This window comes from Crassostrea angulata, chromosome 7 (assembly GCF_025612915.1).
Source record: "Crassostrea angulata isolate pt1a10 chromosome 7, ASM2561291v2, whole genome shotgun sequence".
Taxonomy (NCBI): domain Eukaryota; kingdom Metazoa; phylum Mollusca; class Bivalvia; order Ostreida; family Ostreidae; genus Magallana; species Magallana angulata.
Window position 1 is genome coordinate 10,192,594 of NC_069117.1, and position 122,475 is coordinate 10,315,068.

Genomic DNA, 122,475 nt, shown 5'->3' on the forward strand with positions numbered 1-122,475 from the left:
TGTTGCGTTGTTAGCTCTGCCGTTGCTCGTCACGATGAACGAATTAGCAACTGACAAAAAATTCCCGTTTTTATATCCTATAGAAAGGACCATATTGTGCGCGCAGTAAGCGCTTTGTACACACCGTGAAGCGTAAGATGACAACTTCTAACATGTGATGAACGCACGGTCGGAGCTCAGTCAATCGCCGTCTAGAATTACATGGAAACCCAGAATCATGTCAGGACGCCGTAACATTTTCATTGCGTTAAAAAAATCAAATAAAACTGCACAATTTTACTGCGACACCACTGCGGTTTAAAAATTATAGCAAGTTCTGATTGCTCTTTGCAGCAGGAGTGTAAAGGGCTTTTAGCAATCGCTGTACATACTCGTACATTTTAAAAGTTCATGGGGATAGATTTGAATATCTTAAGTGTTGTGAAATACCTGTGCCATATTTTAGATATCTTTTGATGTGATATTCACGACAGCTCAAAAAAGGAATGAACTGTAAGGGTGATTGTAAAGACATTGAGAAAACGGTTACTCTTGATTTGTTTTGTAAAACAAAATGCGTGCATTGTAGGTATGTTACAAAAAGGAGTCGAAACATTGTTCTAAGCGTAAACAATCTTCGGTTCCGACTTTTACACATTTTCCAGAATCAAAATATGAGGATATGCGAAGAGAAGTGGATGAAGCCAATGCCTGTATACTTCTCAAAAGAGAATACCATGATGGCCTTTGCTTCTAAAGTCTAATCGAAAAATCGTTTGGAGAAAAAGGGTGATATATAGATGGCATGGTAAGGTTGGGGCAATACTTTAATTATCTCCCCTTTTTCAAATTATTTTTATTTAACCCCATCAACCGCACAGGTTAAATCTAGTACATACATAACAACAATACAAGTAAGGTTTTATTGTAATACATCCTTCTGTCTATGAAGCTGCACATTTCTAAGGTAGAGGATATATAGAGCATGCATACGGATTGGCTTTCTGTTCAGTAACCATCAGCTTTAGATTAATGATTCATAATACACCGGTATGTTTCAATCTAGAGGTTTAATTGGTTTTTTACTGTCCATTTATGTATTTTTGGAAATAAATGGAAAAGAGTCTTTTGGGGGAGATTAAACATACAGTTGATGAATACAACTGCATATTAACAGGCTATTAGTTATGCACGTTGCGCACGAGTAGACTAATTTTGTTGGATTGAAAGGGGAAGGGGGGGTCAAAGGTACCTTAGATGGTGAGAAAATTAGCACTGATACTTTAACTTAAAGTTAACGTGATCCTTATCAAAACACTTGTAACTTATGCATAAACTGGCGAGGAAAAAAGCCACTGCATGTATTCCTTTGCTGAGGACAGTATCGTTATGTATACATATAGTCAGTGTTTGTTTCATTGCAACCAAGAAGTAATCAAAGTACTGAAGAACTGACGGGAGTTGATTTTGTCGATGTTTATTTATTTTAAAATCAATGATATGTTATTTTGTATGACAAGTACATGTATATTCTAATTTGAATTACGCACATTTTTATAATATGAATTTTTGGACTTTTTCGACAAGAATGTCGAGAAACCCCGATATGAATAATGTTAAATAATATTTAAAGATAAAATTAATTCAATCAAACTATGTATCAGTGATAGAAATATTTCTCGAAAATTATATGGATCCAAGCAATATTGAACTCTGTTCTCGTTCAACCAAACGCTCGGCTGACACCGTAAATCTCCGACAAGGATTTACGGAGAAAGCCGAGCGTCGAGTTGATCGAGACTATATTGAACTCTGGCGTTGGAATACATACCTGTACGACTACAAAAAATATTTAAATTGTTCGTACCATTTAAAATCTGACTATTTTCAAGGTGTTTATAAATAAGTTTCCTTGAAAAACAATGCTTTAGCATACATTACATAGAATTCACCAATTATTTTCAAGAACTAAGTCTTGTCAGCAGCAATGATTTGTGCTGAGGTCCAAACACTGTTTCACTTTCGGTTTGTCTGAGTAACTGCATAGGAGAGTTGATTAAAATCAACTCCCAAAAATTGCCCCTCGGAATGAACTAAGACCAGAATCACAGTCAAGCGACAGCATGTTCACACCAGCACTAGGGTCCTGGAACCAATATCTTACATATATTAATATCATGTAATAATGCATTTGACAAGTTATTGTATCCACCATTATGGGATAGAAAGAAAATCAATGGATGTCCAAAATGGAAATCATTGTTTTATTCAGCAATTATTCCGTAGAATATAAAAACATTTACAAAAACACGCAAAAAACACATCACAAATTAAGTGTATGCATATGCTATGAGTAAATCTGTTATTAAAAATATTTATGTTTCAAGTCGAGATTTTCCATCTGTTTGTTGCCTGATATATAATTTAAGCATTTAGCGTAACTTGAATATTCGATGTACGTAGAATATTCAATGTACCGAGGTTAATCTACAAATCTACTGAGTATTTTTTTTTTACAACCAAAGGCTGTATCATCATATTATAATTACAATTTTTACTACAATTTCATGAACATTATGTTCCCGAAGACCAACGCTATTTGACGATGATGTCATCAAAGCATGGTCATCTGTAGACGACGAACATTGTATCAACGCATTTTATAACTCCTTGTCATTGGTACATGTAATACAAATTAAAAAAAAACAACCGGTTAACGTTTTTTTTTTAAACCTTTGAGTTTATGAAATACTTGCAAAATAATAATTTGGAAGTTAACAGTTCAGTCAGAGGCGAAAATACTGTTTTACGACCGGCATTTTCATTGAGTCACTTAAAATCAAGATGTCGGACACCTTGTAAAACTGTTGATTTTATTTGTCGTACTTGCGTCAGAGGGCTCTCCCCAGACACAGTGGTCATTGTGTCGGTGACCCGTTATCATTAGCCGCGACATAATTACACGTGTAAAGTTTCCTTGTCATAGCAGGTCATGCACAGGTACAGTTAATAAAGTAAAACATGTTATAATTACGCAATAACAAGACTGAGTCTACGCGAGGCACAACAAGGGGAAATATATATACATATATAATATTTTTATTAATATAATATTGTATATAAATACACATTTTAAAAAACCCAAAACATTGTTCCTTCTTCATTTTAAAATCCAACTTGATCATACCTTAGCTTTGACTAATAGTGGACCGAAAGAGCAAAATGGTTTGGAACGCAAAAAGGTATAGCAGAGGTACCATTACCCATATGGGGCCAGGGTTTATAAACGAATGACATTTCCTCGGAGGTCGCTTTTCTGGTCTGTCTGCCCTATAGTAAATATGACTTTTTCAGTGTTTGTACTGTGTAGTTTATTGGGAACAGCCCTTAGTCAAATGCCAAGTCAAGGGCTTATTGGAAATAATGGACAATCGTTTGGAATGGGCATGCCTGGGTTTGGGCCTATGAGCGGATTCATTGATTTCGATATCGATCACCCATTGTCGGACGTGGACAGCTCAGTTCTTGCCCAACGTTTTATGAACCAGGGATCCTCCTCGGGGTTTCTAGGACAAGAAATGGTTGGACCGTCATTTGGAGCACAACAGAGTAGTGCAGGACAACAACAGGGATTTTCAGGACAACAAGGATTTTCTGGACAACAAGGATTTTCAGGACAACAGCAATCTTTTGACGGGCATCAAGGGTTTTCCGGATCAGTTTCTGTGGGTTCTTCAGCGTCTAGCAGAGGTCAAATCAGCTTGAACCCAAGAGCTGACACGAACTCTAGAGATTCATTTTTGACATCCTTCCGAGGACAAAACTCAGGCTCTCAGGCACTCTCAGATATTGTAGGAAGATCTTCGACTAGAACACTTGGCAGGAGCGGAGGTGTCAGCCAGCCCCAGTTCTCTAACAGAGGATCTCGTCTCCAAACCACTCGACTGAACATACGCCAACAGCCACAAAGGTCTGTCGTCGACTCCAGGAGGAGTGGATTCGGCTCACGAAACCTCGGAGCATCATCTCGGAGAGTCTCTCTAGGATCTCGTGGCATTCACCAAAGAGGGCTGATCGCATGAGCCAAAACTCCACGATCCACGTGATAGTCAGAGATAAAGTATATAATTTTTTTGTAACCCAAGTATGTCTTAGCCATTTTTAACTGAGACATTCAAGTTTCTCACGAATGACAGAGCTGAGGAAAACATGTTTTCTCACACACTATTTGTGCAAAATTTGCCGAAGGACGAGGGGCGTTTACATGTACATATGTGTTTTACAGATTTGAGATCCTTCGGGACTGATTTCCAATCGTTTTAACTGCTTTAGAAATGAACGTGTACTTAATTATTAATTATACAAGCTGAATATGATTAACTAGTTATTTGAAACTGGTGATCTTTAATGCAATCAGTTGATTGATTTCTTTGTACTGAGTGTTGCGTGCTCGCATGTGTGATTGCCATATTTATTTTTGTAGAAACGAAATAGCCTTGTGATTATTTATTAGTTTATTTATATGCTATATTTTATCATGCTTGTTTTAAAGCTCAATAATCATATAATTAAAACGAAAAAGAAATTTTTGTGGTCTTTTATAAAAAGCAAAGTTTAAGTAAGGGGATGTTGTTTTGTCTTATGGACACCAATGGGGATAGTAATGAATTAATCATTGCTGAAATAATTCAACTTTAATGTTTATTCTTTGTGTTGCGAGTTCTTATGCAGCGATACTTATGCTATTGAATAGTATGTTTAATTTAAATTATCTGGACATACCTGTAGATCATCGTTAGAAAATACCGACTTTTTATCAAAACAAATATTTATTATATTTTGTTTTTATGTCTTTAAAATGTATAATTGTATATAATAAAAGAATTAAAATACATCGGTCGTATAGCTGTCATTTTGTGATCATTGAGAGAGAGAGAGAGAGAGACAGAGAGAGAGAGAGAGAGAGAGACAGAGAGAGAGAGACAGAGAGAGAGACAGAGAGAGAGAGACAGAGAGAGAGAGAGAGACAGAGAGAGAGAGAGAGACAGAGAGAGAGAGAGAGAGACAGAGAGAGAGAGACAGAGAGAGACAGAGAGAGAGAGAGACAGAGAGAGACAGAGAGACAGAGAGAGAGAGACAGAGAGAGAGAGAGAGAGAGAATGTTATTCATATTTTTTCAAATCTATCTAGAAGCTGTCTGACTGAAGATCAATTATGAATTATTATCGACGTCCTACACCAAAATTGAATTCTTAAGCGACAAGATTCTACAGTTTTTAGTTAATGAAATAATTAACATTTAGACAATGATTTTTTTCTTCAGAAAATGTAGTTAAATGCACATTCATAATTTCATTAAAGGGGTTTTCCCCTATTAAAATGAAACTCAAATAGAGCTAAAATTTCGAATATATATTTAGGCGGGTAAAGTATGTAAGAAAATCCGAAAACGATTAGAGAACTTCTTCAGTCTGTGTATGAACACTTTTGGTATCATAAGGGATTTATGTATACGAATAACGTCTTCATAAACATAGGAAAGGGTAACTGTCCTAAATTCTTGTTTTTTTATCGCTTAATCATTGAAAGGAAAAATTGTGAATTGAAGAATTAACAATTTTTGCCTTTAGTTTGTATATAGTATAATGAATTAGATTTTATTTATTCTACATGTATCAGGGCAATGTTCGAGGGATATTGAAAAATGTAGACATAACACCATGGCGTACTGATGGACCCGATACTAAATAAACTATTATACAGTTGTGTTCTCTGTTTCCATTTTCTTTCTGACGAAAACTAAATTCCCTAGGAAAAAAAGGAATAAAAACCATAAATCGCTGAACATAGAGATTTAATTTGGAAATCAGATAGAAAATGTCTCAAAGGATGCTTGCAAGCAAAATGAATACATATAGCTTTTATGGATATTTGTCATGCTTAATTATTCAGATCCCTGTTGGCCCTGGCGTCTCGCAGGGTGTCAAAATGTTGTTATAAATGAATAAATCGGGACCTGGTTAGCTTACAATTCAGATATCTATTGACAAAGCATTTGCATAAGAGTTCTGCGGGGAGGGGTCGGGGGCCCAATACCTTAAAGCTATATCTCCAATAAATAAGCCCGGGGGAGGTCTTTTTAAATAGCAATTAAATCTGCTTTCTGATTTTTCCTTAATTTTTTAATAGATCGAAGCCGACAATTTTTTATACACATAAAAGCATGCTGGAAGGGTTTCGTATTGAAGTCATGGGGGATTTTTCAACGATATTGTTAATCTGAATAAATCAGGATTTTGTGCTATTTCTTCCTTGATGAATTGTTCCTTCTTCTAATAAATATTTGTATAAGATTCACAATCGCTCTGATCGCATCGTTTCGTTTTGATATTTAACTCCCAGGGATATTGCTAGACTAATTATAATATTCATAGTTCATTCCATTTTCAAGAGTTTGAAGCCCTTTTGTTAATGCCTACTCTGTGTAATAAAAATAAACACAAAATACCGTAATATTTATAAGTTTGAAGCGAAAATCATCGAATGGAAAAAGTAATGATGTCTTCTATATAGTATATAACACTAAAAAAAATCAGAAGAAAGACATACCAAAAAAAAACCCAAACATCCAAAAACCTGGATTTCAAAATCGGCGTTAGGAAAGGGTATCTACCTACTAGTGTACATGTACATGTATGACTAAAAAAAAATATAAAATGCACCAATAGAAGAAATAATGTTTGAAAATCAGTACATTTTGCTAACTCATAATTTCTAGCTACACTGACTAGCATCTGTATCTTGGACCAAATATTATGGTGAACTATTGAACTGTTTCTCTTATAAATGTTGCATTTATTTCAGGATTAAACAGGAAACATATCCCTGTGATTTAGGATTTGGTTAATCATGATGACTTCACTCGGTTTTGTGGTTGGTTTCTAGGTGCCGCCGGAGATCGACCTTTCTCTGGAAATTTCGGCCACATCTGTCGCACCGGAAAGGCTTAAATCCCGTGTGTTTTCGGCTGTGTGTGATAAGGTTGGATGACTGACTAAAGGCCTTTCCACACACGTTACATTTGTGGGGCTTTTCACCTGTAAAACAAAATACCAATAATCTAACGATCATAAGTCGAAAAACTGTCTTTTTGCATATTGATTATACAATATACAATAGATACTGTACATAATATCTTAAAGTCTTGAAAGTAAACCAAATGTTGAATTGAAAATTAAGTACATCCTGTATAAACACAGTTAAAAATTAAATATTTATTATATTACTTTCCACGTCTTTTATCTATGAGCATTTTATAGATATTTTGTATGAAAAATATGAATTTTTGTCTTTTTCTTAACACTATTGTTTTTATGAAAATTATAATTTCGCTTTGATTTGCGATATATATATTTTTTTCAACATTTAATTAAGGGATGTCTTTTATACCATTGAATTGATAGGCATGTTCATCGTCGTTTGATAAAGCTTAATACATGTTTGGCGTTAATACAATTTCAAGGCAGGATGGAGTACAATAGTGCTACCTGTGTGGATAAAGGTGTGCTTCTTCATGTCTGACTTTTGGTGAAATCTTTTGCCGCAATACTGGCACGGATATGGCCTAGTATCGCTGTGTATCAACATGTGTGTGTTTAAGGTAGACGATCTTTTGAACGCCTTGCCGCATTCTGGACACCGAAACGCTCGGTGGAAATCAGTCATGTCCTGTAGAGTGGAATCCAACAGCATTTGTCGCTCTGTCCAAGAGGGAGATGGCTGAGACGAATCATCGTCTGTTTCCAAGACAGGCTGAGAAATGGAATTCTGGGAACGGAAGTCAAGAAATGGGGTCAGAAGGTGACACCGGAAGCAGTTACAGTAGTCAGATACTCGCCCATCGGATTCGAATAGGAACAACTGTTTTGGAATCGAGTGAAGTAATTCCGAACAAGTTCGGTAATCAAGCTGGTGATTTCTTCTTTCCAGTGTTGTTAAGTAATGACGAAATAAGGTATGGAAGGTCAATCCTTTCGTATCTGCAATTCGTAAAATATAACTTGGTAAAATCATGTGTTCTAAGTTAGATAAATCTGAGAGGTAATTAAATTCAACTGCAGTGTTAGGTTCCGATATTATCAATATCAAATTTTAAAGAATATTTCCCTTGCCCTTCATTTTTCAGAAATTTAAAAGGAGAGACACGAATGCACAATGAAATGGAATCAACACGCTACTGCTATCGGATTTGACACCACCGATTGAAAATATTCGATTTGCATGTTTGGGGTACAACAATCGCTGACCGTCTAGTAACAATCCGGTCCTAAGAGAAATACCAGCAAGATTTACCATAGCTGAAAAAGGAGCCGTTGTGATTGTATCACCCTTTCCAACGATCGGCGCAGCGGCCAAACTACAGCGAATCTCGCCGCCAGGGGATTCCAAATCTCGCGCAGTTATTACCCAGGTGACCGGAAGTTTATCGAAAGTAGACAACATTAACGGGAACCGTGATGTAACGTTCCGAAGGAGATGTTGTCATTACAGGCATTCATTGTTATAACTGTCATATCTAACGATAAGGTTATACAACGATGCAGGACTGGTATAACTCCAAGGGGCCATGCAGGGCTAATTAAGTTCCCAATTAAGCAAAAAACGCGAGAAATGATGGTGAGCAACACGAAAGCCGAAGATAGATCTTCAGCGGTAGAACATTCGAATGGCCACCCCGGGAATGTTTAATTATTTACTGCAATAAAAAATGATTGAACCCCTCTGTCTGTTAGGTTTTGGTTCTTTGATATCTTTAATAAATTTTGTTTCATCAGCATAACTTAACAACCCAGGATGAAAATATTGATATCGTCTGACATTTGATGCGCACAATCAGCGCCACCAATCTCTTTCTTAAGCCCGAATTCATGTACATCATATTTCCATGATTTATTTTGGATGTAATAATTGATAAAAAAAATCAGACTATTTCTATATCACGGTTATTTTTCTAACTATAGTAAGAGATTTGTTTGAATTATATATGTGGTAGTTGATGCCAAATTTTTAAGTAAAATAAATTTGAAAAGATTCACGTGCAGTTAAAAGTGGGCTACAAAATGTTCATAAAAATGTTTTTAAAGCAATAAGTGCATATTTAATTTAGTACTATGAATTTTGATAAAAACTATTGTAAAAATATCAGAGAGTGAACTAAAATGACACGAATGCCTTCATTAAAATCATAAAGAAATAAGGTAAAAACATAATCTGATTTTTAAGTTTTAATGTAAAATAGTTTATTTTTTGGTAAGGATTAAAGTATATGAAATCCTTTTAATTTGCTATTATGGCGTTGTTTGAGGAGTTATAGTTTTAATTTGCTATTATGGCGTTGTTTAGGAGTTAAGGCGAGAGTCACTGAATTACCGTCATGTGTCGCCGTATCTGTTTTGTCTTCTTGTTCTTTGGCTTCTTCTGAAAATTAAAAAAAACAAAAACAAATTTTTAACATAGATGACATACACAGTCACTGTGTTTAACAATAAGATGTGATGAGTAGTGCTTTTTTTTTTTTAATCAAACTACGTATGTAGTTAGAATCTGACAACAATGCAATGATTCGGTCTGGTAGATGCTTGCCTGATGCTTTCTTTTTTGAATTGCAATTCATCCATTCAAAATTAAACACATATTCCTATAGAAACAATTAGAATTGCTTCATTCCTCGGCATTTGTATTGTTTGTCGGTCACAGCTAGTGTTTTTAATGACTTTGCAACATTTCGGAAAGATAAATGCATTTGGCTGCTTTATTTTCACCAAAAATAAAAGAAAAAAGATGAAAAGGCATATATTCATACAAAAGTCATGGTTTGTTTTCAGAGGAAAGCTGTGTAAGGAAGTGATTTATCGAGAGAGAAAAGCTTGCTCTTAAATAAACAAACTATGTCGTGACTTTAACGGTATCCCCGAGGGATTACCAATGGAGAAAGACCTCTATTGAATTCAACAGGAAACAACGCTATATAAATTAAATATTAACCATTGCGATAATTCATATGTGAAAAAAGAACCGGAATCATGTTTTATTCAACCTGAACTCTCTTCAAAATGGCCACTGGAGAATGGTTTATAATTGCAGATTTGTTTGTTACAGATTCCATTTCTAATTGCATGATGGGCAATTTGTGTTAAAACAAAATGCCTTCATGTATAATTATGCACCGACTGATTCGCTTCAATTAACATCAACACTCTAAACTATCTGAGATTAATGTAAATACCACATTAAAGTAAATGTTTTGAAAATTTCTGCATAAACATATTATTCGAGTTTAATTTCAGTAGCACGAAAACGTGATAATCTTTTAATGAATACATCACATAGAAAAAGCTTCTAGATGGTCCATTACTAATTGATACGTTAATAGGCAACACTCTCTCATTAATAAATAGTACGCATTTAACAGATTTTAAGCGGAATAAAATTATCAAAAGTATTGCATTGTAATGTACTGAAGAATGTATATCAGGTGTCCCGGGAATTAAACGCCATCACCAGGGCATTTATTGTTGCGATAATTACATTATTCTACTTTCCACTTTCGTATGTCAGCAATTTCTTGTTTGTCAATGCACATTACGATATTTATGATTTTTAGGGCTATATTTTTGTTATACTTTCTATTTAATCGATGCCAAAATACATATTACATCGAGTTAAATCAATCACTATAAGACAAAATTGAAATCTTAAATCTTTATCTTAGAAATATGAAAAGAGCCTTTATAGAAAACTATGCGCCGTTTTAATCATGGCTTTTGTGCCCTTATACAACAAAAAGGAATGTAATCAAAAACCCTTAAGCTATCTTTAATTGATTTGCAACAAATATTTTTACGTTAAAACCCGTGTTTATTAAAACTAACGTGTTCATTAAAAATTAACTATTCGGTGAACTCTCCAAGACCAGCTCCGTCACTATGATGTAAACTTACATAACTAAACAACATATCGTTTATTCATAGGAAAGAACTGAATTTCAGCCGTCGGAATAGTAAATATTTTATGAAACAAACACTAGGTTCTCCTCACTGCTGATCATTTCACTTTATGTATTGTGTAATATGATCACATACAAACATATAGCAGATTTCATTGCAATCTGAACAAGATTTGGCAATGTAAACGGACTTTCTCACCAGCAGATCGCAGAGTATAGAGATATAATGAATTCTGATATATAAATATATAGAGAGAAATGAATTCTGAGTAGTTCTAGCCCGATACAAGTAAACTAAGAACAAATTAAATTTGTAAATTGTTATATGAATCATTCATATAAACAAACAAAAAACCCAATAAAAACAACAAAAAACCATACAAAGCAACAGCAAAACGCGTTTAAAGGCTTATTTATTAGGAACAAAAATTTGCATTGTATTCGTATAAGTATCTGAAAATGAAATATAGAATTAAGTGAAAATGTTATTTAACAAATTTTGAAACACCTCTTTCGAAATATGCTCTCTACCTAGATTGCTAAATTTACAAGGACTATTGGTTTTCCCCATGTAGAAAATATGATCGTTTGTGCTTGGACTTTCTTCTTTGATCTTTGTAATAAACATTTAAAATATACAACCACAATTTCAATCTCGACACATCTATTCGGATCACCATAATACTACTTTTTAATTTTAATAAATATACCTATAGAAAAATTACGCAATTCTCTACATACATGTATTTATTTCTTTGGTTGTCCTACCAAATATACAAACCAATTAACAGTTACTTTAAAAGATTTTTATAAGAAAATATTTAAAATTATTTTGTATCCATCGTTTCAGTAATGAGTTTTTCTGGTTAACCTATAAATTCTTTTAAACAGAAATAACTTTTGGAACCATATTTAAATTATCTTACTATGATCAACGAAAGCTAGATTTGTTTCTTCATTCAGGATGTAAAAAAAATTGTTAGAGTAGAATACAGTTAAACATTTTTATCAAACATCAAAGAAGTTATTAAAAAGGATAAGAACATACCTATGGCGATGGCTGTGCGCACCTCTTTTTCTCGACTCTCTCTCGAAGGAATCCATCTTTTGGAATTTTTTACCATAAAAGATTTCGGCATTTTTTAAAAATAAATAATTAGAAAACCGACACTTGTTGAAATCGTAAATCTGCAAACCGAAACGGTCTGGAAGCAAATGATTCAATGCGCTAGGAAGCTCCACCTATAGGCCAAATCTGGAATCAATGAGGGACCGTTATTGCGAATAACAACGGTCTGTTTCGCATGATTTGTTAGCATCTGGGATGGTGAATTCACGGGGGACACCGAACAAAGTTGGCAGACATCGGATCAACTCGACTTGTAATCAAGTAAGCCTGGCAAGATATGGACATAATAGATACGTGATTTGCTTTTGCAAAACAAATCCAACGAACTATTTATTAATTATTAATGATAGTTTGGCTAATATGCCAAAAAGGTCGCATTCTACATGCTTCGAGTACGTAAGTTTTTTCTATAAAACCTTTTAACGAATCTATAGCTGATTCCTACTTTTCAATAAATAAATAAAATGTCATAAACTAAAACGGAGCAACTGAGCCCAGTTTATAAATTATCCATCAAATATTTTATCAAGGTACATGTATTTTGTATTAGAAAGTATAAATAAATAAAAGCATCACATCGACAAGCGTGTTCGATTTCGAAGCAGCATTTCTATAGAGTTTGGATTCGACAATGGAATAACGAGTTTGCTTGAAATGTGGGATTCTATGTGCTATATATTACCTGGGACCCGTTTCTCAAAAAGGCCTACGTCCAGGCGTTAGCTTTGTATCAACCTCTAATGATAAAACGCCGCTTAATGATACAAATATCAATAAGCGTTGCAATTGCAACCCCTAATGCTATAAATTCTTGCATTAACAGTTGACAATATCAACCACTAATGATAAATCGCCGCCTATATAATGATACAATTTTATCATTAAGGTGGCTCTATACACCACTTTTTGATGACGCAGTACGCAAAAAAGTAAATCTGGAAACATGCATTTCCGGTACTGACTGATTTAAACTGAGGTGAATTGTATGGGAACCGCTATTTTGAAAAATTTGTTAAATGGATAGATTTAATTTGATAATTGGAAAATTCATTACTTACAAGTAATGTGGTATGTGACACCTTCACGTTGTGTGGTATTATTTATCAAAATAAACAATAAAATCAAGTATAAATTTTTAAAAAGTTTCTTTAGCATAATCGATATGTTACACCGTAGTGCAGTGGGTTAGTGGGTTCACTACAAACCAGTAGGTCATGAGTTCGATTCCTGTTGAGAACAATAAATTTTTTAACTTTCCAAAAATTTCTAAAACGTATTTTTTGGTTGAATACCGTGAAAGAAAATTCTAAACAGGTGAAAATATTTCAATTATAATATACTTTAATGCACATTAATATCGACACCTAACGGGGATGAGAGGGTTGCTTTGAATTTCTCTCAGGTTGGGATACATAAATCCTATTAGCCTAGTCAATGTTCCCCTTTATTTATTTAATTAACTTAGTTTTGCATTAAAGCGAATTTATTCACTTATACAGGGCAAAGTCTATAATGAAATATGTATGTATTTATCATTCCAACATTATATTTAGGAAATTTTCTTCAACTCAGAAATGAAAAGTCCCCAAGGTGTTTGGGCCTTGGGACTTAGGAACGATAACCCTTACATGAGGAACTTTCATACCAAATTAAATTTAAAATTTTTTTTTGTGTTTATTTGCAATGGTTTTCATTCAATTTTTTATGTCACATTTATTAAAATACATTTTCTTATAACATCAAGCAACTTTTTCAGATGATTTGTCAACAGAGTAAGAAAATATGAAAAATTATGTTTTGGGGAAATACTAAAAAAAATTGCAATAATAACATTTTTGAATGTTAAGAAGTGTTATATTTTTTTTATGTGTCCGAAGGAAATATCCATCATATGACAAAATAATTTCTCTCAATTTGTTGATAGCTGTCTTTTTAAAAAATATTTTACAAAAACACGAAAACACATTAAAAAATTCTTTAAAAATACCTATAGTATCCCTATCGTCATTTTAATATTTGATAAGTATATGTTTTGTGGTCTTCTATTGAAAATTGGAATAAACTGTGGGTGTATAGAGCCACCTTAAACCTCGCAAATGCAAAGCAGACCTAACGCTTAGTGAAACAAGCAAAAAGCTACAAGGTCAACCCCTAATGATACAAACATTTATATCATTAAGCGTTGCAATTGCACTCTTATTGATATAATAATATAAATATGTGTAGAGCACTGATTTGCAATGAACGTACGACTTGTTGTGAATGTCTTAAATATCTATGGTGGTTATAATAAAAGTTAAGTAAACGTTATAAACACATATAGAACTCAATGAAAATCGCATTTTTTATCATTTATAGAACTCCTCCCCACCTAATAATACCGGTAATGTATTATGATGGTACTGTACATGACTACATCCACGTGTATATGCGCCCTCTTTTGACTTAAGCTAAAATCTTTAGTAAAGATATATTGAGCATAACATTCTTTTAAAACAAATACAATGATGCATGAATGCCATTAAAATGCGTTAGTCTGATTAAAATATTAATATTGAAAAATATTTGAACAGTAATTCCATAAAACAATAATTTAAGTAGTAGAACATCTTTACGTAGAGATAGGTTAAAGCAGTTTTTTTTTATTTTATGAACCCAGGTTTTCAAAATAGCATTTTTTATCCCTAAGAGAATGATTAGAGATGTAATTATTTTATACCCGTTAAATGATAGCATCAGTGATATATTTAAACCCAATATGTATGTTTTAAACCTCTTAATCTAAAAATGCTGGGGAAAGTTACGAAAAGGCGATCAATAATATATATAACAAACTTGCTTTCATTTTCAAAATTACAGTAGAAATGAGTGTCATATTCAGAAGTAAAATATTGTCCCCAATATTGTCCCCAAGCCCTTTAATTTGAAATAAACTATATCAACAGACTTAATTTGTAATAAATGATTAGATTATATAAGTCTGACAAAGTCAGTTGGCATTCGATAAGGTCAAATCATGGCTAAAATAATTATCTAAATTCCGTTCCTCTACGATACGCTATACAATCTTGTATAGCGTATCGTAGAGGAGCAGAATTACAAGTCTAATTTTAATTAGATTGCAAAGCTATTAACTTTAAAACTGAGAGTAGCCACCCCCTCCCCCTCCCATTTAAAAGATAAACTTCATTTTAAGAGACAGCCCTGATTGATAGCCAAAACATTTGTAAACTGGTTCATATCACTGTGTAATGCACTTTAAAATTTGCGGCATACTCTAAAACCTGGCCTGGCCTGGTTTGGCCCCATTGGCCTGGCCTGGCCTGGCCTCATTTTTGGCCTCAAAATTGGTCTGGCCCCAAATTTTGGCCTGGCCTCAAAAATTGAAATTCAATATCAACCTTTTCTGTCCCCAATCTGCTACATTGAGGTCAGATTCATTGCCTATCCTGTCGTTTAACATTTCACATGTCTAATTTAATTAATGACATTTGTGAACGACTGCAACATTACATCCTTCGATAAATTGACTCAGTGATGTTCATTAATCATCACCTCCTGATTATAGAGTAGAGTTTCATGTATGTGTTGCCTGTATATTTAGTAAATAATTGTTCTCCAATGGGGAATTGTCATTATCAGAATTTGAACAAAGCAGAACATTTCGTGATTTTTGATGTTGGTTAGAATAAACAAATATTGGCCTCTTCCATTAATTTTTTCTCAAACAAGTCGTTGGTAAAAGAAGAGTTACATAGATATTGTCCGATACTGAGACCAGTTTGATCTAAATACATTGCAAAAACATGCCATGGTTATACAATGGCAGGGCAAAATCACATTCTTAAGTTCTTAAGAATTTAAATCAGATTGAATAAAAATCTGTTAGAATTGATTACTCAACATACTTGTAGTTATAGATATATATTGTTAGTACTATATTTTTAATTGTAACTATTATTTTTAATAGACTATCACTTTAAGACACTATAGCCATCAAAATGAATGTTTAATGTGCATTGAAAATAAATCAATAAAAAAATCAATAAAAACATCAAATATGTAAAGAAAATATAAAAATAAATTTGAGGCCAACAATTTTGGAAGAGGCCAAATTTGAGGCCAGGCCAATTTTTGAGGCCAGGCCAAAATTTGGGGTCAAGGCCAATTCTGAGGCCAAAAGTGAGGCCAGGCCAACTTTGAGGCCAGGCAAATGGGGCCAAGCCAGGCCAGGCCAGGTTTTAGAGTATGCCAAAATTCGCAGTTTGTTTACATTACCTGTCAACACCGATCAAGTCCAAATTTCCCTACCCAGCAGATATTCAATATCAATCTTTTCTGTCGCTAATCCGTTACATTGGGGTCAGATTCATTGCCTACCCTGTCATTTAACATTTCACACGGTCTAATTTAATTAATGGCATTTGTGAACAACTGCAACGTTGCATCCTCCGATAACTTGACTCAGCAATGGTCATTAATCATCACCTCCTGTTTTCATGTATGTGTTGCTTGTATATTTAGGAAACAATGGGGAATTGTCATTATCAGAATTTGAACAAAGCAAAACATTGTGTGACCTTTGGTATTGGTTAGAACAAATATTTGCCTCTTCCAATATTTTTTTCTCAAACAAGTCGTTAGTAAAAGATGAGTTACATAGATTTTGTCTGATCCTGAGAGCAGTTTGATCTAAATACATTGCAAAGACATGCCATGGTTATACAATGGCAGGGCAAAAATCACATTTGTAAGTTCTTAAGAATTTCAAACAGGCTGAATAAAAATCAATTAGAATGGATTACTCAACATACCTTTAGTCAAAAATATACATTGTTAGTACTATATTTTCAATTGTACCTATTATTTACAAAAGACTACCACTATAAGACACAAAAGTCACCAAGTAAGATGTTCAATATGGATTGAAAATAAATCAATAAAAATCATCAAATATGTAAAGAAAAGATAAAAATAAATTTGAGGCCAAAAATTTTTGTAGAGGCCAAATTTGAGGCCAGGCCAAAATTTGGGGCCAAGCCAATTTTGATGCCAAAAGTGAGGCCAGGCTAACTTTGAGGCCAGGCCAGGCCAATGGGGCCAAGCCAGGCCAGGCCGGGTTTTAGAGTATGCCACAAATGTTTTGGATATCAATCAGGTCAGTCTCTTAAAATGATGTTTAAATTTTAAATGGGAGATGGGAGTGGCAACTTAATCGCTTTAGTATTGGCAAAATCTATTCCTTATAATAAGTAAGGTCGTCTTGTCATATATATATATTTACATGTATCTCACTATTACGAGCGACAACACATTCGAATTATTTCGAGATACAAGACACTATAAAACAAAATTCTGTTTATCGGCGATGAAAGAGTAGACTCGATATTGTTCATGAATTATACTTGCATTGACAATTTTCCCCATCTACAAACTATTTGATATGAAATTGCATCACCCAGAATAAATGATGAAACCAGAATTATGAAAAGTTTACTCAACTGTTAGGCATTATAACCATGCTGAAGATAGCAGCCGATAACAGCAGCCATTAAGCCAGTAGAAGCTAACGGCAAATAAAGAAAATCATCAAAGTACTGAGAGTACTCGATCAGAAAAAATATTATACTTTATCATCGGCATGCTTTCATTAATATCAAGATGATAAATGCATCAATAATTTTTAGGAGCATTGACAACTTCGCAGGCAGTAAAGATCGCCTGGATAAGAAATATAAATGCGTCTTGTGATCAAAACCAAGGGAGATAAAAAACCCTCAAAACCACCTGGTGGTATCCGTTCAGCCCAAATTTGAGACCTGAAAATAATTGCCCTATAGATCTCCTGCACCGCCCTGTAATTCGTTTGATGTACACTTTAAAGAAAAGGGGATAACGGCCCACCATTTACCACAATATCGTTGTGAAAAGTTAAAAAAAATGACAAAGTTCAAATGACCTAAATGGACACATTTAGATTGGCAAATTTGCCGATGCAATTGTAAAATCGCGATTAAATAATTTATAAAAGTTTAGCAAGCTGTGCATAAGATTTGTTGACCAAAAATAGTTTTAAATGTTGTTTAGACTTATTCATGTAAAGTGTCAGGAAGATCTTTCCTGAATTCATACGATGTGTATTTTGTATATAACATTTCATATTGCACGATTGTATCTGAAACAAAATGATTAAAGAATACCAGAAGACATTGTTTTCTACTCAGTTATCCCTAAGTACTAGAAATTAACCATGAAAAATGACATATTTGCACTTTATTTTCCATTCATAGTCTACCAAACTTCGTGACTGGAATTTGACCTAATAAAAATAGTGATAGATTATACAAAAAGCTAAGATTAGATATAGAAACAAAGGAAACACATATCTAAGGTTATACAATTTTATATCACCTTAGCCGAAAGCTCAAGAGAGTTTTTCTGATAAACATTTGTCTTCTTTTAATTTTGTCGTAGTCATCGTTGTTGTTGTCGTCGTTTTAAACTTTTTGAATTTACGTCTTCCCTTACAGAATCACTAGGTCAATTTTAACCAACTTTGCACAGATCACTTTTGGGCCAAGGAAATTCAAGTGTGTACGAAAGAAGGATTACACCCTATTTCAAGGGAGATAAATATGAAATAATGAAATTTTATATGCATTTTTGTATTAACATTAGGTCATATCATGACCATAGGGGTCGGTTGGGGCCACAGATGTGGGGGAGGTGGTCAAACTGTTACATAGTAGTATATCGTGAAAATCTTTAAAAACCTTTTTACCAAGAACCGGTTGAAACTTATGTGTAAACATCTCTATGTTGTTTTGATTCTAGTTTGTTCAAATCTTGGCCACCAAGGAGTAGGATGGGGCCACAACGGAAGATCAATATTTTACATATTTGTAAAGTGTTGCTCAAATGAGCGATGTGACCCCTGGGCCTCTAATTTCGTGATCTTGCGGTGTTTAAAAAATGGTAAAAAAGTAAAAAAGCTGTTGAAAAAAGTTTGGTTTCTTATATAAAATGTCTTTTAAAAGTCAATTTTGTGCTGGAAATTTTTTTATCAGTTAGCCACCCCCCCCCCCAAAAAAAAAAACACGCATAAAAAATTAAATATAGAAGACTTTATCTTTATCATGCATAGCTTCATTCTGAAAGTGCATCAAACCCCCTCACATTGATTAAGAAAATAAAAACAAGATACGCGTGGACCACATCGCATACCTAAGTTCATAAAGCACTGGCAAGAACACGAAAATACACTGCTAAATAAAAGAATTACGTATATCATTCTATTTCAACACAAAACATGTAGGACACTGATCACGTGAATATCATTGTTTTGCTGCTTTGATTTGCTAACTCTGTTATAATTACTAATTTGATTTTATGATGCTTTGATGTATTTTATCTATGACATCAAACATGATTTGTTAGATTCCCCCGTACTTTACGGCTCTTAAATACATGTAGTCATTGTCACAATTACTGTTTTAGAGAGACTGCAGGAATCTGGATTTATTTTATTTGCTCGTAACAGAGAAACATTTTAAAAATTCTAAAAAGAGGATAAGTGAACTGCTTATCACAGTATCCCCCATTAAATAGTAAGAAAAAGTTCGTGAATTTTAAAGTGCACACCCTCGCAGAAAAAAAAGATTTTTTGATGTTGCATTTTATGAATTTAAGAGTCTAAAACGGTAATTTTGAAGTATGTGTTTTAATGAGTTTTTTGGGCTCATCATAAATCAAAGCCAATTTTCTGACTGATTTTAAGTATATTGCTATTTATTGAAATTTTATCAAATTTGACTTTAAAGTCAGTATATTCAGTTTTTTAGCAGGAAAAAAAAATTATTTTGTCAAAAAATTAATAATTTCAGTAAAAACAAGGTAAAAAAGTGGCAATGATATTAGTATATTTTGCGAAGGACATTCTAGTGTCTTTACCTTTGAAAAATAACAAATATCTATTAAGTACCTAAGTAATAAATGAGTTCCATCATCCTGTTCCTTCTTAACTGAATTTGATTTAGTGGCTCTAACGAAGAAAAATAACACCCCTAATGCAATATATTATATAGAACAATATTGTAGAATATGATATGATATTGTGTTGAATCATGTGATACGATATTGTAGAATATGAAATTTTATTATATAATATAATACAATATTGTATCATATGATACGATATTGTATACTATTATAAAATATGATATAGTAATGTATTATATGATGCAATATTTTTTAATATCCATGATATGTATCCCAAAATCTTATTTTTATATCATATAATACATGTATGATATTGTATCATACTAATTATATGATATTGTATCATGATTTAATATTGTTATGTGTAATATGTTACATTATGGTATTGTTCCGTATGATACGACATTGTATTGGATAATATGTTATGACAAAATCTTCCTTCTGTATATATAATTTTCCTGCTATCCATCTTTCTTTCCTAGATAATTTTTTTAATGGCGTGAGTTTCACATTTTGGTTTGTTATTATATCATTAAGAGTGCAATTGCAACGCTTAATGATAAAAATGTTTGCATCATTAGGGGTTGACCTTGTAGCTTTTTGCTTGTTTCATTAAGTGTTAGGTCTGCCTTGATAAAATTGTATCATTAGGCGGCGATTTATCATTAATGATTGATATTGTCAACTGTTAATGCAAGAATTTATAGCATTAGGGGTTGCAATTGCAACGCTTAATGATATTTGTATCATTAAGCTGCGTTTTATCATTAGAGGTTGATACAAAGCTTAGTCCGGACTAAATCAGGGACTAAACCTCAAAACCAGACTAAGTTGCGTTTCACAAAAAGGCGTAAACTTAGTCGGGACTAAATTTGGGTTTAAAATTACGCCTGCTAATGGGTAGGCGTAAGTCCTTAGTCTGTGCACAAAAATGGCAAGTGTTTTGTTTCTAACGTAAAATAAATAGAGAATTTTAATGTTTGGTTTGTTTTACGTGTTATCAAGGAAAACATTCACATTTATTGAAATATTTGTACATGTACGTATAACATTAAAAATACCTATTATTCCATAACTGTTCCTATTTCTAAATAAATTAAAATTAAATCAATTTGATAAATAATGGGCTTACCTTATTAAACGTATGTAATATACATTACTACTTGTAATGAAATTTGCCTAAAGTATAAAGAAATAAAGATGGGTATACTCCGATAAACGACATAAACACAATAATGAAAAAGATGCAATAATTCTAAATTAAACACGTATTCCCCAACAAGATAGATGTATATAATACGAATAGATTATTGATTTTTAAATCAACACTCAGTAAGCATAGACTTGAATTTAATGTTTCAAATCAAATTTGAACCTATGAAACGAAACTGAGTTCAAACTATTGAGAATACTTCTTTGAATAGGAGCAACTCAAAACGTATACAATTGTAATTTGTCATTGCGTGTGGTTGTATGTTCTTTACCTATATTACTTACAACTTTACAACACATATGCATTCTCATTTTATTTACTCCTAGAATCTTTACAAAACCGTATGAAAGCTACATGTATTTTGAATGTTTATGAACTTGCATTTAGATACAATCAATTTTTGTTTGTTAAAATATTACTTAAAAATATGTTTTAGAAGCATGCAGAATGTGTATCAATTTTAGATCTATTGACAAGAGTGTGTCAAGGTTCTTGAAAATTTTAAAATTTCACATGCACACCTCCTTGAATTTTTGGAAATCAAATTCATTAATCTTAATAATTCTAGGATTAAGTGATTAATTGCGTAAATATTTAACTTCGATTGTATTTCTTTTAAAATAGGTATTGTTTACACATGTACCATCAATGATCTTCGTGCATATGCATATGTGTAGTTTATTTTTACTCATTTAACTGAATTAATCTTTAATTACTTGAACTCATGATAATTTTGTTTTATCATATTTAAGATGTATGTATATCAGGGGACGGTTTTTTTTTCTATTTCCAAGTTGTTGACTGCAATACAAAAGCGTTGTTTTAGCAATTTTACAGCAGTGTGCATTATTTACAAATTTAACTAGCTTTCATTTGTCACACTTATTATATAAACAATTGTATACACACCCACCTTGATAACCCAAAGCAGATAGGAAAAAAGTAAACCTCAAATGTACTTGTTTAAACCGTAAAGATGCAAATGTCTTATCAGGAGGGCGATAGTGGACTTTTATAAACCTTTTATTTGAATAGCGATAGCTGACGCTTCAGTGTTTTGTTTATAAATGTTGATTAAAAACAGGTGTGTTCCTTTAGTAGCATTTCTCCGCTTTTCACCTCAGTAGGAGCTGGTCAAAGGAACAGGTTCCTTCTATTTAAAGGGGCATGGTCACGATTTTGGTCAAATTTTATTTTTCTGTTTTTATTATTTGCAATGCTTTAGGAATGCATTTCTAATGATCAAATAAAATTTGGGTGCCAGTCGTTGAGTTTTAAGCAAGATACAGGGCTCACAATTCTTCGTCATGTAAACAATGCACGTGTCTTGTTTTTGTTTACATAGGTTCAATATACAAGTAAAAATCTTTTTAAAGCTGGTTTGTCTATCTTATTATTCATTTAAAGCATAAATAAACAGCTCCTAATGATTAACACATTTATTTTAGGTCTAAAACTGGAATTTTCACTTCAACATTCGAAATGTAAACAAACGCTTTGTTTACATAGCGAAGAATTGTAAGCTCTGTAACTCGCTTATAACTCATCAAATGACACTCAAATTTTGGTTGCCTATTAAAAATGCCTTACTAAAGCATTGTAAACATTAAAATCGAAAAAAATAATTTTTGACCAAAATCGTGACTATGCCCCTTTAAGGTCATCTAGGAACCCCTAAGTTGACGTGTCCCGATCTAACAATTATAATGCGTCTTTCATAAGAGATTCGATAATACCAAATTATGACATGAAAAATGACATGAAAAAACCCCACCTTAACCATGAGTCCCATCATCAAACCACTACCGGTGTGTAAAAAGATACAATAAATAATTAAATAAACATACATGTATTTCTACTCAATTCAATTCATTTCACTCAGACCGTCAACCCGCGGAACAATTTTGCCCAGTATGAAACCATTCTAGTATATATATTAACAGACAACGGAGACCTTCCAGTTCCTCCATAAACCATTTATGATGGGGTACAACTTTTTAAATTCAGTATATGTTTCAAAAATTTTAAAAATTTCAAATGAATAGTTCATCCTATACTAGTTTAGTAACACTATGTAATCCAATTATGTTTTTATCAATCAAGAACATTAAAGGGGCATGGTCACGATTTTGGTCAAAAATTATTTTTACGATTTTAATGTTTACAATGTTTTAGAAAGTCATTTTAAATAGGCAACCGAAATTTTAGTGTCATTTGTTGAATTATATGCGAGTTACAGAGCTAGAAATTCTTCGCTATGTAAACAAAGTGTTTGTTTACATTTTAAACGTCGAAGTAAAAATTCGAGTTTTAAACCTAAGACGAATGTGTTTAACGTTAGAAACTGTTTATCTATGCTTAAAATAAATACAAAAATAGACAAATAAGCTGGAAAAGATTTTTTTACTTGTGTATTGAACCTATGTAAACAAAAACAGGGCACGAGCCTTGTTTACATGACATAGAATTGTGAGCCCTGTATCTTGCTTATAACTCTACGAAGAAGATGGGGGAACAAGATAGCGCAAATGCCCATTTGGTTTTGTCGAAATAAACAATTTCAAATTAATTATTTTCCAACCAAATATACTATATGATGTTATATTACAAGTTTATAAAAGCACGATTTCTAACTATATTCAGTTTTAAATATTTTAACAAACGATAAGAATAAAAAATGAATTCTAAAATCTAGGTGGTATCGAACCCACAACCTAAAAACCCTAGCTCTATAAAGTTACCTAATGTCTGGTGCTCTAACCACTGAGCCATTTCAGTCACAACAAACTTCATTGTTAAATGCTAAATGCAACTTCAAACACGAATTTACGGACTTGTAGTATTTCTCTAAAACGTTCAATTGTTGGGATACAAAATGACATTTTTAAAGTAAAGTGGGTCATCTCTCCACGTTTTTGTTGATTGAAATCGGTTTGATTTCCTTTAAACCTCATATAGACTATGACAAAAATATGGAGCCCAGACCCACTCTTTAAAAGAAAAGGCATTGAAGTTATAAAAAGACACTATTTGGAGGTTTTGACACGTATACGCCAATTTAAATCAATCTACTCTTAATATTTAACATATTTAAAGGTTATAAATCGATGTTATGGTAAATATATATTGTTTTTAATAATTGAGAAAGAAATTATGAGATTTGTTCATATTTTGATTTTATAGTATCTTATCTATCCTCATATGGGCAGTTTGCACGCCTTATTCACCCATCTTCTTTATTTGATCATCAGAAATGCATTTCTAAAGCATTGTAAATAATAAAAACATAAAATAGAATTTGATCAAAATCGTGACCATGCCCCTTTAATATATAACGAAAATAAAAATGGCGACAAATCACCTTGGCGTACTCCAACATTACAGCTAAAAAATTCGGAAGATAAGCCATTCATACTGATTTTTGACTTCACTTCCATATACATGTTTTTGATATAATTAAAACATTTCCCATTCATTCCATTTTTGATTAACTTGCTCCAAAGACCATTTCTCCAGACAGTGTCGAATGCCCGTTTAAAATCAACAAAAACACAAAAAAGTTTTTCTTCATTAACATAAGAGTATGGGATAAAAATTGTAGTGTTATTATATGGTCTAGAGTTGAATAATTTTTTCTAAAACCTGCCTGGCTTTCACTAATAACGTTAATCTCTGATGCATATATCTCTAATCTATTGCTTAATACACAAGTAAAAAGTTTTCCTATGCAACTTATTAATGTTATCGGTCTATAGTTCTCAGGATGTGTTTGGTCGCCTTTGTTTTTATATATGGGTTTCACAATACCTACAAGCCATTCATCTGGAATAAAACCATTGTTAAAAATGATATTAAACAATTTGTTATATAAATGTAGAAATAAAGAAACTGTTGCCGAAATATGTTCATTCAGCACCTCATCATACCCAGCGGCTTTATTATTTTTGAGTTTCTTTACAGCCTCTAATATTTCTTCATCTCCTATGGTACTGTTAAGAATAGTATCCGACATTTCGATTTCAGCATTTGATAAAAATCATATTCTATATTGGGTTCATCGTCATTTTCTTTCACAATCATTAATACCTCTTAAATAATGAAACATATTATTGATATCAACAGCACATTTATTCGATGATTTTGATGTATTTAAGATTTTTCCAATATTCCTTGAAGTTTGTAGAGCGCAAGTTTTTAAGTTTTCTAGTTAAATACGTTTTATAACTTTTAATGCATTCATCTATTGTGTGCTTGTATCTTTTACTCATTACTTCAAGGTTGTCTTTGTTTTCAGATGACTGACATTTTTAAAGAATACGTTTAGCCAAGTCAAAGTTCTTCTTTGCTGTTTTTCATTCTCCATTGAACCAACACTATCAGATTTAACATGTATAATTATTTCATATTTCAATCAAAACATCATTACAGGCTCGTGAAATATGGGAAGGGGTCAGGACGCTATGTTTTTGATCGACGACTTATATTCTAACTTGAATTAAATGTAACAAATAAAAACCTGGATAATTATTCTCCATCCAACAAAAAATTCACAGTGTGGATTTGGCCAAAACTGGATTTGCCTTGGTGCTCGCCTGTTAGAAAATGAATACATACCTTTCTCTTATTGAATGATAGGGTCTTTCAATTCGCAGCCTCCAACATTCAATAAGGGAAAGGTCAGTATTCATTTTCTAACAGGCGATTTTTTAAAAAATCTATTCTATTTTTTGCCATTTCCATGAATGACTATTATTAAAACATTCTGATGATAAATATTGGTTTTGAAATGAATTTAACGTAAAGAATCAAACACTCGTTATGCAAACAAATATGAGACCATAAACAAAAGCCATCACTGCAAGCAGCCGCCTTGGTTTTTCGTGCCAGACTCAATCTAAAAAGATTAAACATAATGCATGAAATCGTCTGCCCATCTACTCATACAAAGAGACTGTCGATTGTTTGTTCTTTTGCTATGATGGACCAGAATATCTATTTTATTTCAAGAAAAGGGCGATTGTTAAAAAGAGGCCCAGGTAACATATAGCTCACTTGAACCAAGAAATATTACTTGTTAGTTATTAATAACATGAACTCTGTCTTTCTATCCATTTGTTTTTGTTAGAGTTTATATTAAATCAAATTATCGAGATTAAGTCCTTTGCATGGATATCTCAGTATCAATTTGAGCAAGATACAGCACTTGATTTACAACTTTGAAGAGTTATGAACTAGCACTGTAACTTAAACAAACTACACCTATCATGGATTGTGTTATTAAGCATATTTTATACAGTTGTACCCTTACATTTCTTTGCAAAAAGTTTGACCGTGTTTTGGTCTAGTCTACCACGAGCGTGTCTGTAGTTCCCGTATTTATATCTTGACTTCATTATTGATTTTAAAACAGGAATAACACTAACCGATCATTTTTATCCTGGGTGTACCTTTTTTACATTAAGGTGGCTCTATACACCCACAGTTTATTCCAATTTTCAATAGAAGACCACAAAACATATACTTATCAAATATTAAAATGATGATAGGGATACTATAGGTATTTTTAAAGAATTTTTTAATGTTTTTTCGTGTTTTTGTAAAATATTTTTTAAAAAGTTATCTATTAACAAATTGAGAGAATTTTTTTTGTCATATGATGGATATTTTCTTCGGACACATAAAAAAATATAAAACTTCGTAACATTCAAAAATGTTATTATTGCAATATTTTTTTAGTATTTCCCCAAAACATAATTTTCCATATTTTCTTACTCTGTTGACAAATCATCTGAAAAAGTTGCTCGATGTTTTAAGAAAATGTATTTTAATAAATGTGACATAAAAAATTGAATGAAAATCATTGCAAATAAACACAAAAAATATTTTCAATTTTATTTGGTATGAAAGTTCCTCAGGTAAGGGTTATCGTTCCTAAGTCCCAAGGCCTAAACACCTTGGGGACTTTTCATTTCTGAGTTGAAGAAAATTTCCTAAATATAATGTTGGAATGATAAATACATATATTTCATTATAGTCCTGTATAAGTGAATATATTTGCTTTAATGCAAAACTAAGTCAAATAAATAAAGGGGAAAATTAACTAGGCTAATAGGATTTATGTATCCCAACCTGAGAGAAATTCAAAGCAACCCTCCCATCCCCTTAAGGTGGTAAGGAACATCTGTCGATATTAATGTGCATTAAAGAATATTATCCCATAGAAATACTTTCACCGGTTTAGAATTTTCTTTCACAGTATTCAACCAAAAAATACGTTTTAGAAAATTTTGGAAAGTTAAAAGAATTATTGCTCTCAACGGGAATCGAACTCATGACCTACTGGTTTGTAGTGAACCCACTAACCCACTGCGCTTCGGTGTAACATATCGATGATGGGAAAAATTATACTTGATTTTATTGTTTATTTCGATAAATAATACCACACAACGTATAGGTGTCACATACCACATTACTTGTAAGCAATGAATTTTCCAATTAATTCAAATTAAATATATTCATTTAACATTTTTTTCAAAACAGCGGTCTCCATACAATTCGCCTCAGTTTAAATCAGCCAGTACCGGAATTGCATGCTTCCAGACTTACTTTTTTGCGTTCTGTGTCATCAAAAGGTGGTGTATAGAGCCACCTTAAGATGCACCATATTTTCCAATATTGACTGATTCTATTTTATGTTCCACACCCTTACGCATTTATAGTTTTCAGGAATTTTCAACAAATTAGAGATATTATTTTTTGACCCCCTCGCCCCTCCCCATAAAAATAGCAAATCAAAATATATTCAGACACGATTTGTCTGGTTTGGGCGGAGTTTTCTTTTGAGGACAAAAGCAAGGTAAACGTGAACTTTTTATCGTTTGCCAGGTATAAAATGAATTGTAAAAACCCTTGTTGCTAAGTGAATCTTAGTTTATTGATTCATGTATCAACTCTTATTGTCAACCAATTTTATCGATTTAAATTATTAATACTGGGGGATACCCTGTTTAGAATCTAAGCGTATTTCATGTTTTAATGGTCTAACACCAAACATGATGAACATCGTGACAGAAACAAATCGACCATAGGTTCTGATGGGATAAAAAGCGGTGTTTTTTTTATTAAGTCGCTAGGACAGAATTTGTTTTCATGCAGTGCAGACTTTATAATAATTGCTGATGATCTGGTCTCTGCACATTTTATTTTTTGGAGTGGGGGGGGGGGGGTCGATGAGAGGTGGATCCAGAATTCGAAGTAAGAGACGGCGCCAATTATAGAAAGGGGGTCTGGGGGCAGCCTGAAGGCCCCAGGTGGGTCCATTGTAAAGCCCTGGTGGGGCACAGGTGGCAAGGCCTACGGAAGCGTCTGGATTCTACATATTTTGCGGGGTAAAAATGAAGTCTTCAAAGTTAAACTTTTGATGTGATTTTTTCGGTGATTTTACTTGAAAGTAGTATAATTACAAATGTTTAAATGTTTTATAAATGTTTGTGGTTTTAAGACCTGTAGCAATCCCATCAAAAGCCTAAGTCCTGAAGAAATATAATAATTTTTTTGTAGGAATAACGGGAATCAACCAGTTTAAAAATGAATTGGAAGGGCACCGAAAAGCGGAGCATTCCCTCGCGACATGAAAAATTGTGGGGGATATGCATTAGGAATTTACATGTAATTGAGGAGACCAAATTGTTTTGTAGGAAACATTATGCATATATATATATATATATATATGTATAGATCGGAGTAACTATGACACAAAGATTTATTTTTTTAAAAACACTTTGAATTAATAATAAGTAATATCTATTTTATCCCTAGCCCTAAATTCTTTGGTATATATATATACTTAGAATTCGAAAATATTACCTGCAGAAGTTACATTGCTTATTTATCAACAATCACTGCACTGTCGAATCAAGAATGTATTTATTGTATGATGAATTGGTCAGAAGTTGATGTGGCTGCAGAATAAAAGTTCTGTTTGGAGAGTATTTAAGGAATTTTATCGGAATTTAAGGATGTAAGTAGCGTGTGTTTGATGTGAGATTTTAAAAGATTAGTGCGAATGTTTCTCGACTTGTTGCAATACTGCTGTTGTCATCGGCAAAATCCCATCGTGATCCCTGGACCGGTAAATGTCCGAGTAAAAATTAACTGGCGAATTGGAGAGAATAATGACATATATCTCCGCTATTTTAAGACCCATCAACTTGAAATTCGGCATGAGTGTATCTTAGACATTACTTTTCTGAAAAATACATGCATATTGCAAGTGTTGTAAAAAATAATTGATTTATAAGGCTTTTGAAGCGAGCTGGTAGTTTTTTATCTGGGTCAGAGTTAGACCCCTTTCTTTATTTATGGTTTCATTGAAATTAATGTTAAAACGGGCTTGGCCCCTGTGACTGTGATAAACAAAATATTTGATATTTTTAAATATGACTTTGTAAAATTATTTGTTGCGGTTTGTTCAATATTTATGCCAATTTTCACTGATATCCGTAACCTAGATAGAAAACTATCTGGGTTTTCTCAATAATTTCCCAACAACCCTCGTAAAAATCGAACTAAATTGTTAGTAGACCATTTAAAAACATAACAGGGCACATTTTTGTGAGACAAAAAACAAAAACAAAACAAAACAAAAATAAAAACAAAACAAAACAAAAAACAAAACAATTTAATAAAAAATTGCAAAAGATTTTTTTTCCAAATTGTACGAAAGCCCATTGAGCTCATTTTCGTAGGTAAATTTGTTTTTCGCGAATTAGCGCGAAATTTCGCGAATAAACGCGTTACTTTCGCAAAAAAACGCGTCACTTTCGCGATTAAACGCGAAACTTTCGCGAATAAACGCGTTAGTTTCGTTTATTCGCGAAAAACATATTTTTTTACCTACGAAAATGAGCTCAATGGGCTTTCGTAGAATTGAAATATGATACTTATATGGTGATTTTGAATTAAAATCATGTAAGAAATGACAATTTAATCGACTTCGATTTTACGGGGGAATATGTCAAAGTGCGGTGTGTAGTCATTTTTCTTCAATTTTTCATGAGAGAGAAGTACTGCGCAAACTGTAGGGTAAAGGTTATGAACATGTATATTATTTTGAGGTTGATTTATGAAGCAAAACAACTATTAGACTGCTAAACATTTTTTTTTATGATGAAATACCCCAAAAACACAGAGACAGTCTTACTATTTAATTTTTAAAAGGGTATTAAAGCGGATCGGCATGTAAATGATTTGTTACCTGGCTCAAACTCTGTTAACTAATCTATGTAATTTGTTTTAAATAACTTGAGCTGATATAAAACTCAGTACAGTACTGTGATACCCCTACAGATATTTGTGCATGTTAAATAACGTTAAAAAGTGCATTGTAGCATGTTTTAAATATAGCAAGTTTAGCCACTTCTTGTAATAAAATGTGTGTATTAAAGACATAGACCAGTCACCAGCTGTATATTGGGTTTAATCATAATCGGTTTTTCATTGTGTTTTAGTGATTGTGACGTAATATTTAGGATTCGATATTCGTAACAATCACTCCTTTTAGGTGCGCGATATATCTGCGCAAAGCGAATAAGGTCCGTCGTCCTTAAACCACAGGAAACGCTGTTAAAGGATTATCCGTGTCATCATGTACATGTTCTAGGAAGTAAAAGCAGTATTCCTTCAACTCGCGATAGCATGCAACCAAATGGATTTGCTTGTGTATAGCTTTGTCATTGTATTTTTCACTATCAAACACCAGGTGATCGACAGCAGACCTCGTTACTAGTTTCCTTTTAACTCATCCATGGGCCAACGTACCAGCACACATGTTTAATTCTTTGCTGTTGGCGATCATATTTCCTAATTGACGATATGTAGAAAGAAGCCGAGTGAACTAGAAAAAGCTGACAGCTCGTTAAAAACGATTACTGGAGTATAACAACATAAAATAATAATTGATGTCTTCTGGAGTACTTGATTTCATACCTCGTCATGCCTGTACACCCAATTTGAATGAGAGATATCCGTTAGTGCATATGTGTGTACTCTTCCATCACCTTTAAGTTACCGGATGATCAAGACATGGCGGACATTAAGGCTATAAAAGGTAACCATTGTTTACGTTATTGTAACACAACTACATATATTTATCTAACAGCGACGATAACTACATTGGTCCTGTTGAACGTCTTCAGTCTTTCGTCACATCTAACTACGATCCGTGACATTGGTAGGAAAATGAACCATGCAATGGATCAGTTGTACAACCTCAAAAGGACAGCGTATGATGGAGAAGAAACCAGCGGAAAAACAATAACAAAGATAGTGACGACTACAAGTGGAATCGCCATGAGCCAAACATCAAGATATACAACGGAGACGAGCAGAGCCATTACTACAAAGGCATATCCAAAAGAAAGACAGTTAAATTGCACGGCTTGTTTCCAGCATAATTTTACCTTTGTGTTGAATAACAAAAACATGTGCAAACCTACAGAGGAAAGTTCACCGATTGAATTAATTGTGTTGATTAGCTCTGTACACTCAAATTCTGAGAAACGAAAAGCACTGAGGGAAACATGGCTTACCACTACCGATCAAAACAAAAGTAAATTTAGGTACGCGTTTCTGCTTGGTATGAATCCTAATAACAAACTTCAAGTAGCCCTTGAGACGGAGAGTGCAACATACAATGACATTGTACAAGAAGAATTTACAGACACCTACCAAAACCTCACATTGAAAACAATCATGGCTATGAAATGGGCAAGTAGCTTTTGTCAAAATGCAAAGTTTGTTATGAAAACGGACGACGATATGTTTGTTCATCTACCAGCGTTACACAAAGTACTTTTAAAGCATGAAAAGAAACTTCAATATTCAATTGGAGGGCAGTGTAGGATAAACGAAGGACCAATACGTAGCAAAGGCTACAAATGGTATGTTCCCAAAGAACTGTATCCACAATCCAAGTACCCGGGGTTCTGCTCTGGGACGGGGTATGTTACCAGTATGAGTGTGGCTAAACAGATATACAAAGTTTCACAACACGTACCTTTTTTTTACCTAGAAGATGTGTACATTGGTCTCTGTGTTAACCGACTAGGTATGGGTGTAACAAGCTTACCTGGATTTTATGCAGTCAAAGTACCAATTGGTTGTAACTATAAAAATGGAGTGGTAATTACCTCGCATCAACTTGATCCCAAACTTCTTCGTGATGTGTGGAGTTTGAAGTGCAACGCCACAATATTCTGATGTAATGTGCCAATATTTACTGATCTTTTACATATATGATGTATAGTGTAGAAACTTTTGATATGTGACAGTCGTAAATTGACTGGATATTGTTAATAAATTCATCTGCCAAACAACTTTGTATGACACAATAAATTGGTGTAGTTTCTGATTTTTTGTCGGTAGAATTGATCAAAATGTGATTTTGTATAGGTGAAATGAAAAGACACGTATCTTATGTATAACATACATTTATTTTTAAAATGGACAACCAGAATGAATATCTCATATTGTTTTATTAAAGAAATTTTGTATATTTTGAGAAAATTAATTTTATTCTTCTAATTTTCAAAAAAGATAGACAACTTTTTGAATATGTTCATTTTATTGACTATATATAGGCTCCTGAATTTTGTTCATGTCTGCCTCATAATATCAAAAAATTAATGTAGTTAAGATCAATCCGAATTGTTTAAATCATCTCTGTCATGTATGAACTACTTAAGATGCTTAGTCTGATAAAAACGACCCATTCTCTATTCGACATGCCTTGACAAGAAGCGTTTGGAGGTCATCAGTTGACTTTGAACAAATGAAATGTTGACCAATCAACGTTGCACAAACCTATTTTATAAAGCGTTGGAAGAAAGTGAAGCTATTCAATGCAAAAAATGAAATAGTCACTGACAGCTAAGCAAAAAAGTATTGCAACACATAAATTCTCCAGAAACACCCCCCCCCCCCATAAAAAAAATAACCCCAACTGTACGGATATCTACTCGGAACGCAGATTGAAAGCTTGCATGTAAGATAATTTTTGGACAACGCAAAAGTATGAAAACTATTTGCATTCTGACCGACGTGTGTGAGTTTTTAACTTAATTGTTATATAAGAACCCCATTGGAAATACGCTTTTTAACAAGGCTTTCATGGGCTCTCCTTAGGTAATATTCATCATTTGTAAGTCATGAAGTCATGTAATCTACATGTATATAGAAATAATTGAACAAATTGATTCTTATGAAGTTGCAAAGTGCTGAGATATTTGTTTTTCTAATTGTTATATTTTATATGTGAAACCATGGCATTTTGTGATATATTTATGTGAATAAAATGAAATGAAATAAAGAGTGATGTGAAATTTGTCAAATGTTTAACTTTAAGACATTATCTGAACTTAAAACATTTGAACTCAAAACCAATCCTATGTAAAATTCAAAATTGTATACAAAGGTTCCAGCACGCTTAGTAACCAATTTTTCCATTTAAAACTATTTATGTTCAAATACCGGTATAACGAAAACATAATATTTTTAAATGCTATTTAAAAACCATTGTTATACTATTAAACGGTTCATTTGCCCATAAAAAATTTTCAATAATTTAAAAATTCACAATATTTTAGTATGCGATTTTTTTTATTCTGGATAGCTTAAACTTCTGAAATTTGTGGTCAAAAGAGCTTAAAATGGCCATTTTCAAATTTTTTTTTCTTCTGTTACCATGGCAACTCGTCCCCATAGCATCTCTTTAAGGTTGTCTTGTATCTTTATTCACCAAAGAGTTTCAAATACTAAATATGAAGAAAATCGGTGACTATGCATGGCCACCAAATTTTGATATTCATTTAGTATGCGATTTTTTTTATTCTGGATAGCTTAAACTTCTGAAATTTGTGGTCAAAAGAGCTTAAAATGGCCATTTTCAAATTTTTTTTTCTTCTGTTACCATGGCAACTCGTCCCCATAGCATCTCTTTAAGGTTGTCTTGTATCTTTATTCACCAAAGAGTTTCAAATACTAAATATGAAGAAAATCGGTGACTATGCATGGCCACCAAATTTTGATATTCAAAGGGGCTTGATTTGCAATTTTTTAAGCTCTATTAAAGTTCATGAAAATGTTAGATAGAAATAATTTTATATATTAAGAAAACGCAAACATTAGCAATAACATAACTTGTTTCTTGGATGCAAGAAAACTTTGATTTATTTCAACATCGAATTTATTGATTTCAAACAGCGAGATCCTTTACTCAAGTACCGAATTATGTGATTGATTAGCAGCAAATTTTACTGTGGTTATGAATGTGCTAAGTTGGATCGTAGATGACCCCCAGTAGTGCTTGCCAGGACCCACAGACAGTAAAAGAGGGAGTGGGGACTGATTTTTTTTATCCAACTGATAAGATATCGATTGTCTGAAAACTATTGAACCTGGCAAACACACAAATTCTTAAATTCTTTTCACTTAAAATTTCTCTCTTTTTTAACACGCACGTACACACGACATGACTTTTTATTTGGTTATTTAATGCTTTATTCAAATTTATTCACACACTTGGAGAATACAGTGTATTTGTGGAGCAGCTAATCCTTTTATAATGATAATAATAACTAGACACGATCTCGTTGCGAGCAACGAGGAGGTCTTCCGTCCGATTTTTAGAATAAGGAATGACCTTACTCTTGATCTTCGTCAACGAAACTTATGAGTGTAATGGGTGAAAGACTATCTATCTCTTGGTGTCCCTTATTTGAGGAATCAGCTCCTTTTCATTCATTTTAGTTAAAAGGTATTTTTGTGTACCGCTAAGAAGTGTTTAGAAATTGGTTACCGTTTTTGAGATATCTGGGAAAAATCGTTTTGATATCCGGTCTTAAAACTCCTTTTAGGGTCCAGATAACAAACAATATATGGTTGTACATTGTTAAGCACATTATTTTGAGCATGTTTTGTTAAATACTGCTTTCCAGAATTTTCCTCTATTTCGAGATATTGAAGATCAAAGTGTTGGACTTCTGGCCCCTTTAAATCCCTAATTACATAACATAGAAGGAAATGATTACCATGTATAGGTAAATAACCTTAGAATGAACATAACTGGCTCTATAACGTATCATAAAATATTTCACAGTAAAAAGTTATCATTAAAAAGACTTTAGAGCCCCCTCAGCCCCTTATTTGAAGGGCCAGTCCCTTCTCTTGATTTCATAAGAATGTTCTTGTCAATTCAAACAAATTTTGTTCAACAAGTGTTTACAAATTCTGTACCGTTCTAGAGATATCTTGAGAGGGTCGTTTCAGGGGCCGACCCTGTAACTCTTTTTAGGGACCGCATAACAAAGAAATTATGGTTGCAGATTGATAAGCTTAATATTTTAAGCATCTTTTGTTCAATATTGCTTTTCAACACTTTCCTCCATTTTGAAATATTGAGCATCAAAGTTTTGGACTTCTGGCCCCTTAAAATCCCTAATTACGTAATATAGGAGTAAATGATTGCCATGCATAGGTAAATAACCTTAGAATGAACTTAATTGCCTCTATAACGTATCACAAAATATTTCACAGTAAAAAGTTATCATTAAAAGACTTTAGTGCCCCCTCAGCCCCTTATTTGAAGGGCCAGCCCATTTTTTATGATTTCAAATAAAAGCTCTAATCAATTCAAACACTTTTTATTAAACAAGTGTTTAAAAATTTTGTACCGTTCTCGAGATATCTTGAGAGGGTCGTTTTAGGGGCCGACCCTGTAACTCCTTTAAGGGACTGCATAACAAAGAAATTATGGTTGCAGATTGTTAAGCTCAATATTTTGAGCATCTTTTGTTCAACATTGCTTTTCAAAATTTTCCTACATTTTGAGATATTGAGCATCAAATTTTTGGATTTCTGGTCCCTTAAAATCCCTAATTACGTAACATAGAAGGAAATGATTGCCGTGTGTAGGTTGATAACGTTAGAATAAACATAATTGCTTCTATAACGTATCACAAAATATTTCACAGTGAAAAGTTATCATTAAAAGACTTTAGAGCCCCCTCAGCCCCTTATTTGAAGGGCCAGCCCTTTTTTCTTGATGTACATATGCCACATAAAATCTCTTGACTGTATAAAGATTTTTTGTTCTACATGTTATAACAAAATACAATCGAGGAAAGAGATATTGAAAGAAAACAACTAAAAATCACGACGCTTTTTTAACTGTAATTTTCGAGCTCGGACGAGCATGAAAGTTTCATGTAAATCGGTGGATGTTTTAGAGAAATCGCGTACACAAAATTGGTTGAAAAAAAGAAAGATAATAATAATAGGGAAAAAAGAAACCGAACGAAAACAATAAGGTCTTCTGTTGGAAAACGGAAGACCTTAACTAGACACGATCTCGTTGCGAGCAACGAGGAGGTCTTCCGTCTGATTTTAGAATTTGAGATATATGTTCGATCTTGATTTTGCTATTTAACAGCTAAACATGATTTAGAATAGAAAAACAGGGTCTACATTCTAAGGGCCAGATACTATTTTGTTTCAGGGATAAGAGCTTTGTTCAACAAGTGTTTAGATATTCGTCACCGTTCTTGAGATATCTGAGAAAAGAAAACGTTTAAGGGACCGGTTCCTTATCTCCTTATTGGAGCCGCTGAACCAAATATTGAAGGTTGCATTTTGTAAAGTACATCTTTTTGAGCATCTTTTCAACTCCCTATAGGGGCCGTTTAACGAAATTTTCAAAAATTGCATATTATTTAGTACATCATTCTGAGCATCTTTTCTTCTAAACTGCATTTCAAAATATTTTTCCTTTCTTAGATATTGGTGATCAAAATTCTGGACTTTTGGCCCCTAAAAAACCCTAATAACGTAACACATGATAAAATCATTATATTGCTTGGATATATTACTGTAAGATAAACATATTTGCCTCCATAACCATTCACAAAATATCCCTCAGTAAAGGGCTAAAGATGAAAGACTTCAGAGCCCCTAATGTTGTTATTTCATTAATACAATTAATCATCAGATCTATATCTTTAAAAAAAATAAATTATCTCATGTAACCTGGATTAAAAAATTGAATGAACTTTTCAGTTTCAGTCCATGGATGGTACTTGAATCTGCTTTATCAATAATCGGTTGCGTATCATCATTGTTCGTGGGAGACCAATCTTCGTGGCTTTCGTGGGTAACCCTTGCCTACGAATTTACATCCCCACGAACGTATATGCAAGCATAAGTGTACTATTTATTTACGAAATAGTATTTGTTACCAATGAAATTACGTCCACTAACAAAGAAAATTTTGGTTACCCACAAACATTGACCCCACGAATTAAACTGATTCCACAGTATTTGACCCTTTTAAAACTTACAAGTGTGTCTTGCGAAAAATTTAACCCTGTAAACCCAATTTTCTTTCATGTTTAAAGCAAGGAAGTAATTGACGTTAATGTAAAAAAAAACCCAAAAAAACCGGCCATTAAACAAATGTTCCCCCCCCCCCCCCCCAAAAAAATACATGTATGTCTAATATCCGTGAATTTGGAAATGATCAAGCTATAATTTGCATTACATAAACATTTCGGATACATCTATCTATACAGCTATTCATCTACCGATATCTGTGCACCCATCAGCAGCTTCTATATAACTTGAAGGATATCAAAAGAATATTTAAATCACAACAAAGCTGAGAGTGCAATTGAAGTGTATAAAAGAACATTGAATGGTTTGAATAAAAAAAACCTCACCAACAACTCTGAAAAAATCTAAAAAATAGGGAAAATATTTTTGTTGGGTTGAATTAGCGAGCAAAAACATGACATCAAGTAAAACACGCATTGTCCTTGTTTGCCTGTCGAGTGAAATGAAATAGGATTTTAAAACAATTACTAAAAAAAAGGAAATTTATTTTTTGAGATATAACGACCAAACAATTTTAAGTGTAAAATAAAAAATCAGAAAAACTCTTTTAACCAGACGCTCTTTTTGAGTAAAGCTTTAGGGCGTTGTGTAGACAATCGTCTGGTTGAGCAAGACTAGGTCATAACAACTCCACTGTCAGACACACACGGCGACTTTAAACTTCCATATCGTGTAATAAACCTTCTCTTGCTGCCGGTAAAATGGACAATGGATTCTTTAAAAGGATAACACTTGTATCTAAAGCTCATGTATTTTGATTGAAAATGATACTTCAGTGGGAGTTTTATAGTGTGTATTAGTTTTGTACATTTGAATTAACCAATTTAGAAGACAAACTCGACAATGTATATAATTTTGGTTCCGGTAATTAATCATACACAAATTGTATCCGCATCAATTAGCAATGTATGTCTGTAACCTTGAATGTAACTGCTTATCGAACAATGGCGGATACTATTGTATATTAGCAGGTAGCCGGTAGCCGTTATTTACGTTTTCGTAAAACAACTACCATTATTTTCGTAATGACACTTCCTACTGGCTCTTTTGGACGTCTTCTGTGGTGGCATGTTTCTGCCCCCTACATGCAAGATAAATTATGTCAACATGTAAGAACATTATGTCATTTTACTCATATAAAAATCAGATTCTCTATTCTCTAAAAAAGATGTGTGACTTGATTGTCAACATATCTTGCATGTAGACATAAATGCTTGCATGTTGAAATGGTTTTCTTGCATGTTGACATAATTTATCTTGCATATAGTGGGCAGATATATATGCTACCATAGTCTTCAGTTTATTGTCACTTCTAATAATTTTTTAAGATCACAGATTTGTAAAAAATGTGAATCAATTAGTTTCTCGAATTACGAGACGTACGGTTACAACCTCAATAGGAAAGAGTACTTCCGGAATGTACAACCGAAGGGCATATGAAAAAGTACAGCTCTTCTTTAACCAATCATAACAGATTATGAAAAAAGCGGATGTGGCTATATTCTGGCAACATCTTTAATTTCAAACATTTACTTACTTTGCTGTTCACCTAAAATAAAGTTCAGAACACAAATATTGAGAGATAAACAAAATCAGCCAGTATTTTATTCTTTAGAATTAAAATAATGTCACCATGCAATATCAGAAATAATAAACAAGTTGTCGATAACAAGTTCAAGATGCTGCACCTCTGTATTCAATCTACACGCATTTGCTGAATTAGCCCGAATTTGCCGAACTATTGTACGTTGGCTTTAAGCGAAGCGGTCGCAAACGTTTAAGGGGGACGTGCGGCCATCTTGTACATTTGAGGATAAAAATGTTCACATTTCTTGACCTGGCTCGTTTCTGCCTGAAACTGACCAAAACTGTTGCCAAAAGATACAAAAGCAATAGATTTGATATTTTACATGTTGTTTTGTATGCAAATTATGCATACAAGAACAGGACAATGTCTTTTTAATCACTTAAAACAGCTGTCGAATTGCACAGCTACAGGCTTAACTTGAAGATTTAGAAATCTTAAAAAATATGAAGGGGGTTCACTGGTGTTCTCTCTACAACCATTTGTTGAGAAAAAGTTTGAATCTTGCACATTGATGTAACTTTGCCTTAAAATAGGGTATCCTATTCTTATCAGTCGGCATGAGATCTATTTTTAGAACAAGAAAAATCCAGTCTTTACTTAGAACTCCTGTGTCAATGGAGATAGAATAACGTTATTTTTTCTTAGAAAATAAATAAATGTCCACAATCCGTGTTGAATTTGATATACATTTCTAAACCTGTCTCATGTTTGTTTTTGGTTTTTTCCCAGTTCTATAAGTAAAGATTTATGTAAATTCTTTTTAGAAATGGGGTAGGGATCCTAAAAAGTCTTTAATTTAAAAAAAGTATACAAAATATTTCAATGGAAATCTTAAATGTACCTCCAAAGACACAAATATATCTTGTGGGAATTGATAGTTTTTGAGGCCCATTTTAAGAAAAGGGTACACTACTTCGGGATAAAGTTACAACTTAAATAAGCAAATTTAGACCTGTTTCTCAACAAATGGTTGTAGAGAGAACACCAATAAATTCCCTTCATATTATTTCAGATTGTTTAATCTTCAAAATAAGTTTGTAGCTGTGCAGTCCGACAGCTGTTCTTAGAGATTATAAAGGCATTGTCCTGTTCTTGTATACATACTTTTCAAACAAAATGACATGTATGAGTTCATATTTATTGTTTTTGTACATTTTGGCAACAGTTTTGGTCAGTTTCGGACAGAAGCAGGTCAGTTCAAGAAATGTTTACATTTTTATTCCAAGATGTACAACGTTGCCGCTCATCCCCCTTAAAAATATCAGGAATCAAAAAATGAAATGACATCTAGACGAAAATAGCATAGTTGAAAGTAAAAAAATAAAAAAATAAAAAATAACTTTTGTCAAACCATAAGAATACTAACATCAAATAAATAGGACAATGCATAATTTACAGAATATGCACATAAAAATAAGAAATGAATGTATAAAATCAAACGACCACGAAAGGAATATTACACAACGGCAACGAGTTTCAGGTGTGCAATCGGATGTAACGAAATCAAAGAGTTTATATAGCGGTACCCGACCTTGGTGACAGTGCCTATCTACGAACGGTGTTCAGCTTTACCACAATATTTTAAGTACTACTGCTATAAGTACCATTTTTTAAAAAATTTATTGTGAATATTCACAATTAATGAATTCCATCAATACTGATAAAGGTTCATTTGATGTGTTTTAAGGGGAATATGCGGGCATCTAATACATCTAAGGATGAAAATGTAAACATTTCTTGAACTGGCTTGTTTTTGCCTGAAACTGACCAAAACTGTTGCCAAAAGATAAAATAGCAATAAATATGAGGTTCTATACGGTGTTCTGTATGCAAAGTATGCACACAAGAACAGAACAATGTCTTTCCTCATATCGTTAAACTGCGCAGCTACAGACTAAAATTAAAGATTTAAAAATACAAGTTTAGCTTTTTAAAAAAAGCTTACCGGCTTTAGAGCAAATTCTTAACAGCAATAAATTATCAAAGAAAATTTAATTCTTTTTCTACATAATGTCGCCTTCCTCTTCATGTGGATTTTATATGTTCCGTAAGCGTGCGGGCCTGAAATTGAGAAATGAGTACCACGTGCTTCTTAATTAGTTGAGATCGACTATAGTAGAGAAAAAGAGGCCGTAGGGAATGTCGTATTATTTTTTAAAAATTAAAGTTAATACCACGGCAATCAGCATCTTGTTTTACTGATATTAGTTTTACCGTATCTAATGCGCAAACTTGTTTACTGATATTAGCCATACCTTATCAAAATTTACTATTTTTGTATTTGCATAATTAATACAAAAAAGAACAAAAAAATTCAAAAGATATTGTAGAATATTGCTTTCAACAAGTTATACTGAAAGACTAAATCCTGAATTTCATTCATAGCAACTTTTATAGGTTTTTCGTTTTCTTACTTTTTAAGATATTAAATCTACGAATATTGGTAAGTCTTACGGAGAAAAGATCATCAGAAAATTATCTACCTTGCACCGAATGGTATTTTCAATCAATGAAATAAATGTAAATTTTCACATCATGTATATTCTACCAATCACAAAAGAGAGGAAGTGCACATCCCGGAGAATGTATATTATTTCAACTCTCTAAAACGTCTTCCAAGGAAGACGGTAATGAAAAATATATTTGGCGTCCCCTCTTTTTGCTAAGAATAAGGACTAAGCTTGCTTATTTAACTTGTAAATTTGTCTCATAATAGGGTATTCTATTCCTAAATGGGTCTTAGAAACTATCAATTGTCACGAGGTACATATGTCTGTGTTTATGGAGATACATTAAAGATATAATAATTTCATTAATAAATAGATGTATTTCTTTTATTTAAGACAATTACTTCTTTGGACCTCTATTCCACTTCTTAAAAGAATTTACTTTCATTTATACTTAGAGAAATGAAAGAAAAAAAACCCATAATTAAACTAGGGACTGGCACAGAGATGTCTGTAACATTCAACACAGAGAGGTTTGAATTGACATTTATTTTTCTGAATGAAAATAGGAGGTTAGTGTGCCCCATAGATACAGGAATATAAACTGAATTTTTCTTGATCTAAAAATAGATCCCATCCCAACTGACAAAAATAAGGTACCCTTAAATTGTTTGAGGCAAAGTTTCAACATTAATGTGCAAGATTCAGACTTTTTCTCATCAAACGGTTGTTAAGAAGAAACCAATGAACCACTTTTATTTCTTTTTAGATATTTAAATCTTCAAAAATAAGTTCTAAGAGATTAAAAAGACATTGTTCTGTTCTTGTTTGCATAATTTGCATACAAAACAACATGTAGAACCTCATAAATATTGCTTTTTTATCTTTTGGCAACAGCTTTGGTCAGTTTCAAACAGAAACAAGCCAGTTTTTATTCTTATCCTCAAACGTATAAGATGGCTGCATATCCCCCTTAAAGCTGGTTCTTGGTCTGGAAGATGTCTATCTTGTTGGAGATGGCTTATATTAGATTCCAAAATTCAGTATCACACAGAAGGACCTCATGCCCATTTCTCTATAAAAAAAAAACCTGAATGACTTTGGTGTTTGTCCCTACCCCTGTTGATCATTTGTCTAGTTGGATTTGCATATGTAGAATTCACTAGATGAGTAAATAATGTCAAACTCTCCAAAGGATGATTCAGTTTAACCCAGGTTATCAAATTTTATTTGGCTCTCTATTTTGGCGCCATTGTTTGTCTGTCAATTCTATGGCTATACAAATGCTTTCTTTCGAACTACTGTAGAATTTTTATTGATTTTCCAAAATTATACCAATGAGCTAATACCTTTATTACAAATAGTGAACTAAGGTAAGGTTTATTATTTTCAGTGTAAGTGTTTATATCTATAGTGCTTAAGAAAATAGGACGCCCCTACCGATTATTATTATGAAATTTATCTGGTCTTTAAATATGTTACATTTCCAGATTGTGCAAAACATTCTTAAGTAAGATTATTCATTTTGACCCGTTTGTTTTAATCGCTTTTTAATCTTAATTATTCTGTTTAAGTTTATCAAAACTTTTTTCTCTTTTCAGAGAAAATCTCATTTTATTTTTATTGTATTTCTAAAAGTCACGTTGGTATTTGCTTTTGCATGTTATCGTCAATAATCCATCTACAGTTTCTATGCTTAGTCTCCCTTGAACAGCCCCATATATGACATTTCCAATTTTAGCGCTCGGAATATTTCAAATATTAAATGTTATTGAAGACCAACTTGATGAGATTGTTCTTCATCAATCTAATGTTGTATTAAAGATGACAATTTAGTGCTGCAAACGTGAAAGTAAAATACGTTGGCTTTTGTTGTTAAAAAGTCGGTAACAAAGAAAAAGGAAATTACTCCACACCTGTATCGACGTAAATATCCTTTCTGTTGTCCAATTGCAACTTTGGCGTCTACATAAAATGAGAATACAATCGACGGAATCTCTATGCCACCTGCCTTTATTCTTTTACCTATTTTTTTTTTTATTTTAAAATACATTCTAGACTCATTTCTGTACTATGTCACTGAGTTAGGGGATAGATAGGAAAGGATGAGGGGGAGGAAAAGATCATGACCAGCTGCCCCCACCCATGACCAGCTGCCACCACCCAGAGTCCCTAGAACATGACCAGCTGCCTCCACCCAGAGTCCCTAGAACATGACCAGTGTTCCACCCAGAGTCCCTAGAACATGACTAGTGCTCCACCCAGAGTCCCTTGAACATGACCAGTGCTCCACCCAGAGTCCCTAGAACATGACCAGCTGCCCCCACCCAGAGTCCCTAGAACATGACCAGCTTCCCCCACCCAGAGTTCCTAGAACATGACCAGCTTCCCCCACCCCGAGTCCCTAGAACATGACCAGCTGCCCCCCCCCCCCCCCCCGAGTCCCTAGAACATGACCAGCTGTCTCCAACCAGAGTCCCTGGAACATGACAAGTGCTCCGCCCAGAGTCCCTAGAACATGACCAGCTGCCTCCACCGAGTTTCTAGAACATGACCAGCTGCCCCCACCCAGAGTCCCTGGAACATGACCAGTGCCTCCACCCGGAGTCTCTAACTATCTGGCTTTGTGTGTAGAATCGCTTAACATCAGATAAATTTATCTGAAGAACGTGATCCTCATAGATAAGATCCTCTGTTGAAATCTATGTAACATTTTTAATAGTCTTTTATTGTCATATCATTTTTGACATTAAATATATAAAAATAAAACACACAAATTAAATGCAAACAATAATGTAAATAACTTCATCAAATCTAAAAGTTATTTTTTTTTCAAATATATGTCTGTAACAATTAGAGCACATAAAAAAAATCGAATCACTTTTATGTAAATCAAGCTTCGTGTAGGCGTTAGAGAGATTTTAATGAAATGATAAATAATGGTAAAATTATGAAACATCGTTTAAAATTATTTACGTTTGGCGAAAGTAGACATAGGAAACTAATTTGTAACAAACCAACTCATATCTATTAGTAAAAATTGTGACTAACATGAAGACAACAAAATGTTTAAAAAAACTGACCTGTTATGACAGCAAAGAGATAAAATAACACCAAATATATAACTATACAGCAAGATATAAAACTACACACTCTGAGGAAGTATAGAGAATAATGAGGGAGACACTATTTATATGTTCTCCCATGGCCTTGTATTCAGTGAATGATTTGAAATGTCTCAAAATAAGTTATGTCAAATTGTAAAGGAAAAGAAATTCAAATAATACAAAATTCACATACACTTCGTATAAGGGATTTGGTAGGTTCTTTTGTATAAGTGATTCACTTACACTGTTAATAATAAAGAATATATATACATGTAACAAAGCGCAACAATTACACCATTTGGCGCGCAACATTATCGTCAGCATTATTCTGGGTCACAGCGTACGTTTAACAAACGTCGTGCGTCTCAGAAACATTGATACTGCAGTTAGAACTACTCTTCAGGATCTCCTTACTGAAGTCAGTCAGATGCTTGTAAATTCTAATGAACGAGTGTCTGTCTTTAGGGTCAGTTTTCCAGCAACTTAACATTATGTGGTAGACGATATACGGACATTCTTCCGGTCGTTGCAAAAGTATGCCTTCGTCCAGGAACCGGACAACCTGAATGCAAGTACATACTTATATCAGTACATAATATCAGTGTACAGAAGCACATAACTTCAAAAGTATGTTTCTAAATAAATGTTATATTTCTTTAGATAATTACGGTGTGTTTTAGACTAACAATAATGTCGCTTTGTTCTCACCAAATTAAAGAGGTTCACGTTTAAACATTTGAATTTGAATTGTAGACAAATATAAGTAAAATTCAACATAAATATAGCCTTTTTATCAGAAAAAAGATTATAACATTTATGGCTACCTGAATGAAGTAACTGAAGAGTTCAAAATAGTATTATCGCTAGACCATAATCATACTGTTTATAATTTATATCAAATCAAACATATGTCAAAGATATCATGGAATGTATGAACAGGATATAGGACAATGGGAATCGTTTTATCTTTATATACCTACGGAGTAGGACTCCAGTATCACTTAATTTAATACGCTTACCTCCTCGTTGGAGTGTCCATAATATGGCTGTCTACCATAACTATATATCTCCCAAAGAACCACTCCAAACGCCCAGATATCCGACTCGTTGGTGAAGCAGCCATATTTGACACTTTCGGGTGACATCCAACGAACTGGAAGCATTCTTGAACCCCCGATCTTTAATTACAAATTAAAGAATACCAAATGGTTTGCTTTCTTATGCGATTTAAACATGTTCCATACGTTATTAATAATTATAATAGTCTATGATTTAAATAATTACCTTGTAATAGTCGTGCGTGTAGACATCTCGCGCCATTCCAAAATCGGATATTTTCACAATTAAACCATCCCCAACAAGACAATTTCTTGTGGCTAAATCTCTGTGCACAAAATGTTGGGACGTCAGATACTTCATCCCATTGGCTATTTGCAGGGCTACGTCTATGAGGTCATTCTATAAGCCAGAAAACATTGAAATATAAATAATTATATTATGATTATATAATCAGAGCCCCCTCCCCGAAAAATAAACCCAAAACAAAAAAAGATCTTTAATAGTTTTTATTATTCACAAATATATGTATACAGATGCCGTAAAGGATAAGTTAATTTCTGTTTCTTACCGTTTGTTTGAACTCTTCATTATATCATAAGACGTACGAGCATATTGATAATGAACTATATCTGGTTTTGTAATTGTAGTATTTTATATCAAACTTAGTACGGTCCCAAAGACGGATGGCCTCTTAAGTCTTTGACAAAATCCATTTTATATCATTTTTTGTATAGATATAGTTATGTTGAAAGTACTAACAAATCTTTGAAAATAGGTCACTGAAGCGTTGAAGCGAGGGGCTGTGTTAAACATAGTTTGGACCGGAAGTATTTGAAAAGCATCACCCGTTTGATATAACAAAGGTTTGAGATAAATTACTAAGTGAAATATTATGGGGAAATTTCCTCCATCTTATGCTATATATATATATATATATATATATATATATATATATATATATATATATATATATATATATATATATATATATATATATATATATATATATATATTTATATATAAAATCAATATATTGTCTTGTTTATGATCTTTAGTATTTAACAGGACTTGTACGTCTTTTATTTAAAACTTTCATATCAAATGAAATGCAAATGTTCAAATATTCACGTTAATATAAGTACATTGTTTTAGTAACAATTTTTTTATAACATGCCAAAAATTACAAGCTAACGTTTTATCAAGAGCAAGTTTTTGCCCCGTTTACTCAGAATTCGTAAGATAGAAATGTATAAAATGATTTTGAGATGCAACTCAAACTTTACATGGTCTCCCCACGTAGTGACACCCTCACATATTAGCTATTCATTCAGATCCAAGATCTTTCTGATGTTGTTTTTTGTTTACCTTGCGATTAACGAATTTTAAAAGAAGTGTCATGCTGTAAATTTTGAATTTACAAGTTGTCATGTAAAATTTTGTATTTACTGCCACCCGGTAAATTAAAACAAGAGGCCCATGGGCCACATCGCTCACCTGAACAGCAGTTCCTTGTAACATTCTATTTCGTAGCATATGCTTTTTCTATTTTAAACATTGAACCCCTTTCTGGGGCCCCAGTATTGGTCCGAGGTTTATGGTTGGCTTTAACAACATAAATAGTAACATAGGAATGAAAATGTGTAGCACGTACACAGCCTGAAAAACTGATCGTAGAAGAGTTCCACATCAAAAGGAATACCTCTGTGTCTGACTGTACAGAACAACATCAAGAAAGATAACTCTTGGTTCCACTACATTAGAGTTTACACAATTTGAGGATCCTTGCATAGTAATCTCACAAACTGTAGCATTATTATAGTTCTCGAGAAAAACTTTTTAAAAACATTTTCAATATATCTTTCTATGTTAAACTTTGAACCCCTCTTGGGGCCCTAGTATTAGTCCAGTGCCAAAGCTTTATTTATTTGGAATCTACATTATTTAAGGATGCTTGCATAGTAATCTCACAAGCTGAAGCATTATAGTCCCCTAGAAAAAGATTTTTAAACATTTTCCCTCTATATTTCTATGGTAAACTGTGAACACCTCTTGGAGCCCCAGTATTAGATCGAGGGTCACGGCTTTATAATTTTGAATCTACACTATTTGAGGATTTTCCATATTTACTTCTACATTTAACTTTTAACCCATCTTGGGTCCCCAGTATTAGTCCAGGGGTCACTATTTTAAACCTATCGAACCTACATTATCCAAGGTTGTATGCATGATAGTAATCTCACAAATTGAAGCATTGTAGTTCTCAAGAAGAATTTTTTTGTTATAATAAACTTTGACCCCCCTCTTGGGGCCCCAGTATTGGTCCAGGGGTCACGATTTTACCTATTAAGATTCTACATAAGCCAAGGATGCATGCATAGTAGTTCCAAAAACTATAACATTGTAGTTCTAGAGAAGAACATTTTTAAACGTTTCCTTTATATTTTTCAAAATGTTTCAATTTTGAACCCCTCTTGGTGCCCCATCATTTGTCCGGGAGTCACGATTTTTACAAATTAGAATCTACATTATTTAAGGATGTACATGTATGCATAGTAATATCCCAAACTGTTGCATTATAGTTCATGAGAAGAAGATTTTAAAACATATTCCTTTATACGTTAAAATTTAAACCCCTCCTGGGGCCCCACTTTTAGTCCGGGGTCACGATTTTTACAATTTAGAATCTTCACTATATATACAACCGTTCGTGTAAATTTTGGCATTTTTGGTGCAGTAGTTCTTGAGAAGAAAATTTTTAAACATTTTTCCTATGTAGTTCTACGTTAAACTTTGAACCCCGCCTGGGGCTCCACTTTTGGTCCGAGGGTCTACAATTTAGTATCTTCACTATACATATCAAAGGCCGGAACGCCCACAAGGGCCTCGGGCTGACATTTTCTTAAAAACAGGTATCATTAATTTAAATTTCTGTACCAATAGTCGTATATCAAATAATATCAGAATAAAAATATTTTGTGCAACTAAATTCGTACATAATATAGTATTTATTGCCAAGCAGACAGCATACAAATACACATAAAACATGGGTTCATCAACATGAGTTCACAATAGCCCTAGCCATGCACCGGGTCACATCCGTCCTCGATCAGGGAGCCCGCGATCGCGAGATAGAGATCTTTGCACGCGCTGTCTGAGTTAGGTCGTACGTACAATAAGTCCATAAATACCACAATATGCTACTATATTTTTAAATATGAAATTTTAACATCACTATGTGATTGTTTACTCAGTATATTTCCTTATAAAATATGTAGTGATGCATTTGTAATACAATGAATCATAACTCATCATGGTTACAAAAATCGAAGAAATTTCAAAGTTCAAAAATAAATTATCTTCTTTCTGCTTTAAACACTCTGAGAACAAATTTCATGGGTTCATCATTTGTATACGACGGTAACACATTAACAGTGTTTCCCTAATTATAATAAAACATACTTTTTAAAATTTAATTCCCGTGTGAAACAAGATTATCTATGGTATGGTTGTTTACAAATGAATCCACACCACATGCGTTGATTTGCCGTATCTATAATGCTCAACCAAACTAGCTGCAATATTGCAACAAAATCACAAGATAAACTTATCGCTTACATTTATTTTGGAGACCGTGCCCGATAACAAATAAATTTACATATTAATTTTTATTTTTATCGGGCACGGTATCCAAATAAAATGTAAGCGATAAACTAAAATAATATTTAGTGAATTTTTACACCTTATCGTATTCATCCGTCATTTCTTGATTTAACAACCTTATATACTTATGCAATGAGTTGTCAATAATCAGGGAGATACAGTTGGGTTTTTAGGTGCACAATTAATTTGAATATATGGAACAAAAGTCATGTAAACATTTTTCCTATGTATTTCTATGTTAAAATTTAAACCCCGCCTGGGGCCCCAGTTTTGGTCCGGGGGGGGGGGGGGGGGGGGCACGATTTTTACAATTTAGAATCTTCACTATATATACAAGCTTTTGTGTTACTATTGGCATTTCTGTTGCAGTGGTTCCTGAGAAAAAGATTTTTTAAAAATTTTTCCTATGTATTTCTATGTAAACTTTGAACCCCGCCTGGGGCCCCAGTTTTGGTCGGAGGACCACGATTTTTACAATTTATAATCTTCACAATATAGACAAGCATTTATGTAAAAATTGGCTTTTCTGGTGCAGTGGTTCTTGAGAAGAAGATTTTTAAACACACGCACCCTATACTTACTGTTTCGCAATTATCTCCCCCTTTGAAAAGGGTGTGCCCTTTATTTTCACAATTTATAATTCCCTATCCATAAGGATGCTTTGTACCAAATTTGGCCCAGTGGTTCTTGAGAAGAAGTCGAAAATGTGAAAAGTTTACAGACGGACGGATAGACGGACGGACGGACGACGGACAACGGGTGATCAGAAAAGCTCACTTGAACCTTCGGTTCAGGTGAGCTAAAAATCACAACATGACAAAAGGACCATATTTCAACGTCAAAATATAGAAAGCCCTAACTTTACCGAATTACTTGATTTATAAATTGTACAGTATGCATTTGGTTAAATATTGTCGTGAATTACAGTAACATTGAAAAATGACGAGCTATGATGGGGATTAAATAAAATCTTTAAGTAGGCGAATAGTAGTCGTTCTCACATCCTGTTTGTCATGGAAAATAAGAAAAGTGGATAAATTCCTTTTATGGGAATTCTAGAAGAGAAACAAGTGATAATGAGCACTTAGAGTCTTAAGTAAAGTGTTAATTGATTCCACAAACCATACTACCCATCCTAAAGGGTAGTGAAAATCAATTTAAAAGGATCGACAGGCACATTTTACCTAGTGACTTGGGTATTTTTATAAACTTTACATGGGAATTAATTCCAGATACATGTACTGTCTTAAAATTCGTTGACCTTTGCCAGTCTATCGCACTAGTCATTTTTATGGAAACGTGCAACTCTATATGTGTAATTGTCCTACTAAATTCAACTTGTGTGGGAATTCTTTAACACGTCATGTTCTTTTAAGGTCAATGTAGAGGCCAAAAGTCTTGTAATGAACAGACATTTCAAATCGTTCAGTTATCAAATTTGGCTTGTCTAATTTCGATAAATTAAATAGTTTTTATTTATTTAAAACGATTTTCTATAGTTTAACAGGGTATTATTAGAAGAGCCTTTTTTTTACTGTAACCTAACAAAAGGACCATACCGGTATATGATTAAGAGAATATTTGGCCACAATAAATCAACAATTAAATTGCTTGAGTTTATGTTGATGTCATTTGATATGATTCAAATTCATTTAGCGTACCTATTGACACTTATTTACACTGTATGACGACAGAAATGACACCGTTTTTTTAAATTCAGTCGATGTTTTATTGTGTTTAATCAATGGAAAGCAAATCGCAGTTTTAGACAAGGGATGTTTTTCTGCAAAAAAACAAGTCTTGAATAGAATTTGAATGAAAAAATCTTTTTCAAGCCTACGCGCATTTTCTTGGAAGAGGGATCAAAGTAATTATGTCACAGTTTATAAACTGACAGCATACTTTAGATTTTGAATTCAGATAAGGGTATCTAAACTTTTGAAATACCTTTTGCAGCTTGAAGTCATTTTCGTTTTTCCGCATCACCGGGTCATTTCTGCGAAGAAGTTCTGCTAGGTCACCATGGATCATGTACTCAAAGATCATGTAGGGAGAATCTCCAACATCTGGTATATAATGAAAATAACTATTGGTTTGACAAGTTACATGTATATTCTAATGGTACATATTTAACAAAGTGAAATTATTGGAAAATCCTTTTACCTTTTGTAATTACACCAAGAAGACTCAGGATATTATCATGGCTGAAGTTGCTCATGATTTCCACTTCTCTTTCAAAATCTTCCTTAACTTCATTCGACACACCCTCTTTCAATATTTTTATAGCAACGTTTGTAGCATCCGGACTATCTGGGGTGTAATATAAACCTGCAGAAAAATTTAAAATATCATATTTTAAACGAACTCTTAAGTTTTAATTTATTTGTATGTTCTCATGAGCTTTAGCCACATTATCCTGATTTAAAAATCGTGTTGTATTGATTCTTTTGTCAATCCTTATGTAAAGTTTTCATCATAAAAAATCTCCAATGAAATGCGTCTTACAAAATGAGAAAGAAAACCTTTAACATTGGCATATCATTTACTGCCATGTGTTATGATAAAACTCGCAATAAGTAGTTATACTTTACATGAAGATGAACATTTGGTAATTTCAAAAAGCTTATACCCTTATACACGTGACCAAAGGCCCCTTCCCCTACGGTTTCAATAATCTTCACCCTCTCGTATGGAATCTCCTTAATTGAAATTTTCTTCTCCTCGGACTTGTCTTGTGACGTCATAAAATATGTTGGATTTTTGTTCACAAAGTTCATTCTATCTAATAACTGAATGTCTTCATTGTTCCGGATTATGACGTCTTTTCTCTTTTTCTTTCTTTGACAAAGTTGTGTTTTTCGCGCGAAAACGAGAATAAGTATTGTGAGAAGAGTAACAATGAAAGATACGGGGATAAAGATTTGGAGAAGAGTCTGTGTCTCTTCAGCTGATAGTACAAGGTTGTTCTGGGTCTGAAAAAATGAAAAATGACATAATATCATATTTATTCAATTTCGTATCAACTTCATTTTTATCCTTTTCTTATGTAGATTCACACTTGATTCAGTAACAATTATATGTAAATAAACTGACATACATAGGCTTTTGAATAACTGTCAAACTCATCTCATCAAATTTAAAACTATGACAATTAAAATTTTTCAAGATCCATGTATATTTCAATTCTATTGATTTCAAAACTTTAAATGTAAAATAAGAATAAGAACACTTTTGCTACCGCCATCGAAAGAAAGAAATAATAAAAATATAAAAAATGTACAAACTCTGTTTGAGTTGGTGGTGACATTGTTGCCAACAGAAACGAAGAATCCGGAATCTCTGACCTTTTGTGATGATATGGTAGCAGCTGCAAGTCAACGAGCATCTAATTATATCAATACAAATCTTAATAAAAGAAGACATAATAAATACATCCCTTTCCTTCTGATGCTGGAGCCAGCATGACATATTTTACAATTAAGATTTCTGGCTATTTTAAATTGATTCTCATTGAATCGAAGGAGCGTTCGAAACAAAAGATGTATGAGAAAAACAAAAACAATAGAAGATAAAGTAAGAGAAGTGAGCCATACGAGTTTCACAGGACCCATCCTTGTCAGTCTCCTTCAAAATGGACACACAGAAGCACGTTTTGTACCCCCGGCCGGCATGGTCCGCGCAGTGAACGTCCTCTTGTATACCCCTTGATGAACTGTTGTGTACTTCGCAATCCGCAGTCGTGAAGCACTTTCGGAAGTTTCCTGAGAACATTTTGAAATTTAAAAAATATGAAATTTAAATGATCTTTTTTTAAAAAAAAGGATGCAATCAGTTTCTATGACAATAAATACATGTCAGTTTTATGCCTATCATGAATTTTAAGATAGACCTTCAATTGAGACGTCCATACTTCTTTTATTCGTCATCTTTCTTGAACATACTGTACTTAAATGAGTGCCGGATTACATGCACAAGTCCATGACTTATTCATTTCGAACTTGTCTAACGCGTGGGAGAGTAAGCTTCAGCAAATAGTCTGCTTGGTTTGAATATGGTCGTGATTTAATTAACAAAAGGATGTTCACTCCTTAATGCTGGATCGTTTCAACCACAATAGAATCAATATTTCAATATGTTAAGAGATCTATCCTAGTTGTCATCACTTCTATTAATCAGTGTTATGTGTAGTTACTAAATAGATGTGAATGTTATTGACATTTAATTCTCTCACCTACAATTATATTCTTATACATGTACATAACCCGAGCTGAAATGATAGTTTGACTCTGTTTTTAATTTTATTACTATTGCTAAAATTTTAATGGAACCCGTCTTCGAACTTTTTCTTGCGCGGTCATGTACCATGGTATTTTTGTCAACCTAATCACTTGGAACATATTTTGTGTACAGCCCGTAAATAATCGTTTAATTATCCGGAAAGTCTAAAAACGGCTCTGTCAAAAGCAAATTTATTTTCGCGCAGCGATTTCCCTGCTAATCACATAAAATGGAATCATGGGTAATCATCAATGAAAACGTTACTTTGAACAACCAGCACAGTATGTCCAAACGTGTAAAAAAAATCGATAACCATTCAACAAATTGTATTTAATGACAGTTCTTAATTCTTTAGTCCGAAACGAGTCCGCTAATACAGACTTAATTCCCTTTATCCTTTTCTCATTTCCTGTCGAAAAGCCTACCATTAACCTGAATAGCTGTACACTATTCACTGTGAAATTTAAACCAACATATTGATGCTGATATTCATATATTGTTCAAGACTAGCTATTCCTATGATTCAAAACTAATATTTTGATTGTATAAAATGATCAAAACAAAATCTGCGAAATAAATCATCAAGGTTTTATCGTCCGATTCATCACTATGAGACAATCTTATGCTTATTAGACAAGAAAGAATACTTATAAAACAATTCAGATACTTATATTAAGTCAATCCAAAACTGTTTATGTTTCACTCACAAGACAGGCCAACACTTGTAATATTTTACCGATTAGATAAGCTTAAACTTAAAAATGTTTCAATGATTTAATAAGACAAGCCAAAACTTTGTTAAGTTACACTGATGACAAACCAAAACTGTTATGTTTCGCTGATTATCCAAAACTATTTAATGTTTCACTGATAAGACAAGCCAAAACTTTGTGATGTTACAATCAATGTTATTTTGATGACTAACCAAACCTTTGTAATATTTCTCAGATAAGATAAGCACAAACTTTGTAGTGTTCATTTATAAGGCAAGCCAAAACCAAAATGTTGCTTTTAAAAGACAAGCAAAAATTTTAATTGTGTCACCTAATGCACAGGCAAGAACACTCTACAAAAAAGGTATTCGAGATTGCGTCAGCATCAGTCATTCTCAGTGACACAATCCCTACAGTGTACCAAGACAAACACTGTAGATCTTGGGCCTAAATTATTTCATCTTTTTGCCCTCAAAAACAAATTCTGACCGGCTGGTTTATCATTTGTCTCCACGACAACCGACATAAAGTAAGATGGAATCTTAAATCTTATGTCGATGCACAAATAAGAGTTATCAAACCTTGGTAGGTAAGTTAACGTACATCATTCTATAGAATACAGTATTAATCGCGGTCTATTATTTGTATACTTAGTCTAGTAAATAATGTATAAAACAAATCTGTCTTAAAATATGTATGTTTACTCACATGATGTGAGTTTTATCAACAAAGTGATAATTACATTACTGTTACCATGGAAAGTAGAATATGAATCCAAGAAGCATGTATGTGCTAATCGATTCTTAATGAAAAATGAATGCAATTGAAAATAAAATGATGAAGGAGATCGGTAACCATGGAAATAAGTTTTATTTTTTACGATTTTTTGATGAATTTGTTATCATTGAACAAAGAGAAACGTACAGTTATCTAAAATTGAATGTCATTTGATATTTCAATGAAATAATTAAATGATTTAGAAATCAAGTTATTATGGAAATCATTTTTCTATGATATTAAGCTTAAACCACGTTCACTGAAAGAAAAATAAATGTCTGCCTCCGATTGCTTTCTAAAGCACATTTAAAGCATTTATGTTGACGATAAAGTTAAGATTAGTAGTAATTTGTTACCCAGCATATATTTTATTTTATTTTCCAAGTTAATGTAGTTGCAAATTAATTTTACTATTAATAATGTAGAATCATCAACTTAAGGGGTATATAAGTGATATTATTGTTTTGTGTTGAACATTTCATGCATTGAAACCATATAATGTTTCTGTGATTTTAATTACAAACACAATCTGAGAAGACACAGCACAGTTACACCTAATGCCCGTCCAAAGCACCATTCATTGCGTGTCAAATGTTAATCCTAAACTCAGATCTCTGTCGTTCTAATCAGTTAATCAGTCCAATGTCACGAGAATGATAGAGAGGTTTCCAAGAGGTATCGATTATCTCTTATGAGATTCTGGAAAGAGGCAAATCCTTCTAGTATCTTGCTTTCTTGGTTTTTGCTTTTTATCTGTGGCCTTTAAATGTCCGCCCAGAAAGGTAGAATAGTATGACAGGTTCATCCTAATGTATTTTGGGAAGGGGGGTTATCATTTAAAATATCAACGTCCATTATTTAGACTTCAAATAAAATGAGAGGCCCAGGAACCACATTGCTCACAACATTATATAGGGAAACTTGTCCATTATAGCTTGTCATACCAAATAATTTTTAAAATATTAAAACTATACATTACTGAAACTACTTAATAATAATTTTACAAGTAATTACATGTTTATCCGAAACCAAAATATATTAGCAAAACACTTTGGAGTTTTTAAAATATATTTATTGATTATATTGAATAGTCGACTTCATTTTAAGGTAGTGTGTTTGTCGAAAAACTTTTTGGATTTTTTGGAGTGACGGGGGAGTGAATTATCTAAAACCTCATCTAATTACATGCATATAAACTTGGTGACCAAGATTGTTTCAGTATCTAGGGTAATAGTGACTTTAGGCATCATATACGATTTTTTTCTATGTAGTTTGAAGGAATGACGATATGCCATATGTTCAATGTGCATCATATGTCTCTTGAGTTTTACACTTTCTTATATTATGGCAGATTTCTATGTAAAACTAATAAATAAGAGCAAACTTAAAAATCCCTTTCCTAAACTCGAGGTTAGAATATTCGTGGGATGTATGAAATTAATTACTTAGCATGTTTCTTTTAGATCTAAATATGATATTTTTTGAAACGCAAGAAAATTTAGGTTTCTTGTTTTTTAATGTCGTATAAAGAACATTTTTGGTAAGATCTTTTAAATACTTTTAATGCAAATACAATCTACATTAAACTTTTTTCAAACAGTGATATCAAATGTTAAATCAAAGAAAGCGGTGTAAAAAAATGGCATTAAAAATTGAACAGTTTCTTAGTAAACACAGGAAATTTAATTTATCGTGACAAGAAAAATACTTCCCTATATTTTCAAAGAACATTAAAGTAACAACTGCCAATATGTTCTAACAATTTACAACATTAAGGAAAACTTGAGCTGTCATCTTTAATAAAAGAAAAGATTCATTCACGGAACTGAAGGTTACATTGCAGAGGTACCTGCAGGTTTGTAGCTTCCGGTCTAAAAAAAAAAAACTCGGATGGACGACCTGAGAGCTACAGTTTTAAAAAGTTGCAATTAACAGTGCGCAAAAACTTGCAGAAAGAAGATGAGTGAATAAGGCGAGTGAAACGCCCATATGAGAAATGATTAGAAACTGCAAAATTAAAATATCATTAAATCTGGTACTTAAAAAAAATAATTAAAAACAAAGTAAATTTAACGTAACATCGGTTTGTAACCCTTAAATATTTTAAATACTTGCAACAGGTTGATTTAAACTGGCGTATCCGTGTCAAAATCTCCAAATAGTGTCATTTTTATAACTTCAAAGCCTTTTCTTTTATAGAGTGGGTCTGAGCTCCATATTTTTGTCATAGTCTAAATGCGGTTTAATGGAATTAAAACCAATTTCAATCAACAAAAATGTGGAGAGATGACCCACTTTACTTTAAAAATGTCATTTTGTAGCCAAACAATTGAACGTTATAGACAAATAATACGTCCGTAAATTCATGGCCAACGTCTCATTTAGCATAAAACAACGCAATTTTTTGTGATTGAAATGGCTTACTGGTTAGACATTAGGTAACTGTATAGAACTTGGGTTTTAAGGTTGTGGGTTCGATACCACCAAACTTAAGGATTTATTATTTTTTTCTTATCGTTTTTTGAAATATTTCTAACTGAATATATTTAGAAATTACCCTTTTGAAAATTTGTATCATAACATATCAAATATATTCAATTGAAAAAAAATGTTTAATTTGAAATTGTATTTTATGATTAAAGCAAATGGTAAGTTATTCCGATTATCTTTTTTCCCCATCTTCTTGTTTTATTAATCCTTTCTATTATGAGAAGAGAAGACCAACTCTATAAGAAGAACTTATTTCATCTAATAGTCGTATGACACATGTAATGTACTTGTATTATGTATTATTTTCTTGGTTTAAAAACATGGAGACGTTATCAGTCGCTTTTAGATGAGTATAATGGAAGCAAGAATCAATACAAGAAAAATCTACACATCAACTTTTTTGTCAGTTGTCATTTTAAAAGTGATGTATGATTTGAAAAATTCCTAAGACTAAAAATATGGTGGGTACTTAAAAATATCCTGTAATGGGGGAAATAACCTCGTCTTGCAAATAAAACAAACTTAAACTTATAGACGCCTTTGCATATTATACAAAAAATACCACCACCAAGAATGCAACACTTAATTCGATTAGAACTGAATTTCTGTGCGAAACCTGATAAATTTTTACAAAGCATCGAGTGCAAGAAATGCCAAACGGAAACAAAACCCAACTAACAGATGCATCTTTTTTGTTTAGATATTGCAGCTTGACCTACTTAGAGCATTTGTAAGAGTTAAAAAAAAAATACATATGCCCTAGCATTTACGGAACGAGTCTCTGATGAACACATGTCGTTTATATGTTTGTCGATGTTACTAAGCGTTAAGGAACGGTCACCAGATAGTTCTATCTGTCAACGTTGGAACAGAACAATAGATGAAAGCTCGTATGTCTTTAGTTGAAGCCCCATCTTGCAATTTCTGAAGCCTTAAAAAGTTAAGTCATTTTGCTTCCTGTTATTTTCCATCACAATTGAGTTACGACAATGTAAATGTATTAATGCAAGCTCAAATACCAACACTGCAGTCAAAAATGTTTCTTCCTTACCATTATCAGAGTTTCCCGAGGAGGGAGGCGGATCTTGAATAACATAAAGAAAAAGTTAACCAAGCATAAATGATCATTCATTTAAAAAGAAAGGAATGGAAACTAGTTACATAAAAGATTTAAACGATTGCATTTAGATTACCCAAGACATCTTTATCTATAATAAGAGCATTATAATAGTTCTTTTTAATATATAAATTTATTTATTTAGTTTTATCATTTTAACAGTTAACCGTGAGTTTTGTATATGTTTGTCTTAAAATTAACTGAACATTCTTAATTTTAAAGAATGTTATTGAATAACAAAATTGATATTTATAATAAAGTAATGGTTACCGTGAACATCGTCTGTATCATCTCCTGGAACTAAAAAAATGTTTAATTAATCAAAAACTTAATTAAAGGATATATCAAATGTAATTAAGTAAATATTATGAAACATTCATATTTCTTGTTTATCATGGAAAAAATTCTTTTTACATATTATACCATCACATTTCTTCTCAACATTTTGAAAAATCTTATATCTATGTTTACTTCAAGACTAATTATATGAAACCGCAAATTAATGACGATATAAATAGAATTTTAAAATAAAATCTTGTTACCATATTGCCAGGGTCATTGCATGCATTACAATATTTTAAAATTAAACATTTGGTTGGAATAAATTGTCTATGAATCCGTAGACTAAGAATAAAAACACCCACAAAATAACACGGTATCATGAACGGGATGCATATAGCTGTTACCATTACAGAAACCTAGGCAATTAACATTGTGTGCCATGTGTGCCAATACTTTTAACCTCCTTAAAAAAACCCATCCAGTTACTAACTTCACATGGTCATTTTGAAATAAACGTACACGTACCATTTGCACATGCTGCACTGTGTACATGAACGAAAAATTTTTAAAGTAAGCATTTCAACTATAAAAACTGGAGACGGGAATAGTCTACAATGTAGTTACAGCGACAAAAGTCTATTTGATAGTCCCTTATGATGGCTTCGATGCTCAACGAGTAACATTAAAGATATCGTTTCAATACAAACGGCAGCTTAGGGGAATCCTTCCTATACATACGTTTAATGATGGGCATATAGATAAAGCATGCAATGGTAAGAAGTTTAGCAAATCCACCGACAGAATGCTTTTCCAGAGAGCCTTTGAGATTTGGCAATCAAAATACGGTATTATACAAAGTTCAGCACCGTGTGTCCATGTACAACATGTAATAACATGTACACATCAAAACAAAAAATTCTCATTATCCAAAACGTAACGGATTTGGTCATAAACTGGTCCTAATGTACCGTCATTGGTCTTTATTAATCATATATCTTTGTTATGATAAGACCTTCAGAGCGAGGCAAAGCAGTCTGCTGTCCTAATGAAGATGGACTCATCCAGGGAATGCTTCAGATGTCGTACCCGAGAGAATAAAGCAGCTTACGCACAAATTACACCGAGGTATAGCGGCGATCAAATCGACCTATAGATCCTGAGGCAGGGAATTAGGATATTGTTTGGACCCGCACTCCAGTTTCTGTTTTCGAACTTATCAGTAACGGAAAGCAGACTTGAAAAATAAATTCCGTGAAACATTTTTTGTGTTTTCTGTTATTTTTATTCAATACAGAAAAGAAAGCATCTTGTACAAATCATCTTACTTTAAGTAAAATAAAACATCGTATCATCCGCAGAATGCCGATGGCTTCTCTATATCTTATTCTTTGGCAGATTATGCAAATTGTCTCGGTTTTGTAGGCCTTGAATGCTGAAAAGACTCAATTTTAATGTTGTCATTACTATACAGAGACGTTCCTGGTGTAATTATACATGTTAAAAATATATAATTAAAAATATATGTATATATACATTACAACTAATTTGGTCGTAAAAGATGTTAAGTATATGTCTCGTACATCATACATCTTAGGTTTAAAAAGTCCTATGTAAATTATTGTCTTTCTACTGTGACTTTTCTAATATATCCATCTAGTTCATATTTTTCTTGGTTCGTCCATCCTTTGCATTCACTTTGTAACCCAGCGTTTGAAAAAGCAATTATGATGAGAACGATATTCTCAAAAATATGTCAGAGACATCAATCTGTCAAAAACGTAATCCAAACATGTTGTGCTACAAACATTTCTCCCCGATTCCGTTTTTAATGTTGTGGATATCTTGTAATCAGAATTGGTCGTGTATTCTGATCTCTCTTAGCTACAGGTGCCCTCGGTTAATCGGAGGAACTTTCTTTAATATCAACAAAATATTCACCTTGGCATCCCGATAGGCAATCATTATTTGTGTGAACAACATATAACCGTTCGGAAAACTTGCAAGTGAAAAATATAATGAGGGGAATGCACTAGTATATCGAACATTTATTTCACAATGTCGTTTTTATGAGTTATTACTTTCTAACATAAATATAATTTTTCTTTGATAGTCCCATTGAAATTACCTTATCTAACGAGCATTTCTAAATTTCCACTTGATTGCAGACGCCATATTATATAAACTACTAAATTTGAATAGATTATTGAAAATCAAACATAGTTTTTAAACTAGAATATAAACCAAGATTTAGTTTTAGATTAGAAACGTGTGTCTCACCTGATCCTAGCCCAGGAAGAATTTGCCCAAAAAAGACATGATCGTTCTCCGGGAGCGGTCCAGCACCGACCAATGTACTTATGTTCAATGTCATCGATCAAGCTGTTGACAAACGCATTTAAAACAAAAATAAATTTTCGCTGTAACACTGACGAGAATCCGACCCAACTTCTTGAATTCAAACCAGAAAATTCCAAGACGAAAATAACAACCGAAGTCCAAACTCTAACACACCTGAAGAAAATGTCGCTTTCGGTGCTAATTTACACAAATGTTTTATGACGTAAGAAGAGACAAAAGAAAAAAACATCTCTTTTAATCAGGAAATGTAGAGCCTGTTCCTCGCTGCCACTCGAACTTCATCCAGGTTAGGAAATAGAGATGAACATAAGCAAGAAACACGCTAGAAGCGATTGACGCCGCCAGACTAGATGGGGAAAAAACGTTCCTTTCTGATCGCCGCGAAGGAATCGTATGCAGCGATTAGCTAAGACTTGAAGTTACCGTAATTCTTCTTAATATATCCACCATTTCCGTATCCAGTGAAACGAAATGAATAGAGACATGACACGGAGAAAAGCTTCTGACCGCCTCCATTTACGTGGACAACAGTTTATATATAGAAATGGATTTTGAATGATTACTTAAAAGTTTGACTAAGCCTAGACGGGGAAGTGAAGCCATTCAATGGCAAAATAGAAAGCAGAAGCCATGGACCGTTCCATGCAAGGATGCTGTCACTTCTCCGTTTTGAATCTGGGTGACATGTAATGTGTACTTAAAGAAAGACGCCAATTTAAGAAGCTAGAGACGGAACAAAGAAAGGATCCATATAAAGCTTTTAACGGTGATGTATGGAGACCGTTTAATGAAGCCGAGATTTTCTACTTGACAAATGATAGAGGCTTCCATATGTACTGTAGCACCTTTCACTCGTTATCCAACTGACAAGCACATATTTCAAGTTAAGCTTAATAAAGGGGCATGGTCACGATTTTGGTCAAAAAATGTTTTTCCGAATTTAATATTTACAATGCTTCAGAAAGGCATTTTTTTATGGGCAACCGAAATTTGAGTGTCATTTGTTGAGTTATAAGCGAGTTGCAGAGCTTGAAATTCTTTGCCATGTAAACAAAGCTTTGTGTACATTTTGAACGTTGAAGTAAAAAATTCAGTTTTAAACCTAAACAAATATGTCAAATGTTAGAAACTGTTTATCTATTCTTAAAATAAATGAAAAGATAGACAAATAAGCTAGAAAAATATTTTTTACTGGTATATTGTACCTTTGTAAACAAAAACAAGGCACGAGCCTTGTTTACATGACAAAGAATTGTGAGCCCTGTATCTTGCTTATAACTCTACGAATGACTCTCAAATTTTATTTGATCATTAGAAATGCCTTTCTAAAGCATTTTGAATAATAAAAACATAAAAATTGAATTTGACCAAAATCGTGACCATGCCCCTTTAAACATTTTGCAATAAATTTGAGTAAAAATAATTGCTCTGCTTGATTTGTTTGGTAAAGGTTATTAAGGACTTCATCTGTTCATAATCATTTCTAGAAATCGTATATTTAGGTTCTTCCCGAAAATAAAAAGAATTAAAATGAATTAATCATGACTTCAATTAATATCAATAAGAATTAATACTATTCATTTGTTTTATGTTTTACACGACTACACAAGTCTACAAGTCTTGACCCTGAAGAAATAATTATGTAAACAATTTATAAGAGATATTCCGTGCTTGTATGCCGTGCAGAAAATGAATGTACAGAGACTTAATCATGATAAATGTGTAATAAAGGTTTATTTTCCTTTTAAAAAACGGTTAATTATAGACTGAAGTATCAAATAGCTTAAGATCATAATAATGAGTCTCTGCTACAGCTAAATATGCTCAATATACGGTCTATTTCATCAAAAGGTTAAGGTTAACGGGATCAGATACACTGTATCCATTTTTGAGAATACTTGCTGTCAAATACGCTTCAATTCAATGGGTGATATGAAAGTTATTCAAAATGATAGGAGTTTCATAAATTACCAACGAAATCAATTAATTAATGATCGGCGTGAAATATACCTGTATAATTAATATGAACTTTCACCTGTCAAGGTCGCATTAAGAATACCTCAGGAATGCAAGTTGAACAGGATTAGAGTTATGTTACAAGCGTGTCAAATCTTAAATCATTGAATGATTGTACTTCAAACACTTGAATTCTTGGTATAGGGCACATCTTTTTCAGACACAATATTAAAGTCTTAGACGAACTTAAATTTGGCCTATATTAAAGGTCACAGTTTTGGGCAAAAATTATTTTTTTGATTTTAGTGTTTATAATGCTCCGGTAAGGCATTTTTAATAGGCAAACAAAATTTGAATGTCATTCGTTAAGTTAAATGCGAGTTACAGAGCTTAAAATTCTTTGCAATGTAAACAAAGCATTTGTTTACATTTTGAATGTTGAAGTAAAAATTCCTGTTTTAGACCTAAAGTGAATGTGTTAAACGTTAGGAACTATTTATTTATGCTTAAAATGAATAAGAAGATAGACAAATCAGGATGAAAAAAGATATTATACTGGTATATTGAACTTATGAAAACAAAAACAGGGCACGAGCCTTGTTTACATGACAGAGAATTGTGAGCCCTGTATCTTGCTTATATCTCTACTTATGACTCTCAAATTTCATTTGATCATTAGAGATGCATTCCTAAAGCATTGTAAATAATAAAAAAAGAAAAAATAGAAATTGACCAAAATCGTGACCATGCCCCTTTAAGTCCCACTTTTCCACTAAACGTGATCTGTTTTAAAGAGAGACTTTGATCAGAACAGAGCTCGTCTAAGTCTTATGGCCCCTAGGCCTGACTTTGGAAAAGCGGTCGATGAAACGGGTTCAAATAACTGTGTAACGGTAACTATACTATCACGGCATTGGGGTGGCGCATGTGTATCCTTTTCAAATTTATTTTCAAACAAACATTTTGAAATTTCTATTGGAATTTGTTTACATAACGACCTCTTTATCTTTAGAACGAAGATCTATTTTTGCATGACCAGTTAACTAAACATAGATATACATTGTATAATGAGACGTCAAGTTTAAGGGTTATTTCGTGTCTTTACTTCAATCTCAATTAAATGCCAAGATATTTTAGTTATTTATTTAAGACACGAAATGATTAATTATAATTAATATTATTCACAAGTAAAATTACATGTTTTGGATCAACGACGCATAAAATATTTGACAAACAATCTAAGATTGAATAGAGACCATATACACATCGGTGATATGAAAAAACCGCACATACACGCCCTTTACAACTTGATCAGATGAGTCGATTTGGACCCGTTCTTCATTCCAAAAACAAACATCAATCCAGAGCCCTTTCAGACAACCATTGCATATTTGTTTCCAGATATAAACTTTATGTCCAAGTATCTTAACCCTTGGAACTAAAGGCTGATTTTACATTTCAAAGATAACTCTTTCGTTCATGCTACATTCGTAAACGTAGGGTGTTTTTGGCAACCCCAGACGTTAAAAATTATCAGCGATAGACAACATGAGCATGAAAAGACGTAAATATGTGAAATGTTAAACTTACAGATGTCAGCAATCAATGGGTGTTTTAACTTAGATTGCACAATGAGTGATGAACCATGTCATTTATCCGAGCACTTCGTTTCATCAAATGTTCTTTTATAAACCTTAAACATATCCTAAATGACACGGTTATAAGTTAGTCGACCTTGACTTCTTTTTTGAAAACGGTAGCTATAGAAGAACGTTTAAACTTATTACGAGGGAAAACCATACGATCTGCTCTGTGAATTAGAAGGGTTAACATGACTTTTTTAATGTTTAAAATAAAAGAAAAAGTGTGAGCTATCTCAATTACCCCACGCTTCGTCATAACTTGACAACGGCACAAATAATAAATGGCAATGCAACCATTAGATACACAATATAATTTGATAAAGGGCATAACTCGCAAAATTAAAAATCAACAGCTAAAAATTTACTGAAAATATGCACATCAGTTCCTTGTCTGTAACAACTGAAATTTTAAAAATCCTAAATGCCTACAAAGTTTCGCTAAATTCCATGCAGCGGTTTAAGATGAGCTGCACTTAGAAACTGTTCATTACTAATCCAAAATTGCTCGAAAAATAATGGAATTGGAATTTTTTGGTTATATGCACCCTAACATATTGTGTTCTAAATGCCTGCAAAGTCTCGCTAAATTCCATGCAGCGTTGAAGGGCTTAAGAGGCGTTGCACTTACAAATAGTTCATTACTTAAGGTGGAAGGCTACATCGTCAAAACATGTCTGACTTCCGTTCGAAACGCCATTGTGTTCCGGATTGATAACATTATGTCGTGGTACAAAATAGCTATACACCGTTTAATTGAACTCTTCTAACTAAGGAGGTGAGATAGGACTGAAATCACCAAAACGCTTAGAAAATAAGTCAATTTTCTTCCTGTTTAAAGCTTTTAACTAACATTGATTATCAGCTGTTTTATACGGAAAACGTGGAATCTAGATAATATACAGTTTCCCTGCTCTGCTGCTATTGGCAATACATTTTTGTCATGTCATCTGCAACAGACGATCATACATATGAGGCGGATTATCGATATAGGTAAGCAGATGTCAAATTTTCATTTAAACTATATATGTATGATGAATATAAAACGAAAGTACCGTAGTACGATCTCTTGAATTGATCCTAACTTCCCAAATTTAAAAAAAACATTTGCAGTAAAAGACTTTCATTGAAACTTTGACATTAAACTAATGTATTTTGATTAAAATAAATACAGCTAGGTAGCAATAGCAGTGGAGGCCGGGATTTGCAGGCCAAATGAGGAAAAGACAGAATTCTGATAAGGAGCATGTTTTTCATTTCCACACATGCATGTGTATCACTATGGACATCTAATGTATGTATTAATATGCGTATGGTTGTTGTTTATAATTGCTATTGTATATAAAAAAAATAAAAGGCAATTTAACTACTAATATTTTGTTTTAAAGAGTTAAATATATATAACTGTATAATGCATTCATCAAAAATATAATTTTTCAGCTTCAAACATTATCATAAGCACTACTAATCTTATATCTACATATTTAGCATAGACTTGTTCCTTTTTTAATTTTTCTTCGTGATTTTTATAAATTAAAAAATTGATCCCAAGATATTTGAGACCATGTAAAATAAAGAAAGACAACTCTTAAACAGGATCTTTTATACCAAGATTTTTGCAATAATTAAGTATTTCCTTTAATTTTTCAATTTCATTCAATTTCTTTTCTTCATCCTATTAACCAACGAATATTGTTTATATTTTCAGGTTTTTGTGGGATTTTGTCCAGCAGTTTGCCTTAAAAGAATTTTTTTATATTTTAGTTTCATATTTATGTGGATTCCAATAAAAATCATACAAACTTCATTCATGATTTTTTTGTTTTTCATTTCTAAACTTAATAACATTTCACTTTCATAAGATTTTTAAAACAGAAATGTTTAATAATTTGATGAATACGGGGTTATCTGGAACCAGACTGATATTTTAAAAATTCTCTAGAAAATAGTGTATTGTATTTTGAGGTCTATTATTGTTGAATACTGTGCCTAGTATTGGTAACAAATGCATGCAACAAAAATCTCCTACACTTATTTGGTGTAGAGATCCACCTTAATTCAACATAAAACCAAAATTCCAAATTCAATACGACCAAAAATCCGAGAAATATACTGAAATCGGAAGTCCCTCCTAATATGCATATCTCTGTGTCCTAAATATTTACAAAGTTTAACAAAATTCTGTGCAGTATGGTGGCATATCTCTGCCCCTTATGTGCAAGTTATTTTTCTATCAAATATGTCGACATGCAAAATAAATATGTTGACATGCTAGATAGTTATGTCAACATGCAACATATCTATGTTGAGATGCAAGAAAATTGCTATCAAATAAAAATTTTATAAAATCTCAAAAAATCTAAAATCTCGTCCACATGTGACGAGCAAGGTGCTAGATGCTGCTTATTTAAGCGACATGCAACTTATTTATGTTAACATGCGAGATGAATATGTTGACATGCAACTTATTTATGTTAACATGCAATTTCTTTAAGTCGACATGCAACTTATTTATGTCGACATGCAACTTATAAGTTGCATGTCAACATATTTATCTCGCATGTGAACATAACTAAGTTGCATGTTGACATAAATAAGTAGCGTGTGAACATAACTAAACTGCATGTCGACATAAATAAGTTGCATGTTGACATAAATTAGTTGCATGTCAGCATATTTATCTTGCATGTTTACATAAAGAAGTTGCATGTAGACATAAATAAGTTGCATTTCGCATCTTGGATGTCACATGTTGGCGATATTTGACATTTTTAATAATTCTCATTTGATTGCAATTATCTTGCATGTCGACATAGTTATGTTGCATGTTGACATAACCATCTTGCATGTCAACATATTTATCTTGCATGTCAACATATTTGATAGAAAAATAACTTGTACACAAGGGGCAGAGATATGCCACCATAGTGCAGAGATTTAAGAGAAGATATGCTTAAAAAAGGGATTGGCGTAATGGCGGACTGAAGGACTTCCTTGTGTAGGGTATAAAAATGCAGTAACTAGTTTGCTTCATTATGTTATTGTAGGATTTTCAAATATGGATAGAAGCGTTTGTAATTTGGCACAATCCAACATTAAATGTTTTTAGCTTTATCCACTAAATTGCAAAATGAGCACAATGTTATGTTCTCTATGCAATATTTATAAAGACTGGTTTTGGTGGTCATTATGATCTGATTAATTCTGTATTGTAATTACATGATTTAGAGCTTTTTGTACACTAAACAGGCATTTGATATTTGTTCCATTGGTAATCATCAGTACAATTATTTTTTTTAATTTACATTGCCCAAATGGAATAACTTGTTCTTTACATAGAGCAAAAAGGGTAAATAAACTTAAACAGAAAATGGGAGAAATGGTATTTTGGATAATTTGGTCAATCATTTCATTTTTCTTTACTCTGCTTGTGAAAATCCTGATAGTTTTACCATGTTTAATAGATACCCTAGGCAGGAACACATATCCCGTCTATTGTTTTAAAATTTTATTCTATGGATCGTTAAAGTATCGTTTCCTACACAACGAAATTCTCTGAAACGCTTTTCATCTTTTTGTCAAATATTGAAGCGGGGCCCTTAGAGATGGTCACCATCTCAACGTTGTCTAATTACATATAAGGTGGAATGCTACACAAAAATGTTTTTATGGATCGTTAAAGTATCACTTCTGAAACATGATGTTCAAAAGAAAAATTATTTTGGTACTTTTTATGAAAAAGTAGAAAACCTGTTTTGGTTGCAGGTAACACACACTAGAGTTCAAGATTTAGTACTAATAAATGCATGACATTAATATCTCATAAATTATGTCCAGTAATGTCATCAAGACATATTTTTCAAAGCTATCGATGAAATCTTTTAAATAGACGTGTCTTATAAAGAGAAAATGTAAGGCAATCATATTTTAAAAAAAATTAATGAAAAGATTTTTGGGTGATCGGATATGACCTTGATCTACATACCTCATTCAATGTCACTGTATAGCCTTGAGCATAGACATTTTGTTAGTTAAGTATGATCCAGATTAGACCAAGGGGAGAGAAGATATGCCTTGGCCAATATTTTTGATATTAATCTGCTCTGACCTTCACATTTGACCTTGAAACTTGGTTCACTGCATACCCTTTACTTAAAGGCTCTGTTTATGTGAAGTATGAGTTACATTAGGCCGATGGGAGAAAATATATGCTTTGTACAAGGATTTTTATATGATTCTGTTATGACTACAAATTTGACCTTAAAACTTGGTTCAAAGTCACTGCATATCCTTTACCTAAAAGCTTTTTTACGTGAAATATAGGCCAAATAGGGCTAAGTGGAGAGTATATAAGCTCAGAAAAAGATTTTTGAGTGGTCTGATATGACCTTGACCCTTAACCTACAAAATTTATTTTAGGTCACCGCAAACCCATTGATAATAGGCACTACATGTATGTGAGTGAAGTATGAGCCAGATTAGACCAACAGGAGATAAGATATGCTCCTGACAAGGATTTTTTTTATATAACTCTGCTATGACCCTCACCTTAGACCTAGAAACGCCGTTTAAGTTCACTTCACACTCTTTACCCAAATGCACTCTGTGGGTGTTGTAGAAACCACATTTATCAAGGGGAGAGAAGATATGCTCTGGACAAGAGATCTCTGACTTAAGAGATCAGTCTGTCCGTCCGTCTGTCCGTACATACTTCCGTCCGAGATTGCTTGTCCGGAGCATACTTTCTCCCCCCTTGGCCCAATCTGGCTCATACTTCACCCACAGTGTACTATGGGTAAAGGGTGTGCAGTAATCTTGAACTATGCTTTTAGGTCTAATGTTAAGGTCATAGCAGATTGATGTATGAAATCCTTGTCCAGAGCATATCTTCTATCCCTTAGTCAAAGGGTTTGCAGTGACCTTGAATAGTGTAGGTCTGGGGTTAATGTCATATTGGGCGAAGTTTGTAGGTCAAAGGTCAATGCCATAACTGGTCATACTAAATTCCTTTTCTCAGAGAATATATACTTTCCACTTTGCCCTATTTGACTCAAACATGTAAAAATCTGTAAATGTGACAGCAAACAGGGTTTTCTTTTATGTGAACTGTATCCATAATCCATGTCAACCCTGAATTGATAAACACTACTTACCGTATCCAGTGAAATGGAGTACCCTATATGCAATATTTTGCTAAAAAATAAAAAATGACGAAGTTCAAAAGGTGGTATTTTTTCATGAATTGTCAGAAATCAAAATCCTAGTAATATGCACACCTCTGATATATGTACAATTGATCTGCAAAAAAAAAAAAAAAAAAAAAAAAAACAAAAATAAAAAACAAACCAAAAAACCTTCCTATCTTGAAAACTGTAGGAGGACTTATCCGTACAATTAGGGTTCCCTTTGGCAGCCGCCCGCCAGTTTTAAACCATATAATTAACCGGATGTTTTCGTTGGAAATCACGGTTGAAAATCAGAACTTTTGAATAAAGGGTATGTGTTGACCACCTTGAAACAATTATACTTCACCCACATTGTGTCTTTGATCAAAGAATTTGCAGTGACTGATGTTTATAGGTCAAGTGTCAAGGTCATATCTCAGGCACAAAAATCCCTTTTTAAAAGCATATTTGTATACTCTTCATTTAGCCCTATTTGGCTATTACTTTACTTAAACTGAACTTTTTTGTTAATGGCGTGCAGTGACTTTGTATCAAGTCAAGGTCATAGCAGATATCTTTAAAATCAGTTATAGATCGTAAATTTGTTTCCATTTATTTGATCTTGCTCACATTAAAAACAAATGCCTGTATGTAAGAGATAATGAGATTGAATTTTAGTTCTATGCTAGCTGGACAATTTCTAAGTTATAGGTCCAGGTCATAACATTCTCCAAAATTCTTTTCTTCCTATTGTCCGTTATTTAAGTGGGGCCCTTTGAGACGGTCACCATCTCAATATTGTCTAGTTAGATATAAGAAAAAAAAAGTTATAAATTTTGGAGCAAAATTAATATATTGCCCCGACCTCCCATCTTTCATTTTGACGCTGAAGTGTGTTTCGAAAATTGAACTTTGTAATTAGTTTCTTTGAATCAACATCATGAAATTCAATGTTACACTACGACTTATTTAAAACAGTAACGATTTAAAGTTTTTCCTCCAACTACAGTGAAAGCCCAGGAAATTAGCAATTGATTCCTGTAACGTGCGAAAAAATATTTTATGGGATTTATTTCAAAGCAGTCGACAACTTCTTATTTCTCATGTGTGAGTGGGCAATGAATAAAAAATGTTAAATACCGGTATTTTTTTTCTCTTTATACCATTCAAAATATATTAAATCATATCGATGGCATTTTTGATTGTCGATATGTCGATTTTGCAATTCGAAGAGGCTTGATTGTAAAAAAAATTAACCATTATATCTATCTTAAACAGATTTTAACTTAAATGATTTCCAATATATGTATATAGAGCTCTCTTAATGAAATTCTTCTGGTCTAAAATGTCGTTATCCAGCCCTCTTTCACGATCTTGTAACCTTGGATTTTCAGCTGACAGAACAGGCGTTATTTACTCAGTGGTCAACAAGTGGTCCGGTCCATGCCATCAATTTCACATTTATTTAATTTATCCCATTTATGAAATTTGACATCTTGTCACAGTTAAAATGAATTAAGTTCTGATGAGTTTCAATAATTTCAACATACATGTAAATGAGAATCGTCAAAATTATTTTTTTCATTAAGAAGTATTCTTTAAGAAATAACCATATCTCTTGCCTTTTAAAACATTAGTTTTATTTACCTTTACACCTGCCGTCGGGCGTGGAAGGTTGTAAATTGTAGAGACAAATACATTTCTTGCTATCATAATGACACGAAGCTTCTGGGTAAGGGCATTCATTCCCATCGCCGCACACTCGATGATCCAAAGCTAAAAAAAAAAAAAGAATTACAGAATGCTTATATACAGAATAAGGATAACGAAATAGTATTTTGCTAAAGGTTTCGTATAACGGGAGTTTGTTTGTTTTATAGATATGGTAACAGGTTTTCTTTACATCACTATCATCTGTTTTATCACATTGCTTTTTTTTTCAATTTACAAACATGTAATGGACAACTACAAAGGGTAATAGTTAAAAAACAAAAATTGACTACTGTTTCATTCTGTTCATTTATCCTTGTAAATTTATCCTAGTAAATTATGTAAAACTAAAACTTAAACATTTATTGTGCATACGTCTCATTGTTAAGTTCAATGTTTGAAATTCTGTTATAAACAGAAAATTGTCCTTCGTGTTCTTTACCTCTTTACAAATTATAAATAGGAGAAACATTGCTAATTTGTTTAAGACTCCTTCCTTGTTTAAATGATATTTCATGGCGTTCGCAATCAATTTATTTGTTCAAAATATTTAATTCCATTGAATGACTATGCTAGTAAATGGTGAATTATGACCATATGGGTGAGTGTCATGAATTATGACGTCACTTACAGGCTGGGTAAAATTTATGCATTTCCATTAGGAAAACGTAAAGAAAAGAAGTTGCCTTAATTAGGATCAATACACAATACATCTTAAACAAAAAATGTCAAAGGACAACATCTTTACAAAAAAGCATTCATGTATGTGTCTGTGTATTTCAATCAATTTTTCACAATAACTTAAAAAACGTATGTTACTAAATATCATACCGGTATTAGGAACCAAAATTTATTTGAGTATGTATTCAAAATGTTTATTATTTATACTATTTTTTCAAATGACCCATCAATTACATTTTTAACAGTGATATATTACCATAGGTGAATAATAAAAGGGGAAATTTCTTTAAAAGGATTGTAAAAACTCTAAGATTATCTGTTTATAGTTCTGCTATAGGTTAGTAAAACATGAAATTATATATATATAGAACTACACATTTATAGAGAGAAAAGGGATGGTAACATGCTACACGTTTTTAAATACTCAAAGCAAACCATAATGCAGGTTTATCGTAGTAAAACAATAAAAATAACACGTGTAAATAATGATATTCTCACGTAATCATTTAAGTCACGTTCTAAAACTAGAACCCTTCGCCCCCAAAAAATTACAATTTGGTAGACTTCCTTCTCATGTACAAAGGTTGCCAACTTTATATCCGATAGTAGAGAATTCTACAATAAAATAAGTGCATTTTAACTAAATTGCAATGTATCAATAGAGACCCCCCTCCCAAACCACTAGCCTTAAAAGTCGTAAATTTACCAATTACACAAAAAGCCTTTATGCTCATCCTTATGGTGCACCTAAAATGCCTAATAGATTTTTTTGGGCAAGACGTTTTTAAAGGATAAATGAAAATTCTCTTTATGACCAATCAACTCTCACCCCGAAAAAGAAAAACGTTGACCAAGGGTTCATGTTGTAAGCGTCAATGCTTATCCAAACCATGTGTTTAGATATAGTCTGCCTGCTTCAGTAGTAGTAAAGATTTTGAAAAGCTCACTATACTTCATATATATATTCTCATCATATTCACTATATTTTAAAGAGCTTTTTGCAAACACCAGAACCTCTGACCTCGGGATAGAAAACATAAACAAGTATTTCCTGACCATCATTAATATATGCACGTGTTAAAATCGTTTGCTGAATGTCTAACGATAGAGAGAAAAACTTTAACAAGAGGTCCATAGGCCATATAGCTCAATTTAACAACGGTTCCTTGTAGCATTCTATTTCTTAGCATATACTATTTCTATTTTACATTTGAACCTCTTTCTGGGGCCCCAGTATTGGTCCACGGTTTATGGATGGCTTTAACAATTTAGAATCTACACTATTTGAGGATCCCTGCATATTAATCTCACAAACTGTAGCATTGTGGTTCTGGAGAAAAAATAAATTTAAACATTTTCCCTCTCTATTTCTATGTTAAACTTTGAAGCCCTCTTGGGGCCCTAGTATTTGTACGGTAGTCCCAGCTTTATTAATATAAAATCTACACTATTTGAGGATCCTTGCAAAGTAACCCCACAAATTAAAGCATAATAGTTCTCTATAAGAAGATTTTGAAACATTTCCTCTGTATATTTCTATATTAAACTTTGAACCCCTTCTGGGGCTCCATTTTGAGAACGAGGGTCACTGCCTTTACAATTTGGAATCTACACTATTTGAGGATGCTTACTTAGTAATCTGACAAATTGAAGCATTGTAGGTTTCAAGAAGAAGAATTTCGGACATTTTCCATATATACATCTACGTTAAACTTTGAACCACAGTATTATTCCAGGGGTCACTATTTTAAAAATATTGTATCCACTTTATGCAAGTTACATGCACAATTATCTAAAAAATTGTAGCATTTAGTTCCCAATTAAGAAGAAGATCTTAAAACAATTCCTATTTACTTTTATGTTAAACTTTGACCCCCTCTTGGGACCCTAGTATTAGTCCGGGGTCAAAATTTTACCTAAATTGCATATCACACAAACTGTTGCACTTTATTTCGTGGAAAATGATTTTCAAACATGTTCCCTGTATATTTCTATGTGAACTTTGAACCCCACCTGGGATCCAAGTATTAGTCTTGGGGTCACGGCTTCAACAATTAATATAAGAATCTTTACAATTTGCTTGAAAAGAAAATCTCAAAACACTTTCCCTATAACTTCTTTGTTAAACTTTGAACCCTTTCTAGAGCCCCAGTGTTGGTACGGGGGTCACGGCTTATACAATTTAGATTCTACATTATTTGAGGATCCTTGCATAGAAACGTTGTAGTTTTTAAACTATTTTTAAAAATGTTTTCGAAATATTTTTATGTCACACCTTGAACCCCTCCTGGTGCCCCAGTATAAGTCTGTGGTCACGATTTTTACAATTTGGAATCTACAATAGCCAAGGATGAATGCGTCGTAAAATCCTAAACTGTTCGTAAGATGAAGATTATTAAAAATGTTTCCTATATATGTTAAACTTTGAACCCCTCCTGGGGGCCCCAGTCTTTGTCCAGGAGACACGACTTTTAAAATTTAGGATCCTTACTTCAGATACAAGCTTTTGTAGAAATATTGACATTTCTGGTGCAGTTGTTCTTGAGAATAGAATTTTTAAAGACACACACCCTCGGTTCAGGTTAGCTAAAAAGTAATACAATTTACTTTAGGGACAATCGAACCCCATGCTAACACCAGAGCCCATGACTCAGGAGCCACAATGTGGTAAATACGTCGTTATTTATCAAATAACAATTTCTGCTGAGTATCAAGCAGCAGAAAAGATTTTAAAATAAAAATTCCATTATTATTTTCATTCTTTACCCCCCCCCCAGAATTATTGCCCTTGAGTAGAGGTTGTTTGGGGTCTTGAATTCCGAATTCTTCTCATTCCTCTTTCTATAGATGCTTTACACACTTGCTTAGGATAAGATAATCCTGGTAGTATCTTAGATGACGGACGGAAAACGCACGACGACTGACGAAATCTTAAATTTTAATTCTTTCTTCAATAACCCAGATTTTGAAAAAAAACCTCAAATATCTCGGATCCATTTCTTAAATTACGTGAACATTTGCAGATATTTGATACGATAGTTTATCTCACATGAGAATCTGAACAGAGGAGTCTTTATTAATGTTCGCTGTCAATTAATGTTCTGGAATCTTGCAGCTAGTCTAGAGAAGGGTCTATCTGGTGAAGATATGATTCGGAGTGCTCTACAATCTTGACAGCGTGATCTGGTAAAGAGTGCCGAAAATGACACCGTCTGGGCTACGCTGTAAATCATCGATGGTCAGACATCCAAAGAAATGAAATCAATCTGCAGAACCCCAAAAAAGTAATAATGGTAATAATTACTTTGCTTCACATTAAACGCTAAGGCTTTCACTTGAAGCAATGAAAATCTGTTCGATTTTCTTCGTATGCAAGAGCGACAAAAAACTCCTGAAGCGAAATCAACACTGACATTAATTATATGATGGCGGGCTTTCAAATTGAACAACCGTTTAATTTTTGTAGTAAATCCTCACACAAGGTAATAATCTAATATCATGAGAAAATTCATTAATCCACAAGTTCCGTTATGTATCTCAAAACTTGTACAGGATATGAAACAAACACGAATGAAGTCAAGAACATTGTGTTATTATTCACAGTAATTAATTTCTTGTTTCCTTCTCCACGTCCTGAGGCCTGAAATTGGCACGAAATCCCACAGAAGCGAACCTCGACCGGAAATCATTGAGGATTTTTCTTTAGTTTATTGTCATGTATCATCTGAAGCAATTTTTCTGCTTTGGTAAATCGCATTGAAAATAGATATGTTACATTTGCAAAATATACATGTATGTACGGTGGTCGTACATGTAAAGGGGCATGGTGATTACAGATATTTACAAACTTTACTTTTCTGCATTTACATGTAATGATTAATGAGTTATTTACATTGTATATACATGTAACAGTATTCACAATAATTTTGCTGTGCTGTCTGTGCAATGTTTTTATTTATATAGTGTAAGAACCAATAACATTTGTTTTAAAGCAATATTTTTAATTTTTGGGTAATTTTAGCATTAATAAACAGTACTGTTCGAAGTAATTGTAATATCTCATTCTGTCGTAAATGTGGTATTTTCTATAATTCAGCAATAGATTTCAAAACGATGTGCATAAATTATTGCTAGCGCTCTCGAGCGCTAGCAACTACGTTAGTCTTTTTCACTGGAATACGCATGCTCGACTCCATAGTAGGGGATTCTGGGAATACTGTTCTACTGTAGATAAACTGTACCATTTGAATTTCGTTTTATCACCTTCACATGAAGTTTTGTGTTTTATTGTAAATGTCGAAAAGTAACAGTAGCTTAGGTCTTATAATGCAAAGTTATTTTCAATATTATGATAAATAGCTAGCTTTGTCTTAAATTCTTTCAAGCTCGTAAAACAACTTCAGATATGTTTTCCGAGCTTGCCGGAAAGGCCCAAGAAGATACAATTGCTACAAAACAATACAAATGGTTCTTCAAAAGTTTTCCTTGAAATTGAAATTACAGTAGATACATAATGATTAAGACGCAGTCAATGAGCTATGCCATTGCCGATGTGAAGCCCACTCTAGATTCACAATTCTAAATTGAGACCCCACTCCAGCACAATTCCGGTACACCACTGTGCCTTCATATTGTTAATTAATCGATTCAGAAATTTAAACCAATATCTTAAAAATCCGCTTCTTTGTTTTACGATGGCTACAGCGCTAGCTAACCAATCTTTTTAAAAGATAAGCTTGTACAGCTGTTATATGGTTCACGCCATATCATAACATGTTTCTAAAAAACTACGCGTTCCAACGATACCCTGTCGGCTTTAATATTTCCGAATTGATTGAAGAAGAAAAAACCCTTAAACAAATGCTTTTAATATTGATTATGTGTACTGTCAACAACATTAGAAAAGACAGATTGAAAGATTTGGGTCCCAATCGAAAATTAAAATTGTTAGCTTAATAAATGAAAACAAAAATTGAAATCATACTAGGTAACCAGTTGACCACACCATATTAAAATTAAAGCATTTCGTCTAATCTGGACGGTAAGCTTCCATAGTGTTTGTCTGTCCATCTGGATTTAATCTGTCAATTTAATGAAATAGAGAATAGCAAAAACAATTATTTTGTGTGTGAGAGTTGATTGTTTTGTTTTTGTCTTGAAAATAATTTTAGTACACTGTAGATGAAGCAGAGTATGCGTAAAAAATAAACTATCTCTTTCTTCGACAGTGCGTGCAGATAAATTATGTACCCCCCCCCCCCAAAAAAAAAGACACGACGAAACCAATTTGGTTTGAACTTCTGAAATCTTAAAGGTAATAATTGTTGAGACAATTCAAAGAATATACATTTGTATTTTGTAATCAGGAATTTAATATTTCAATAAATTACACAAAAGCACATGCACATGTTAAATAATTTTCGATTTTGTGTATGTGTGTGTGAGAGAGAGAGAGAGAGAGAGAGAGAGAGAGAGAGAGAGAGAGCAGTAGTAAGTTAAGGAAAGACAACTTGCCAACTGTTGTTGCTATCAAAAGTAAAGATGGTTGTCTACCTTTAGGTAATAAGTTTTCCTCTGGGTTTAAAATAATGCTGAATCGTAACCGTAAAATTAAAGTTGGTTCCATTCCTTTCATTTGTTTGGTAATGGATATTACCGAAAAGAAAATATGCGTATTTAACTCGTCCTTGCTGACATAACCTTCACCATTTAATATGCTTGCAAAACAATATTTGAAACCAACTGTTTAATTGTGTTAAGAAGATTGTATCTCTGCTTTTGCTTTAAGTCGAACATATGACCTCTGTTTATGATCAATATATCTATTTCTACAGACTGCCAGTACTCCCTCTAATACAGTATTAAACGTAGGAAATTTTAAAATAAGGAATGTTCATCGAAAACAGTTTCATATCTAATATAGTTTTAGTTGTCATTAGTAAAGTATTGTCAAATTTTTGAAAAAGGATATAAACGAAATAATCCTTAAAACATGGTTAAAACTTAGTCCATTATTATAATAGTAGTCTTATTATATTTCTAATATACACATCTCCAAAATATAATCGACATAACAGTTTTATGGAAGGGTATTTCTTTTATTTCTGACGTATTTCAAATACCCCCCCCCCCCCACCCCCACCTCCACTCCCTCCGTCTTTTCTTCCCGAAATTCAGCATCAACTCAAATTCAGATACAATTCCCCTTACTTGTTGAAATGATAACTGTCTAAAATTTGGTTTATTTCGGCTTTATAAGCATTATGAATGACTCAATGATCAGACGAAAACTATCGCATTCATGATCACTGAAATCAAAGTGCATGGACTGCATTGCTCGTATTAAAATTATTGGCACTTGGTCGCTGAAACATTTGCCAATAATATGAACAACACATGTTTAAACCAATAGAAAAGTAATCATTGTTATGTGCTGTTCTGTCAATTAAAGCAATAAGAAATATATTTTGTACTTGATGCACCTCAAAACTATTGTTTGTGCTGACACATTTAAATGGTCGCTTTTACAAATTACCTGTCACGGTTTCAATAATTAACTTCTATTTAACAGCTTTTTTAACGCAGGCATACAGATATACCTGGCGCAATAGGAAAACTAATGCAAGGTCAAGCGAAAGGTCAAAGGATTATGGAAAAATGATTAAACAAGAAAAATTCATTTATCTAGCTTGTGATTCAATTCAGTTAAGCATGAAAACTGACAGATGATATCAACATGGAATTTTAGACAGTTTGACATTTATAGTCGTATAAATAACCCATTTTAGTAATTTATAGGCACCTTACGTAACTTTTGTCTTCGAAAAAGAGATAAAAGGTCAAACAGTGACTTTAACCATTCATAAGGTAGCATACATAGATCCATTCTTAAAAACATCTGTGTTCACACCTTTAACATACTATGATGACTTGTTTGAATGAACATCTGTATGCAAAAAAAGAAATATTTTTGTATATATTTTGGTACCGAAACTTTTAACAAATCAAATAAGAATTATTTTTTGATTGTGGTTTCATTCTTCAAGAAAAAAGCCAATTGTTTTAACACTTAGAATCATTGATTCGTTCTCTATTTTCTTAGCGTCTTTTAAAAAAATGTCTTACATAATTTACAAAGATGCCACAGTCTTTTAGTGAAACAATAAATACATAGGCCCTTTGTAGTAAAACAATACCATTTTCTCGTTAATAATGGTCACATCAAAGGAAACAGTTCAATGTGCGTATGCCTCTTTCTTTACAAAATAAACATCTGATGTATTTGAAAGATACTATTTTTGAAGCAAAAGTAAAAACAAGAGGTCCAAGGGCCACATCGCTCACCTCAGCAACAAAGCCATGATTATAGTATAATTAGCTTTATGGTGTCGTACAAAAAATCTGGACAATGTAGTAGAGAAGATGCCGGTATAAAACAGTTTCCAATTTTTTCCCGAAACATTCTTATGTTAAACATATAGCCCTTTTGGTAACAAAATGATTTTAAAGAGATTTCACATTGTTAAAGATTTATCTCTATATATATATTCCTGCGTAAAAAATTCGTTTCTTCATTGTGGCCAAATCTTACCCCTGGGAATCTTGATTTCAAGATTATCAACAAACTTGAATAACCACTACATGTAGATGCTGCAAAACAATTTGCAACATTCCTGGCCTACTGGCTTTAAAAAAGATCTTTCTCCCTATATATTTCTATGTAAAATAATTGACACCCCCACCCCCCAATTGAGGTCCCAACTTACACCCGTAAATCACGATTTGAAAAGAATTTGAACCTACATTACCTGGAGATGCTTCCACACAAGTTAAATCATCCCTGATCTAATGTTTTCAAAGAAGTTTTTAAAGAATTTTCTTTATATATCCCTATGTAAAAACTTGACCCCACATTGTGGCCCCACACTACCCCTGGGGATCATGATTTACATAAGCTTGAATCTACACGACCTGGGGATGCTTCAACATAAGTATCTGCTTTTCTGGTCGAATAGTTTATAAGAAGTTTTTTGAAAAATACATATTTTTAAAAATTCATAATATTTTCTCCCTTTTAAAAAGGATGTGACCCTTCATTTAAAAAAACTTGAATTCCCTTCACTTAATGATGCTTTGTATAAAGTTTGGCTGAGATTGGTCCATTTGTTCTGGAGAAGGAGATGAAAATGTGAAAAGTTTACGACAACGACGACAACAACGACAAACAACGGACAAATTTTGATCAGCTCAGGTGAGCTAGAAAGCAAATATAGTCCACAGATCATATTGATTATTTACTTTTCTGATTTTAAATGTTTGATTTTAGATTGTGAATGAATTGCTCGGTGTGTTGAAAGAGTTGAGAGAAAACATCATAAAATTAAATTGGCTCATTATTATCTAGCTTCTTCTCATTATTATCAAAAATCTAACAGCAAACACGATTTAGTTGAAGAATATTGCTGATTCAAAAACAAACACAAATTCCAATGGAAAAGTTTTGACATTAGACATGTCAAATGAAGAGTCACGCGGATGTTGCCCCGTCAAAAACACACCGTCCTGGTCACAAATGACGTACTCGGTTTTGGAGCAGGAAACATTTGGACAAGTTTTGAATTTATGGGAATATCTAGCAAGATTTATGAGAAGTCGGGCCCGTTGTAAACTATTCGATGAGATTTAAGTTTTAATTGACGAGACGCTTTTCCTGTTTTGACGAAAAGAACACTCATATTTTTATCTTGCCTTATTTTGGTATAAATACGGTATGAATGATGCAATGTCGTTTCTATTAATAGGAAGAGTGTAAGAAGGGCAACTGAATATTAGGGACACTTTATATAATTGCCGTTATCATTTGCTCAGAAAGAAATATTTTCCGATATCCATGTGCCCATGAAAATTTATTAAAATATGAGCCTTGGTCACTGCCGTAGTCATTAGTCTACTTAATCTCCGAGTAGTATTTAAAATAGGAGTAAACGAATTAAAAATGAGAGACAGAAAATCGATCAAACTTTTTATTTAAAACCAATGAATATTTTTAACCGTATTGTACGACAAATACATTTTCTTTTAAACACAATTAATTTTACTTTTTTCTTTGGGCGTGTTGTATAATATATATGTGTTAATTTGCTAAAAGGGAAAGAAAAAAGGATGTAAAAATGTATTTAAAGATAATTTTCTTAAAATGTTTATCATTTGATATAATAAATCTACAATTATATTCCGTTAACATTAAAAAAGGACTGAAAAAGAATTTATGTTTAAGTCACCAAACATTTTATATAGTCTAGACCCAGTAACAAATAAACTGGTATTCAATTCAATTGAAATTTCGTAATCAGTACTGTAACTATAACCGTCAGTGATAAAAGATCCTCTTTTAAAACTATTAATTGATTTGTAATATCTGTAATGTAAGCAAATTTTTAGAATGGAGCAGTTGAAGTTCTTAAGAAAATACGGGACCGGGGGGGGGGGGGGGGGGGATTTAGCCAATGCAAACTGTAAAAATTTTAAATAAATTTACCTGATGAGTTTATGAATCTTTTTTTTTCATGTCATAGTAATAATAAATTATTACATGTATATATTATTAAACTTCGAAGTAAATCATATCATATGAAACTAGTTAGAGTAAATCCACTAAGTTATAAATATTATATTCTCTTTTCCACAAATTTAAAAGCCTCGTGATTTTACAATTTTTTAGACTTAAAAAAATCGGTTAAACGGTCAAAATGTTAAAAGTACGACACAGGTAGTGGGCGGAAACAACTTCTCTTCATGTACAGGTGTGTGACTGGGGATAAAAATATGTTGAAGACACGCACAAAACAAAATAAATTTCAAACAAAACAACTATTTTAACCAAACCTGAATTTGAACGGTTTCTAAAAAGCATCCGTAAACATGCTTAACAGCGTGTAAGAAAAACTTTTTGAACCAATTGCAGAGGATTTCTAAAAATGTTCAACTGTTTCTAACATCGTTGAGCGCTGCGTAATATCCAATACATTCTTAACAAGAGATTCCCCCGCTCTTTGACTTGCCTAAACAAATAATGTGTTAAGCTTTCAAGCATCTGCGATAAATAGTTCCTGTGAAATATTTGACGAAAATTTTCGCTAAAAATCAATAAAGTCGTCATTTAACAGGAAGTTGACATCCAATTGATACAAAATATATCCCACGATATGGCATGCCTAAACAAATATGCGTTAAAATTTCAAGCATTGCGATAAATAGTTGCTGAGAAATTTTTGACGCAAATTTGTTTGAAAATTTTAGCTAAAAATCAACAAAGTCGTCATTTAACAGGAATTTGATGCCCGATTGGTACAAAAATATATTCCACGATATGGCCTGACTAAACAAATAATGTTTTAATATTTCAAGCATCTGCGATCAATAGTTTCTGAGAAAAATGCGACATAATTTTTGTTGCGGACAGACAGACAGAAAGACACACAAGGGTAAAACAGTATACCCCCTTCTCTTTCGGAAAGGGGGTATAAAAATTTCCTTGGTTGGAGAATAATGTGCTTAATTAGAAAAAGAAATGTACTTTTTAAAAGGGAAAATAAATTTATTCTATCCATTAGCTAATACATTGAATAGCTAGAGAACTAGAAAAATAATTGACAGAAGTTGTAAAACAATTGTATATAATTTGTAATTTATATCATGGCCATTAGAATTCATTTAACTGCATGGAAACTTTTCTTAAGAACAAATAATGTCCTCCAGGAAAATGATATAAATCATGAAATTTTTTTTTATATTTTCAAATCCCTTTTCATTTTACATCACTTTATACAAAGAGTTAACCAAAGTAATTATGCAACTTTAAACAAATTTTTAAAACTCTTTTATATTCACAAGTTCGAGCTCATATTAAATGCGTCCTAAACGTTCCCTTTTTCTACATATTGGGTAGTTTGTGTCGACATACATGTATCAATGATACATCCCTGCGAACCCAAACTCTGTCACATCCCATCGCGCAACATGTTGCGAAGGGGATAAAGCACCGCTGATGTGCGTGTGTTTGTATCTGTGTTTCCTTCAGCTTATGGGCAAGATTCAATGAAAACCTCGGGAAGCGAGGATTAATGGTAGCACGTATATATAAGAAAATCAGTGAAAGATGAAAGTTGAATCAGGGGTACTAGGGCAAAAAAAAAATTTCTTCCAACCCAGGGGGCCGCCATATTGGCAGCCATTTTGTTTTTAAAAAATTAGTTTGATCATTGATTGATTGGTACTTATCGATGTTTAACGCCCACTAACTCGATTAAAATGTTCCAGTGTTTCAATATAAAAGTTTATTAAACTTCGTACAATTTTTGGCATGGTAAAAGGACAAACCCTATTGATTTTAAAGTCAATTGGCAAAATTTTTATTAAAATATCGTTAAAATAACATTTAAACAAGAACTTTATGTACGACTTTACAATAAAGGTTTCCGGTTCATTTCTGCAAAACTAAACTGAAAGAAAACAGTTAAATCAAAAACTTGACATACTTTTGGAGTTACATGTAGATCTTGTTAATGTAATAAACAAACGTTTTATAGACATATAATGAAGAGTTAGAAGAATGTCCAAATTTAAAAATTGAAGCGGACAGGATATTAAAATCATCCCATTTTCGCCGAAATAAGCTGCGGAATTTCGGGCATTGTTTCCCAAAGTAACCACGAGTGGAACTACACATTTAGAAAGAGAATTTAATTACAAGCATATTCCTTAATAATGCATTTTCCTCCACAATATTTCTAGACGCGAGGGAATGTTCCGCTTATCGGTGCCCTTGATACTTAAACGGTTTATATTTTGATTTTGTTAGCCATTCCTAGACATGTAACTCACAGTAACTTTTGATACAAAATAACTGAGTGATGATTTACTTTTATATCAAATAAATTTGTTCATAACAAAACACTGTCATTATTGCTGAATGGCCTAAATTTAAACTTCTCCTCATTATCATGTCTTTATCATGCCAGCACCTACAATGGTAAGACGGTCTCATCTTCTTGTTCAGTCTGATATTCTCTTGTTGTAATACCCAATGTACAGATAACCACTTCGACCCCCAACAGAATAAATCTAAAAGCTACCATTGCGCAGATCAACAAAAAATATCCGTTATACTCGATTTCCGCTAGTGCCTGGAGTATGTTCCTCAATGCAAGCGTACGCCTAAAGAAAATGTAAACCATACCTTCATATTGGAAGATGGGAAAACCGAAAATAACACAACAGGTAAACAATTTGTTCGGGTAATTAAGTATACAAATGACCTTCGTCTGACCTATACACCCAGGACAGGCCATTAAGTTTGATGATGATAGATGTTTCTCTCCTCTCAGTCACTAGAAAGCTATATCCGTTAACACTTCTCTGCTATACCAGAATCACTTGATAACAACCTATAGTTCCTGCTAGTTCTTCAGATGTTTTAACCTTCACACTTACAGTAAAGAATTCTTAAAGTACGACCGAGTACAAAGTTATCTTAAAGTAATCATTTGGATTTTTTTCTGCAAGAACATTTATTTATTTTTTTATTGACAACTTTTTAATATTAATACTACGAACAGTCCTTGTATTTTATAGCCTGTAGTTGTCAAAGTATTCCGTACACTGAAATACATGATTTCAAATCTTAATTTCAATAAATTGAAAATTGAATTTATTTCGATACAACTAATGTATATTTATGAACATGCCCTGATAAAGTCATATATTTTTCAAGAAAAAATTCTATTTTGGAAATTTTTAATGTAAATCGCACGAAGCTTAAATAATATATATTTAGATATTTTGAATAATTAAGCAAAACTGTGACAAATTACTTTTTTTCGATAACGCCCCCGACTACATTAGGCACGTAAAGATATTCAAAGGACGTCGAGTATCAAAACCTGTTTTACAAGAAAAACAAGATTTTTAGGCACCTTTAAGGTATTTCATGTACGTCAAAATTCTTCCAGAATCAAAAAGACTTCTTTAAGAGTTAATCATAAAAAGCAATAAACATGTGTTTAAATTATTTTAATCTGCTTCCCTTAAGAGTCTCAAATGAGCGGTGAATTCACGATAAGACAGAAAGGAAGACCACTTGCTGAAACATATAACACACAACAGCTTGTTTTTTGAATGAAAATCGGATATATCTCCGATACAGCTTTTGAGTGTAATGATAGAGCACTCCAGAAGAATGGCCGCCCGTCGGTCGTTCCTCTCGCAGCTCAGGAGTGTTCAGTACAAGTCCTTGATGTCAATGAGTCGCCCTGGCAATGACTATTCCATGGTTATAGTCGAGAAGATTTTATAGTTACTTTATTTACACAAGGGACTTATATTATTTAAATGAACATATTAAAGATTTTGCAGTGTTAAAAACCAAATTAAGTAATTTCTAAGTATAGAATAAAGCTACCTCTGGTTTCTTCGTAGTCTTTTCCTTAACGGCAAATGACAGCAGAAAATTAAACCAACGCTATTTTGAGAAAGATTATCAGAGTTAAACTCTGCTTGTCTTATACAAGAGACTTATTGAATTATATATTGTATTATAACAACAATATGCATGCTAATAATCAAACTCATAATGTTGTTTTGACATGAGAAATCATTGTGAAAACAAATAAATCCAACTTTGGAAAACATTTTCCAAACCATATGGTTCATTACGGAGTATTACTTAAACACGTTGCCTTGTCGTGATTAGCGCTTAATGGGGTCATCAACATTTTTTGATTAGATATCCATCATAATGCGACAGCATCTGGGACTTCCTGTCCTGTAAGACATGGTTTGAATACCTGGTCAAAGGGAGCACTTTGTAACCTTGGGCACAAAGTTTCCGATTGGGTACTACATGCATGCTACAAGTTATTATTATTTTTTTAATTTAACGATTAAACTGCAAATAATTTAGTTTATGAGTTGATCTGAACCCAAGAAATTGGACACGAACTTTAAGACATGTGTAACTCTCTGTGAAGAAATATAAATTTTATCCTACTTATTGATTAATGTTTGTATTGGAAACTTTTCGCAGTCTGTAGACAAAGTAAAAAATCGATCAAGTGTATCTCGCCACTTTCTCCAAATACCAGTTTTCCAAAATAAAAAAAATCAAAATCAAACACAGACAAAAACCAAACTCACTGCATATTCTATAGGAATCAAAAGATACATGTTAACTTTATCTGTTCGTTAATTAATTCGACACGTCTGACTATTACTCCTTGAAAAACTTCCACGTCTGATCTCTTTGTATATATGCATATTAATTCAGTCGAGCTATTTTATCCTAAACAAATGAAAAGGAATGGCATTTTCATTCATGCAAAGTTTAATCATTTTATTTAGACTTAAATGTAAAATATGTCCTAATACGATATACTCTGAGGGAAAATCTCCATGACAATTTTATAAAGCAGTATATTTTGAACTTGTATTTTACAAATTTCTTTTATGAAATTTAGAATCAGTATCACTGAATATGTTTCAAATTCATAATTATTATATCCAGAAAAAAAATGAGGATTACTTAGTTTCGTTGAAGAATTTTTTTCTTACATAAAATAGAACATAAATTAAAAATATTATCTGCTTTGATGTTTACTGTTTACGAACATTTACATTGGCCCATGTTACCATGGGAACAAAGTTTGGTCTATAAAACGATAACCTTCAATGATGTTCTAGTGATCCTTTGAAACTTTCTGTTAAATATCATGGAAATCTGAGATGATCATAAATTGCTGACTGCATGGTTCTTACAAATAGATTCACTTAACACATAATGTATCGTTTCACAATATTACTTGTTTTTAAACTAATGTTTAAGCGTTCTGGCTTTATTTCAATAATTAGAAAAACATGAAAAGATGTCTAAGCAATTAAATGTATGCGATAAACGATTTTCAAAGAAAAATATCTAAAACAGCTTGTGCCTCAGCGTTACAAATTACTTATGTATTTGTGAATATTAGACGAATAGGTGTCAAAAAGTAATGTTACTTACGTTTCTCTGTTGTCATTTTCCCGTCTACGGTCAGTGTCACAGGAATTCCAGTGATGTTCGTAAGAGGACAACAAGTAGACTTGCCAAAGATATGAAATTGTTTACCAGTAACATGTCAGTTTTACCGAACAAAAGTCGATACAATAACAACTACAATTGCCTAACTGGACTCTGCCATGGTCACTCGGGGGTCGTTTTCTGTACAGTGGTCCAGAAGATGGTCGACATACTACCCATCAAGTTTTATCCACGGTAGTTCACTAAGATAATGAGATGCTCTCTGGGCTGTAACTTTCAAGCGATGACTGTTAGGCTGCCCAAGTGTTGCGTCCAATCATTTATCAGTGTCCAGTCAACTACCTTGTGTATATCTATTTATATAAAACAATGTTGACCAGTGTTGGCCTCTGAAGATGTGCTTCAGAGTGCAGCTACAGATAAAATAACTTTGATGCCTTGTGTTTTAATGATTTAAATGGTGAAGGTGAATGTTTGTAGGAAAGACAAAAAGAAAATATTCACAACTTTTACATGGCTGTCTAAGGGAATACGCTATTGGTCAGAAAAAGATCCATAAATAGATGTCTTTTAGGAAATGTTCAATGTATGACATGATTAGGAAGCCATTTTCACACCTTAATTAATATATGCATGGGCGCGGTTTAGCCTTATTTAACTTGCAAGAACACAGAACCTTCATTGACTGGGTGTTATGTGTGTCAAACGAAAAATAACACGAATCGTTTCTTGATTTACGTGAAATGTTTCCCTGCTATGTCTGGCATGCTAGTGAAAGTTCAAGGCGCCCCTTTAAGATTTATTATGTTTTTAAACAAAAATCATACCGTTTTTATTATATATTTAGTAATACAGCTATAAAAATCATGGACTTCATAAATTTTATGTATTCCTATATGCTTTAAAAATCAATATCATTCAACAAAATTGATCTTAACTATGTAGGTATGTACTGATGTACTGCTAATTATCACTTCCCGGGATAGTTATCAGATTTAAATGGGATTTTATGTTATTGATAAATCTTCAAAATAATTAATGTCATTATAATAAAAATAAAAAGAGAAAAATGTGAAAGAAACCAAACTTTTTCAATATCAGTCAAGCAAATAGTTTGGGAGACATTTAAAAAAATATACCTATATTTCAAAAACATGTATATCAAGCAAAAAAAATATATTAATTTAATTATGTTTCAAATTATTATAATTATTATGAGTGTGAGATGAACAAACCAATTTTAAATACATTATTTTCCCTTTAAAGACATGAGTCAAATCAATAGAAAGATCAATGTGCAGTGATTTTATACATGAAATTTAAGGAGTATAGTAAATTTTAAAACATATATTAAATAAATGTTCCAAAATGAAAAAAACCGTTATAAAATTGAGGCAACATTTTTTCGTTTTATTAAAGACCAAATAAATGACAACTTTAAAAAAAAAAAAAAAACAGGTGAAATTGATCACATTTTAGCCAGGTCCTTTTACTTGGGCTCAAACGAAACATTTTGTTTAAATAATTGTTGATGTTGCTTTGAATTTTTTTTTATATATATAAATGTAAGAGAGGCGTCTTTGAAATAAATTGAAATAATTGTCTTTATCTTTACCGGCAATTATATTATAAATTTGATTTCGTTTTGATTTAGCCATAAATGTTTTTCTTTCTATTTCGAAATTCCCCAGCGTCAGTGAATGTCACATCTCGGTTACATAACTGGATACACATTGAAAAATCATCATACAAAATATAGGGTTTTTTTTTTTTAGAATAAATAATTATCAATTGAGAATATGAATTACAATAAAATAGTAACATACATAAGTAATGTCCCAAACGCTTATCGTGGGAACAGTTGCGTCTTGTTTCTAAAAATGGGTTATTTTCTTTCCATTTAAATTCATATCCGAACAGTACATATAGTACTTTGATAACAAATAAGCATCCCACGATCGAACTCCTGAACTCCGCTTAAACAGAACCTCAAAACGGTCCTTATTCGCCATCAAACTCTAAGAATACACAAAGAAAAATTGTCAAACTTACTTCTATATAAATTACAATGAATTACAACGAATAAGAAAAGACATACATTGCTTTCTCAACGATATCCATTACTCAACTTACGTTAAAAAGTTCCAAAGCAATTATTTCTAGTTTTTTAATATCATTCTTGTGTAAGTTTGGTTAAAATATATTTCATTGTTTTTTTTAAATTTTTTTGGCTAATATCAACTTTCATCTTTTTAAAATTAACTATGTTTTCTTACAGGATTGGACATTTTTCAATTTGCTGTTTAATGTTTATGACACTGATTTATATGTTAATTGAAACTTTAAGCCAATCAGTATTCAGGGAAACGTCAATCGGTCTTCTTGCATGCAGACGGCCCTGAAAAGTCAAATCAACATTATTCACTAGAAAACCAAAACTTATTAATTTTCATTCATCACATAAACGTTAATTACCTTGCAATATTCTTACAGGATCACCAAAAATGTTTTTAATACATCAATGAAAAAATAAACCCCATTGAATTTACATTAATTGTCTCGAAAACGTCGAGAGCAGAAAGGCTATTTGATTAGTAATATGTGAAAATTTTAGGTTGTAAATAAATATTTTAATTAAACATATTAAGTTGCATGTTTTATTTTTAAAATAGACACCGTTGAGATGTCTACAATCACTGAAAGCCCAGCTTAATAAGGAAATAAAACTGAACAGAATTTAGAGAACTTTGCTTAACCTCAACGTCTGACTTAAAAATTGCATCTTGATTTTTAAACAACCTCTATTATAAAGGCATTATATGGGTGTAAAAAGGGCAGATAGAACCAAGAGTAAAAACAGTAGATTTTGGACAAGGGTATTACACAGAGGTCTGCCATGACCTTGACCTTCTCACATGATTCAATGTCAATGAACAATTAAATTGTCCCTTAACTTCAAGCAGTCTAATGGTCAAAGTCGGGGCAATATTGGGTCAAATTGAGAAGTGAAGAAGGAGAAAGATAGGATCAGGGATAAATCATTCATAGTACGGACAAGAATCTTTCAAATAGTTCTTATATGACCTTGATTTTTGACATAGAAAAATGGTTCAAGTAACTGCACCCTATATCAAAGGTGTTTTTGGTGAAGTATAAACAAATCATATATCAAATAGGTATCATATAGGTTGAATTATTTTGCAGATTAGAACTAACAGAAAAATACATGGGTCTGGAAAAGGATTTTGGCTCACAGGTCTGCTACCACATTGACCTTCAGAGAATTATAACCTTGATTCAAGGTCACTGTTCACATTTTACCGACATGCAGTCTTAAGGAAAAGTTTCAGCGAGGCTAGGTCAAAGGAATATACTAAACAGTCCAAAAATAGATTTTAAAGATATCCAGTAAGATAACTCTGGGCCTTGGTTAATAAAAGAGCAGGAGATTGTTATTGAGGAAAATGATTTGAGGTAATTTCATTGTAGTTGTCAATTATACCCCCCCCCCTTTTTTTTTTAAAAAAAAGATCTAATTAAATAGCTATTTTAAGCGATTGCGTAATTCATTGTTAAATTGGGTGAATCCTTCAATTTCTCTCTTTATTCGTTTAAAGAACTATATGTGATAAGAGTTAAATTTGGCCCCCATAATTCGCCATTTTTTAAGTGTTTCGGGTACAATAAAATGTTAACAAATTTTTTAGAAGAGTTGATATAAAATATATTTTTTAATCTATTTATTTGATTTATTTGCACTCACTGGCAGTATATGACGTCAGAAGTGACGCCATTTCTATAATTCAATCAAAATCAGCAAAAAATTGACATTTTTCTTATCTATTTACGAATGGGAAATATAGAGCGCATGCTTGAACAAGGAAAAAATTTTGGTCACTTATTAGTCTTGGCTAGATACATCTCTGATTAAAATATTTTATTTGTTCAAGAATGCGCTCTATGTTTTTGGAAGGAAAAACTGCTTGAAAACAAGCTGTTTTACGCTAAAAATGCAAAAATGGCGGTAAAATGTTGTCTTTACAATGTCAATTTTCTAAATTGTGGGGAACTGAACCAAAATGAATATTATGTAAACACATCACATACATATCTGTACTAAGAAAACAAAGAATGATAGTAAAATGATGATGTTCATTTTAGGGGCCATTTTAGGCCCTTTTCATATATTGTCCTTTGTCTCGAAATCTGATTATTCCGATTAAGCACATTTCTTACAGGAAATTATTTCATGGAAACAAAATACTTGCTTTTAAATGAATGATATCGCAACTGACTGAATTGGTGATTCAAAGACCTTTGTAATGAAAAAACAAGTCTTTGGAATACAAATTCGAAAATGAATAAAAGTTTCTTTCCTTAAGAAGTGCACTTGAGTCATGTTTGGACATTCGCGGGAGTATGATTTTTAAATCCTGACACATTCTCTTCGCACAATGCTAGAAGGGGATTTTATGGAGCGCCTAAGCTGCCTTATGTAGACAATGTTATGCAGACGTTTTGTGTTTATAATGAAATACTCTATCACATGTTTATCCTTAGAATATAGTTAATCTTTGACTTAAAGTGCTGATATTTCTTAATAAGTCTCCCAAACGAAGTTTGGAGACTTATTGTTTTTGTACGGTTTCTTCTTTTTCTTTTTCTTCTTTCCCGCTCTGAACTTGTCCGTCGCGTTTCTCAGAGATGGCTGAACAGAATTGTACAAAACTCTAGGATACGATAGGCCTGTTTTTGTACGGTTTCTTCTTCTTAAAAAAACCCCACAACATATTATCTGTGTAATAACTATAGTTATATCGATGATAGCAGCACAGTAAGTAAATTAAGTATGAAGTATATTAGGACCACTTGAATAATCAAATATGAAAAAAATAAGTTCACAAAATTTCACAAACAGTATTTTGGTATACACGTAACAGGTTAAGCATGTCTACCTTAAGATATGTGAAACGCGACATATTAGCAAGTTTTCGGATTGATGCTTTACGTCGATCCAGATTGTAATCGGAAGTGTTGAAAAATTAAGGCTTCGCTCTGCGGGCGCCCTATAGTGATCAGTCTGTCCGTCCGTCCGTCTGTCCGAGATCTCTTGTCCGGAGCATATCTTCTCTCCCCTTGACCAAATCTAGTTCATACTTCACCCACAGAGTGCCTTTGGTTAAAGCTATATGAGCTGTATTTTTTAGAAATTTATTTTGCTGCAAAAACCTGCTAGTATGATAAGTGTGCCTCTAACTTAAGCTTTTATGATAGATAAGATTTGTAAAAATCATTAATTTTTGTCAGGAGAAAGATTTCACTTAAAAGGAATATACAGCCGATCAATTTTTGTACAGGACGACAATAATTCAGTTTTGCTCCAATTAAGACTTCTTTATGGCTTTTCCCATAAAAACAGAGCTAACAGAAATTTCAAAACCATGACATTTTTTTGTCATTTTAGTAGAAAATAACATTTTCTTTCTAAAAAATTTCAACATGAAAATTGCAGCTCATATTGCTTAAAAGGGTCTGCAGTGACCTTGAACCATGTTTCTAGGTATAAGGTAAAGGTCATAGCAGAATTATAAATAAAATTCTTGTCCGGAGCATATCTTCTCTCCCCTTGGTCCAATCTAGCTCATACTTCACTCACACAGTGTCTATGGTCATAGGATGTGCAGTAACCTTGAATACAGTTTGTAGGTCATATGAGACTATGCAAAAATCTTTTTTAGAGCATATATACTTCCCTTTTTGGCTCATACTTCAAATAAACAGAGCTTATGAATAACGGGTGTAGTGACCTTGAACCAATTTTAAGGTCAAAAGTGAAGGTCATAGCAGAATTATATGAACAATCCTTGTCAGAAGCATATTTTCTCTTCCCTTTCTCCAATGTGGCCCATACTTCAATCACATAGTGCCTTTGATTAGAGGGTATGCACTGTCTATATATGATGTTTGTAAGTTAAGTGTCAAGGTAATATCAGATCAAACAAAAATCCTTTTATATATATATATATATATATATATATATATATATATATATATATATATATATATATATATATATACTCTACGTACTCCTTTTTGGCTTATAGTATTAGCCAAAAAGCTCTGATTAAGTAAAGTATTAATAATACTTTACTTAAACAGAGCTTTTTGGTTAATGCGTGCAGTGACCTTGAACCAAGTCAATGTGAAGGCCATATCAGATCTCTTTATCATCAGTTTAAGACCATAGATTATTTCCCATTTGGTTTATCTGTTCAGATTAAACAAAAATCCCTGTTTGTAAGATTGAAATTTTCGTAGTTATAGGTTGAGGTTAAAGCAAATTTTCTGATAATATTTTCATCATATTTTCAACAATGTAAGCGGGGCCCTCTGAGATGGTCACAGTCTCAATGTTGTCTAGTTCATTCTGCAACCCAACATTTAAGTAAAAAAACGGGGTTGAGATGCGATCTATTTACCTTGGGTCCGAGCTATGATAGGAATTACCCCGCTAGCATGAACCAGCTTCTGCTTTTAAAAAATTCGAAGCCGGTTACCCCGAATTAGAAACGTCTACTACAAAGTATTCCAGAGACTCATAGAAATGCAAACATACATACATAAAAAAGGATGATTATGAAAGTGTCGAGGCACAGAAATTCAAACCGTTGTCAGTAGAAATGGATCACCATGTTTAGAATTCAACACTCAAGTAGGCATGGTCATTGTTCTGTCTGAGGACAAACAACTTCTCCAGGAGAATTAACTTAGTAAACTCAGTATTACCATTGCGACATAATGAATGTTGTATATATATTCCGGAAACTGTTCATACCAGTTTGTTTTGTATAGTCAAAATGTGAACTACTTCATAATGTTCTTTTTTTCTCTATAGAGCTAGCACTTCTGACTCAATATATTTTTATTAATTTTTAGATAAGAAATAAATGTCATTTACATATGTATAGCTTAATGGTAAAACAAAAGAAGTTTTTAAGGTCATATTGTGATTTACAGTGAGAAATTTGCATCTAGATAAGCTAAGCTGTTGTCCGATATTTGCAAGGTCGTCTCTTATTGCACTAAGGTTAGTTTAATCAGACATTTAAGGTAAATTTTTATTTATAGCGACAAAAACTTACTGTTTATTTTTTAAATAAAAGTTCCTTCAAATCTATTAAACAATGATTTTATTGTCATTTGCTATTTTTATGGTCACCTGAGTCATTCAGTTGACCTCTTCGTCCGTCCTCGTCCTTAAACAATTTTTCATTTTTACTTTTTTAAAATTACAAGGCCAGTGTTACCATTTTTTGGTGCATCTCGAGGGTAAGACTTAGAGTAGTTTAAAATGTGAAATTTATGACTATACCACCTCTTAGGGATAATGGGGTATATAATGGGATAGTGGGGGATAAAATGAATGCATGAATCTGATGTTTATGAAACCATCCAAAAATTGTGAACTTAACGGCTCCTTTGTTAGGGGTGCAGTCTCTTGGGCGGAGCCAATGATGTTACCATTTAGTGAGAATGTAGTAAATCTTAGAAAATCTTCTCCATATCCACAGTTAGGGGAGATGAGCTGAATACTTGGTTATGATATTAATGAGGTAATCTACCTAAATTGTGGAAATCATAACTTGTAGGTCTGAAGTTCAGGACGCTTTGTTAGAGCTAATATGGCTTCATGGTGAAAATGTATTGAATGTTATAATATTTTCTTATGTTCTTTCAAAGTCATGGGAGATAAACAAAATGCATCATCATTATGTACATAAAGCACTGTTTTTAAATTGTGGAATTCAGTGCCTAAAGGGCAAAAGTTTTGGGTTTTTAGCCGGGCTCTGCTGAAAGCAGAGTCCTGGCTATAGGCAGGCAAATCGCCAATGTTACTATAAATAACACAAATAAACAAAAAACCAAACATTGTCAAGGTAAAGCATCCGCTATACCAAATAGTTACACAAAGAGCCACGTTTTGTCAAAAGTGTTGGCATTTTGTTTCTTTTTTTTTAAATTTCGAATGAATTGTCTATCTTTTTTAGTTTTCTTATTAATAACGTGTTTTTAAAACATTACTATGCATTTTGGACACATACAACGCGCATGAATTTCCATGAACTACTTTGCTGCGCGATGAAGACACGGGGATTGAATATATAATGCTTGTTGCAAAATTCAAGGCAGCAACTGTTAAATTTTTTAACTTCTACTAGACAGACATACATTTTGTTTATGGCCGCTTACAAAATTTGGTCGCTGTCTGATGCTTTGCCGACATTAAAAGCATGAGAGAGAGAGAGAGAGGGGGAGAGAGAGATTTTCAGTCTTTACTACACAATATGCATAAAGACACACCAAAAGAGCCCGGCTTTCAGTACTTCAGTACTTTGATTTTATTTGAAGGGGTGGTGGCAAAAATAGTTGTATAGTGAACAAGTCACTGAGTCACTCGGGTAACCTATTGCCGTTTGTCGTCAGTAAACAAATTTACATTTTAACTTCATCTTAAAAATTACAAGGTAAATAATCAATTAAACAAGTATTCTGTTTTAGGAAATCTAATTTCCTGTGCATTGTAAGCTTGTAGAAACGGTATGCATGTTGTTTGCATTATAAACGAAGCTGAATATTATAAAAGATTTACCATTGAAGGCCTTCATATGTCTATTTACTAGATGGTTACAATTATTTACCTTCTAGAACTAAGGCATAGATAATCCGATCCAAAGTGTCCCAACTGTCTTTTTTTCTCTCTCTCCTGAATAAATTTAAAAATGTCTTTCAAATATCAAATACTAAGCGGCGGGGTAAACATGGTTGGATTAGGGTAAAACTCCAAAATGATTCTGATAATGCAAAATCGAAACTATCTGCCAGGTCAATCTAAAGCTATACTTAGGTGACCGTCAAGGCCTGTAGGCCTCTTGTTTAGTTGAATTTGATTTTAAGTTAATTTTTTTTCTTCCTATCATTAGACAATTATTGATGAAATTACAATTGTAACTTATGATTCTTTTCTGTATATACATTTTTCAGTGTCTTTGCCTGTGATAACACTACGTATCGATTTTGTAATACACAGTTCAGTAAATACATTTTCGGCGCAAGTGGGATTTGCTTATATATATATTCAAATATTTAATTTTTAATTGTACAGTTGCTGAATTCCTTATTCCTTGCATAACGAAACGTTAATTACCATTCTCATTGTTTAGTTATCATAATTCCAGTAAGGTACATAGGTATTTTATTGAATGAAATGAAGTATTCATCGCTTTGGAACTGTAATATAGTCGAATAAAACATCATGGTTGGCAAGAACATACTTTAATTCTCTAATGAATACTAAATTCTTACGGCGCATCAGACAGGCTGTAGGTCATCGTGAAATGTATACACCAACTAAATTATCTAATAATCCACAATGTCTTCGATTGAAACAGCCGGCCAACCATAACTTCTTAATCAGCCAGCAATAATTTCTGGTAATGTCAGAATGGATCTGGGAAAACACCAAGCACAAATATTTATTTCCTGTATCTGCGATATATTGATTGAAAATTGGCGGGATAAAACTTTGATAAGGGCCGTTCGCGGATGTGTTGGGTGAAATCAAAATGACACCATTGACCTAATTACCTTATTGGTACATTTCCTGTCAAATGGGCGATGTTACGTGAAGTGTTATCTAGTTAATGTCCAAAGAGACCCGGCAGAATATTAGAAGATTTGAGTATTTATGATAGACAATTGTTTTCAAGAAATACCAACCCAGATTGCTACTGAAAGGTTTAAACGCACTTTTATCTCAATGTTACTCAGTGAACATTTGAAAACGGCGATGAAATGGTAAACCTTCATATAGTTTACATTTAAAATTTTTTAGATAAAATGAATGTCGTTTATGTTACGAAATGTTTATTGCATTTTTTGTTTATACAATAGAGTGCTCTATATGAATATAGAGAGCTCTTATTTTAATTTGTTTAATTTTTACGGGAGATGGGGGAGATGTAAAAAGTTATTTTTCTATTCTTTCTGGGATATTTCATTAGTTAAAACTATTATGGAATGAGATGTTACAAATTTGATCTAAGTAACAAAATTTATTTTAGAAATCGCACTTTATTAATTATGATATATTTTAAAGAAAATTCTATTTTAAGTATAAACATACGTTTTTGTTTAACCTGTACGATAGACTTGTCGGATTAATTGCTTAATAAATTAAAATACATATTTACTTCATGCTCGTAACAATTTCGAGTTAATAAGTCTTCAACGTAAATTTCAGTTCAAAGATTGACAATCATTGGCTATCAAAATATTATGCATGCGAAACATATTTGATCTTTGCCATTTTTGATGGACGGCATACATATATCTATATTTATAATGTCACATTTAAATGTGAACCTAGAAGCTTTGAAACCATGTAATCGATTCTTCGATGTAACTTAACATCATTACAGCACAGTTCCTCTCTTTCTCTCTCTAGATGATTTATTGGGAAAAAGTTATCTCGGCACACCGATTCACCTTTTACTAATTCATTTTAGTGGATGGAGAAGATATGTTTTGAAATCAAGTTCATTTAAACCGAAATTATGAGACAAATACTTCAGTTCATTTTTAGTAAATTTTGTCACAATAATATGTTTACAATTTATTCCTGCACTCTTAGAAATATCCAATTGCAAAAGTTTCAGACTTTGGGTTATCAAATCATGTCATTCTCGAGAAATTTTTCCGTCAAAACATTTTTCTTTTGTCATTTTATTGTCACGACTGGACAAAAGTTTAACCCATCAGAAACTGTTGCTCCTAAAAATATGAATGAAATATGTATTTATTTAAGAATACTGCTTATCGCTGTTACGATGGAATTTTGAAGTTGCTACAGAATATGTCATTTTACGTGAACTAAAATAAGATAAAAACAATAAAAAACAAATTGTTAATTCATATTCTGTTAATTATGGTATTTCAAAAATGTGTCAAGTCCCAACAACGTATTTCAATATATTTCAAAAATATATAAAAGGTTGTCATAAGTTCATTGTGCCTATATTTATTTTTTCATTATATCTAAATAAACGTCCTAATGTTCTGTGTTTCCCCTTAAACCAGTACACATAAAATCTACGCATTCTTATAATCAGTTAATGTCCAACGTCAATGACCTTGTTGATATGATTCTCATAAAGATTAATCAGTCATGATGACTATGTAATATTGTTATATATTTTTATACAACGGGAAGTATGGCTGAGAAAAAAGTTCAAGCGTCAATTCATTGATTTTATAATAATGTAACGATTGGTACAAAGAGAACCGAGGGGTGACAGTTATTTTTCCCCATGACCGCATGGGGACTGGTTTAAAATTTTAATGAATTCAAAGCATTTATTTGTTTCTAAATTAAAGATTCTTCGTTATTTTGGACATATCCGATGTGCATTTCATTTGTTTTGCGTTCAGTCTCTTGAAACAAATTGTGGTTTTCTTCCAAAATATGACAGCATAAAACTGTCAAGTTGAGGAAAAGTTTTGTCATATTGTGGTAGCATCATTATTAATCTTACACATGTTGTTGAAACTGAGCATTTTTGACTTTTATGGCCAAGAAGTGATAGAAAAAAATTAACTGTTTTTAGAGAGAAGGAATTGTTAAAATCACCGATTTAGTAGACAATCTGTCCAGACAGGATTTTTTTTTACCAGCGAGATGCGAAAGAACATACACGTTGCCATCACACAACAAATGAGAATATCACTTTTATTTCCGCTTAACAGATTTTCTTCTTTTCATTTTAACGTTATGGGAATCTACTCTGTATTTAGACTTGGGAGAGAGCTTAAATGCTTTAAACGTGTTTCATCCCACATAAATGTCATAAAGTTCTAACACAAAAATACGATCCTACACACAGATGCATTTCCGTACCAGATGGTTCGAAATTTAATGACCGTATAGGGACGTTGGCGTTCTTTGCTCTTCGGTGGGCAGGACTACTTTAACATTCATAAAATAAGATTTCGAAAAGTAGTGCAGGTATGTTAGATTGCTGTTGAATTGTTATTTTCTAGAAACATTTTTTTTTCATTTTCTCATATATTACACTTACTGCAGTATAATTATAACATCAAAGTCGAAGCTAATTTGGCAATATATTTACTTAAAAACATAAGTATTTAGTCATATTGTTATACTTTAGAAACTTAGAACCATTTGTAAAGAGCAAATTAATAGAGTCTTCCATAGATACACTATTGATAAAACTATGTTTATTCTCGCTTGTATTCAATGTTCGAGAAGAAAAAAATAACTTAAAAATAATAAAAAGTCCTAAGATGGCGAAAACTTGTTGATTTTAAAGAATTACTTATTCAAAATTGGGACGTCTAAATTAAATTTGAAATATAAATTTATTTGTAGAAAACTATTTACCATTTTCTCAATTCTTTTTTATTTACACTAAAGGACATGCGATTATTTTTATGATATTATTACATTTATAATATGAAATAATTATATTGTATAGTAAATAGTATTTAAACCGTATGCCATTCTCAAAATGGACGTCTTTGTCGGAATTTTACTGTCCTGTCATCTAACACATTGATTTGACCACTGAATGTCATCCTAAAATCTATATATACCGTTTTTAATGCTGTTTTGCTAATTGGAAACCCGATCAAAACTTTGTCAGTGAGATGATCTACATAAGTTAGACGCTTTTTGAAAAATTAAATAATTTAGTTTAAACGCATTTAAACGTTACGGTATTGAATATAACAAGCTTATCTTTTAAAAAGATTGGTGAGCTAGCGCTGTAGCCATCATAAAACACAGAAGCAGATTTCTAAAACATTGGTTTAAATTTATGAATCGATTAATTAACAATAGGAGGCACAGTGGTGTACTAGAATTGTGCTGGAGTGGGGTCTCAATTTAGAATTGTGAATCTTGAATGGGCTTCACATCGGCAATGGCATAGCTCACTGTTTTGTAGCAACCGTATCTTCTCGGGCCTTTCCGGAAAGCTCGGAAAACATATCAGAAGTTGTTTTCCGAGCTTGAAGGAATTAAAGACTAAGCTAGCTATGATTTATTATAATATTGAAAAAAACTTTGCATTATATTAAAGACCCAAGCTACTGTTACTTTTTGACATTTACAATAAAACACAAAACTTCATGTGAAGATGATAAAACGAAATTCAAATGGTACAGTTTATCTACAGTAGTACAGTATTACCTGAATCCCCTACAATGGAGTCGAGCATGCGTATTCCATTGAAAAAGACTAACGTAGTTGCTAGCGCTCGAGAGCGATAGCAATAATTATTTCAAATGAATAATTTTAATGACCCACCCAGCTTGAAATATTCATTATAACCTGATCACAGCGCAAGCCTCTTCAGTAATAAAACGTTAACGTAAAAGTCTATGCAAAAGCGTGGTCGGTATGTTGGTAGAAGGCTTACGGATTTGTTGACAAAAGAAAAAAAAAGACACTGGATGAAATATCTGGTTTCAGCGCTGCGGAAACCCATTGGAAACTCTGCGGAAACTTAAGGTTACTTTAAGTTTCCGACAGGTTTCAGCACGGAAACTTCAAGTTTCATTAAGTTTCCGCAGTGCTGAAACTTAGGCTGTCCATGAATCCAAATGGTTTCCGCATCGGAAACTTACTGAAACTTGAAGTTTCTGCATAGTTTCAATCTCCATATACGTTTGGGATACATATTGTTTACAAATGGTTTCCGCGACGGAAACTTACTGAAACTTGAAGTTTCTGCATAGTTTCAACCTCCATATACAATTGGGAAACATATTGTTTACAAAAGGTTTCCGCAACTGAAACTTACTGAAACTTTTTATATTTTTGCTTTCACAAAAGCTGAGCAAGGTTTCTACTTTATGTAAAAACAAAACAATTTCAAGCAGTTCCAAATTTATTTTGTTCAAAAATCTGAAATTGTTTCCAATAATAAATAAAATACAGCCAAGATACAATAATGGAGAAACATCCATATGGCAATTCCCTTATTAGGGACTTTTATTTAAAAAATGATAAAATTGCACAAGAAAAAAAACTCCCATAGAAATCTTTACATTTGTATTTTTTTTTCATCTCCATTAAATGCCTATCAAATCTCCCTTTAAAAATGCAACAAAGATCTTACTTTTTTAAAAATATGAATGCAATTTACAAAATAACTGCACGTACATGAATAAACAAAGAAAACTTCACTGTTACATGAACATGATACACTTGTCTCAATTTGTTTTGAACTACAATGAATATGTACACCATAAAATATTTTTGAAAAGTCTAAAGTATCCATCTTTAAAAAAAAAAAAAAAAAAAATACACTACAAGATAGTAGTTGACTATAGAGGTATGACCCAGATTTGATTTGAATATGTCAATAAATTCCAAAATGAGGTCAAAGTGACCCACTTACAAGTTGGGATAAACGTTTTCTTTGTTAGTAATATAATATAATGTTTTACAATAGAACAGGATTTGATATCATTTTTTTGATAATCCATTAAGTCCAAAGTGAACTTTTCATTTCCACCCATGATGTACCAACTGATCAGATTTTAATATCATAAGCCTGTCAGTATTTAATAGATGACCCAGAGGGAGATATGAAAAGCTTGTTGGCCAATAAAAAGCTAACAATGGAGCAGTCTGTCAAATCATGTGCAAAAATATGATGTACACATTTAATTAATTATGCTGATTGCAACACACTTCATTCCTGATGAATATTCTTCTTTACACACGGTTTACCTTCCTACATTTCACTACTTTACCTACATGTACATTAATATTTTTAAATCCAAGACATGAAGTAAAATATACATTGTTTATATATGACAAGTATTACTACATGTACATGCTTTTTGTAGCATGAATGTATAAAATACAAAGTATCACACAGATCATTCACCTTACAATTCTCATCAATACCAGCATTTTACTTATGATATAAAAGCTAATTCCAGTTATATATTAGTTACATGACACAGATTAAAATAAAACCCACATGGAAACAACTTTCCATCCAAGTAATTTTGTTATATAAAAATTTAATACATGGGGTATATGTTGTCATTATATATTTTCATATACGACATAATTGAATATTGTTTGGTGTATTTTATCATTTCTATGACCCATGTATTTATCTCCTAATGCAGTGTTTTTACATTTAAGATTGGTTTCTTAATTTTTCATATATTGCTGCAAATAAAAACTAAGTTATCAATAAATGTTTAAACAAAGAAAATGGAAAAAAAAAGTAGTTAACACTTATCAACTTGGAGGTGTGAGGATATATGTTACATGGAGTCTAATATTTTATGCAATATTTGCAAATATAACAAATTATTTAAGATCTGCAAGGTCTAATCAATCATTTAATAAGTCAAAACCATGTGATTTTCTAAGATTCTAGCTTACAGACAGACATTGTAATATACTGGTATTTGATCATATAAAAAAAGTACTTTTATGGTTTATAGGTTTTTTGAAATGAGAATACTTTACAGTTAAAAAGTCTTGTTCTGCAGAGGTTTAGTCGGGTCGTAGAGATGTGTCCATTCGAATCAATAAGAAGTGTCCTTGGCTGTTGTTGATGTAACCCGAGTCGTGGTTTATGGAAATAGGCCTTTTGGGGGGACTTTCGAGCATTGTCCAGACCGGTGAAGCACTCATATGATCACATCATGGCTTCAGCAGACTTAGTAGTTCTGGACAGTGGTAGCATTAAAATTCTTCTTCTTGCGATGAACTTGTTCCTTTCACTGGGCTGTACTTTATGTCTGTTCTATTTATCTTAAACATGAATAATAAAGTTTCATTTAGATTTTTAAACAATAAACATAAGTCATTCAGCCCAACATGTAATAAAAGCATTCTGAATAAAATTCTGAATACAGAAGCTACTATGCAGTTGCCAGTTGCTGTTTAAACTATGTCATATAAAGACTACAGTAGTATCTGGTCTAAAATGTTTCATTTTATGTTTGAAGCTATGTTATTTTCATTTTGATTCAATTATTGTTTGTTGAACAATGGAAAAACTTATCAACAATAAGTGTGTTTCACCCCCCCCCCCCCCATCAACCTCCTTTTCAAGAACTTAGACCTGGATTTCTCAAAAATTACTACAGTAAATTATAAACATCCAACACATGTATAAGTTAATGGTGAAAATAATCAATTTCAAAGCAATACCTTGCGTTCACAGCGTCCAGCTGGTCAGAACATTCACCCGAATCTGTCGGAATCACCGAACAGAGGATGCAACTAATCACCGGAAACATTGACTTTGTATGCTGTCAATGCTGAAAAAGAAAAACGTGAAAGATTTCATTTTCCGGATTTAATTAATAATTTTTTTTCGTTACATTTAGAGTTTGTAAATTGTATAATGTGCGAAAGATTCATTGTTCGTCATGTTTACCAACCAAGCATTCATATATCTGAGTAAAGAGTGTTAACTTTCGAGACGACACCCAGGAAATCGGGGTACTAAATAAATTATTTTTGATCTTAAAATAATTGATCTACTAAAACTATATGCAAGAAATATCAAAATATCTAAGGAAAAAATTATTAGACTCGGCCTCGTTAACAGTATATTAGGGACGTTTATATTTATAATTATATATGTATTTACCCTGAATAATCTTGATTATCATGCATATAAAGTTGGTTAATGGTTAAATTTTTAAAAGAGATACGGTAATAAAAATTAAAACGCCGAACCAAGTTTGAAAAAATGACGCCATCTTGATTTGATGGCGCGAGATCTCGTTTACAAATGAGAGATAAATTAGAGCCTTGAAAATGTTATTGGGAGTATCTATATTGTGTATTAAGTTACCTTGACATGAGTTCTTCGTTCCTGCATTATCTCCTTGTTGTAGAGGCTATAAATGCTTCTCAATTCTCAATTTTACATCAGCACGTTCTTGTCCATTTTAACCTTCGCTCGGAATCATAAAGTGCGCCAATACTGACCAATCAGAACCCGCTAAATCTTGGAAAAGTGCATCTTGGGATAGTTTAAAATGAATAATGTTTAATCAAAATTATCATTTTTTACCGAATAGTATACTTTTTACATGTATATTTATTTTAAATAAGAACTGTCAGAGTCAGTATTTCCTGGTTAAATACGACAAAGTATTGGCGTGTGTTTGTTACAATTGTATTTGTAACACGTGATTAACCAAAAAAAATGGCCGACCGCTTGTTTACAAATGTCTAATGAAATTAAACAAGTTTTAATGAGACATATGTATCAGATTTTGTCTTTAACTATATTTTATTCACATGTACTGATGATTTTGCCAAACTAAATATGATAGAGCTATATACTGATATATAGTTTACTGACAAGTTAGTCTTGACTTGTCCAATTTTCACCGCGATTCTAAGCACGGTCATATTCTTATTCAAAATATAGAGGTGTGAAAATATTATGTTCATCACAGAGCAGGTTCAGCATGAACACACAGAAATCACAAATATAATTAGATATGCCGATCAATTAACGGGGTCCGGTTAACAGCGTTCACCCGTACGGTGAATTTACAACTACGATGATTTGATGGAAATTAACCCCCCTCCCCCACTTTTCTCGCCGGAAATGTAATTGTTCCTAAATTTACCTTGAAAGATTGAGAAGTTGGAGTATTAGGCATACTAGCCCCCCCCCCCCCCCCCCCCGACGACACGGATTACGAATTTCATGATTTTGGGGAGAAAAAATTGTGTAGGGAAATTTATTTTCGGAAGTATATAGTATAGGTATACCCCCCCCCCCCCCCCCCCACGGATTAGGATTTTCATGATTTTGGGAATTAGGGTTTTTCCTCAATATTTCTGAGGATTAGTCTAGCCCCCCCCCCCCACTTTCAATTTGCTCCCGACGCCAGTGAATCATGATACAGCCATAGATGTAGTAAAGTCTGAAATGCATGTAAATAATTAAACAATTTTTATATTAGACTCAAACTCCAAGTGGGTTTTACTTTTTATTATCAACTGTAGAATTTTTTACAAAAAAATTCCTGTGTACATGTGTTGGCGTGGTATTAAAAAAGAAATGAATTAGCTCTAAATCTCAGGTTGTACGAATATTTGGTACGATTTGTAAAAATTTACAACGACTTTAACCTTAATTTGTTTGCTTAATTAGTTACTGTACCTCAAGGTTCATTCAAATGATAACTAAATGATTTAAGAAGGAGTCTTACAAAATAGGTATATTAATTTATTTTACTAAATAATTATAATTTACTTATCAGTTTTACTAACTCAGGTACACACAAATTGAAAAAAAAATTCCCGCCGGGCTCCAGTTATAAACTCACGCTTCGTACTGTGTATATGTTATGTAACAGTCTTTTGTTCACTCCTGACAGAAAAAACCCTGCAATCCACACAGAATATACAGGAAAATCACAGAGGAGGTCACCTGGACAAAGAATGTATACACATGTATACACGTGCCCGAGTACCTAAGATTAATGATTTCATCATAAGCATTAAACAAGATCAGACATCAGTTTTTCTTTTCAAATTCAATTAATTACTTAGTAAGGTTCTTAATTAATCGCCTTATTTGCAACATTTGAAGATAGTTGCATGTATACATATAGTTTCAGTCACGCTGAAACCTTACTATACATTTTAGTATGTACGGATTCATTATCATTAGGCTAGAATTAAACTTAAACCTGTTGAAAATAAATGATATCACTATTAAACTCAAATCAATTTTAGTAATAGTTTCAGCAATGCGTAAACCATTCGGAATCTAAACTTAAAGTTTCAGCATACTGAAACCTAGCGGAAATGTTCTGAAACTGATTGATATTTCCATAATAATTTACACAACTTTTCACATGATTCAAATTTAGTTTCCGCATTGCGGAAACCATCAGGAATCTTAACTTAAAGTTTCAGCATACTGAAACCTATCGGAAATGTTCTGAAACTGATTGATATTTCCATAATAATTTACACAACTATTCACACGATTCAAATTTAGTTTCCGCATTGCGGAAACCATCAGGAATCTTAGACTAAAGTTTCTGCTGACTGAAACCTAACGGATACTTGCTGAATCGATATAATGGTTTCCGCATTGCGGAAACTATACATGAAACTTCAACTTCAAGTTTCAGCAAGGTTTCCATATAGTTTCAGTTTTGCTGAAACTTGATTTTTCATCCAGTGAGACAGATATACTAATGTTTTCAGTCAATACGGACGTTGTTTTATTTATTCTCTGATACTGTATAAATTAAAATGGTTGTCTATATATAGGTTTATTCCTTCGTTACCAAAGTTATATAGGAGTATTCTTTTTGTCAACGTCAAAAAAGTATTTTCAGTATCTAATTTTCAAAAAATGATTTATAGGGGTTTTCAAACACACACACACAATTATAATCACCTAAAAACATCCAGAATACTGCCATACACATGTCATACTTCACTCGCTCACCGACGAATTCAAAATTAGTCACTGCTTAAAAGTGGTTATATTGTAAACTTAGACGAAGAAATAGAAAAACAGAGACAAATGAAAGAAAAAGGAAAAGAGAATTATCATGAAGAAAAACCAACAAAATCATGATTGTTATTCAAAAAATGAAGGTGTCCGATACCATCTAAAATTTCACATAGAAAGAAGGGTTTCTGAAAGAGTTGGGTTTTTTTAAGTGTCTACCACCGTTTTTGGTGAACTTAAATTGTTTTATTGTAACAAAGTTAATAATTTTATCATCTATATGCCAAACAGTACAAAGTAATTGCTTACTGCAAAACAAATTACCAAAATTTACTTGATTACTTTGTCATCTGAAATAAAATATGATATAGAAAAATATGCAGCTATATATTCAAAAACAAAAACTTAACACCTTTGACAAACTATGGGTTAAATGGAAAATTATCGTTGAATAATCATGATTTTGTTGAATTGTGCGCTCTTAACTTGCTCATTGGCATTACTTGTAAGTCAACCACGGACACTTTAAGGACTATCTAAGGTTTGAGCCTAAAATGGCCCCCTTAAATGAACACCATCATTATATTGTAATTCTTTGTTTTCTTTGTACAGATAAACATTTGAAATTTTCATAATGAATGAATTGTCCACAATATAAAAATATGACATAAAGTTTACTTTTTCCCACTTTTTAGTATAAAACAGCTGGTTTACAAGCAGTTTTCCTACAAGAAAACATTAAACGATTGCTTAAACAAATAAAATATATCACTAAAGTTGTATCTATTCAATACTTATAATAGACAAAAAGATTGTTCTTGTTTGGGTCGCTATATATATGCCATTCAAAAAAAAGATTGGAAAAATGTAAAAGAAAAAATGAATTATTTTGATAAAATTATAAAAATAGCGTCACTTCTGACGTCATATGCTTCCAGTGAATGCAAATAACGAGGTGAACAATATATTTTATATCAATTCAAAAAATAACACAATTTAATGTATCTGAAACACTTTGAAAAGGCGAGTTAGGGGGCCCAATTTGAAAAATATCATATTTATTTAGTTCTTTCGGTTGATCATTTGAAATGCCTAACTAAAGCAATGTAAACTATAAAAACCGAAAAATTAAATTTGACCTAAATAGCATCCAACCCATAAAACAAAATGTGTACTATTGATTTTACATACAAAAGAACTATATATAATATGTGGCCCCCATATTTCGGCATTTTTTAAAGTGTTTCCGGTACAATAATTTGTTATCTTATTTTTTAGAAGAGTTGAAATAAAATATGTTTTTTACCTATTTTTTTATTTATATATGCATCCACTGGCTGTATATGACGTCAAAAGTGCTGTAGTTTTAGAATTAAATCAAAATCAGTAAAAAATTGACACTTTTCTTATCGTTTTTCGAATAGGAAATATAGAGCGACTCTTGAACAAGAACGAACTTTTTAGCATATATTAGTATTGAAGAGATACATCTTTGGTGAAAATATTTTGTTTTGTCAAGCAATCGCTCAATGTTTTATTAAAGAAAACCTGCTTGAAAAAGCCGTTTTATGCCAAAACTGTGAAAAAGGTAAAATTTAGGATGATCATAAATTGTAGGTACTCAAATCAAAATGAAAATCATGAAAAACTTCTGTACAATCTGTACAAACAAAACAAACAATTACAGTAAAATGACGATGTTCATTTAAGGGGGTCATTTCAGGCTCAAACCATAAATAGTCCTTTGCACGAGTCAAATGTTTTTATGTTGATTATCATCAAAAAGGAAGAACTCTAGGTAAAATTAAAATCCTGAATTAGAGCCAATGAAAAGAAAAATCCAAAGTTATTTTAAAACAATTTAAAAATCATCACGAACTGATATAACACCTGGTCCAAATTGAGTTCTGCCTCCTGTTTGTTAATTGAAGTTGGAATGATCTCAATATTATTCAACGATTCATAAATGTCTCCTGTATACTTTTCAGTTAAAAAAAAAAGATGTTAAAAAAAAGTAATGGAATGTTTGGATTAGGAAATCATTTGACAGATGTCCTATTAGGAGACAATACTTTTAAGAATTATGAAATTGCTGCTATAATAATACTTTTGTAATACAAAAACACATTTATAAGTGATAAAATATAACTGGTTGTTTACTATTATTATACTGAAATTGTGCCATATAAGAACAAGAAGAATTTTTTGGGCAATATTTAGAAGATTGATAAATGACTTCATATAACAAGTCCAAGAAAGTGAAACATCTTTCCAAAACTCATTGCTTTTTTTGCACCCGCCATAAAATGGCTGGGACATATGTAGGGCGAGTTCGATCATTAACTAGAGTTCAACCACGGTAGTAAGGAAAACTAATGGTGCGCATGTCTGTGTTCGAACGCACATTGGTCATTGATCGATGTCTGGTTAAAGAAATGAGAAAGAAGTTATATGCTACTCATAATTTTATTGTTCATGAAAAAAGAAGGAAAATAACTTGTAAACAAATTGAATCATATGTGTGTGCGCTAAAATTTAACACATTGCATGTTGTGCTGATTAAAATAAGCAAAATTTGGAGGTTTGCTTTCTTCCGCCATCTTTAAACTACCTGACTAGAGACAGACCAGAGTCTCTCCGTTGGTTGGACCCCGGTTCCATTTTAGTCGGACTAATGTGAGTTCGATCTCATTTTAGTCGAACTACGGTGACCGTAGTTTGTAATCGAACTCGCTCCTATTATTACCCCGTTCCGTCATTCCGTCCTTCTGTCATCATTTACTTTCCAATCAGTATCTCAACAACTGTTGCACACGTTCCACTCATATTTGATATATGGATGTATCTTATTAATTTACAAGCTCAGTTTGAGTTTTGGTCTAGTTCAAGGATTTTTTACAGAGATATGACTCGTGAACTTTGGAGTAAAAAGGGAAAATTCACTTTCCAATGATTATCTCAACAACCGTTTTACACATTCAACTCAAATTTGATATTTGGATGTATCTTATGAATATTCAGGCTGAGTTCGAATTAGGTTCCGGTCCGATGATTTTTGACGAGTTGTGCCTCTTGAACTTTAGAAAAATAAGAAATTGTCAGTTTTCGCTCTGTAACATATGTAAAGTTTATATTTTATATAAGGTTAACTTATTAACTTTTGAAGGGGTGCATATATTAAGCTGATAGATAGTTCATATGTAGGATATTTAAAAGAATATACAGATCAAGCTTAAATTTAGCTCCGGTCTGATGATTTTTGAAATGGTATGCCTCTTAAACTTAGGAAAAAATGGAAAATTCGTAGTTTCCGCTCTCTAACTTTTGAAGTGATGCATATGTAAAAATTGATATTCCATATAAGGTTAATTTACTTAGCTTGAACTTGGTTCCGGTTTGATGATTTTTGAAAGAGTTGTGCCCTTTTGAATTGAAAAGAAAATGAGTAATTTTCTGCGATTTACATCTTTTTCTGCAATCAAACAAATGTTAAACTAAATTTGGCATTTGAAATTTTGGTCACCTGCTGGGGCATTCGTGGCGTCACGACACATCTAGTATAATCAAGCATTCCAATATAAAGCTTTTTCCAAAACAAATATTTTCTATAGAATATGATATTACGTCTATTGAAAGAAAAATATTTGTCCATCCATGATTTATGAGAACTAGTAAAATTTTTAATCAATGAGCACTTGAGAGATGTAATAAATTTGATAATATCAACCATTTTCATCCATCCTAAACAATATTTTCTTTGTTCTTACAGATTATTTCACTTTATCTGTTCTTGAGTTCCATAAAAATTTAAAAAATAGTTTGGTTTAAAAATAAAATGGTTCCTTCTGTCTAGTTTTGTAAAAAAAAAAAAACTTCCTGTTATTCCTCTTTTCCAAGTATGCTGTTCCCCTTGATTACTTTTCTCGAGGTCATGCGCAAGTATACACTTACGTGAATAGTTATAAATATCCATAGGGCCATTTTAATTTCCCCTTACATAAAATAATCATTATATTCAATTATATCGTCGCAAGCCATAAGTTTACGAATAATATCCACTCTGCTTCTCTACAACCCTTGGCAGATTTAAGCAATGTTTCCAGAAATAGCACAGCGCCGTCTAGCGATTGGAGTAAAATTGGAGCAGCTTACGTTTTTTTTATCTAAGAGATAATATTGGAAATGGTCGTGTAAAAAAAAGTATGAATGATTTTTAAAAAACACAATATATATATTTGTATTAACTATCTTTTTCATTAATCACGTAAAAATCGTAATAGAGGTTGTATTTAAAGGTTGTATGAAAACACAACGAACTACATCGCGATTTATTAATTTCCCTGCGAATGCCTTTCTTCGCAGCCAAACAGATTCCGTTGCGCGAGTTTTGATGGCTAAATCTGACAAGGGTTGTAGAGGAGCAGCGTTGATCGTAAACCCTTGGCTAGCGAAGATGATTTAATTAATACCAATGAATAACCTTGCGATTTCATCACAGTGTTTTCTTTCATACAGTTCATCACATTAACAAAGTTTGCCAACATAGCAAAATCAATGTTAAAAACGGCATATATATATATATATATATATATATATATATATATATATATATATATATATATATATATATATATATATGGAAAATTGAAGCTGGATGATAAACAATACGTTCAACAATTTTCGTTAAAATTACTCCTCAGAATTAGTACCTTGATGTAGTAAAAATCACTAGTATTTGCATTTTTGTCCAACACTTTTACTTAAGGATGTTGTTTACTCATGGTTTGAGTTGTCAAATTCCAAATGTTATAAAGTTCAATGTCATGAGTAAAAAAGAGAATCTTAGCACAGCAGAGGAAATTCAGGCTAAATTTAACTTTGTCGATTTTGTTTTCCGCTTAAACTTTTTGGCTGCACCATAATATCAAAAGTTAAGATTTTATATGTTTGTCAATATAATTTTGCATATTTTATTTCGATTTTATCTCACTTTTAAATTGACAAAATCGTATGGAACGCATTGCCAAAATATTGAAAAATGCTTTAAAACGATGAAAGACACCATATCTCAAAATTTTGATCATTGACCTCATAAACATTTTATGCCAGCAGAATAAAGTCAATTTTACTTGCATTACTATAAATGCAACTGTATCTGGTGATCACTTTACTTTACAACGAAATAAAAATACTTTCATACAAAAACAATTAAAAAACAAGGACGGATAAGGCATGACTTTCGTTTTAATTAGGGCATGCCAGTAAATAATGCATAAAAGGAATCTTGAAAAGGAAAAAAAACCTCTTTTGTAAGATGAGTTTAAATATGACTAACTTATTATTGAATAGAATATTTCTATATTTCTAAACTTAAAAAGATATTCAATTATTATCATTTATTTATTTAACGCATTGCTTTTGTGCAAAAGTGATTTCAAAATTTATTAGTTTTTCATAACACAGTAACACTACATGTAGTACATGTTTATACAAAGTTTTTGACTTTATGTAAACGTTTAATTATATTTGCATATCATGTGTAGTGTATTTGTCTTTTATACTGGTTGGAAAACAGTGAAATAAAATTTTAGAACTTATGTTAAATCCAATGAAAATGATTACAAGAAAAATGTTTTTAAATTACATCTTCCCTATTTGATGACACATGAAATGTATGAATGCAATTATACGTTGTCTCTATATGGTGGGTCCCTACGTCATCACTGATACCTCCCTATACACCTTATTAAAAATATGTTATTAATAAGCACAAGCCTATTGTATATACGTACCTTGTTTTATTAATAGTGCATTAAAAGCAGACAAATATGTAATTTTCTGTATGTTTAAAAGGTTTTATACGCTTTTAAATATTGTATTTGTACAAGCTTTTCTACATTTTCATACATATCTTATCACAGAGCTATTTCGTAAAAATAAAGATTTCTTAAAAAAAAAATCTCACACATACTAATTTACTAAAAAAATGTTGGAAGAAAAAAAAATAACTGACATTTTCCCGAGGTCAAGTTGACTGAGCAAAATGGAGAATACATATTCTACTAATCGTAGAAAGAAAACAAGCATAAAGACCCCTATTTATTTTTTTAGCATACCAAGTGGAACAGATACAAATCTAAAATTCGCACGAAAATTGAGCCAGTTAAATATTGATTAACCAAAAATATGATATTTCAATTTCCGTAATAATTTTTTCGTTTTTCATTTCATGTACCTTTCACAAAAGATGTCTTTTTTTTATTATTTTATCAATTGAAACATTAAAAATTGATATTAAAAAGTACCCGAGTACCATAGGTCATACACAGAAAAATCTGATATATACATTTAATTAATAAGACCTATTTTGGAGTAAAGAAAATCTAAAAGATGGTAATTACCACCCCTTCCTCGACCTTAAATCTTGAAATCAATCGAGCGTTTAGGAATGCGACAAAGGAGTACTGATAGGACTTGCCAAGTGCCTTTTAGAGATATGAAAAAGTGTTTAAAGCAGTATTATCAGGTATTCCACCTGACTAAATGTTATTTTGATGTTAACTGTCATTGCAACCTGGCAAGGCAACCTGTCATCTAACCAACTGGCTATGCCACTTAATGTAAGCAACTTAGTCAAACATCTTTTAAATGCTTTGTGTTAAATAATAAATTGTAAAGCTTGTTTATTCATATAACTCTAAATTACATCATTTACAATGATTACTTATTTGATATAAACAAGCAAAGGAAGATAACTCTATTAACCATTTCAATAATTCCCATCCCCAAGACTGGACTCTTGCCCAATGCTTTATGGTCTTTCTTAATATGCAGCCAGTTTCTATTTCGTGCCAGTACACCTAAAGAAGATTGTAAAATATTATATACATTAACACTGCACAACCGATTTTGGCCACATCCTGCAGTAAGGACTTCTACCTTGGGGGGTCATGGAATTAACAATTTTGAGGGCTTTATGGTATTTCTTATTATGCAGTCAGATTCAGTAGAGGTCATGAAGATGTCAAACATTAAAAATATTAATTCCATAAGACCACTTTTGCCAAGCCATAGAGACAAACCCCTACACTAGGTGATATGAAATTTACAGTCTTGGTTAAGGGCTTAATTTAAATCTTTCTTAATATGCAGTCTGTTTTTCTTAATTAATAAGTGCCAGTAAAAGGATTTTAAAACAATATATACAGTTACACCATATGACCGTTTTCCCTGTCCCAGAGTCAAAACCCCTTCCTTGGGGACCTAAAATTTACAATTTTGGTAAAGGGTTTAAAAATCTTTCTTCGTTTTATTCACTATCAGCAAAAGTAGAGAAGATTTTAACATTATATCACTCATATATGCATTAATCCTACATGGCCATTTTGGCTGCCCCCTATTGTAAAACCCCCTATCCTCGGGGGACATGAAATTTACAATCTTGGTTGGGGATTTAAAATCTGTTTAAATATGCAGTCCTTTTGTATTCAATGCCAGTAAAAGTAAAGAATTTTAAACATTATATATATATATATATATATATATATATATATATATATATATATATATATATATATATATATATATCACATTTACGCTATATGACCATTTTGGCCACGCCCTAGAATCATTACCCCTACCTCGGATGATATGAAAGATACAAATTTAAAAGAGAGTTCTTCTACATAACTATGAATGAAATTTTTCTGTCAGATAATTGTGTGAAAATAAAAAAAAAATATTTTTGAAAAATGGTCAATTCATACTATTTTTGTCCAGCCCCTATGGTTCTGGGGAGGGGGGAGTCATAAAATTCATAATGTTTCTCTTACCCTACACATGCAGCATACTAAATTTAAAAAACAAAATGGGCCATGTAATTTTCAAAAAAGTTAAAAATGTTCAAATCTTAACACACGACGCACGACAACGAACGAAAACCACTTGCAATAGCTCATCTGAGTGACTTGTTTAACCTACAAAATTATTTGAAACTGCAAAAATTGGAAATTTGCTGGAAACGTATTATAAAAAAAGTTATACATATTGTAGAGATTTATTTTAAAAAAAGAAGCTAAGGCATGGTTTTATTGGTTCTTTTAATAACATAATGTGTCAAATTAATGATTTCAGAAGAAAAAATATATTATTTTAACAAAAAAGTGCTTAATAAGGATCCCCCTTAAATAATTCACTTTTGATTGAAGTTAAACTTGTTCTTAAATCATGTGAAGCAGATTTTAAAATAGTATTCTGAGATGTCAGTTCTTTTATCTTTAATTGAATTTGGAATGACTATTATTTATTATTTCCAAACACAAATCATTTTTTTCTTAAGTTTGCAATTTTAATGCATTAAGGTTATATCTTAAGAATAAAGTGTCTCCTTAATTTCACATTTTAAACTTTAAAAAAAATCAAATCAAAGCTAGAATTATTAAACAAACAAACATACACTTTTTATTTTATTAAATAAAAATTAAATTATGAAATAAAATTAATTGTTTCTCAATTTGGTTATAATCAGCTGTCTAACCTCAACATAGAAAAATATTGGTTTCTGTTAGAACTGTTAGGCAATAAATACTAAAGGACCTCTTAAAACATTTGTTAGCTGTTCAAAACAAGGAACAGTTTACTAGATCAAAGTATGTATTGATGAACTCTAATGTGCTTTCAGAATATTAGAGTTTTTATTTTCCTTTGTTTTAATAACGAATGCAATTATTATATCAAAAGCAGCTCAAACAAAGAACTATGAAGTATGACCTGGGAAACAAATGACTACCGTTATCAAACAAAATACAAAAAGTAAGACATGTTAACAAAGTTCAATAGTTTTCACTATGACATTAAATCGTTTGGAAAAAAAGATGTTAGGACTCACATAACAACATATAAAATAGGCACTTGAACAACGTCCTTTTCCAAACAACAGAAATTCAACTAATATGTCTAGGATAATCTCAATTTCACCCTTTTTATAACAAATATGTATCAAAAGTTTTGAGTGAACACACACTTAGTAATTCGATTTTTCTGACTTAGGAAGGATTTCACAAAACCTGTCACAACACTTATAACTCTTCCTGTAAATTTTTTATCTGAAGATCTCTGTTAGACACTTTTCCTAACTTTATCCTTTGTAATTCTGTGTCGGGCCAAAATAAGAATATGTATGTTTCAGCAAGTAGTTTTATACAGAGGTAAGTATCTTTTTTTTTTATTTATTTTGTACTATATTCTTCTCTTGCCTTTTGAACTAATGATACAAAATACCTTGTTATCAGGAAAAAATGACAATAACAAACTGTCAACAATCTTAAAAATCCATGAAACGAAATACAAATTCAAAGCAGAGCAACACGGACCTCTAAAACGATAGAGGTAGAATCAGGTGCCATGGGGGAGTGAGCATCCTATGCTGACTGGTCACACCCACTGTGTGCTCTTTGACGTAATCGGGTAAAAAGCGGAAAACTCCGTAACAATTAGGTGATTAATTATGGTCCAACAATTAGTATGAAAAACGTCAGTCAGCAGGCGACCCAGTGGAAGATTGTATTTACTGACAAGGTCGTTGTATCGACCATAGAACTTACGAAAAGTTGACTTCAAACGAGACTGTTGATAGTCCTGTTTTATCAACTTGTTTGTCAGTACATGTAGCTTGCCTCGCCTTAGAAACTGTTCAAATGAAGAGCATGCCCTTGTGTATCGAAACAACTGAGAGACAAAAACACCATATGCAGGTGATGAAGGTATATTGCTACATAAGTAAGGGAAGTTGACTATAGAAAAATTGAAGTCATCGCGTTTATCATTAAACTTTGTTGTTAGGTTACCATCAATGTCCATTTCCAGTAAAATATCAAAATATGAACCAGATGACACAGACTCAGGGGTGTCTTTTGTTTCAAGTTAACTGGGATATATCGAGTCGACGTAAGTATGGAAATAACAATTGTTAATTGATAATACGTCGTCAATATACAATTATATCTGAATGTTGAGTTGAAGGCCACAGCGAGTGATTTTTTTTCATAAGTATTTGAATAAATTCTGCTTCATAAGAATACAAAAATAGGTCTGCTAACAATGGGGCACAATTGGTACCCATGGGAATTCCAACAGATTGTTGGAAGACTTGGTTTCCAAAAACAACATAAATAGATGTTATCTTTCAGAAACTCAAGCATCTTTTTAATGTCAACTCCAGAGTACTTGTGTGTGCAGTCAGAATGGTTTTTAACAAAATAGTGTTTTAGATTTCCAACGACAAGGTAAGCACTTTTACGACTTCCATTTTCATTGAAGAAACAACTGTCGATGATATCAAAAAGCCTAGATTTTAATTTGTCATGGGGAATGGTTGTATAACGCGTTGAAAAATCGTACGTTTTGATGCTATTGATTTCAATTTTGGTAAGATTTTGTGACCTCTAAGTTTCTAATAATTCTTTAGAGTTTTTTTTAATATCAACATCTGATTTACAACCAGTTCTGGAGTATATTGTTGTATAGTACTCTTGAAGTTGTTTCCTTCAATATCCTATCTCAAAATCGAAGTTGATCATTCAATGATTTCATTTTCTTCTCATTATCAATCGCCCCAAGTACATTATCAACTTTGATGTTTGTCTTTGTTTGAAATGCCAGTAAAGTCTGTTTCTTATAAACAATTGCAATCATATTGTCTACTTAAAAATGTCTTTTCTTCGCTTTAACCATGGCATTATTCTGAATAAGCCTTACTTATGAATGTATAAGTTTTGTTTATTTCACGCATTCAGGAAATTTCTTATAACTTTTACCACTAATTTAATGTGGAACAGATTTGCTTTGTTCTAAGAGTATCTCTAAAGAGTAAATGTATGATCCTGCTCGTCCTTATAACGTCGGAATTCTTGAGTCAACTCGTTCACGGCCTAGTGTGGACTTGATGGTTCCTCCTGGTACATGTTCTTTTTAGGCGCTTTAAAAGGGGGAGCAGGACACATATCACGTGACTATCATTGCAGTGATGCTTTGATGTGGTAACTCTATTATGACGTCATAATTGATTTGATTGTGTATTTCTATGATGTCATTTATTCATTATGACGTCTTAGAGGATCAGAGGGATCTTTTTTCCGTACTAAACGGCTCTAAATAAGTCATTGTCAAAAGATAAGCTGGTGGAAATTTAACATTTTTAGTTTAAGAAATGTAAATGTACAAAATCATAACCGGTTCGGTTAATATAATCAGATATACATTCTGATAATGATCTATTCATGTTAATTGATAAATCTAAATAATGCATTACCTTTTTTGATGGTTCAAAACAGAATTTTTCATAAAAAGTCATGATTCCAAAATTAGGGTTGGGGTGAATCCCATTGTAGTATCTATCTTAAATGCCAAGAAAGTTGCCATGAACATTTTGTTATAAAGCACATGCTAAGGTTGATATATGAAATTTTTTAGAACATCCATTGACAGTTTTTTATGTATCACCACATTTTCAAATTTAGAATCGAAGACTTCAAAATGCAATGTTAACTGCTCATTTCAGCAATATATTGGTAAAATTATGAAATTACTATGTACAAAAAGCCAATGTTGTAAACAATTTTGAAATTTGTTTTAATTTGACAAATAACTTTACACTGCAACCCCCTGTTCCCCCCTAAAACACGTTTGTGTAAGCCATTTAAATGCAACTCTCTGTAGCAGTAAACAACTCATCGTAGCAAACCACGATTTTAAGTACAAAAGCTCCCTCAGTTACGACATAATTATCCTTTTGACACGCCGGAAAGTCAGTTTCGCTTCTTTTACTTACATTTACACAGGTCGGTATACTACCTTATATGGATAGCATTATTCAACACGTGACTGTATTTACGTCAAACAAATTCTCCAATCCAGTGAATAAGTTGCAATGCATGACAGTCTACAACGTGTTTACGATTCAACAAACGCACGTGGTTTTTGTCTGTTTTATTCACAATATTTAATTGCTCCAGAATGTTTGTACATCTTGATTTTTACTTTAGAAGGTAAAAAAGGAAAGATTACGTACCATTAACTTTGTTCCGTGCTCACATTGAAAAATACTGTTGTTTTAGTTGATCAATTGTTGATTCAAAAAATGATCAGTATCAAACGACTGACAAACATATGCATACAAGTACAAACAGATTTTGATAAGAAAAAACTGCAGAATTGTGTATTGGTGACTTTATCATTGTGCACCAGAAATAAATACAGGTAACTGTACATTTTTAACATATGTGAATAGCCACGGTAGTAGAAATGCACAAATATACAAACGCAGAAGCGCAAGCTATGCAGCATATAGTATTTTGTCCGTTCAGCATTCTTATGAATGTCCCTGAAGAAAATATCAACGCGCAGTCTACTAATGTTGTCCCAAATATGGGGTATCACGTGAAAAAACGGTACTCACTGCTTCTAATCCAATAGGACGTAGCTCTCTTTTGAACATTGACAATGGGGTATTGAAATAGGTTGATATAAGTCCTCATATGCATTATTTTTAAATGTGAGCATCGAAATTGAAGTTCAGACATAATTGTCCATATTAATTTTATAAATTCAAAAAAAATCATTCAAAATGAGATTCCAAAGGACAATTCAAAATGGTATATATTTTCAATACGCTTTGTATATACTGAAACTTGTAGTAGCCCACAATGCCTTTCAACTCATTCACCTGATTGGTTTGTCGATAAAAGTAAACAGATTGCAAATTTATGCCGACGACACAAAATATAGTGGTTTCAACCTGTGACACCCTCTTCTAGTATGTAAACGTATTGGAGTACCTTCCGCGCGAAACGATATTGAACTTACAATTAAATTTTGATTTATGCTTTTGGCTTTTCCTACTCCTCATATTTAGTTACTAGAAGCCAGCTACTAGTAGCCAACTTTTATTTCATCTCGTAGCCAGTTTCTAGTAGCTAACTTTACCTATCTTGTTTGGCATACCTGCACATATGCCTCCACTTGTCTCTAACCTTTGTTGCTCTTTTGGTGTTCCTTATAGTATTTGCTTATTCAGTAATGCATATTACTTCTTATTTGTGTAGCTATTATAAAAATAACTTTCAATAGCTTTCAATTAAAGGACACGTTTTACATTCACTTCGTATTGAATAACGTGTATAACGGGCTTTTGTATAAAAAGTTAACACTGTCCTATATTGTTATCCGCAGATAAAATTTAGTATGACCAGGTTCCATTTTAGTGAAATATAAAAATATAATAAAAGGTACAAGCTGGGGAAATGTATGTAGCATTCGACTGATTCTTATCAACAATACTGAAAATAGATAGAAACCATATACACATCCAATGCTAAACCATGCAAAAGATTAATAATTATAACGGCAAAACTAAAGAAGAGTAACTCTGCTTAAGGCAGCGGCAAAAGTAAACTATTCGTACAATATACCTGTAAAATATCATATAAATAAATGCGTTTATTCAAAATGAATGTTAAAATTGTAGATCTGGAAATGTCGTTACATGTATGTAAAACATTTTACTTTATAATCGGTGGTTACAGATGCCCATTGCGGAAAATTAAAGTACTTAATGGAGAAAAACTAGTATGGGATAAAAACCCCTGTGACGAAGTCTACACAAAAAAAATGATGACAGACAGAAAGTTGAAATGTAAATATTCACTAACAAACTGCTTTTATCGGCGAGAGAAATGTCTTAAATAAAAGTTACCCAGGTGATTTATGTGATTTAAGTATTATACCACAATCGTATGTTGTCACCTAGTCTGAAACTTTATAAAAAAGTAAACAAACTATTTATTCCTCGAGCATAGGTATTGTTTTTTAATTATGATAAAATTACCAAACGCTTTTAAATGATAATAAGTGAAGACTCAATATAAGTAACACATTTGAATGTTGCAATTTTAATAAATTACGATAGGGTTACAATACAGTTCTAGTATTTCAGGAAGACTGTAATATAAAGTTAGAACAATAATGACCTGTGAAAATAGTTACTAATGCTTTAGCGGAATCTGTCAATTTTATTGAATACTCTGGTAATAGTGATGGTAAATAGATGATTCTCTGTTGCTTATCCAGAGACTGTATTTGCTGAGACATAATATTATCTTCTGTCAACTTTGGCTTCACTTTTTGACACTCTATGCCTTATCCTCAGAAGAATCTTTTTCGTACTCTATTTCTGTTCCCGCAACAGATGGATATTCTAGGTCAAAGTTAGTAAGCATTTTCTGTGCATCTTCTATTTATCGTCTTTTGACACTGGACTTTGGTAATCTATATCATATCTATTTTACTTATGGACAATGAAGCCTCCTCCTCAGCATTCTGCTCTGTTTTTACTTATTACAAAACTCAGATTCATTATCATCATATTCATCAATTGATGTTGGTGATATTGACTGAATCCTTTAGCATCACCCTAGTTCTTGATGCTGGTACTGGAAACTGGATCTTAGTTCCAAACGGGAGAAGTAGATTATGATGAAGTGTTTTGCATCTCCCTAAATCTATATTACTATATTAAAATAATAGACTCGAATTTTTTGGCTTTAATATGAATTAAAATTTTAGATGAAAGGTATTTACAGCCTCAAAATGGTTTGTTATGAATAATTTGACTTTTATTCTCAATGCAGCTTTATTAATTTTTTCCAAAATCGTTTCGGAGCGATTCTGCAATTTTTTGCTACATTAATACCGGTATATGGGAGGCATTTTAACTGTGATGAAAGCCTGTCCCGAGACACAGTTAGATTATTCTAACTAAGCATATTGTAGTGAAATTAATAGCTTTTTGTAGGCTTAAAGCTTGGTTATGTAAATTTCAAAAATACGGTGTGTCGATGTATCTATGTCGTGAATTTCCGATATCATATGCAATGTCAACCCGTACACGCACGGGTCAAAGTCTAGTTATCTTTAAAATATCAGTGATAGGTTGGCTAATGACATCATAGAAATAATCGTATAATATACACTTATAAGAATATTTCCAACACATTA

General features: G+C 32.5%; 3 protein-coding genes and 1 long non-coding RNA gene across 8 annotated transcripts; 2 read left to right on the forward strand and 2 right to left on the reverse strand.

The window, feature by feature from the left end:
* Window positions 1-5,487: 5,487 nt before the first annotated feature.
* On the reverse strand, window positions 5,488-12,257 carry LOC128191882 (zinc finger protein ZFP2-like). The gene is made up of 4 exons (XM_052864234.1): window positions 12,033-12,257; window positions 9,409-9,456; window positions 7,527-8,018; window positions 5,488-7,076 (listed from the first exon to the last, which is right to left on the reverse strand). The coding sequence occupies exons 1-4, from the start codon at window positions 12,121-12,123 to the stop codon at window positions 6,898-6,900; spliced, it is 810 nt and encodes a 269-aa protein (XP_052720194.1). The 5' UTR covers window positions 12,124-12,257; the 3' UTR covers window positions 5,488-6,897.
* An 18,637-nt stretch (window positions 12,258-30,894) lies between these two features.
* LOC128191881 (beta-1,3-galactosyltransferase 1-like) lies at window positions 30,895-33,256 on the forward strand. The gene has a single exon (XM_052864233.1). It carries the CDS (start codon window positions 31,408-31,410, stop codon window positions 32,581-32,583), a length of 1,176 nt encoding a protein of 391 aa, XP_052720193.1. The 5' UTR covers window positions 30,895-31,407; the 3' UTR covers window positions 32,584-33,256.
* Window positions 33,257-44,590: 11,334 nt separating this feature from the next.
* Window positions 44,591-88,106, reverse strand: LOC128156341 (tyrosine-protein kinase transmembrane receptor Ror-like). 4 transcript variants are annotated; one of them, XM_052818440.1, is made up of 12 exons: window positions 87,851-88,106; window positions 72,052-72,180; window positions 59,274-59,303; window positions 58,938-58,970; window positions 53,222-53,389; window positions 52,913-52,995; window positions 52,258-52,600; window positions 51,792-51,956; window positions 51,576-51,694; window positions 46,194-46,367; window positions 45,929-46,087; window positions 44,591-45,471 (listed from the first exon to the last, which is right to left on the reverse strand). In XM_052818440.1, the coding sequence occupies exons 1-12, from the start codon at window positions 87,864-87,866 to the stop codon at window positions 45,256-45,258; spliced, it is 1,635 nt and encodes a 544-aa protein (XP_052674400.1). In that variant the 5' UTR covers window positions 87,867-88,106; the 3' UTR covers window positions 44,591-45,255. The 4 variants fall into 4 exon arrangements, with proteins under 4 accessions (XP_052674400.1, XP_052674402.1, XP_052674401.1 ...); XM_052818442.1 differs by lacking the exons at window positions 72,052-72,180; window positions 87,851-88,106 and adding exons at window positions 61,563-61,664; window positions 61,797-62,931 and having other exon boundaries at window positions 44,592-45,471; XM_052818441.1 differs by lacking the exons at window positions 72,052-72,180; window positions 87,851-88,106 and adding an exon at window positions 61,563-62,930 and having other exon boundaries at window positions 44,592-45,471.
* LOC128156343 (uncharacterized) lies at window positions 65,879-67,046 on the forward strand. 2 transcript variants are annotated; one of them, XR_008239702.1, is made up of 3 exons: window positions 65,879-66,232; window positions 66,414-66,533; window positions 66,948-67,046. It is a non-coding gene; the product is annotated as an uncharacterized LOC128156343 (long non-coding RNA). The 2 variants fall into 2 exon arrangements; XR_008239701.1 differs by having other exon boundaries at window positions 65,879-66,533.
* Window positions 88,107-122,475: the final 34,369 nt, after the last annotated feature.

Excerpts from the sequence above, each read along its gene's own strand:
- LOC128191881 (XM_052864233.1), top strand. The coding sequence starts at position 31,408 with ATGGCGGACATTAAGGCTATAAAAGGTAACCATTGTTTACGTTATTGT.
- LOC128156341 (XM_052818440.1), bottom strand. Across the intron at positions 51,957-52,257 it reads CTTTGGTCACGTGTATAAGG|GTTTATATTACACCCCAGAT; the intron begins GTATAAGCTTTT and ends ATTTTTCTGCAG. Across the intron at positions 46,088-46,193 it reads ACACGCACGACTATTACAAG|ATCGGGGGTTCAAGAATGCT; the intron begins GTAATTATTTAA and ends TTGTAATTAAAG.
- LOC128191882 (XM_052864234.1), bottom strand. The coding sequence starts at position 12,123 with ATGCCGAAATCTTTTATGGTAAAAAATTCCAAAAGATGGATTCCTTCG. Across the intron at positions 9,457-12,032 it reads GCGCACAGCCATCGCCATAG|AAGAAGCCAAAGAACAAGAA; the intron begins GTATGTTCTTAT and ends TTTAATTTTCAG. Across the intron at positions 7,077-7,526 it reads GCACACCTTTATCCACACAG|GTGAAAAGCCCCACAAATGT; the intron begins GTAGCACTATTG and ends TTTGTTTTACAG.